We start from the raw sequence: 142,436 nt of genomic DNA, 5'->3' as shown, positions 1-142,436 counted from the left end.
ACTTACATTTCAACAGAATGCAACCACAATTCAATCTTGACGAGTGGAGTTAGACGACAACACACAACCTATGGATCTCTGTACAATGAAGTTCGTGGGAGGTCAAATAACTATTTTTATAAAAAAATATTTTTAAGTATTTTCTGCAAAAGTTAATTTTTATGCCTTTTTAGAAATATTATTTATGCAACTTTTTCATGAAAAGTTACTAGCAATTTAAATTTGTAGGTAACTTTTAAGAAAAAAAACTTTGCCAAGGAAAAAAAACTTTATTTTCCTTTTTGTTAAAGTTAGTGGAGAGGGATATGTTCGGTTTCTTACCAAGTTGCCAGCCCACCAAACAAAAGTGCCCAAAACTGTGCTACTGATAGTTATGTGTGGTGCAAGTACATGTATTTTGATTCAGGGCCTAACATTGCCACGCGACAACTTAGCATAGCTGTTGTTTCTAAGTTTGATCAAATTTACATAGTGTTAAATGTACTGTATCAAAATACAATATCAAAATATATTTCATAATGAATAATGATGCTCAATGGATGTTGTGATATTCTATATATGTTATTTATGTAATTTTTTCCATGTAAAGTTCTACAAACATAAATTTGTAGGTAACTTTTAAGACAAAATTTGCCTAGATTTTATTTTCTTCTTTTTAAGTCAGCAGAGTGGGATATGTTCACCTCTTTATTTTTTGTCAAGTTACCAGCCTGCCAAACAAAAGTTCCCAAAACTGCGCGACTGAGTTATGTATGGCGCAAGGTTCATGGCCGAACATTGCGATGCAACAGTTTAGCGCGCACCACATTTTTTTAGCTATTGTTTCTAAGTTTGATCAAGTTTACAGAGTATTAATACCACATCACATAAGTACAATATTAAAATATATTTCATAATGAATAATGATGCTCAATGGATGTTGTATTTTTTTTGGTATACTTGGTCAAACTTTGAATTGTTTGACTTAGGACAAACTCAAGATGTCTTATATTTTAGGATGAAGTAGTACTTGTTTCTCGAACCACGATTAAAATGTGACAAATAAACTATTGGTACACCTTAAACAAAAGTTTGGCAAATAGTCATGACAATACGATGTTAACGAATGCGCACGGCACACAGTATTTCTCCATTTCCTTATGGATGTACCGTGAGCACAGGACATGACAGCCACAATGACTGCTCAGTTGTACGCTCTACAGTATGTGCCGGCCTGCTTCTGGCCACAAAGGAAAGGCACAAACCACACAACAACAGCACGCAAACACCACGAGGAGAAAATCAGACAAGACGCAAGGCCAATCAGGAAGATAACGTCCTCTGCCTCTGAAAGCGCAGGGGCCTGAAAGTAATTGGCAATTAGATGCTTGCAAAATCGAATCATATACTGTACTGCGGCAGCTGTATAATAAAGGTCTAAAGGAGAAGATAAGTGGCCAACCAGTTCTTCGAGTCCGCCGCACGCCGCACGCCGCCGCGCAGTTTGCCACGTCGATTGAGTGCTTGCTAGACTCCTATGGCAATGGATTCCGGCAGCGTTGAGGTCGTCTTTGAGTGCGATTGCTTCCGCCTATACAGCGATGGACACGTCGAGCGTACCGGCGGCATGGAAACCGTGCCCGCCGGCTTCGACGCCGCCACCGGCGTCACCTCCAAAGATGTCGTCATCGACGCCAGCACCGGCGTCGCCACGCGGCTCTACCTGCCAGCCATCCAGACGGCGGCCCCGTTGTTGCCGTCCGAGTCCGACGACGACAGCGCCGCGACGAAGCTCCCCGTCCTCGTCATCTTCCATGGCGGCTTCTTCATCGTGGGCTCATCCGGTGGCCCCGACTTCCACCGCTACGTGAACTCGCTGGTCGCCCGCTCCCGCGTCGTCGCCGTCTCCGTCGACTACCGCCTGGCCCCCGAGCACCCGCTCCCCGCTGCCTACGACGACTCCTGGGCCGCGCTCAACTGGGCGGTGTCCGGCGCGGACCCGTGGCTCTCCGACCACGGCGACCTCGGCCGCGTCTTCGTTGCCGGTGGCAGCGCCGGCGCGAACATCGCCCACAACATGGCCGTCGCAACGGGCACGAGCGTCTTGCACGCCGCGACACCTGCTTTGGCGGCGCGGATCGGAGGCGTGATCCTACTCCACCCTTCGTTCTGCGGCGAACAGAAACTGGAAGACGAGGCAGAAGAGTTCTTGCAAGCTAATAAGAAGAGGTGGGAGGTCATCTTCCCCAGCGCCAGGGATGGAACCGACGATCCGAGGATTAATCCGATGGCCGCCGGTGCAGCGCCGGGCCTGGCGAAGCTGGCCGGCAAGAGGTTGTTTGTAGCCACGGCGTCGGAGGATCCGAGGGCGCCAAGGGGCCGAGCTTACTGCGAGGCCGTGAGGACCAGCGGGTGGATGGGGAAGGTGGAGTGGTTCGAGTCTAAAGGCAAGGGACACGCCTTCTTCGTCTCCGATCACGGCAGCCACGAGGCTGTTGCGCTGATGGATCGAGTGGTGGCTTTCGTTGCTGCCCATTGATCGACCCTTTAGGCGTGGGCCAGGCGCAGCTTTTGTTGGATATGTATTGGTGTTTTTTTTATTGAAGATGGTCCTATATATTTGGAAAAATAATCTAGACGTAATAACTAGCTTAATAACTAGTTTTATGATGTTTACTGCTCCCTCTATCTTATAATATAGCTACATCTATGTTTCAAGTCCAACATTTTTAATTTTTTTTACTAATGGTATCTCTAAAAATAATTTATTTCAAATGAAATACATGTTATGTTTGATTCCAAGGTGTATCTATTAACATCATTTTGAGGTTGATAATCCTTATATTTTTTTTGTTAGTCATAGTCAATGTTCAAAAGACTTGACTTAGGACAAAGTTAAATGTAGCTATATTCCGTGATGAAAGGAGTATATGGTACTATATTACGATGTGATGATTGCCATATGAATATATGTATGCAAGCAGTGTCAAAATGATGTTAAAATTTTGCTAATTTTTTTTGAAGTTCGGTCTATTTCAAATAACCACTAAGTTTTGATGTCAAAAATTTGAAATATGTGAAATATTCTTTTGAAACGTGTCACAGATGTGTGATGCCAAAGTAGATGTAAATGCAAAGTCACTAGTATGTTTACCGTTAAGTTAACAATGTTAAATGCTCTTAGCAAAATAGGAGTAAACGAAACCTTCAGTTTGAAAGGATTTGGCATAAAATCTAAATCTAAAAAGAGGACTCAAATAATAGGTACAGCCGTACAAGCAGCACTAGCTAGGTTTTAACATAACGTGGAGGAAGACAAATACTTTCTTATAAATTACAACAAGGAAGGTTAACTTTAGGCTGGTAAAAACTATGAATTCATGATATCATGACAGGCGGGGTGCAACAAATAGCTAACATAGAATAAATGCTAAGAACAAATTTGAGAAGACAAATTTTGATTCATGAAGTTATGATACATAGCTCAAACTAAAGGTTTCAACTAAAGACATGATAGACAACATGAAGGTTTGATTTTTTTTTTCCCACTAAGGGCCAAGCCCGAATTTCATTACTTCATGAAGCAACAAAATTACAAAGTCCGTCCAGCCAACCAAATAGTTCAGAAAGAAAAAGAAAAACTACTTAAAGACACCAGGATAACCTATTGGCACGCAGGGCCTGTGTTACAAGAGAAACCATCTACGACATTCAGGTAGGAACTAAAACCAATAGAATACAGGCTGATAGCCATATAAGCCTAGAATAAGCCTATCGCCCTTTTGGGAGTTTGACAAACACTACGAGAAACACTTAATTTGCCGAGTGCCACAGGCACTCGGCGAAGACCCAAAAACACTCGGCAAAGGCTTTGCCGAGTGTTACACTCGGCATATAGCACACGACAAATTTTGTGTCGGCAAACACGACTTTGCCGAGTGTCAAAACTCGAGCACTCGGCAAACATTTTGCCGACGGCCAAAAACACTCGGCGAAAAGACACACTCGGCGAAATGGGCGTTGACGACGTCGAGGGTAACGGCGGGTTTGCCGAGTGCCAAACGGTAGGCACTCAGCAACCACCAGGGCTTTGCCGAGTGCCAACACTCGGCAAACACCCCCGCTATGCCGAGTGTCAGCACTCGGCAAAGCCGTGGTGTTTGCCGAGTGCCTACACACGGCAAACTCGGGCACTTTGCCGAGTGTCGTGTCCCTGACACTCGGCAAAGAGCTGATGTTTGCCGAGTGTTTTGGCTTTAACACTTGGCAAACAAGTGGCGCCTGGAGCTGGAACTGCCCCCTTTGCCGAGTGTTAAAGCCAAAACACTCGGCAAAGGCACCTCCCTGCTGTTCTCCAAATACACGTCCTTGATAGGAGATTGTGTATCTGGAGAACAACAGGGAGGTGCTGCCGAAACTCTATCTCGGACCGGAATAGACCATGGATACTAAACCCACCTACACATCCTCGGGCTGTCCAAAAAACGTGGACAATTTGATACAGATACGGTTATAGATATGCAAAGATCTGCATATTTCCAACCGTATCTCCTTCGAACGGGAGACGCCTAACTAGGTTACGTGATATACGAACATTATATGGAAAGAAAGGTGTAGGATGCCTCACCTTGCTATCCTGCAAAGTGACGACTCGAGGACGGTAACGTACGCTCTCCTGAAAAAAAAATACTCCTGTCAAGTTAAAATTTCGACAGCACCTCCCCTGCACGGGGAGGTTTTCCTACACCTGCATCAAATAAAACGGCTCAATGGCCGACAATCACATCTACAACAACACAACGGCACGATGGCCGACTCCACAACAAGCACTGATACATAATGCGTGACAATATTTCAAGCATGATAGTATTGCAAATAATATTCAGTTTAATCAACTCACCAAGTGCTGGGACCGGGGGCGGCGTGTCGGGGCCGGTCGGGGGCTAGCCGGGGGCCGGTCGGGGGTCGGGCCGGCCGGGGGCCGACCGTGGGCGGCCGGGGGTGGCTGGTCGGGGGTCGGGGCCGGGGGCTAGCCGGGGGTCAGGGACGGCCGGGGGCCGCCGGGGGCCGACCGGGGGCGGGTCGGGGGCCGACCATGGGCTAGTCGGGGGTCAGGGCCGGCCGACGGCGGGGCACCCAGGGCTGGCGTGGGGCGGGCCGGGGGCAGCGTCGGGCGGCCGGGGGCCGGTGCAGCGCGGGCTGGGGCGGCGTCGGCGGCGCGGGCGGGGACGGTGCGGGGCGAGCGGCGCGGGGCGGGCGGCCCGGGCGGCGAGCGGCGCGGGCGGCCAGGGACGGTGCGTGCGGTGCGTGTGCGTGTGCGTGTGCATCTGCGGTTGTGTGCGCGTGTGGGACTTAGGCCGGATTAATTTCCAATCCTTTGCTGAGTGCCCCTGATCTAGCACTCGGCAAAGGCTGAAAATGCCTTTGCCGTGCCTTTGCCGAGTGCTAGATCAGGGGCACTCGGCAAAGGATTTATTTTTTCCCCGGATTTTGGATTGACGCTGACACGTAAACCCGCGGCGAGGTTTGCCGAGTGTTCGAGGGATGACACTCGGCAAACATATTCTTTGCCGAGTGCCTCATTGCGACATTCGGCAAATAAGTACTTATATTTCAGGTCCAAAGTAGTTTTACTAATTAAAAGTATGTAAACTTTGCAAAAACCTAGTCAAATTCACTAAACATTATGTATTTCATTTTTTATGTAATGTTATTCCATTATTTCATGGATTTATAGCTCATATTGAATTTATATCTATTAAATTCATGTACTTGCAATTAATAAATAAAAATTATCAAACGGATCCGAAAAATTCCCAAAATTTGACATGAACCAATCTATGCTCTCTATGGCCTATAAAAATAAATTTGAACTCAATGACAAATTCAAGTATCGATTCGACTTAAAATCTTACCGGATCCTTCCAACTTCTACGAATCCTCTCCGGAGATGCTTCGAATTCTAAGCATCATATGTCAAAACTTGTGCGAAACTTTGTCAATTTTTTACCACAGCCTCTGCATATGAAATCATAGCATCTTGGAAAATCTCGTGATTTTCAAACTTCGTTTGTATTTTTGAGAATTAAAAAATCATTTGGCCACACGTTCGTAGTCGTGTTTCCTTAACAAAATGTTCGAAATTTCTTTTCATTTTCTAGGTGAGACCTCAATTTGGACTCACTAACATGAATATGATTTTTCCACTCATATTATTCCATTATTCCAATCACCTGCAGTTCAAATTTGACTTAAATCAACAAATTACTCTAAATGAAATTAATTGATTAAATATAGCAAACAGGTCAATAAATAGTCCACCTTCTACCATGCAGTGCCAAATGTCATACATGTGGAGTACAAAAAGTTTGGAGGGTGGAGGAGGGAAAAAAAATTTTAGTTTTGCCGAGTGTGTAAAAAAACACTCGGCAAACCTTCATGTTTGCCGAGTGCCCCATGGAGACACTCAGAAAACATGGAGGTTTGCCGAGTGCCCCTCCTAGCACTCGGCATACCATGAGCTTTGCCGAGTGTCCCCCGTCGACACTCGGCAAACAGCTAACGTCCATCACAGGCTTCACCGGACGCCGCACGTGCAGGTCACGGGCTCAAGGGTTTGCCGAGTGGATTTTGTTTGCCAAGTGTCCTCTGTGAGTTTGCCGAGTGTTTTTTTTAGCACTCGGCAAATGTTGTTTTCGCCGAGTGTATTATATTTGCCGAGTGTTACTAGGAATACACTCGGCAAACGCGGCCTTCGCCGAGTGCCCGCAATAATGCACTCGGCGAAAAAATTACACTCGGCGACTTTAGTGTTTCCCGTAGTGAAAGGATTTGGTTTGCTTTTTGAGCAGTTGAGAATCCGACTTCCATCACTGATCAGCACCGTCCCAGTATCTTCCGGCATGGCCTCCTGTGGGTGATAGTGAAGCACCGCCTCCTTCAAAGCTTCAGCCCCTACTTCCAGATTTGCTTGTCTTTAGCTTTTTGCATACCTACCCAACAGGATATAAAAGAGGAAGCTAAACATATAATCTCTACAGGAGATTTAATCCTTTTTGCCTCAAAGCAGGCTTTATTCCTAGCTATCACCCAAATCCAGTACTCATGAAGTGCGTATTGCGGCAAGATGGCAAAGATATACTAGAGAAAATTCACAAAGGCATTTGCGGTAACCACGTATCCTCACGAACAATCATGGGCAAAGCTTTCAGAGCAGGGTTCTATTGGTCTACAGCTCTCGCTGACGCCGAGGAACTAGTCTGCCGATGCCAAGGATGCCAATTCTTTGCCACACAACAGCACATCCCTGCCTACAAACTGATCACCATACCACCCTCTTAGCCCTTTGCATGTGAGGGCTCGACATGATTGGTCTACTGCCTATGGTGCCTAGAGGATTCAACCGAATACTGGTGGCAATTGACAAGTTTACCAAGTGGATCAAGGTGAAGCTAGTAACCTACCCCAAGGCAGAAAGAGTACTGGACTTCCTCGATGAAATAGTCCACTGCTACAACTTCCCCAATCGCATTGTCACAGACCTAGGCTCCAACTTTAACAATCACGAGTTCTGAGAATACTGCGAGAACAGTGTTATCGATGTTCGGTATGTCTCTGTCGCTCATCCACCGGCCAATGGCCAAGTTGAGCGCGCCAATGGGATGGTACTGGAAGCTCTCAAGAAAAGGTTGCACAATATTGGAAACACGAAAGGGGGCAAGTGGCTCAAAGAACTACCCAATATCTTCTGGGGGCTCCATACCCAGCCATGCAAACCTACAGAGCAAGCGCCCTACTTCCTGGTCTACGGATCCGAAGATGTCCTTCCTACCGACATCATGTGGAAATCTCCAACAGTCGAGCAGTACGATGAGGGCGCAGCAGAAGAAACAAGACGTCTAGACTTAGACAGCCTCGAAATAGCTCGCTATGCAGCACTCGTCTTATCTACAAGATACCTTGAAGGAATCCGCCGCTATTATGATCGCAACATCAAGGAACATTCGTTCAATATAGGCGATATGATCCTTAAGCGTATCCAAAATACCAAGGGACTGCACAAGCTAAACTCACTATAGGAGGGACCGTTCATCGTCTCCAAGGTCACTGGACCTGGGTCGTATAGGCTCCAACATCTTTCTGGTGAATACATCGACAACTCGTGGAACATCGATCAACTCTGTTGATTTAATCCCTAGTTTATATATTCATGTACATCGGCCACCGGCCCTAGTTGTAAATTTACAATTCAATAAAGCAGTCATAACTTTTTTGTTGAAATTCGACTACTTATTTCTGCCTAATTACGGCTTGCAGAAGCAAGTTTATAGAGCTATGCAGCTCCCTAGGCAAAATCGCCCAAATCGCAGCTTGTAATGACAAGTCTGCACAACTACAACAAGCTATTTAGCTCCCTAGGAAAATTGCCCAAATGCGGCTTATAATAACAAGTCTGCATAATCTTAAAGAGTCATTCAACTCACTGGACAAAATCGTCCAATCGTTGGCTTGCAAAGCAAGTCTGCAGTAAACTTCATGAGTTAGTTAACTCATTAGACAAATATGTTCCTTAAGGCTTGCAGAAAAGAAGCCATCAGTACCTCAGGAGTTAACTAAACTACCTGAGACACTATCCACCAGACAAGTCTGTCTAGTCACGGCTTGTAATAACAAGTTCGCAGTTCTAGATTTTCCAGAGCGCAACATCAATACAACCCAAAGAGGTTGTAAAGATAGTCTCTAGCCGAAGAAACCCTGAAGAGACTACTCGCCCAAGAAGTACCTTAAGTACTCATACTCCACAGAAAGAAATCGCATCCTAAGTACTCTACATCATGTATTTAAAGAGGCTCATCAAAGAAGCCTTGTGTGCAGACACTTACATCTACCATACGAGCAAATATCCTGGAAGATCATAAGATGCACTAAAACAACAAGTTGAAAGCAGTAGTGATTGCAACAAGACTTAGAATTATTTATATTTCAAAGAATTCATATTATGTTTACAGTACAAAGAACTAATGTTTGCTTTTGATACAGAACTACTCAAGGTCTAGATGATTTGCTACTTCTTTTGCGATGGGGTCCATCTCTTGTAAGTACTGCTAAAAAAGTCTATTCGAGCAGTCCTCCGCTATTCCCTCCGCAACAAGAGCCAGATCAGCTTACGGATAGAAGGACTTCATGAAGCACAGCAGCTGCTTGGAGACAGACTTTGCCATCTTCTACATGTAGCTAGTGAATTTCACTAGCACATCCTTTTGTACTTCAGACAGCGGGAGGGGCTCTACACCCTCAACTGGGGGATCCACCATATCTGCTATTGGCTGGGCTGCCTCGGATATCTCCTCCAGAGTAAGCTTTGCAGTTTCCAGCTCGGCTTCACGCTCTTGAATGGTCTTCATGGCATTGACCAAGTCGACCTCACCATCTTCATGCATCTTTCTCTCTTTCTTCAGGTGATGCTCCAGGTTCTCATATCTTGATACTAGCTTATCATGTTGATCTGTCACTCGGTAGTAAGAGTTCTTCCAATTAGTGACTTGTCCCTAGAGATCTTCTTTTGACTTTTCAAGCGCTGCACAAAATATACACAAGAGGATCAATATTATAAACAGAATCAGTACTCGAAATCCAACAAGAAGAGCAATTACCTTTCATCTGCTGGTTCAACGACTTGTTGCACCCTTTGAGATGATCTTTTTCCTCCTCAAGCTGCTGGATGCGGTTCCGATACTCGGCGGCGGCCCCATCATACTTCATCAGCAGTCAGGAGGAGTACTCCCTCTCCTTGGCAAGTACCTTTTCAAGGGCCTCAGCACAGAGTACTGAGTCCCCATAGCCTTGAAGCATTTGAGACTTCCAGCGGGAGCATTTGATGACATCCTGCGCCACACAATAAGTATTCATATCAAGGCATGGGTACTAATTGCAAGTTATGGAAGGAGCCGGATCAAGCATACCTCTGCATAAGCACTAATACGACGGTGCATCTCCATCATTCTGGCTACCATGTCTACGTTCAGCAAAGGGTCATCAATCAGCTGGATATCTTCAAGAGTAATTTTCCCAGCCGCCAGTGGATCCACGTGAGCTTTAGAATCTGTTGTACTGAGTGGAACCACGGCAAGATTTGTTGACAGACCCGGCTCGGAAGATGCGTCGGCAGCCATAATTTCCAATTTTGTCGCCACCTCAATTTCTACCTCCGGCTCGGGGGCTACGAGCGTAGCCATGGTGCCAAAGGTAGTCGCCACCACGTCTTCGGGCACTTGTTGCTCAGGGACTGGCACTACAACGTCAGTCAAAGATGACATAACATCTTGCATCAATGCCGCTACAAGAGACATAGCACCTAGATTGCTTGTTGTCACAGGGTGTTCCTCTAGCTGTAGACTTGCTTGGACCAGGGAGACGTCCTGCACCGAGTGGCTACTGCCATCATTCACGGGCCTCACGCTAGGCCCTCCAAAGTCCACATTAGAGGATTTCCAGCATACGCCGAAGTTTCAGAGACATAAACAAGTCGATCATGAGCAACAAATTAGTACTTAAAGGAGCAGCAAGACATACCGTGTAGATCTCCTCAACTTCAAAGAAGGTTCCCCTATCAGGCGCAATGGCTTAATGTTCAGAGTTGGTTTCTTTAGCGCAGCTTGAATGGTCGTAGCACGATCATCGCCAGCCTTTGCCACCATCTCTGTTCTTTGAGTAGTTCTTGCGTCGGCAGGGTCCACCTCAGTGACAGGAGGCTCTGGATCATCTTCAATTTCAATCACCTCCTCGATGGTTGGCAACCTTTCTTGCACGGCCAGAGCAGCCGCTTTCTCAGCATCCATCACCAGCTCGAGTACCTGCAAACCATCAAAATCATCTTTAGTAGACACGGTGATTATGTAATCGCGAGCTAGGAGTACTCGATCCTCAGGATCTTGTTCTTCTTCATAAGTAATTACTGCTGGAGGCACATCTTCTACGGTGACAGCCTTCTTTACGGCCCGCTTCGCAGCGATGGACCACTTCTTCTTTGGCGGCGAAGGAATTGCAGCTTCAAGATCTTCATCAGTTGCACACTTCATCGATCCAAAGGATGACCCAACCTTATCAGATGGTTGGACCTTGACTTCAAACTCTTCCGCAGCATCAGAACTAGAGCTGCTGGAGGCTCGAGTGCTTCCTCATCATCATCATCACTCTCAGCGTTCTCCGCCGTGTGCACATGAGGAGCGGCATCGTAGATATCTTCCGATCTGAGAGGAGGAAGAGTAGAGAAGTACAAATTAACATCTTCCTACAAAGAAAGATAAGTTAGTACACCCAACACTACAAAAATAAGTACTCGGGGGCTACGGCCACGGGTACTTATAGGCTTTGGCGGGTTGGCAGCATAGAATTCTCGCATAATGGTGGGGATCTCGCCCACATTCTTGAACATCCACCTCAACCTCACCATAATTTCCTCTGTACTGAGTTCCTCAGGAGATAGCCTAGATGGGTCATTGACACCAGAGTACTCGTAGCCCTAGTGGCATCGTTGATGCAAGGGCTGAATTCGCTGCTACATAAAATTGAATGCTACTCCAACTCCAGTCAGTTCTTCTTGTTTTAGTTTGGATATTCTGTCCAGGAGCTCGGGTAGTTGAAGGCAATATCCATGAGGTCGCTCATCCAGCCACCGGTTATTTCAGGTAGGGCTATGTCCTGTCAGCTTGGGTAGTTTGGGATTGTGGTTGCCACTGTAGCACCACTTTTCCTTCCACCCAGCATTTGAATCTATTAGCTCGTAGTACAAGTACAGGCTGTTGAGCTTCTCCCGCATTTAGATTCCGGCACCTCTGACTACTTGGGCGTGCTCCCTCTTCAAATGCGGCTTCACGTGGAAAAATTTCCAAAAAAGTTGGAACTGGGACCTGATCCCCAAGAAAGCTTCACAGAGGTGCACAAAAATAGCAGTGTGCATAATTTTGTTGGGGTTTAGATGAACTAGCTCTAATTTATAATATTCCAACAAACCTCGGAAAAAATCGGATGTCGGCAAAGCAAGACCACGCTCGATGAAGTGAGCGAAGATTACCGTTTCATCCGAATATTCCTCCAAAGGCTGTGGGTTGCCGCAGGCAAATCTCCAATTGATAAAGTCTTGATCTTGGAGCAGATTGACGGCCACCAGCACCTTGATCTCCTCTTCTTTCAAGGTTGACCAATTCCAGGAACAAGCGGGAGTTGGCGGCGCAATCTGGTCCGTCTTCCTGTACTTGGGCACCGGCAACTGCAGCTTTTTCTTCTTATCAGACTTCTTCTTCTTCTTGTCCTCCACGACAGGCTTGGTAGCAGTAGCTTTCCTCCCCATCCTCAATGTCACGAGTTTCTTCTGTCGCATGCGCTCGGGGGCTAAGTGGTGGGGGACAGCGCGCTAGCGCTCGGAGATCGAGCAGCGACGACGCTAGGGCTACAGTAGGGAAGTTGAAAAGGCAGATGACAAAGATAAAACGGGAGGGATGATTTCCTCTATTATTTATAACCGCAGCACAGTAACGGCAACGCAAATAAAGGAATATTCAGGTTTAACAAACCCAAAGATTTCGCAGCACCTAATTGGCAGTTACCTCTATTTTTGAAAGAGATAAGATTTTCGTTTAGAGATGATCATGTTGACCAGAGATTGACCCTTATACCCACCAAACTAGTCGGATAAAGGCTCGGGGGTTGTGTGCCACGTGCCCATCAACAAAAAGTTTTTTCTCTAGGTTCTTATAGGGAAAGTGGTGCAAATTCTAGATTGACCCTCAGCCTGATTCTTCGATTCAACCTAAGACTCGGGGGCTACTCCATATGGAGTGCGACTTTTATCGCACTTCCATATAAAATTCAAGGTTTAAGGATAGAATACTAAGTTAAATGAGGCTTGAGCACATTCTAGCCGCATGGCAGTGCTCTGGTACTTTTGAAGACTCAACTCGATGAAGTACTCAAAGAGCACCAAAACTAGTCGGTGAAGTCTACAAAAGTACTCGGAACTGCAGCATTTGACTAAAAATTATTCGGAGGCTTATCGTACATACATCTATAGGCCCACCAGAAGGTTTGGACAGTCTTAAATACAGAGCTGGACACCGAGATGTATCTGACATGGAAACTATGGAGCAGGACGGTGTAGTCTATGTGGCAAGGCAGGAACTAGTCGAGGATTAGGAAAAGTACTCATAGCAATAAGAGTAGAACTCATCTAGTCGAATTTGACAAGTATTCTTGTAAACAACCGACCTGTAACCCTACCCCCGACAATATAAGGTAAAGCAGGGACCCATTCCAAAGCAATTCAATCCAACCAACACATAGGACGTAGGGTATTACGCAATCTAGCAGTCCGAACCTGTGTAAATCGTACGTCTGCGTTTACCTTTAAGTTCCTGATCTCGACGAGCCCCACTAACCAAAACACTACCTCAGGCACCCCTCGATAGGTTGCCGGGTCTAAACACCGACAGTTAGGATCACATTTTGTTGGACAACCACGTAAAGATTTTAATTTTTAACTTTTAACGGTAGCTTAGCTTTCCAGATACGTTTATGTGGTTCTTCAGTCTCAGAACTACGCACATGTACAGAGATTTCATAAAGAAATTTCTAGATTTCTTCCGTATCCATTTTGGGAAATCTTTTTCATTTGACAAGGCACAACTTATTAAGAATATCTCTTAGTCTTCTGAAGTGTGATTGATTTCTTTCATCTAAAACATGAAGGTTTGATAAAAGGGGCAAAATTTTGAATCATGGAAAAGCATATATACAATAATTGGTACTTGAAGTCCAACACGACCAGATATTGGGGTCGTTTGGTTCCACTGACTTATTTTTAGCACCCGTCACATCGAATGTTTAGATACTAATTAGGAGTATTAAACGTAGACTATTTATAAAACCCATTACATAAGTGGAGGCTAAATGGCGAGACGAATCTATTAAGCCTAATTAATCCATCATTAGCAAATATTTACTGTAGCAACACATTGTCAAATCATGAACTAATTAGGCTTAATAGATTCGTCTCACCGTTTAGCCTCCACTTATGTAATGGGTTTTGTAAATAGTCTACGTTTAATACTCTAGTTAGTATTTAAACATTCGATGTGACGGGTGCTAAAAATAAGTCAGTGGAAGCAAACATCCCCAAAGATTATGGATATTGCCTTAGAAATTGATGGACTAGGAAAAAACCTTGCCGAACTCAGAGTTTCAGAACCACGGTGGGCAGTGCATTTCTAGCAGCACTACAATAGCAGTTTTCTTTTCTGAGGTCGAGTGCCCGGATGAACACTAAATCAACTCACCTTTGAGATTGGCGTTGGCAAAATCACGGGAGCAGAGGATCACCGACCCGATAGCCTGTGAAGAAGAACGGCTTGGGAGTGAGTCGTGACAGACGAAGCGAATACAGAGACACGGAAGCAAACCATTTTGGGTTTCGCCAAGCCATGAGCACCGTTGTGGACCGACTGATGAAACCTGAAAGGAGCCCAAGCCCAACTAACCACACGACTATGTGCGGCGCAAGCAGGCCATGCCTGTAAGGCTGTGAGCACGAGCGCGGCCTAGAGGATTTGCGGCAAGCCGGCAACTGCGAAGCCGGCAAGCCGCACGATAGAGCACGGAACATAACAGCCACAGTGGTGACAGCTCAGTCGCGCGTCCTTTATGCCGGCCTGCTTCCTGTTTCGTGAGAAGAAAACTCCAGCATCAACGTCAGGTAGCACATCACGAGAATGACATGCTCTGATCGAGATCGCAAGGACGTCTTATCAAATACTCTGCCGCCGCAGCTGCAGAGGAAGAGGAACAAATAAAGCACAGCCCTTCTTCCAGTCAAGCGCACGCCGCCGCGCAGCTCGCTATAGTCGCCGGGCAATGGATTCCGGCAGCAGCACGGAGATCGCCTTCGAGTGCAGCTCCTTCCGGCTATACAAGGACGGCCGCGTCGAACGCAGCGCCCAACGCCTAGAGACCGTGCCCGCCGGCTTCGACCCCGACAACACGGGCGTCGCCTCCAAGGACGTCGTCATCGACGCCGCCACCGGCGCCACCGTGCGGCTCTACCTGCCTCCCGTCCAGGACCAGGAGGCTGCGAAGACCAAGCTCCCGATCCTCGTCTTCTTCCACGGCGGCTACTTCATCGTCGGCTCGGCCGCCGAGCCCATGTACCACCGCTACGTCAACTCGCTGGTCGCCAGGGCGGGCGCCGTCGCCGTCTCCGTCCAGTACCGCCTGGCCCCCGAGCACCCCCTCCCGGCAGCCTACGACGACTCCTGGGCCGCACTCGAGTGGGCGGTCTCCGGCGCGGACCCGTGGCTGGCCGACCACGGCGACCTCGGCCGCGTCTTTCTGGTCGGCGTCAGCGCCGGCGGGAACATCGTCCACAACATGGCCATCGACGTGGGCGTCAGCGGCTTGCCATCAGCCGTCGAGCCACCGCGCGTGGAAGCCGTGATCCAGCTCCACCCTTCCTTCTCCGGTGAACGGAGGATGGAGGAAGAGGATGAGGCGTTCTGGCGAGCCAACAATGACAGGTGGGCGATCATCTTCCCGAGCGCGAGGGGCGGGGTGGAGGATCCGAGGATTAACCCGACGGCCGCCGGCGCGCCGAATCTGACGAAGCTGGCTGGCCAGAGGCTGCTTGTGTGCACGGCGTCGGAGGACCCGAGGGCGCTGAGGGCAAAGGCCTGCTGCGACGCGGTGCGGGATAGCGGCTGGGGCGGGGAGGCAGAATGGTTCGAGTCGGAAGGCGAGGACCATGGCTTCTTCGTCCTCAGGCCCGGTAGCAGCACGGCGGCTGCTCTGATGGATCGAGTGGTTGCTTTCCTTGCTGGCCATTGACTGGCCAGCGACCGCAACCACAAGTGTTTGCCTCTGCTTGCTACTACCCAGTACCCACAGGCCAAAGTGCATTCCAGCGCTGCCATGCCATTGTCTTCTGTTTGAATTTTTGGAATAGAATCATCGCCCATGATGAAGTAAAACGAATGGAGTCAAACCTGCTTGCATTTGGTACGAAGAAACAACCATTGCTTAAGTTCAGAGGTGTAGGATTTGGTTGTGCTGGGCAGAACATACCAAACAACTAAATTTACCAAGGACTAGTGATTAATTGGCGCCATGAACTAACTTCAATACGAAGTTTGACAATAAACACACGGTGGAATATATGATTATACAAACATGACAAATTGACAATAAACACACGGTGGAATATATGATTATACAAACGTGACAAATTGACAGTACAGACAGAGCAGGATGCAGGATTTATGTGGCAACAATATCAGTTTTTTTTAGACGGCAAGATCAATTTTGGGTGCTGAATAATAAGTGTGTTGACTGCTGACCAACATTTCACACAGACCGGGCATGTTTATGCCCATGACTGATTGAACTAGCCGAACATGTTGAGTATGTGGCTAAAACAATCAACTGATAACAGTTAACTATCAGTGATATAAGCACAACTGCCGGCTAGGGATTGCAAACTTATCTACTGCTTATGAAGTTTATCACTAAGTTCATAATCATCAGCGTAGAAAATAAGAGCAACACATTCACCTTCCAGTATGCGAAATCAAGATTAAAAACTTAGTTACATGAATATCAGGACGCGCAAAATCAGTCATTAAATTAAGCTGAAGCAATTTACAATGCCTAGACTAATATAGCAGCTATTCTATCTCATACACAAGTAAGCATATTCATCTATCTGATTCGCAGGTGTAACAAACAGAGGCGGCCATTTCATCATAGAAGATCCAGAAATGATTACTGAACTATCAGTAGTAGCCTAGCAATTACCTTTTAGGATCCATAACCAGGTCAATTCAATATCTTTTATCACCCACAAAAGACACCCCTAAAAAGTTCAGGTACCCTATGTTTGCAAGCAATCTGCCAAGGATCATGTTAAAAACCGAGCAGCTTGAAACCATAATAATAGAAAACATAAGCACATGGAAGGATAACCATATTACAAAACATAGCCAATACAGAAATACAAGCTAACAATAAGCTCTTTTTGACTAAGGTTCAAGTGTACTATCTGCGTAAGGCTTTGTTTGGATTATTCATAATCTCCTCTAATAGATAGATGTTAGGAGACATTGACAGGGAAATTATTTCATTTTCCACCCCAATCCATGTGTATTGAGAGGGAATAGGTTTATCCAAACAAGGCCTAACACACACAGGCGACCATTTCATTATAGAAGATTGGGACATCATTACTCAGCTATCAGTAGTAGCAAATGGATCATGTGAAGGCCCCACATCATTGCCAATGGTTCTCTGAACCAAGCGCTGCAAGTCAGCCATAACCTTATGCTCCCGCTTCGACTTCTCCTCGTAGTTAAACATAGCCAGCGCCCTCTTATCCTCAGCACTGTAAACTTGGTTTTCCTTCCTGATACGGATAGCATTCATCCTCTGGTGTCTACTTCCACTCATCACATACCCCAAATCCTCAAACTTCTGAATTTCCTCTGCAGACAGACCGACCTCACCACGCCGTGGAATACGCTTCCCTTGCTGAACATACTGTGCAATAGCATCACCTTCACCAGGCCTTAGTGCACCACCATAGCTAATGTGCCCTTCGGCACGGGGAAGAGGCATTGGCCCAACAGGCATATCGTTCTCCAAGGCAGCTTTCTTCTGGGCCTCAAGCCTTTCCTTGAATTTGATTGCTTCGGGATCAATTTCCGGCTCCTTTATTTCTTCATCATCTTCCTTAACATCAGGATTGGTATCAGAAGGTAATGATTCTTCAGAGTCTGACCGCTTGCTCCTCTTCCTCTTTGAGGTCTTACTCTTTTTCTTACTGTCCCTGGGGCTAGGATCAGAATGCTCTGCCTCCTCGGAGCTTTGCTCAGATGCTGTATCCTGGCTCCTCTTCTTCTTCCTGGAGCTCCTACCCCTCCTAGATTTCCTGTGCCTCCGCGACCTTTTCTTGCTCCTCCTATCCCTAGAGTCCTCAGAATCCAACGAGCCCTCTGAATCATCATTGCTCACGCTTTCGTCCTCACTCTCAGAATGGTATGAGCGACGGCGATGACGGCGCCGACTCCGCTTGCTACTACGCCGACTGCTCTTTCTCCCTTTCCTCTTCCTCCTAGAACCCTCGGATTCGCTGGACTCAGAGAGGCTATCGGACTCACCGGACTCGGACCCCGACGCATCCTTGCTGTCCTCCTCGCTCCCCTCCGGCGAGCTCTTCTTCTCCGGGGATTCCTTCTTCTCCTCCTCCACGTCGCTGTAACCGTAGTTCTCGTCGTCGCCCTCGGCACGTGGTGGGCTGGGCGTTATGTTCCAGATGCACCGCTTCTTGCTCTTGCGGAGCTTCTGGCGCTTGATGCGGCGGTACTCGAAGTAGCTGAGGCCCTGGAGTTCCTTGTCGTTGTCGTCGTCGGAGGCAGACCAGGCGCCCCCGCCGTCACCGCCGCCGCGGAAGGGGGGAGCCCGGTCGCGGTCCCGGCCGCGGTCGTTGTGGTAGGGCGACCACTGGCGCCGGCGGTCGCGGTACGGGCTGGGGGAGCGTTCGTCGCGGCGACGGTCGCGGTAAGGGCTGGGAGAGCGGTCGTTGCGGCGGCGGTCACGGTATGGGCTGGGGGAGCGGTCGCGGCGGCGGTCCCGGCGGGGGGGAGGGGAAGGGGAGCGGCGGCGCGGGGATGGGGAGGCGGAGACCCTTGAGCGGCCAGGGAGGCGCACCACGGCGGAGGCGAGGCGCCGCTCCGAGCGGGACATGGCGGCGGCGGATCGCCGGATCGGAGTGGGGGGATGGGGATTTGTGCGGCGACGCGAGGGTTGCGTCGGGGATCTGTGGAGGTGAAGGGAGGCGAGGTTTTCTCGGCGAACGGGCGGAGTCGGTTCGACCTGGTTGGCGTTATTGGGCTTTCTGGGCTTTTATGAAGGCCTACGGGGGCATAAGGTGTTGATGGGCTTCTTTTGAGAGGCATGGGCTTAGCTTTGTTTTGTGGCAGATCCGGAAAAACAAAGTTCAGGTAGGCTCACTGGCTCTTTTTTTTTTTTTTACGATTAGAGGGGATTGAGTGGGCTGCTATGCGCTTACCCTTTCAGCACCATGAAATGAACACCCAGGAACTATTGTTTGTCGCCTATAACTTTTATTTTTCTCCTGTACCCGGGAGTTTCTTCAGTTTAACAGGCCCCATGATATTTCAGTGCGGAACAGCATCCAGCAGCAGCGAGCGCGCCCATCTCCTGGACAAGCTTCCCGTGGGATCTACCAAGCCAGGAATCCAGGGCCAAACCGCCGCCCAGTGTCCGGACGGCCGGACCACCCTCGATCGCCGCCGCGCTTTCAACTGTTGAAGTACCGTCCTGACCAACTGCCGGTACGTCCGTCCTTCAGTTACCCCTCACCGGCGGGGCGGGGGCGGGGGCGGCGGCGGCGGCGCCACCCCACGCACGCCAACGTCGCCATTCAATGCGGCGCACCTAGAAATTCCAACGACCGGGTACGCGATCCCGCGTCCTGCCCCGGCCCTGCAGTGTTTGCCGCTCTGCAGCCCTCGTTGGCTGTCTGCCGGTCGCCGTCGCCGGGCTCGCCTCGATGGGGGCCAACCGGCGGAGTAGCCGCCCCGGCTAGCTCCGCCAGAGCCGGCCCATGTGGCCCTTCGCTTGGTCGGGCAGCAACACTGTGCTGCTGCTGCCCCGGCTCCTTGTACACTTGTACTGAGCAGCAGGGACGGGAAGCTGACACGGAACCATCGGGGCACGATCTGAACGGTGGTCGTAGATCAGTAGATGTTCTTTTCTTGCACAAAACACATCGGGAATCAAACTTGCAAGACACTCAGAGCGGCATTGATTGTTCCAGGAAAAAATGTTTACTAATCGCACAACAAAATGCACGGTTCAACTGATTGGTCATGGTGGTCACGTGACTGCTGGAAATGGATGGCTTGTGTTTACATTTCAACCCGATTTTGAAATGGATGTGCATTATTATTGCACTAACTGCAAGTCTGCAACTGTATTAACTGTGTAAACAGCTCGCGGGAATGGTGGCGCACAGTACAGGTGTTGGGCCTGAATCCCATGGCCCGTCGCTGGTAAAACAGCGACTGGTTAGGGTGTTTCCAATGATCTAGCTTGCTTAGAGCTAGCTCAATCAATTTTTTTTACTAGTTAAACAGTGCAATAGCTATGAGACTAGCATGGGTAAAGAACTAGTCTCGCTTACTTTTCGATGCAATTCTCTCTCACAACATGATCTTCAAAGCTGTCTTGTACGTAGGATCACATCAACTATTGAGCTACCAGCTAACCTATACCATTGGAGACGCTCTCATTGACTTGGTAGAGTGGACACAGAGAATGTTGGGAGGAGCGGAAAAGATCTAGCAAGGGTGAAATGAATGCCGTCAAGTCACTGATCTTCTTAATGCATCATGGTGAAAAACGCTCATGGTAGAGACAGCTGTCAACACAGCACACAAGATTTATCTTCGAATTGAATTGAAAGCACGGAGGACCTTAGCTTAAGAAAAGGTTTCACAGTCGTCCTTTTTGTTTTGGAGACTCTGAGAACCTCTCCTGTACTATTGTAGTCGTAGAGCTATTTGTACAATCCGCAAAGTTTTATCTTGTTTTGGCCTACATTACGTCATTATCTCCTCAGGTCTTCGCCCAAGCATTATTCAAAGAGACGTACACTGACATACCCGTCAAGCTGGTCCATTGTTCTCTTTCCATTGGTAGTTCAGGTGCATGCATCCTACCCAGCATGTCCTTTCGCGAGGGCAGCAGCAGCAGCATCCACCAGCCTTCGCCCCAAGCAAATTCCAACGAGGGTTGGTGCACAGGCTCAAATCAGGGCCGGCCCCCACACGATGATCTTGATAGATAGGGGAACTTAAAGCAAGCCATTATTTGAATGATGAGAAAGTTACGGGTGCTCTTAGGCCTGTGCCCAAGCGCCCACATGTGTCATCCCTCTCAATATCCAAACCAAATGTTCCAAAATCAGGCAACCGTCGCGAAAGGCGTGAGTAGAGCCGGATGTGACGTGTTTGTTCCTCCATTTATATTTCTCTCGGACGCGGATCGGATGCCATTATATTGTGTACCTACAGTGGATCACGCCCAATCTTGATCACCAAATTATACGCAGATGACTCATTTGTGACCATTTTCCTATCATGGTAATCTCAAGACCAACAAGTGAGGGTGAATCAGAAAGATTGTACCTCGTAAACAGCACACTACATCAGAAATGATTTGCGATGGCACGTCAAAATTAGCGTGCTAGCGGGTAGAATTGCCACCTGCCAGCATAAAGGTGATTGGGGCCGTCGGGCTAGCGCCCGCCAGCACAGATGGGATGTATCTGTGCTGGCGGGTGCGTTAGGTGGCCTGCAAGCACAAATGACACCAAGCTTAGAGCAGCACTTTTGTTTGATTCATATTCGTTGCTCAAGTTGGCAAGGATGTGGAGGGTGATTGCCGACGCGCATCGGGGATGAAGCGAACTGCTGACGAGGTGACCGTGCTGCTTATGTCCTTGGCCGCCGCTACAGCTGGCTACGGCTCCGGTTGGGGAAGGAGGCATCATAGGCACGTCGCCGCTACCGCGGACCTACGCACCCGGCGGTGACTCCGGTTGGGGAAGAAGGCATCAGAGGCTCGCGACCGCCTCCGAGCTCGACACGCTCGCACGGAGCTTCACGGCTAGCGCATGGCACAGAGGCATAGGCCGAGTCGGTGCGCGTACGCGGCGGCGCTCTGGGGTGGGCGCACGCGGTGGAGTCCAAAACCAAGAAGGTCTACCTCGGGGTTCACGACGACGTGAGCTGGTCTGCCTCAGGGCTCACAACAATGTGAGCTGTGCACGAGGCGGCGGCGCGGCGACGATGCTGACGAACGAGCGCCTACGACCGGTTTTTTTTGTTTGCTAAAATTATCTTTGCTAGCGGACTTCTTAAGCATCCGCCAGCACAGATGGCAATTGTGGTGACGGTCAAGCACCCACCAACGCAGATCGCATTTGTGTTGACAGAAGGTTAGTAGCGGGTGCGAAACCCACCAGCACAGATATGTTTTAGCCGCTAGGACAGATGTTCTGTGCCGTAGTGGGAGTAAAATATTATTTCAACTTTTACAGACGGCACGACCTCATTGGCTGTGCAGAAAGTGTGCTACGCGTTCAACAAAAACCTAAAACAAAACAAAAGGGGACGTCGTCATAGGATCGAGCAACAACTGAAAGAAAGATCGGAGCGGAGCGACCAAAGGGGGGACCGAGATCAGGTTGGTCGCGGGGAGATACGGCGCCGTCCGCGCCCTGCCCGGTGGATTGAGTGGCGCGCTGCCGCTGATGGTGCTATTCCGAGTCCGTGTTCCAACGCTGCCTCCCCCGTGCTCGCCGCCTCGCCCCGGCGAGGAGGGATGCACCTGCGCGGCCGCGTCCCCCCTGCCAAGATCTCGCGCGGATCCTATTCCGAGCCCGACCCCTGCCCCGGCCGCGGGGCCAAGGCCGTTCCCGGCCTGACGCGTGTCCGCCGCGACGGCGACCGGGCGCCAAAGCCGACCGGCCGCTTTCGGGGAGGCGACGGCTACGTGCCGTGGATCCAGCGGTGGCTCCTCCCAGGTGGCAGCGATCCGGCAGCCGCGGTGCTGACTCCGCGGTCGTCGTCCCCTGTTGTGTTCCTCTCGATCGGCTGAGATCGTGCGCTGCGGCGGTTGCTTATTTGCCGTTCTCGTTGCCGACAGAGGCGACGGGCTGACAAACAACTAATCCTATTGGTTACCTTGACAATATTCGAGCCGCACGAACAGATTTACGATGGAAAGAGCTGGGTCGATTTTGAGCGGTCGGTCGTAGACTATTAGCTAGACGAGCCTCTCTAGGACTAGGAGACCTCGATCAGGGATGACGCGAATTGACACGCGACGGTCGAAAAGACGCGGATGTGTTGTAGCAGATTTGTAGCATATCGTAGATGTCGATCGATGATCAGCTCCGTTCATCGTACGTGAAACCCTCTTTCTTTGAGAGAATCATCTAGCTGCAGCTACCTTTCTCTCATTCTCTGGATCACTGTTAAGTGTTAACCTTTCCTGGCCTGTCACCCACTGTGCATTTCTCGGCTTTGCTCTGAGTGGCATCCGTCGTCTTCAGCCTTCACCAGCGCATCTCAGCGTCATAGTCGGTTAGTCCCCGCTCCGTTTTGTTTGCATGCCCATACGTCATAACTGGAGCGATGCGCACAGTGCCATGCCCCCCCAGCCGTCGTTCTCGTGTGGATGAAACTGCTACAGTATGTGCCGTGAAAAAGATATGTACCATCGAACGGCGACCGGCCAGGCAGGGGAAATTCATGGCGGGGATCGCAGATCGCGTGGTCCAGGACGGGGGCAGGATAATGTAATCCAGCATGGCTTGCTGTTGACCTAATGTGGCGGAGAAATCTCGAATCTACTCCATGGAAGTTAAGTTAATTCTGCGCGTTCTAATAATTCGTGGCTGACGGCGAAGTTTATCTTCTCGGTCGATTAGCATCAGCTCTGTTTCTCAGCAGATTAAACATGCCCCCTTTTTCTGCACCGGATTAAGCTAGAAGCTAATTAACTAAAGCTTGTCTAATGACTAGGTCCTAAACTATTTCGTTAGTGCTGGTGATGGTACAAAAGAGAGGCGAACAATGATTGAGCATCACGAACCCCACTATAGCAGCAAGATCAGCGGCAGATCCCTGAAACGCTTGTATATTTCCGTGCAGCGACCATGTGACGCTTAAATTTTTGGCAATGCCGGTCCACGATCGATCATGGCGCTGATACACATGCTGCGAGCGCCAACATTACCGAACACTATCCATGGTGGACCCTGCCGCGCCCAGGTCGGTCATAATTCCGCAACGGTTTCGAAACAACTGCAACTACCTCGCCAGGCACCAAACTGTTGGCGCGGAGCATTCAAGGCCAAGGCCGGCGGCCCCCGCCGGCCAGCGGACACTGCCACATGCGGCGACGGAGCCGCGCCCGACATAGACGGTTGCGCGACCTGCATCTGCATGCCGCCAGCGCCAGGACCGGTTGATATCTCTAGTTTTACCGCTGCGGCGGCGCAAGATGTAATGTAACGGCAGATGATGATTGCTTCATGTTCATGTATCGGCGAGTGGGTGGGCAAAGGCATGTACGGATGGACATGACGAGAGAGGGGAGGCGGATCGGCCGCCGGCAGCGGAGACGATCGGCCGGAGACACGGCCACCGTCTCCATTGATGGACGGTCAACTTGGCTTGTCTTGTCGACTGATTTGTCAAGGTCGCTTGCACCGATGGAGGAGAGAAAGGACAAGTTGCGGTTTCTTGCCGTTGGGGCGCATGCGAACGAGATTTTTTAAGGATCACACACTGTGGGGGTGTTGCGAATTGATGAAGCTGCGAAAACGAAGCACTAGTCCATGGATAAAGAAAAGGTAAGAGGAAGAAATGTACAGCCTCTACGTAGGGTAGGGCACGTACGCACGCGCATGCACGGGCTGCGACTCCAACAAAAAATTGGAGCAACCACGTCGTATGCGGCTACAACAATAAAAATGTATCAAAGGCTCCTACATCTTTACACGCGCATGTGATCATGCACCGATGATGCACACAACACTACAACGTACAGGAATCAGCGGCGGCGGCAGAGGCCGGCCGTCCTCCGATCCAAGACTCCACCAACGGCGACCGGCGCGCGCGCCGACAGTAATAGCGATGGAGAGAGCTAGGCTTGGTCGTTACATGTCGCCGTGGGGGAGCGCGTACTGCCACGGCGCGTGGAGGGCGGGGTAGGCGGCGCCGAGCGCGGCGGCGCGGTGGGTGGCGGCGGCGGCGCGCTCGAGGGACTGCACCTGGGACTTGAGGAACTTGACGTAGTGGATGGCCTCGTCCAGCATGGACGCCGTGTCCATCTTGGTGCCGCCCGGGACCAGCCGCTGCAGGGTGCGGATGCGCTCGCTGATGCGCTCCCGCCGCAGCCGCGCCGCCACGCTCTGCGGGTCCTTGGATATGCGCACGTTGCGCCGCTTAGGGGGACGCACCGCCTCTGGGTCGATCTCCACCGGCTGCAGAGCCGCGATGTGGAAGATCACCTCCCGCATCGCGTCCGCCGACGACGTCGGCGACGACGACCCCGCCTGCGCCACCGCGCCCGCGGTGGCGTCAGCCGCGCCGCCCGGGGACAGCACGTAGTCGACCTGGCGGTGCTCGAGGCCGGTGCTACCGGCGTACGCGGCCAGCGGCGTGTACTGGTCCGCGTAACAGGTGGCGGCCGTGGTCGTCGACATGTGTGGCGGAGGCGAGAAGCAGTGAGTTGCGTGGGTTTGCACCGGGGATATCGGCGGCGAGACGGGCGCCATCAGCGACTGGCAACCGTCGAGCGCGGTGAGCTGCTCCAGCTGAAGCATCGTGTTCATCAGCTCGAGCTGCGCTTCCGGGCTGTAATTCATCAGGTCAAACTCCATCGGTTACACACGGGGTTGATCGAGCTGGTACTAGCAAGCTATGAACCAGTGAGCAAGGCTGAGAGAGTGATCAGAGAGCTCGGCGAGCAGCTAGGCTAGTGGCTATTTCAGGAAGGTGTGGAGGTTTTGCGAGCTCTGCGATGCTGTCGATGGAGAGCTGCAAGTGAAGAGCCCTGCTATTTATAAGCAAGACCACTACGGATTGTGGGGTCGTTGCGTTCTTGACAGTGGACTGGGCGACGCACTGGAACGCTGTTTCCTCCTAGCATCAGCGAGCACTGACAAATTATTTTTCTCCTTATTCAAAATTTCCCTCTGTTCTTTTGCCCTTTCTGCTCCTTCCGCGAATTACACCACACTGAAAACATCCAGAAATGGTTTCGCTTTCTTTATTTGCCTTCGAAAAGGACATCTCGAAAGATGCCTCTGGAGGAGCACGGATCAGCCGATCTTGCAACATATCTGCTAGAATGCCGACTACATTATAGCCCAGGCTTTTCGAGCAAAAAAACGCCCTAAACGACCTAGTTTCTTATCGAGATTTGTTGGGCAGTCGCAGTCGGCCTGATACTCATCAGGGCATCTGTATCTCCCCTTTCTGTAGAGCGGCATCTCGCAGCGGCGACTGGCGAGCGTTCCCCGGCGCACGAGGGGTTGACACGTGGAAGCCCCGCGTTGGCGATGCCGCGATGGCCTTTTCACACGTTGCGATCCACGTATCCGCAGTGGAGCCGAGCTAGCGTCGGAAAGGAGAGCAGTGGGGCAGAGGCTGCTCGTCCGAGTCGGACTGATGGGATTCCGGTCACGCTATGTGCAATGAATCGTGTGCCTTTTCCTTTCTATACGAACACGCGTGTAGATCCATCGATCGATCGACCGCTGTGTGGATATAGGTTTGCTGGTTCTGCGCTTTGTTGTACTGTGTATGTTTGTACTGGTACAGCTGAAAGGAAATCGAAATGCAGTAGGGAGAACACGTTTAAACGATCATCATTATTATGTGGTTTGATGTAATTTTATTTCAAAAGGAAACTATTTGCACTACTGCAAAAGGCATCTAAGCCCACACAAAAAAAGAACGATCTTACTAATTGGATAATTGCAGGCTCCCTCCACGTTAATGCTCACGAGAAATGTTCGAAAAAAATAAATCATTAAAATTATCACAAAATTAGAAACATAGATAACTCTAATCATTATAGCCATTGGATCTATTAATTTTTCTAAAAATTAACCACACGTATCATTATAAAAATTAACCCACATAAATTAATCTCTACATCTACGTCTAATTTACTCAGCTATACCATTACGAAAAATAACCTAAAGTAACACCTAATCTTTGTCTAAATACCCTCCCGAACTATCATACAAAATTAACAGCATAAATTTGCATCTCAATTACGAGCATCCATTGTTATAAAAAAAAACCTTAAATAACATCTAAATATGAATGTAGATTACCTTCATGTTATCCCAAAATACACAAATATATGATTATAAATTTCTTCTTTCTATCATTGTTAATAAGGGCTATTGCATTCTTGCCCCTATTTTGAACTTCAATTGTGATTTTGCCCATGATTTTGTCCACTTTGTGATTTTACCCTTGCTTTTTAAAAACGAACTCCATGTTTGCCCCTACTCCATGATCACCACATAACGGTGTCAAATTAGCTCAAAAAAGACACGTTTGCCCTTGCAAATATGCCCCTACTTTTTAAAGAACTTTTTGCTTTTACCCCTATTTGACTACATATATTTAGACATCATTTCAATATATATGAATAGAAATTTGCCAACAAAATTTTGATACATTTTAACAGATATGAACAGACAGGCATGATTCCTCTGAAAGTCGTTCCTATGTTCCCAATCTTGAAGACGAGCATGATTATATGCAAGCACAAAAAAGGAGCCATAATGCACATTCACCAACATGAAATTGCTCATATTCCACCCTTCATCATATATCGGATAGAACACATACCAAATTTCACAACAGTACTGTGGCGGAACCACCCAAATTAACCTGACTAAAATGCACTTAAGTCGCCTGACACGCGATCATGCACTTTAAGCAAGTCAACCTGGTCGACCGTCGGATTTCATCTGATGAACCACTTACACAGGATCGAGAAGCATTGCTCACACGAAGGCGAGTAGCACAGAGATTACAACATTCCCATCACATTAACGAAGTTCAACAACTTATTACATCAGAGTTTTACGAAATTCAAACAAGTTTGCAAGGTTCGACCAGACGAAGTAAAACAAGCGGAAGCTAAACGTCGATACACAATATCATGACGAAGCCGATCATGACATCAATAATCCCTGCCCTCGCCGTCCGAGGAGGGATCCCACTCAACTGTCCAGCTTGGAGGGAGCTGGGTAGGCCAAGTGGTACCAGCAGCCAAACTATTAACATTACCTGAAAAGTTAAACCACAACAAGGCTGAGCAACTAATACTCAGCAAGACTGACCCGTCGGGTGATATCTATTCTCACCAAAACCTAGACATGCAAGGCTTTCTGGCTTTGGGTTTGCTTTGCCAAAAGCCTCTATAGTCGGTCCTTACTTTCAATATTTTAGCTCAAAGTTCTACATTCTTTAACCAGTCTAAATTAGCAGCTTATACTAAGCAAGCATAGTTTTCAAGCAAATTAAGAACACTCATCAAGATTAATAATATCATCATGTCCTATCTTTACTCAGTGCAGAATAGCGATCAAGTAGTCCCAAACTGTGAGAGGCAGACGAATTGATTCGAAGTTATTAACCATGCATGGCGAACCTAATCTCACGACATCCGCGCACCACGAAGGGTCACTTCACTTGTCAGCCATCCCCATCGATCCCCAAGTACGTGTCGGGGCCAAACTGCCTTTGGCGTGCAATGCTCCACAATCCCGGTCTCTGCCGTACTGTGACCACCATTGCACCCACATGATGCACCATGGGAACGACGTTCCAAGGACAGCAGGAGTATAAGCCACGTCCCAGTTCAATCAGGTACTAGGCTTCCCCATCCCATACTAGGTATGAGACTAGTACTTTCAACCACTTGATCACGAACGCCGACACGTTTTGACCTTAGTCCATTTTTATTTAGATAGACGGGGCAATCCACCAAGTATCGAACATAAGCCCGACCCCGTCCGTCGTCCTTACAATTGCGACATAAATAAAACATCCAACTCATATAACTCGCGAGTGACAGGAAATCACTCGACTTTTACCGAGACCTATTAAGCATTGCATCTACTCGACCTTAGCACTAGTATTCAGATCAAGGTACTAAGTTCATGCATCTATGGTTTCAATGAACTCTTACCAACGTAAATGCACAATCATAAGCATCAACAATTGGCATAAATGTAAAACAGGGAATTCATGCACCGGGGCTTGCCTTTAGGAAAAGTTAGCGGTTCCTCGGGGTCCTGATCTGGCTCGAGCTCGCCCTCCAAGTGATGAAGCTCCGCAGTGGGTTCTTCCTCCGGTGCAGGGTGAAGCTCGTAGGTTCCGTCGGCGAGATTAGCTTCTATACGACATGCACATGCAAGAGTTTAGTTGTATTCGCGCGTGTACCCAACGATACAAGGCATGGCTTAAAGTAGAAAGGAAGTTGCATAAAGGCCACATTCACCTCGACAAGGTTTTAACTTTCTTTAACTTCAAAAGAATGTGGTCGGTTTAAACTTGAGGTTGACTTTGATGGCGATTGTGTACATATATAGCTTCTTACAACTTAGAGTTGGACAAAGAGAGTGGAAGGTCATGTTTGGGGTGGTTCAAGTGCATTAGGAGAGTTACTTACTTCTGAATGTTTTTATGTATCTCTTCCAATTCCACTTATTTAGCGTATTAGGATTTGTGCTTCTTTTTATTGCTTTAAGTCGATTAATTAACCAAAAAAATGATTTCATAACCAAACAGCAGCTAAAGGTATTGATAAAATTACAAAACCTCACTTAATGAATTAATAAGTTACTGTAAAATTTTGGAAGCCATTGGATGACCCCAAAAGGAATTATATGTATTTCATCATTAAAGGTAGCATGAGCTTAAATTTTTCTATCTCCAAACTTACAGCGAAACAGAGGGTGAAACTTTACCAGTATGTTGAAGGTGTGTTACAGGAGCTTTGGTCAATTTTTCATTATTTTTGGAGAAGAAAAACTATTTTCCCTATTTACCTTCTATTTAAACATGCTTAACAAGGAAGGTGATTTTCTTTCTTATTTTTACCACAACTCATATTTTTCCTGCAAACTATACTGCAAAACAAACTCAACCCAACTGGTTTCACATTTTTCTGAGCTCTGGATCAAAACTTATGCAAAAAGGAACATTTAACCCTAGATTCCCAAAATAAAGTTAAAGCAGTGACTTTAAGTTCTATACTAGAGCCCTAAATTATTTTTCTGAGCTTCTACTCATAGCAACAAGCACCACAAAGTTGGTTCTACATTTTTCTCACTTTTCTTCTATTTTCTATGATTTAAAAGGCCTAAACCATAACTAAAAGCATAGGGTATTATTTACAATAGTAACATGAGCAAACTTATTTTTCTCAGGAACTAGACAGAACAAGGATTCCAACAAAAGTGGTTTGGCATTTTTTGATTTTTCTACGATTTACTGGGCATTTACACTAAAAACTTGTTTTCTGCCGAGTTTTAAACTAAAAACCGTGGCAAACTTGCACTCTACCCCCTGAGTCTAAGGTTTAAACACGTAGGGGTCCCTAAGTTTTGTGCCCAGGCCCCTGGAAAGATTGGGGAAGACACAGTGTCGTCCCCGGGGGTGCGCGCGGCGGCGGCGGTGAAATCCCCGGCGGTTCGCCGACGGGGACCGGGCAACAAGTTGTCGGAGAGGCTCAGGGGCTCACCTAAGCTCGACTTGGCGGGGTTGAGGTGACGGAGATGGCCGGCGAGGGTCGGAACATGGTGGCGGCAACTGGGCTTGGCGGGTGGCGGTGCAGGCGGCGTTCCGGCACACTGGCGGCGTCGGGAAGGCCACGAGCTGCTCGGAGACGTGCGCGGAGGGGTGGCGAAGAGGGCGGAGAAGTCGTCGGAGCGCTGGGTGGCACGGAGGTGGGAGGTCCATGGGAGCCTAGCGGCGGCGCAGAGGAAAAGCAAGGGTGTAGTGAGCGGGAGGTGGCAAAGGGTGGCGCTAACGGTGAGCTCGGCCCTTTTATAGGGCAGAGGTGCAGCAGGGGGTCGAGGCGGGGCTGCGGTGGCAGGAGGATAAGGCCGTGGGATGGTGGGTGCGCGGGCCAGGCAGCCATTAGCCAGCGACGCCATTGGTTTGGGGAAGTGGAGCTCTGAGCGTGCTCTTGCCGTGGTTGGCCTGGGGTGAGGTGTGGCGTGCACAACTGGTCTGTCGGGCGGGCGAAGCGGAGCGCCAAGGCTCTGGTTGGACGAGCGGGCGGAGGCGCGGGACTACGGCGGCATGGCAGCTTCTCCAGCGAGCGGGCGAAGCTCTGGTTGGGCGGAGCGAATGTGCGGCAGGGGCGAGGGATGCGCGCAGCCGGCGGTTGGCCAGCCCGGCGCTCGCCCCGTCTTGTCGCAGGCGCGGGTTGGGCGTCGAGGCTCCCACCCTATCGCTCTCTCGCCAAGGATAGGGCGCCGGCGAGCTGCTGGTGGCCGGCGGCCACGCGGCACGCGGGCGAACATGCCTGGGCGCGCTAGCGTCGAGGCCGTGTCGGGCAGCAAGCTTGACTGGCTTTGGGAGCTCCCCTCTCAAGATTTTTAAACTAAACATTCAAAACTCCTTTAAGCAAACTTGTACAACTCTAGTTGTAGTTCAAACTTTATTAAAAGTGTTTGTTCAGATTTTGAAAAGATTTGGAGATATCTCGAGCCAAAGTTTGCCAAAAACTAAAGTTCTCGGACTTAGGCATTTTAGCCGGGTGAGCGAAAATTCAGGAGTTTAGCTATCTTTGACTCGATTTTTGGGTAGCTTCTGAGTTGAATTAGGCCAAAGCGTTATTGAAGGAGTTTCTCTCTGAATGGAGGACTTCAACTTCTATTAAGGGTTTCTCTTAAGTTTAGTTCAAAAATTTAGAGGAACGCCCTCGCCAAGAGGCGCACTCTGGATAGTTTACAGACTTAGAGTTGGAATGCCCAGAGGGCTAAGTTGACTGTTTTACCCAACTTTGACCAAGATTTTGAGCAGGTTTGGATTTGATTTGGACCTGGGTCAATGTAACAAAGTTGGAACACACTCAAGGCACTACAACTTTTTTTAAGGGCCTGACTTGAGGTTAGATATGAATTTGTGAGATAACAGGTTGCAAAGTTGAAGGAAAACTTGAATTCCAGGACTTAGGTGGTTTATAGGGTTTTTATAATATTCCTGTTTTGACTCCTGTTTTTGACCTTCTCCCACTCCGAATTATTCAAGGTGTCTTTAACAAAAGTTGTTTGAAATTAAAAATTTTACAACTCTTATTTGGGAAAAATTTTAAGTTTGCATATAAAATCTTAAGTTTTATTTTAAACTTCAAAAAGAGCTTCTTAGGGTCAAAATGGACATTTCACCTCTTTTGCTTAGTGACTAACCACTTGTTTAGGCTTAAAAACACTTAATTAAGGTAGAGTTGTTATAAGTACTAGGCAGCCACATTAGAATCTTTGATTTTCTACACTGATTACCCCTATTCAGCTCCAAACTAATGCAGGCCTGTGCTAGAGAACTATCAAAATTCTGTAAGCACCGCCGAGAGCCATGTCGACCTCCTCGCTCCTCAGCAACATCTCTGACACCTCAGTCGGTGTCCTCAGCAACAGCTCTTGGATATCTGGGAACAATGCCTGCGCCTAGCCGGCTCGCGCCCGCGCCACTGCCTGGTTGGGTCCCACCCCCTATGTCGTGCCTGTGCCTAGTCGAACTGTGCGTCTGTGCCGCGTCGCCGCTTGGCCAGGCCGCGCCTCCTGCATCGCGCCGCCGCCGCCACCGCAGCTAGGGTTGGGAGGAGAGAGGTCAAGAGAAATCGAGAGGGGTGGCATTGGGTTGGAGTGGAGGGGATATGAAGGGATAAGGGGTATTTGTGTCTTTTCACTATATTGTAAAGGGATTTTCTTTTTTAATTGGTTTATTACTAATGGATCTAACAGAGTTAAGAATAGGGGTAAACGGATGCTTCATCTTGAAATAGTAGGGGTAAAATCATAAAATGGAAGAAAACAGGGAAAATCACAATTGAGGTTTAGAATAGGGGTAAGAACGCAATAGTCCCTTGTTAATATAGCTAATACTAATATATGCATGATCTATGCCACCGTGTAAACTATGCATACATGTATGGAGGAAGCAATATGAATAATAATTCATGTATTAAACACATAACTCAAACTAGGGATTTAGCTAAACACATATGGAGGCACGATGCAAAGTGAAAGATAAAAAATATAAAGTAGATGAAAACGTATATAGAGTATGTGCCTATATGAGTACGATGTTATATAATTTTGATTATTAGTTAGCTATAAGTTCTATTTTTTCCTCACTAATTTCTGATACTTGTGCCTATACAAATTATTCCCGCACGGGTTTGATCTCAACTAACTAGAATCAAATAATTATACAATTGAAAATTTTGGACACTGTATAGGATGAAAGAGTGTTGGTCACTCCTCCTTTTGACTTCAGTCTTTAGTGGGTCGCTTTTAGATTTGTTGCCGCTCCATCTCTATTAAACTTCGAGCCCTCTCTATTAAACTTTGAGGGGGCTCCATTCTTCATTCTTCATGCTAATTGATGTTCGATAAGCCCAGGTGACCCTCAAGAAGCCTATCTAGCTGTTCCTCCGACTCAAAAGCATTTGCAGCTACGGTATGGGTATGTTCTGCATACCAATATATTGAGAAAGAGGATATCCTCTTCTTTGACTACACTAGCTAATGTAGTGGGGTACTTTATCCATTTCGTGGATACCGGTAATATTAGATCTTGACCTCGTTCTTTTTGTTGTTATTTGACTTCTTGAAATGGAATTCCCATCATGGTCAAGAAGCTAGCAAAGGAGATGAGGATGGTCCCGAAAGAACTCCTTTTCTTCTATTCTAAGTTTTGATTGCATGAGTAGTAGTTTTGTGTATAAAGAAATAAGGTAAGACTCCTTTCTGAAATTTAAGGACTTATTAATTAGCCCGTCATATATAACAAATAATGAGTCCCAATGAGATTTCCAATGGGTTTCATGAAGTTCCATTCCCAGTATGCAAAATATGTAATAAGAAAAATTTGTATATAAGAATATTCTATTTCGATCCATAATTAAATAGTGATGCTTTCTATTTTGTCGTGCCCTGCTTTGGTCTTTAGTTTGATGGTAGTACATGCTAACAATCCGGTCATTCCATTATGTTTCCCATCATAGTCTTCCGTAACACTTCTAGCTTACCCTTTCTTGTTAGATCTATACTTCTCTATTATGATCTTCCTAGTAGTTTATGCTTGTCTTGCATTCTTCTACTTTTGTGGCCCAAACCAGAAGAGTCCTCTCAGGTGTTCCCTACCTCGTGCTGCCTCGAACTTGTAACGACTGCCAGGCCAGTTGCCTTCCCGTAATCTCCCTCTAAGCCTTGAGAGAGAATCCTACTAAAGAAATCATGCCTTAGCAAAAAGAGAAAAAATAATAATAGGGCCATATGCCCCAAGGATTAGAACTTAGAAGACGCAAGCAATAGGCGCATACATATCTGTAACTTTAGAAAGGAATTGTGGAAATCTCAATATATCTGAGTACTAACATGCACATTTATACCAGTTTCTTCTTGCGATCAGAGTTGCACTATGTGACATTCAGTTGTAAGCACGGGTAGTTTTCTTGGTGATCATGTTGTGTTGTTTCATTAGTACCAACAAGTTATGGTGGTGCTTTGTGAGGTATTCTAGAGCTAGTTATTGTGTTAAGCTGTTACATGGGTCTGGCTGCTATAATTGTATGCTTTGAAAATTTTCCACTATAGAACTATACAGTTGTCCGTTTTCCACAAAAACTACTCCCTTCGGTTTTTAAAACGCACACGCATATCAAGATTCAAACTTTACAATTTTTTATCAATAATTTAACTATCATTTTTTATTTTATAATATAAACTTTATATGTTTGGATTTGTAATCAAATATACTTAACAATGATCATAAGTTTATAACCGTAAATAATATAATATAAGATAAATGAATGATCAAAGTTCAATTTAGAAGACCGTGCCAAGTCATACCATGTCTTATAAATAAAAAATGGAGGGAGTAGAGCAACTATTTTTCTTACTGTCGGTGTTTTATACCCGGCAACGTACCGAGCGGTATCCCGAGGTAGTAGATTGGTTGGTGGGGGATCGCTAGACCTGGAACTTGATGGTAAAAGTAAGGACACAAGACACATATTTATATAGGTTCGGGCTGCTAGAGTAGCGTAATACCCTACGTCTTATTTAGGATGTTGTATATTGCGTCCTGCGCTTGTGTATTGTTTGGTGTTGAGGATTTGCTCCTCTATTGTGGTTCTATGAGGTCTTACCCTGCCGATCTAGGGATCCCTGCCCTCCTTTATATACTCCATGGGGCGGGATTACTAGTCGGTTACAAGGTAGGAGTCCTATTAGGATAACAAGGGAATTCTAGTATGAGTTTGCCTTCTTCCTTCCTTGCGAGTACAGGGGATCTATCCCCGACAAGCCCCCGAGCGCTTCATAGTCGAATGTAGCAGTCTTCGAGTATTTTTCAGATCCTTGCCGAGTAGTTTTAGTGCTCCTCGAGTACTTTATCTGGGCTGAATCTTCAAAATTCCTCAAAGCCTCCATGAGGCTATGGTGTGCTCAAGCCCTTGATCGTCTTGATTTTTTAATCTTCATCTTTGGAATGTGATATGGAGGGTGGCGAAAGTTGCACTCCATATTGAGTAGCCTCCGAGTCTTAGGTTGAATCGAAGAATCAGGCTGAGAGTCATGATCGTCTTTAATCTTTCTTGTTTCATCTTGGAAAAATCAACTGTTCAGTGTAGCTTACCAGCCCCCAAACCTTGGAATGATTAAATAATCAATCAAAGGGTCTAGAGAGTAGTTTTGTGATATCACGCAAGTCATCATCTGAGTAGTTTTGCGGCGTCCAGCCCCGAGCTTATGAGCCAGGTGAGCCGTATGAGGCACGTCGAGTAGTTGTTGGCACTTAGCCCCCGAGCTTGAGAGCTAGCGGAGCTAGCGGAGGTATTTCGAGTAGTAATTGATGCTTAGCTTGGGCATGCACACTTGCTGTAATTTGTTGTACTTATTAACCTTCCTTATTTAGCGAGTCTAACTCGGGTTATCGATGGTGGAAGTAAATGATCGATTCGTTAATTGGGCCAGAAGGTATTATGAGGGGCTTTGTTGGATTGTCTGAAAATTATATGGACATTCTTTGTGGAATAAGTTTTAAAGGTTAAACGAACAATCTTTGTGGGATGGTGGGAGTATTTTGGTTTGTTGTTGGATTGTCTAAAAATTATATGGACATTCTTTGTGGAATAAGTTTTAAAGGTTAAACGAACAATCTTTGTGGGATGGTGGGAGTATTTTGGTTTGTTTCTTAATGACACCACTCTTGATAGGTCTATTTGCTCCCCTATCATGGCTTGATGTTAAATTTATTGCAGACGGTTGCTAGCCTCTCTAAACTCAACTTTAACGGGGCATATTTTTCTTGCACCTTCCGTCCTCATACTTACTGTTAATTATTCCCCGATATCCTACTCTCCCCGTGTCCCTGTGCTTGCAATCATCATTAGGCTAGCCGCACGCGTACTCTCTCCATTTTAGATCTGAGATGGAGAATCAAAAATCTTGCAAAGTTATACATTCACACTCATCGATCGAAAAATTTCACAAATTCGGCCATCTGATATCTAGGACGTGTGCACAAAATCAGGTTTGCAAGATCATTTTTTTCCTCCGACACTCGCAGTTTACACTTTCGGGACCGAATCGAAAGCACGTGACGAGAAAACCGGCAGCAAGTAAACCAGCAGCGTCGTTGAGCACCGGACACGGTCAACGCCCAAAGGTACATTGGTCAGGTTGGTCGGTTCGCGTCGGCTTGCCTGGTCCCTACGTTGCCCCCACCGTGCACTGTACAATCTGCCGATGAATTACAGTTACAGTCACCAGCAGCCTCCAGCCTACACAGAACTACATGCAGTTTAGGGGTGCTTGGATTTTTGAGCTAAAGTTTAGTCTATATCACATCACACCTTCGAAGACTAATTAGGAGAACTAAATATGAGTTAATTATAAAACTAATTACATAGATGGAGGCTAATTCGCGAGACGAATCTATTAAGCCTAATTAATTCATGATTAGAACATGTTTACCGTAGTATCACATTGTCAAATCATGGACTAATTAGGTTTTGTAATTAGTCTATATTTAATACTCCTAATTAGTATCTAAGCATTCGATATGACAGAACCAAACTTTAGCCCTGGGAACTAAACGCGGCCTTAGAGCAACTCCAAGAGTTTCCTAAAAAATTCTTCCTTAAAATTATGTATTGGGGCTCTTCCAAAATATCTTTTCCCAAAAAACATATCACTCCACAGCAGATCACTCATAACTAGCCCCAATATATTCATCCCGATGGTGGACCCTGCTTGTCAACCTCCCATCTTATCTTTTTTCCTCTCGTAACTACTTTCTCTCGTTCCTTCCTTGCCGATAGCCGCAGGCCCACCGCCGCTCGTCCTGGCCCGAGGCCCCGAGCACGAGCGCCGCCCACACCCTCCGTCCGTGTCCTCAGCTCCTCGCCAGTGCCGGCCCCCTTGCCGCTCCCCTCCCTCCTCCCCACCCGCGTCTTCACTAGCTTGGCCCCTTCCTGCGGCTCCCTCCTCACGAGCTCCGCCATGGCCGAAGCTCTGGAGCTCGAGCTGCCGACGCTAGGAGCAAGGATTATCGCCGGTGACTTGTGGAATCGGATCCCCTTGACATCGGGAATCCATTTGTGGTGTTGTGGAGTTAGATTGGAGAGCAAAAGGGGATGTCATCGGCCACCAGCCTACCATTTTGCAATATCAGAAGCTTGAGGGAGAAATTGGAAGCATCACAGGATGAACTCCGCCGGCGGCAGCCTTGCTTCGGGGGTGGCCCGCACCATCCCCCGACTCTTCGCTCCCAGCACGAGCTCCGCCGGCAGTGGCCTTGTCCGCGAGCTCCGATGGTGTTCGGGGCCGATTGGGGATGCCGCTCGGGAGGGCTTGGCACCGCCGCTCGGGAAGGCCTTGCACCGCCACTGCCGCTGCTGCTCGGAACGCCACCGCTCGGGACGCTGCCGCTCGGGAAGGCTTGGCGCCGCCACTACTGCCGCCGCTCGAGAAAGCCTAGCACCGTTGCTGCCGCCGCCGCTCGAGAAGGTCTGGCACCGCCGCTGCCACCGCTGCTAGGGAAAGGCCTGGCGCGCGCGAAAAAAAAAGAGGCGCGAATGGCAGTGGCGGGCACGCGTGGGAGGATTGGGGGAGGAGGAGCGCCGCACAAATTTGCGGGCGGAATAGCTACGGATGCGGTGGATGCAAATTTGCTGGAGGTTTGAGGGATTTGTTGGAGCAATTTTTTTTCCTATTTTTCCTAATTAAGGTTTTAGGGGTAATTTAAAGGAGCTCTTGGAGTTGCTCTTAGTCACCTGTGCATGCTCAACGTACTACTACCAATTAATAGGTGTGTACTTGTAGCCTAGCGGGCAAAACCGCAAAAGGATTTCGTGTTGCTGTTACTGGCTACGCTACGGTTTAGCTCATTTAAAAACAGTAGAGTTTAGCAACGTTGTTGTAATTGCAGCTAGAGTTTTACAACTTTTTTTTAAAAAAAAGTCCAAATGGGAATGAGTAAGTTTCCTAAAGGTGACGCATGAACTGATGAACATGATGTTAACCAACCAACAACGTGAAAGATGCCCAAAATCCAGCGTCACCCTTAGCTCATGTTTTATTTTTCCGTAGCTTTCGTCGCGCGGCGTTCATCACTATCTCTATCATGTGCTAGCTGTGCATGACCGGTTCCGCATTACAACACCTACTTTTACTTGGGTGCAAAGTGAAACTAGGAAACGGTCTTGATGCATTAGCGCGTGATCGATGCTAAAAAGACAATTTGGAAAATGCGGCATGCACATCAAACTTTATTTCCATTCTTCTGCTACAGCTTGCAACGTTCCTCTCAAACTCAAGGCTGATGTAACCTTGCAGCTGGTAGCTAAAGGATTGCAGGCTCCCGACCTACATTCTGAATTACCCTCACGTAACTCCATCTGTTCAAAACTATATGTTATTTTGATTTTACCCTAAGTCAAACTTTTCAAGCTTTGATCAAATCTATAAAAAAATGTACAAATATCTGTTGACGCTTTTTCTGATCAACACATGAGTGTGCTAGCTCGCGCGTGTGTTAAGCAATCACCTTGTCGGCGCCTCTGCACCAGGCCGATCAGACCAGTAAGGTAGGCCGGTCAGACCGGTCCTTGCAGGGACGTCGCGAAAATCTAAGAACGCCACCTCAGGAGGGACGCCGTCGGAGATGGCGCACTTAGCGTTGCTCTGAGATCGGTCAGGCCACTCAGAGCCTCCTCAAACGTCATCGAGACGAAGGAGGAAAGCAAGGGGTTGGAAAAGCTAGGGTTTGAGATAAAAGGGTAAAAAGATTTGTTTGTCGATTGGGTGTTAGCCCTCAATCGGCTAGAGCCTTCTATACTTATAGGGTGGGAGGTCTTTTCCTGTAAGAAAATCCTGTTTCAACTCCAATTCAACCAGGACTCCTAATTTCGCCTCGGACTCGGGCTGACCGGTCTGACCGATCGGGGCAACCGGTCAAACTGGTTGGCTTGCGCCAGACCAGCTACAGCGACCAGACCGGTCAGACCGCTCAGAGAGATCGGTCTAACCGGCTGGTTCAGCCTTGTCAGCATTGCTGCCACTTTTGGGCGTCAACACATGCCCCCCCTGTTTCTTGGTAAAGCTTGCGTACCAAGAAATAATTCTAAGGGCAATGAATCTCATCGGCTTTTTGTTCTAAGGGCGATATCTCAACACACCAGCCATATTGCTTTTAAGCGTCCTGCCAAACACTTGGATGATATTTCTTCAAGCATCTTTCGTTTAGAGCTCTAGGTAGCTGAAATTCATTTAAAGTCTCCATCATATAGGAATTACCACGGAGCACACTCGTAATCCTGTATGGCCCTTCCCAACTCGGAGACCACTTTCCAAATTCATTGCTCTTGGCTCCTGTAGGTATAATTGTTTTCCAAACCAAATCTCCTGCCTGGAACGCTTCGGCCTTAACCTTCTTGTTGTATGCTTTAGCCACTCGAATTTTATCCCTTTCAATTTTAACCAAAGCCTCCAATCGCTTGTCGGTCACTTCATCAATGCTATCCATCATCAAAGCATAATAAGTATCGAAATCAAGATCATTTTACTTAGCCAACCTATATGCACCCAGATTCACCTTGATGGGCAAAACGGCTTCTTGACCATAAACAAGCTCAAAAGGAGTAACTTTAGTTGCGCCATGTCTAGAAACACGATGAGCCCACAAGCTTCAGATAATACCTCATGCCATCTTTTAGGATTATCTTCTATCTTCTTCTTAATGAGCTTCATCAAGATTTTGTTGCTAGACTCAGCTTGACCATTAGCTTGAGCATAATAAGAAGATGAATTGAGCAATTTGATGCCATATGATTTCACAAACCCACGCACCTCTTTTGATGAAGTCCCCTGATCCATAGTTACGGTTTGTGGAATACCAAATCTGTGTATAATATGCTCTCTGATAAACTCAATCACCTCTGGATGTGTCATATTTTTAAGAGGAATTGTTTCAGTCCACTTGGTTAAATAGTTAGTAGCCACAATCACAAAACAATATCCCTTCGATGAAGAAGGATGAATCTTGCTAACAAAATTCAATTCCCATCCTCTAAACGGCCATGGCTTTATAATTGAATGCATCGATGAAGCGGGTACCAGCTGAACATCCCCAAATTTCTGACATCCTTCGCAACCTTTGTAGTAATGAAAACAATCTGCTATCATATTAGGCCAATAAAAGCAAGCTCGCTTAAGGAGCCACTTCACACACGAGCCGATTGATGTGTACCACAAACTCCTTCATGCACCTCTACCATAGCCAATCTGGCCTGATCAGAATCCAAGCATTTTCAAAACAATCCGTCAATCGTCCGACGATACAACTCACCTTCTACCAAAGTGAACTTGAGCGCCCACCGTCGGGCTTTTCTATCAACTGAACACTTAGGATCCCGCAAATAATTAATTAGAGGTGCTCTCCAGTCATCCACTTCATCTTTAACAAGTTTTTGACGGTCCACGGCTAAAGTGGAGTTTTCTCCAGACAGACCGGTCAGACCGGCTGACTGGGCGGTCAGACCGGTTGGGCCGGTCAAACCGGTTTCGGAGGCTGGTTGGACCGGTTCCTCCAGGACATAACACTCAGCCTCGTAAAGTGTCGGCTTTCTCTTGTGAAAGTTCCTTTTCTAGATGTTATAGCCAGACGCTTGTTGTGCTAGAGCATTAGCCCCTGGATTCTCTTCCCTTAGTACATGATAAATGGCATAATGTCTAAGCCTTTATCAAGATAGGCATTTAAAAACCCATCCAAGCATTGGCATACCTTATACACTTGCTGCACCACCAGCAAGGAATCACCATAAACTTCAACATGCTTCACCCCCATCTCTTGCAAAATTTCCAAACCAAATAGCAAGACTTCGTATTCAGTTTGATTATTGGTACACCTGTGATCTAATCGGCTAAGAAACTCAAAAACAGCCTCGTTGGATGAAATAAGCATCACACCAACATTGCAGCCACTTTTGCAAACCGATCCATCAAAGTGCAACTTCCAAGGGGTAAAAGTGACATAACCGACATCTAAATCAAGTTGCTCATTAATTCTATGCTCAACGATAAAATCAGCTACAACTTGACCCTTCATTGATTTCAACGGTTCACAAATCAGATCATTTTCAATGAGAGCATATGGCCATTTGCCGATTCTACCACTCAAAATAGGTTTTTGCAACATGTATTTAATTATTCGATTTGACAAGCTACTATGCAAGTATTTGATAATAAATAATACCGCAACTTGGTACAAGCACGATACAACGATAAACACAACTTTTCGATAAAAGTGTACCTCATCACGGCAGCCAATAACCTTCTACTCACATAGGTAACAACGTGCTCCTTCCCTTTGGTTTCTTGAGTTAAAACAGCCCCAATGACACCCTCTTTGGCAGCTATATATAATTTAAAAGGAATACCATGCTTTGGAGCCTGAAGAATGGGCGGTGAAGATAAATAATTCTTAATTTCCTCAAATGCTTCTTACTGTTTTGCCCCCTAAGTAAAATCAGCTTCATTCTTCAACCAAAGTAAAGGAGTAAACACATTCACCTTCCCGGACAAGTTGCGAATAAATCTCCTCAAATAATTCACCTTGCCCAAGAACTTCTGCAACTCCTTTTTGTAGGTAGGAGCTTGTAGTTTTCTAATAGATTCAATCTTTTTAGGATCAATCTCAACACCTTTCTCATGCACTACAAAGTACAAGAACATTCCAGCCGATACACCAAAAGCGCATTTGAGTGGATTCATCTTCAGACCATACCGACACATCCTCTCCAATGCAAGTCTCAAATCAGCCAAATTGTGTTCTGGCCCGGTCGATTTTACAACGATGTCATCGATATATACTTCCAGTACTACTCCAAGCATATCATGAAAAATCAAATTCATAGCCCTTTAATAAGTAGCACCAACATTCTTCAAACCAAATGTCATAACAACCCACTCAAACAAACCGACAAATCCTGGACACACAAAGGCCGTTTTGGATATATCTTCTTCGACCGTAAAGATTTGATTGTATCCAGCGTTGCCATCAAGAAAGCTAATCATTCTATGACCAGATGCAGCATTAATGAGTACATCAGCTATAGGCATAGGATATTCATCTTTAGGTGAAGCTCTATTAAGATCTCTAAAATCAATGCATACTCGAAGCTTGCCCGTACCTTTCTTCTCAACAGACACGATATTAGAAACCCAATCAGCATATCGATAAGGCCTAATAAACTTAGCATCAAGCAACCGATTGATTTCTTCTTTCACTCGGTCATAAATAATAGGGTTAAAACACCTGGCAGGTTGTTTATGAGGCCTGAAACCAGGTTTGATAGGCAGCCGATGCTCAACTAGCTCGCGGCTTAAACCAGGCAATTCAGTATAATTCCACGCAAAAGAGTCAACATACTCTTTTAATAATTTTATTAAATCGGCCTTAAAAGTAGGCTCAAGATTTTTCTTTACAAACGTCGGTCTTGGTACAGTACCATCACCAATATCCAGTTCTTCTAAAGGATCAGCTGACGTAAAACCCTGTCCTAATTTACTTACATCATCAAGGTCCTCAATGGCCTCACACATATCATTCTTTTGCGCCCGATAGTGTTCTAGCATCTGCTGCAACCATTCTAGATTTACATCAATTACATTATATGCGATAGGCTAGCCGGTCATCAATCGGCTTTAATACAGCAGCAACAAAGCCATCCTTTGTGCAACTAATGTACTCACAATCAGAAAGATCTATGCTAGATAAGTACTTAACATTGTCGTGAGCCCTTAAGTGCAAGATCGGCTAAATCACTATCCAAAAGTGACAAGTTAAAGCATCGGTTTTTAGTTTCTTTGAACTGTCTTATATAATCAAAGACAGATTCTTCCTTGCCTTGCCTAACCGATGTTAAATCTATAAGTTTTAATTGGAAGTTCCCGGTATAAAAATGATCATGAAATTTCTACTCTAATTGTTCCCACGAATCGATAGAGCCGGGAGCTAAGGATGAATACCAAGCAAAAGTGGTTCCAGTTAATGACAAAGAGAATAAGCGAACACGCAAAGTATTATAATAACCTGCTTCACCTAGTTGAGCCAGATATTGACTAATATACTCCCAAATAGTCCGGTTATCTTCGCCACTGAATTTAACAAAATTGGGCATGCACCAACCGACAGGGTATGGAACATAGTCAAAATCAGCTTGGTACGGCTTTTGATATAATTTGGAACTTCCAGTATCTATGCCGTATTTACTCTGCATCAAAGCCAACACCTCCTCTTTGAATTTTCTAATTTCGCGAAGGGCAGGCAACTCTGAGTGCTCTTGGGCCAATGGGTTCATGGTACTTGCATGGGGTGGGTTGCCGTTCTGAATGCGGTGTAAATCATAAAACACGTCATTTGAAACCCCTCTAGATGCAACAACGTTGTTGGGGATTGGAGGCGACGTGTATGCTATCGTGCTAAACAAGGATGGGTTAATCCCAAGCTCACCAACATGGTCAGAAGCGACCGAGCTGGGCACAACAGCGATTGGCACTAGCATTTCAGGGATGACGGTCAACTGGCCGGCCTGAAAGGCCTGACCGGTCTGACCGGTCACCTGGACTGGTCTGATCTAACCGCTCTAGCCGTGCTCGGCTGTTGCGGCTGGGTCCGAGGTGGTGTTTGCCCCGAATAGAAGCTCAACAACATGCCCTATGCAGGGTTTTCAAGGATGGCTCCCATATTTGCCGATGAACTAGTTTGTGCGGCCCTACAAGAGTCAACTTGCGAAAAATCATTTTTATTATAAGAAACAGATTTATTCCCTACAAGTTGATCTATCCAAGCCATTAATGTATTGGTGATCCTATTTTGATCAGCAAGACTTTTACGGAGCTCATTATTAACAGCGGCTTGGTTGCAGGGGAGATTACTTACATTGCGTACTTCTTCGACCATGCTATCTTTCATCTTGATTGCGGGCAACTCAAAGTCGTGCATTCTTGTTGTCTTGCCCTTACAATCATTCTTGATGCCTATGAGATACTGCATCTTGACGTATTCCTGGAGCATCACAAGATTTCGCTACTCCTCCTCACTGAAATCCTCCATGGAAGTCGTGATGATGTTGTCCTTGTCGAGGTCCGTCGTAGATCCTATCTTGCTAGGGTTTTCCGGAACGGATATAAAACCAGATCTTTCCCCAACAGGGTTGCCAAAATATGTTGACGCTATTTCTAGTCAACACACAAGTGCGCTAGCTCGCACGTGCGTTAAGCAATCACCTCGTTGGCGCTATAGATGGCAACGGGTACAAATTACCCGCGTGCCCGCGGGAAAAAACCCGTTAGGGCGAGAATACGGGTGTCATTTTGTACCCACGGGCACAGGTGCGGGTTTGAGTTTGTGCCCGCGGGTAAAAAATTAGCAGATATAAAAATACCTTACACGTGCCTGCAAACCCGCGAACCCGCCTGACATGTAGGCCTTGTGTACAAGTATATAAAGGAATCTCTAGGGTTATCTGCTCCTTATCCTCCCGCACAGGTGCTCCCACACCTCGCGCCGCTTGGGCTCCCACACTCACCCTCGCGCCTAGGCGGCTGCCACCTCCCTGCCGCCAGTTCCCCGCCGGCTGCCACCACTGCTCCGCCAGCCCTCGCTTCCCCCGCCGCAACCTCCCATCCACCTCTCTGCCCATCCACCTACCTACCGCCGCGGCTCCACCCCCTCTACCGCGGCACCACCCCCTTCGCCGCCACGGATTCGCCACCATGGGCAAGGTCGTCAAGGTCAAGACCTCCTACAGCTCTCCGACGCCGCCAAGAAGGACTCCCCCAAGGCCAAGCCGCGGTGCCACCCCCTCCGCTGCCATCCGCCGATGGCCGACCCCTCTTCCACCCCCCGTCGCCGCGGGCACTATCGGGCATACATCCCAGGCCCACGAGTAGGCCCTGTGCGGCCCACTAAGGGGCGTACTCGGACGTAATCAAGGCTCAGGGGCTACGCGGCAAAGGAACGTAGCCCACTCGGACTCCCAAAGACTAGTCAACATACATATGGAAACTACTCTGTCTACACCGAGTGGAACTCTATAACCGTATCCGACTAGGATTCTAGCCTGTAACCCTGCTCCCCCGATCATATAAGGGCAGGCAGGGACCCCCTCAAAGATAACTCATCTAAGTTCAATACAATCAACACACAGGACGTAGGGTATTACGCGATCTAGCGGCCCGAACCTGTCTAAATCATGTTCCTTGCGTCACCATCGACTCCTTGATTCTCGACGACACCCACCGCACAAAAGACCACCTAAGGTACCCCCAAGGTGGGTTGCCGGTCTAAAACACCGATAGCTGGCGCGCAGGGTAGGGGCGGTCGCCGAGTTTCTCCACGCGAGTTCGATGGCATCTGTCATTATCGAGCCTGTTTTCACCTTCGAGGCAGGCACAACTTTTGTTTTCGGATCTTGGCTCTACATCATTGATGGCGTTGGATCGTTTCAGCGTCAGATCATCAGCATCCAGGAGAAGAAACCACTCGATGGAAGCTTTCCTCAGCAAAAAACGGGGGATTTTGTCAAGAAAAGCCAAATTTTCAAAGTCAGCGACACCGAGTTTGACTACACTTCGAACTCGACCTTAGCTCGGATTAGTCGACACAAGCCGAAGCCCCAATCACTTCACAAGTCGACTTCAACTCAAAAATGATCCCCATACGGACTTCGCAATACAGTCGAAGTCTACCAAGGTCTCCTCACTCGAACTCAACTGGAACACGGGGAAGACAACGACTGCGACTCCGACTCGAACTACGTCCAAGAAATTCCATTATCAGGGCCAGCCCAAGGTTTGGTAGTACCTTCAACGCCGCAGGGCAGATTCGTTCACTAGCCAGGTTCGAGGCCATCTCTCCTTACCCGCGACTACGAGTCGTGCCTTGTCGCTCACATAGACAACCTCCCATACCAAGAAGGCGTTCCGCTCACTTCAAGCCGCGAGGAGAGCACTACAGAAATCGCAACATCAAGCTCCGAAAGCTACTACCCAGACAGAGAAATCTTTGTCATCACTCAAAATAATAACGTGGGCACTAGCCAACAGAGAACCCCTCAATGGTTAGTGCAACTCGATAACATTTCAGAGGATGAGTCATCGGCTAACGCTCCTGTAACACCCGCCATTTTTAGTCATCACAGTGACTTTGAAGAATCGAAAGCAATTCGAGAAGAAAAGAAAAAGGAATTGACCGAAAATCAAATTCGGGTCAAATTCGGCCGAAATTTGAATTTTGAATTTGAAATTCAGAAAAATTCGGCGAAAATATAGAGTGGAAGTATAAAGATGATTAGAACTTAAGGGTCAAAAATTTGGAGTAATATTTGATCCTAAACACTCAAAAGGAATCAGAGAAGGAAATGAAAAGCAACGTTTACTATTCACCGTCCGAAAACAAGAAATCAGAAAAACAGCTCAGAGTCCATTTTGGAAATTGAGTTCTGACAAATTTCTCAAATAAGTAAATCAGGACAACTATACCATGTTGAAGTATGAGCTTTGGAATCCAAAGTTTGTGTGTTGTTGATCAGGACTAGCAAAGAGAACTATTTCAAATGGAAGCCTAAAGTTGGCACTTTGTCACAATCGGCAGCTTCGCTGAATTTTTGGTTAAGTCTGGAAAACATATTCAGTACATGACTTTAGAACCAATTTCTGGAGAGATTTCCTTAAAAGTGAGCAGATGTTTTTGGACATTAGTGTAATATGGACTATGTAGAAGGTAAATGAATAGTTGTTGTCCAGAGAAAGTGTAAGGTTTGAATTCAAATTGGAGCCAAAAGTCAGCAATTGAGCGGATTTCGAGCTCCTTGCCGAATTAAGTCTAAGTCTGGAAAACATGACGAGTATCTATGTTTGAAACCGAATTCTGCCCAATTTCTCAAGTAAGTGAGAAAAGGCAACTAGACAGCGGTGAAGTATGATCCTTGGACATGTTTAATAAGGTGTTGTTGCTCAGAGATATCAAAAGAATCAAATTTAAATCAAAGCTCAAAGTCAGCACTCTAGTTATTTCGGCCAACTCTCGAAGCTGCATAAAATCTAAGTCTGAAAACAGTGTTAACTAGCGATGGGCCGTTTGCTGGTTTGGAAAGGAAATGGGCCATGAGGCCCAGGCGGGAGTAGAAGAAAAAGAAAAGAGGGCCAGCGCCGTCTTGGGCCAAGAGGAGGCGACAGCCCAGTTAGCCCGCGCGGCCTAAAAGAAGAAGGGAGAGCTAGTGGGCCGTCTGTTGGTTTAAAGGGAAAGTGAGTTGTGCGGCCCGGGTGGAATAGAAAAGGGAAAGGGGGCCGGTGAGTAAAAGAACGGCCATGGGCCGGATCCGCAGGCCGGTCGAGTGGAAAAAGAAAAGGAGAATGTGGGCCGGCCGAAGATTGAGAAAAAGGAGAGGAGGAGGAGCCGGCCCAAAAAGGAGATGCCGCAAGGAGGCCCACGCATGGAAGGTTAAGTTGACGGGCCACTTTTCGGCCCAAGGGGAGATTTCGGCCGTGGGCCCCACTTGTCAAGAAAGAAAAGAAGGAGAATAGGAAACCAGATGGGCCATAGGTGGAAGTGATAGTGGGTAGAAGCAAGTCGGGTGAGAAAAGTTTTGGGCCGGGGGTTTTATTTAAACTTTAGGTTTTCTTTTATTAGATAAATAGATTAAATAGGGTTTTCACCATTTAAATTCCAGGAAATTCTAGAAGTGTCCAAAATTAGTGAAACCAATTTTATTAGGATTTTTTTATTTTCCTTTATGCATTAAAATTCCTAAACCCTAGGAAAAATAATAAAAAAATTTAGGTATTTATTTAATGCCTTTTTGTGTAAAGGTATTTAAATAAATGCTTAAACTTTATTAAATGTATAAAACTTGAAAAATGCTTTATTATTCACAAATCATTATTAATTCATAGGAATTAAGTTTTGAGATTAGAAAATAATTATAATGCTTTTAAAAATAAAAGAAAAAGTCTAAGGTAGGATTAGTAAAGGAAATAAAAATTGGTGGGCTAATCTTTAGGGTTTTTGTGTGTTGGCTTGCAACTTTATCATGATAAATTGTATAGTCCTTGTTGGCTTGCAACTTTATCATGAAGGAAAGTTGTATAGTCTTGTATTCAAAAGTTTGCATCTCTAACTCTTGCATATGCTGAATCGTAGACGTCACAACTCCTGGAGTGGGAATTCATGGAATTCAACTGGAGATGGACAGCGTTCGCGAAGTGTGGAGTGCCTCTTTCAATAAACAAGTTTTTCGAAGAACTAACCTTGTTGATCCCAGGCAAGCCCCGGTGCATTTATACCTATCTATTTTGGAGTTATTATTTCATGTGTCCAATTATCAGTTATTTGATATATGTATGCACTAAGTCTAGGAGTTGAATGAAACCTATTCTTGTGTATGATCATGCCTTGATTTAAGAACATCTTTGCCACTTGTTCAAATCCTAGAAACTACCAAGTCTAGAATTGCTTACTTGCTTACGTAATTGGTTTACCAACCTTAAGGAAAACTCTTAAGTCATACATGTTGCTTATGAAGGACAGTTTGGAGTATGGAAAGAGACAGAAGCTAGAGATATAGTTCTGTCTGTTAGATTAATCTGGTTAAGGACCGATTCGTGTCTTAACCATTGATCAAGTGATAACATCTGATCACTTACTGGGTATGGGACCAGTAAAGCCCAGTAGATTAGTAAATTCTATGATCAGGAATGCTTCGTACCCGCATTTGACGTGCTGGAGATTGGCAGGGGTGTAGCCTGAAACTCACATGGAGATCAGGCCAGACGTGGGGTCCCATGTGGGGGTGCATCCCTGGGTCCGGGTAGTTGTATTCCTAATCATTGACTTTGCTAATCGAGAGGTTGTGAGATACGACCGGAACAGTCGTATATTGCTGGTGATCGGGGTACTCTCCTGCAGGATGTAATTAGATCCGGATCGCCGCAATTCTCGGTTATGAATGCACTTGATCGCTGTTAAGCTTCGTAGTATAAACTCATGTGATATAAAATCTCCTGTTGCCAAGTACTGTATGACTTAACAGCTATGATTGTTTTACTTCTGTTATCATCTAGAATGGTTAGGTAATGACTTAACTCAAATAAAAGATAAAACTAAGGCCTCACTTATAGTAAGCTTTTTCGGCAAAATTGTGTCAACCAAGCACACCCAAAGGCTGACATGCATTCCAAAGAAAAACTATTATATTGGTTAGTCGGGTAAGACTTGCTGAGTACTTCGTACTTAGGGGATCCCTTGTTGTTGTTTTCAGAAAGCCAGCAGGGACCCACCGAAGAGGAAGCCCCGAAGACCTAGGGTATCTTATGAGTCTCATGATACTCTAGAATAAAACTTAAATGTTTATTTTTTTAAAATTCTTAAGAACCACGCTGACCTGCATGATTAAGTTGTTTCAAACTATGGTTGTAATATATCGTACCTTTGTTATGTCTTTAAAAATGTAATATTTGTTGATGTTATCCCATCGCGGATTTTATCTTGATGTATGGCTATGAGACACATCGTGGATCCTTCGAGGAGTCCTAGGGACACTCGACGGACTACCGGACTTATGCTGTTTTAGGTGCGTTTCGGATAATTGTTGTTTCGACAGCGATTAGGCGCACTTAAACCAGCTTAAGTTGGGCGGTTCCGCCACAGCTGGTATCAGAGCCGTAGGTTGGGATAATCAACAGATATTACCGTTTAAAAACTGAGACTCTATTTTAAAATAAAGAAAACATGAGTCACAGGTGGCAGTAGTGTTAACTGGTTGTTTGTTTTGCAGATGCTAACTGTTTGCTGAGTGTCGCTAGTATTCGGTAGTCTATTATTTATGGAGAGATTACGATGCCACCAATTTTTCTACGAGTGTGTATATGAGTCTGAAAGTACGTAGGAATCGTTGCATCATGTTTGCATTGCATGTTTCAAAACTTTTGGGTTTGGAGAGTGCCGTTAGACCTAAACCCGTTCCGTGTAATAGAAGCTAGATGTAGTAAGGGGGTCGATGCAACAGAGAACTGCAGAAGAGAAGATCAAGACAGACAGATGAACACCAAATCTTATTTGAATAAGCAATTAGAACAACTTAGACTGACTGGTGTGAGAAGAATAAGGAATAAATTGGATCCAGTCTGACAAGAGTTAGGGGATCAGAAATTAGGACCATAGTACTGGAAGCATGGTATAAAGGTTTGAAGGCTTTTTCTCAAAAAGAGCAAGACGTTATTACAGTCGCTTTATGAGATTAAAAGACTTCAATATATACTCTTCATCAACATGCCTGTTCCAGTAATATTATTAGAGAGAAAGGAATGAAGGTTCAAAGATGAGGGAAAAAGATATTCCATATGATTTCGATATAAATAAGAAGGCAGCTCTTGCACGAGATCGTAATATAGGAAAAGTTATGAAGAAAAACGGTTAAAGAAATTGGATGAATATGAGGCCACTTGACGAGAGCTCAGGAATCCATTGATTTTGATGCCTCGGAGATATATCAGAAAACCATGAAAGTCAAGGTAAACCGATTGGAAGTTAAGAAATCAAAACAACAAGATGAAATCTTTTTCTCTCCAATTCATAATACAGAAGATGCAGGCTCGACTTGCTGGCGCAAAAAATTAGGTGACTATCCTATCTTCAGGAAGACAACATCTACTCGCCCGGTAGCAGTGAAAGGAAAGGAGGATATTGTGGGTAACCATATGAGTATGATTGAATTGGCATCTTAAGAGGTAGATCTGCATGCTTACGAGAACCTGGACAGTCTTAGTGTGAAAATGGAAGAAAATTTGGAAGGAGTCGTAGGAAGTCCGATCAACTGTTTAGCTAAGGACAATGTTGAGGGGGTTGTTTAAAAGAAACATATCCAAGGTTGTGAAATGCAGGGAATAATGAGGTTAAAGGAACCAGAGGAAGTTTAATAAGTTCCGATCTGATGGATTTTTGTGACCCCAAAATGTCGGACCCAAGTGGACACATTTTAATCCGGGTCAGAACTTGTGATGTAGAGCCACCATAAATTCTTACCCGGGTTAATGTTATTGCTAGTCTTATGAATTTAAGAGCGAAGTAGGCTAGACTGCTAAACAGGGACATTCAAAGTACAGGGAATTAACGTGGTTGTTTGGGAATTAAAGCAGTATCAAAACCACCAACTTTTGGGGGAGACACTATTCTTAACCTTTCACACAACAATTGGATAGATACTATCCCAGTTGCTCTATGTGATCTACAAGCTCTCAGTCCGTTAAATTCGCCCCGCAGTCATCTCATGGGAAGAGTGCCGGGTGGTTCAAAAAGATTACAGCTATTGCACTCGATGGCAATCAGGGTCTTTGCGGCGGAATGTTTGAGCCGCATATACCCGCATGCGATGTTGTTTCGTTGCATACAACAAGATTAAAAGTTTTTGGGTTAAAATATGTATCCCCATCGTTGGTTTCATGGCACTATTCATATTATCATGATGCCTCGTACTTCAATAGAGAAAGTTCTTCATAATGCAATTACCGTTGGTTTCTTCTAGTAAGAGCTTCGGTAAAGTTTTCTACAAGGATTGAGTTCAGGTCACTGAGAATTCCACGGAGTCTTTGATTTGGAAAAGAAGCTATGGTTCAGTATATGGAGGAAAGCTAATCCAGGTAAACCGAGTTGTTAGCTGTGAAGGTTTTTGATACAAACATATAAGGCACCGATGGGAGTTTCATGTCAGAATGTAAAGCTCTGAGGAGATGTGTACAGTTTTGGAGTATTGCTGGCAGAGACACTAACAGGGAAAAAGCTAGCAGATCCTGTGTTCTGCAACGGAGTAAGCATTATAATCTTCATCGAGAAGAATTTTTCCAGACCAGATACTTCATATCCTTGATGTTCAAAAGAATGCCAGGAGTTTTCAGGAGCAGATTTGGAAGAAGATAACGCAGTCTACTCATGCTTGTTAAAGCTACTAAGAGTGGCATTTTCCTGCACATGTTAGCCCTAATCACTGTATGAACATGAGACAAATTGTTGCAGAATTACACGTAAATCCAAACATTATATATAAACACATGTGTGATTCTTCGATGTACGGAAACTCAAAAAAAGAAATTGAGTTTGCAAGACATTAACTCCAAGGTCCCGCAGGCACATGATAGACCAGCTATCTGGTTAGGCAATTCGTCAGAAAGAAGATAGCTTGAGAAGATTTCGAGACAATTATTGTACCTACTTTCTGCTAAAAAGGATTATAAGAGTGCAGCTGGAACAACTTCTAAAAGGTTTAGCAGAGACACAAGGGTGTTCAGAAGTATCTAAGTACAGTTGACCATCTGGCACAATATGCTCCCGAACATATGAACCCTAAGTCTGAGAAAAGGAATTGCTCCCAAGTACTTTTACAGATCATAGCTCTGCCATGAACATAGTAACCCCAGAGAAGATGAGAGCTTGGACAAACCCCTTGAAATAATAGGACATTTCTTTTGAAGCATCCGGAAATATTCCTCAGGAGCTGAAGGTCGTCTACTAAGAATCTGCTAGATCTACTTACAGGCCCCAATGACAATTATCCTAGCAGCCATCGGTTATCCAGAACTCAGATAGTGCTTCATGTTCGACAAACCCATAAGTACTGGAAAGGTTAAAGCACCACTATCTTTGCAATTCTACAGCCATATTATAATATAACTATGGAAGGACTGGTTTCGCCGGAGATCTCCATTTTCAAAAGAAAGGGGAAAATATGGATGAGAAAGCTGATCGGGTCAAAAGTCTATCCGAAAGAAGTTCCTTAACTAGAAGGAAGGGACGTGAGCATTATATAAATAATGACGAGTTTCTAAAAGGTTGAGTTTACATGGAATCTTGAGAATAGTAAAATGTGTCAAGCTTTAAGCAAAGGTTTTGACGAACAAGAATAAAGGAAAGTATGTGGAGCATTTGCACATTGAATTGGATAGATTCCGGAGCATCGACTATATGTCAAGTTTAGTAAGTGTGAGTTTTGGCTAAAGAAGGTTCCGTTCATTAGGCATGTTTGGTCCGAGAAAGGAATTAAAGTGGATCCTGGAAAAAAAGGGTCAAGGACATAAGTCGCCAATAACTATTCATGAAGTAAGAAGTTTTCTTAAAATGGCTGGATGCTATCGAAGTCAGATCTTAATATGAGGCATAAGATGGCTGAAACTAATTCAAGACTATAAACTAGAGATTGTATCATCTGAACAAAACTAATGAACCCTGCATAACCTTATCTTATAAGATACCTTGAGGAAAAAGATAGAACAAACTCAGAAGAGGGACAAAGGAATGAGAATACTTCGGAAATAAGTAAGCTAAAGTGATATTATTTACTTTATCAGGATGAAGAGCTGAATAATAGTACTTAAGAAGATGGGCTTGAGAAAGGAGATTTTAGATGAAACTTGCACCCGAGCAGTATTAAAATGCATTAATACAGGAAGCAATGATTTTGGTGGACAAGAATGAAAAGGGAAATAGCCAAGTATATATCTGAATATGATACGTGTCAAAAGGTAAAAGCTATATATCAGAAATCGATCGACTTATTGCAACCCTTAACCATTTCTGAATGGAAGTAGGAAGATATTTCCCTGGATTTTACGGTAGGATTTCCTACTACCTCAAGGGGGTATGATTTCATATGAATTATCCTAGCTTGACTCACTAAGTCGGCTCATTTCATTCCTGTCAAGATCGTTTACCGTATGCCAGCCTATATGGAACTTTATATATCCCGGATAATATCATTACATGGAATACCCGAGACAAGTGTCTTTAATTGAGGTTCTCAATTCGTCTTTGGATTCTAGGAATAAATGCATGAGACAATGGGAACTACCCTTGTCAAGAGCAAAGGATGCTTGGTTAGACAGAAAAAGATATGCTTCGAGCCTGTGCTCTAACCTTCTCGAAGAAATGGGATGAATGGTTGCCTCTAGCAGAAATGGAAAGAATGTTTGCTTTTAATTCAGTCAAAATCAAGAGAAAGAGTACCTTTGGAACCAGATCTAATCAATTAAAGTTGAGGAAAAAGTTCAGAAGAATTGTACGAACCTTGAAATAACTTAGTCATGACAGAAAAGTTATTCGGATAAAAGAAGAGGATCCTTGGAATTTTATTTTGAGACTTTGTACATTTCGGAGTATCCCCGATGAAAGGAGTACACCAATTTGGAGTCAAAGGAAAATTTGCTCCGAAATATATTAGTCCGTAAGAAAGTTCTGAATCGGAAGACCATCCATACTCGAAATAAGAGTATCAGATTGTATAAGGTGCAAATGAAAGAATCATGCTCCAGATGAAGCTACTTGGGAACAGACTGAAGACCTAGAGTCTAAATATTTTAAGTTATTTGAAACCGTCAGTGTCAGATGAACAAAAGCCACCACCTCACTTTCCTTATACAGACAAGAGAAAATATGATGTCTGAGGCAGTTTCCTTTCCATTCTCAAAACCGAGGATTTAACCCCGGGAATCTCGGGACGAGATTCTGTTAAGGGGGAGGGGCTGTAACACCCGCCATTTTTAGTCATCACGGTGACTTTGAAGAATCGAAAGCAATTCGAGAAGAAAAGAAAAAGGAATTGACCGAAAATCAAATTCGGGTCAAATTCGGCCGAAATTTGAATTTTGAATTTGAAATTCAGAAAAATTCGGCGAAAATATAGAGTGGAAGTATAAAGATGATTAGAACTTAAGGGTCAAAAATTTGGAGTAATATTTGATCCTAAACGCTCAAAAGGAATCAGAGAAGGAAATGAAAAGCAACGTTTACTATTCACCGTCCGAAAACAAGAAATCAGAAAAACAGCTCAGAGTCCATTTTGGAAATTGAGTTCTGACAAATTTCTCAAATAAGTAAATCAGGACAACTATACCATGTTGAAGTATGAGCTTTGGACTCCAAAGTTTGGGTGTTGTTGATCAGGACTAGCAAAGAGAACTATTTCAAATGGAAGCCTAAAGTTGGCACTTTGTCACAATCGGCAGCTTCGCTGAATTTTTGGTTAAGTCTGGAAAACATATTCAGTACATGACTTTAGAACCAATTTCTGGAGAGATTTCCTTAAAAGTGAGCAGATGTTTTTGGACATTAGTGTAATATGGACTATGTAGAAGGTAAATGAATAGTTGTTGTCCAGAGAAAGTGGAAGGTTTGAATTCAAATTGGAGCCAAAAGTCAGCAATTGAGCGGATTTCGAGCTCCTTGCCGAATTAAGTCTAAGTCTGGAAAACATGACGAGTATCTATGTTTGAAACCGAATTCTGCCCAATTTCTCAAGTAAGTGAGCAAAGGCAACTAGACAGCGGTGAAGTATGATCCTTGGACATGTTTAATAAGGTGTTTTTGCTCAGAGATATCAAAAGAATCAAATTTAAATCAAAACTCAAAGTCAGCACTCTAGTTATTTCGGCCAACTCTCGAAGCTGCATAAAATCTAAGTCTGAAAACAGTGTTAACTAGCGATGTTTGGAGCGAATTTCAGAAAAATCCAGTGCAAAGGTTATATAGTTTCTGGTGCAAAATGGAATCCTTATTAGTTGTATAACACAAATAGGGAGTAGTTGTCCTATATGGAATACAATTGGACTACTGAAATTTGTGCTAAAGAAGGGTAAATAACCACATTTGCAGACTGTCGAAACTAAATCGACAAGGTTCAGTTACAGGAGGTTCAGGCCGAACTTGGAGCTCCAAAAACTCGGTGTTAGGGTGCTCATCTCGAGTAAAGGCCCATCTATCAATTGAAGTTCTTCGATTACTCTACAAGATTGATTAAAGGATGTTCGAGCGATTGGGTTCAGATTTGCCGATTTTTGAGACTTAAACCTGTAGATTTGGAAGAGATAAAAAAAAAAGCAGAACAGCATAACAGAGGCGACAGAAGAGCCGTGCCGCCGCCGGCATTTCGAAGCGCCGGCCAGCACACGGCCACGTCCGCGCTCACGCAACCGTTCAAGCTGTTGAGGTGGCACGCATGCACGATGGAAGATCATGACGTTGCTTCCCGCGCTTATCCGTCACCCGCCGCTCTACATCACCAGGAAACCGGCTTGCGCAAATCAGTGCCGCCGCCGGCCAGTTCACCAACGTCGCCACCTCTTCTCGCAATTCCACCGCCCAAGGGTCCGCCCAACATCTCGCCGACACACCACACCCCACCTCATCTCAGCTCCCTGCCGTCGAAGCTCCGAATCGCCGCCATACCGATCCGCCGGCCGCCGTCACCCAATTCCCCAAGGTGAGCTCCTGAACCGAATGTTCTTCTCAATTAACGGGCTTAGGGGCGTCCTGCGAAGGTGTGGGAGCTGTTGGGGGAGTCTAGAGAGCTGCTTGCGCCGCCTACGTGCGCCGCCATGGCCGCCAGCCGGTCAAGCCGCCGCTGCCGTGGAGGGGCCACCTCCGGCCACCTCCCGGAGCGCCGCCGCCGCCCACGGGTGTGTCGCGGCCTGGGGGTTCCTCCCCGGCCCGACCCCGTCGCCGGTGAGCCGCCGGCCGGCGAGTCCCCGTCGGTCCCGCGCGCCCCTGTTAGGCGCAGGGAGGAAGAAGATGCGCCAGGGAGTTGTAAGAAGAAAGGGGGGAAAGAAAGCAGGCCAGCCGTGCGACATGGGCCGAGGGAAGACGCAGCCCAGCTGGCCCGCGCGGCGTTTTAAGAGAAAGAAGAGCAGGCCAGCCGCCGTTTTGGGCCGAGAGAGAGACGACGGCCCAGCTGACCTGCGCAAGTAAAAGAAGAAAAGGGGAAGGCCGGTGGGCCGTTTGCTGGTTTGGAAAGGAAATGGGCCATGAGGCCCAGGCGGGAGTAGAAGAAAAAGAAAAGAGGGCCAGCGCCGTCTTGGGCCAAGAGGAGGCGACAGCCCAGTTAGCCCGCGCGGCCTAAAAGAAGAAGGGAGAGCTAGTGGGCCGTCTGTTGGTTTAAAAGGAAAGTGAGTTGTGCGGCCCGGGTGGAATGGAAAAGGGAAAGGGGGCCGGTGAGTAAAAGAACGGCCATGGGCCGGATCCGCAGGCCGGTCGAGTGGAAAAAGAAAAGGAGAATGTGGGCCGGCCGAAGATTGAGAAAAAGGAGAGGAGGAGGAGCCGGCCCAAAAAGGAGATGCCGCAAGGAGGCCCACGCATGGAAGGTTAAGTTGACGGGCCACTTTTCGGCCCAAGGGGAGATTTCGGCCGTGGGCCCCACTTGTCAAGAAAGAAAAGAAGGAGAATAGGAAACCAGATGGGCCATAGGTGGAAGTGATAGTGGGTAGAAGCAAGTCGGGTGAGAAAAGTTTTGGGCCGGGGGTTTTATTTAAACTTTAGGTTTTCTTTTATTAGATAAATAGATTAAATAGGGTTTTCACCATTTAAATTCCAGGAAATTCTAGAAGTGTCCAAAATTAGTGAAACCAATTTTATTAGGATTTTTTTATTTTCCTTTATGCATTAAAATTCCTAAACCCTAGGAAAAATAATAAAAAAATTTAGGTATTTATTTAATGCCTTTTTGTGTAAAGGTATTTAAATAAATGCTTAAACTTTATTAAATGTATAAAACTTGAAAAATGATTTATTATTCACAAATCATTATTAATTCATAGGAATTAAGTTTTGAGATTAGAAAATAATTATAATGCTTTTAAAAATAAAAGAAAAAGTCTAAGGTAGGATTAGTAAAGGAAATAAAAATTGGTGGGCTAATCTTTAGGGTTTTTGTGTGTTGGCTTGCAACTTTATCATGATAAATTGTATAGTCCTTGTTGGCTTGCAACTTTATCATGAAGGAAAGTTGTATAGTCTTGTATTCAAAAGTTTGCATCTCTAACTCTTGCATATGCTGAATCGTAGACGTCACAACTCCTGGAGTGGGAATTCATGGAATTCAACTGGAGATGGACAGCGTTCGCGAAGTGTGGAGTGCCTCTTTCAATAAACAAGTTTTTCGAAGAACTAACCTTGTTGATCCCAGGCAAGCCCCGGTGCATTTATACCTATCTATTTTGGAGTTATTATTTCATGTGTCCAATTATCAGTTATTTGATATATGTATGCACTAAGTCTAGGAGTTGAATGAAACCTATTCTTGTGTATGATCATGCCTTGATTTAAGGACATCTTTGCCACTTGTTCAAATCCTAGAAACTACCAAGTCTAGAATTGCTTACTTGCTTACGTAATTGGTTTACCAACCTTAAGGAAAACTCTTAAGTCATACATGTTGCTTATGAAGGACAGTTTGGAGTATGGAAAGAGACAGAAGCTAGAGATATAGTTCTGTCTGTTAGATTAATCTGGTTAAGGACCGATTCGTGTCTTAACCATTGATCAAGTGATAACATCTGATCACTTACTGGGTATGGGACCAGTAAAGCCCAGTAGATTAGTAAATTCTATGATCAGGAATGCTTCGTACCCGCATTTGACGTGCTGGAGATTGGCAGGGGTGTAGCCTGAAACTCACATGGAGATCAGGCCAGACGTGGGGTCCCATGTGGGGGTGCATCCCTGGGTCCGGGTAGTTGTATTCCTAATCATTGACTTTGCTAATCGAGAGGTTGTGAGATACGACCGGAACAGTCGTATATTGCTGGTGATCGGGGTACTCTCCTGCAGGATGTAATTAGATCCGGATCGCCGCAATTCTCGGTTATGAATGCACTTGATCGCTGTTAAGCTTCGTAGTATAAACTCATGTGATATAAAATCTCCTGTTGCCAAGTACTGTATGACTTAACAGCTATGATTGTTTTACTTCTGTTATCATCTAGAATGGTTAGGTAATGACTTAACTCAAATAAAAGATAAAACTAAGGCCTCACTTATAGTAAGCTTTTTCGGCAAAATTGTGTCAACCAAGCACACCCAAAGGCTGACATGCATTCCAAAGAAAAACTATTATATTGGTTAGTCGGGTAAGACTTGCTGAGTACTTCGTACTTAGGGGATCCCTTGTTGTTGTTTTCAGAAAGCCAGCAGGGACCCACCGAAGAGGAAGCCCCGAAGACCTAGGGTATCTTATGAGTCTCATGATACTCTAGAATAAAACTTAAATGTTTATTTTTTTAAAATTCTTAAGAACCACGCTGACCTGCATGATTAAGTTGTTTCAAACTATGGTTGTAATATATCGTACCTTTGTTATGTCTTTAAAAATGTAATATTTGTTGATGTTATCCCATCGCGGATTTTATCCTGATGTATGGCTATGAGACACATCGTGGATCCTTCGAGGAGTCCTAGGGACACTCGACGGACTACCGGACTTATGCTGTTTTAGGTGCGTTTCGGATAATTGCTGTTTCGACAGCGATTAGGCGCACTTAAACCAGCTTAAGTTGGGCGGTTCCGCCACAGCTCCGCAGGACGAAACTTCCGATCAAAGAAACCAAAGAAGGATACAAAACATTACTCGGGCTGAACATCGACAATTGCTAGCCACAAACATTCCCATCACAAACCTTGAAAGAGCATTTGACGCAGTACAAGCTCAAGAGCACAACACCCCACACGTAGCAATTGCCTCAATCAACCTTATATCAACTCTCATACCTCAAGGCAGAGACAACGAAATAACAGCTCAACTTGCGCAGCGAGGCAACGGACTAATTGCACAACTCGCACAATAAGCTTACAAGCTACTCGATAAAGAATCACCAATCCCATCTGTTCCTCGCAACTCGGCCCATCGAGAGGGCAATAGGGGTGCCGCAGTCAACAATAGCTTCCACGAAGCACAAAGAAACAACAACGAAGTAGTCAACCAACCAAGGCAACATAGCCAAGGACTGAACAAACGCGAAGCCCCAGTATGACATAAGGACGTTGGAGAGGCCAGCTGTACTAATTCTGCAAAAAGTCCTCGTCATATCAGGAAAAATCATGAAGTATCAAATTTCAGCGATCTACGGGAAATAATCAGTAGTCGCCGCGAACATGAAGTCGATAACTACAACCATTTTCCCACCTTCACAACACGAGTAATGAGAACAAGACTACCCGAAAAATTCAACCCAACAGGAATCACCAAGTATGATAGCAAGCAAGACCCAATTCAACGGCTCCGATCTACTCGTTGGCAGTCCAAGCAACTGAAGGCAATAATGACACAAAAGTCATCCATTTTCCCATATGCATGGAACCCCTGCCCCTAACATGGCTTGAATCACTCAAACCTAGAACAATTGACTCTTGGGAAGATCTGACAAAAGCCTTCACCAACAACTACGCGGGCTCCATGACTAGACCAGGCAACAAGATCGACCTAAGTGAAGTAAAACAAAAGGAAGGCGAAACACTACGCGACTACCTACGGCGATTCTTCGAAAAAAAAGGCCACTATAGGACATTTCAGAAATAGACGTTATCGAGTGCTTTCAAAATGGCCTCTATGATCATCGAACATACCAGGACTTTGGCAGACGACGACCAGTCATTGTCAAAGACCTCAAAATCATGGTGCAACAATGGGCAGATGAAGAAGATAAAGAATGCGAGCGATTCGGCTTCCATCGCAACCGTGGGCGCGAGAATAACAGTCACGAGTAGGACAGGAACCGAAACAACGATACTCAAAATAACTATTCGAGTAACCAAAATTGCAAACGCAAACCTGACAACACCGTTGCTTCCATGACCAACTCAGGAAAGAAGGGATCCTGCAAACACGACGACGGACCAAGCTTCACCGAACTACCCAAAAAACAATGCCCATGGTACCCAAATAGCAAACACTCAGCAATAGACTGCTACAGCATGCGCCAAGTAATGCAAGTTTTACCCGCACCACCACCTCCCGAAGAGTACAACCAGAAAAAGGATAAGGGCAAAAATAAAGTCCATAAGGATGAAGGAGGAGAAGGAGACTTCCAGACCGCCTCCAAAACAGTCAACGTAATTTTTGGCGGAATCCCAGGTTCCGCATCCAAGTGATCCAGCAAATTGGTAATCAGAGAGATTATGGCCATCGAACCAACAGATCCAACACCGCTAAAATGGTATGAGGTACCCATTACCTTCAGCAGAAGGGACCAATGGGCAAACTTCTCAGAACCAGGCCGATTTCCCCTAGTACTCAACCCTGTTGTTGCAGGATCAAGACTAAGAAAAGTACTCATCGATGGCGGAAGCGGACTCAACGTCGTTTTCGCCAAAACACTAAGAAAGATGTGTTTTGACATCACAGACATGCTCACTCCAACAGACTCCCCCTTTTACGGGATTGTACCAGGAAACGCAGCCATACCGCTAGGACAAGTCGTCCTACCAGTAACTTTCGGCACCAAGGAAAATTACCGAACCGAGTACATCAGATTTGAAGTCGCCGACTTCGAGACCTCTTACCATGCCATACTCGGGGAACCAGCTCTGGCTAAATTCATGGCTATACCACATTACGTCTACTTGGTACTCAAGATGCCAGGACCCAAGGGAGAATTAACACTACGAGGAGACCTAAGGTGATCTTAAGAATGCGATATCGAAGCCATGGAAATTGCAGCAACTTCTCAAGGACCCAGCCCCATGCAACAAGTTTTTTCAGCTTCAAAGAAAATTCATCCAACAGAACTTGAAATCCCAGAAAACAAGTTGGGTCCAGCAAAAGTAAAGCCAACAAATGAGACAGGCTTCAAAACAGTTGATCCCCAAACTGGCGACCCTTCTAAGACAGCTCTGATTGGGACAGGGCTAGATCCTAAATAGGAAACCACGCTCATCCTTTTTTCTTTGGGCTAACCACGATATCTTCGCCTAAAAGCCAGCCGACATGCCTGGTGTGCCCAACGAACTGATTGAGCATTATCTAAATGTTAATCCCAGAGCTACCCCAAAACGACAGCGCCTCCAGAGGTTCACCCAAGACGGACGAGAAGCAATCAAAAAAGAGCTAGCCAAACTACTCATAGCAGGGTTCATCAAAGAAGTTTTTCACCCTAATTGGCAAGCCAACCCGGTACTCGTTCGCAAGAAAAACAACGAATGGAGAATGTGCGTCGATTACATGGATCTCAACAAACATTGTCCAAAGGACCCTTTTGGACTACTCAGGATCGACCAGGTAGTCGACTCTACTGCCGGGTGCGATTTACTATGCTTTCTCGACTGTTACTCAGGTTACCACCAGATAAGCTTCAAAGAAGAAAATCAAGCCAAAACAGCCTTCATCATTCCATTTGGGGCTTTTTGCTACAAAACAATATCATTTGGATTAAAAAATGCTGGCGCAATATACCAGCGCGCTATACAGATGTGCTTCGAGAAACAATTGCACCGCAACATAGAAGCTTACGTGGACGACGTATTCATCAAAACAAGAAACCAGGAGAACCTCATCATCGATTTGGAGGAAACCTTCTCAAGCCTGCGAGCTTTTCACTGGAAACTTAACCCTACCAAATGCGTTTTTGGTGTTCCTTCCAGCAAACTACTCGGGTTCATCATTAGCCATCGCAGCATTGAGGCCAACCCAGAGAAAATATCTGCCATCACAAATATGCAACCACCAGCTAGCATCAACGATGTACAGAAACTCACGGGCTGCATGGCAGCCCTTAATCGATTCATCTCGAGACTTGGAGAACGAGGACTACCTTTCTTCAAGCTTCTAAAACGACAGGACAAGTTTAAATGGACAGAAGAGGTAGACAAAGCATTGACACAACTCAAAGACTTTCTGTCAAAACCACCAGTCCTCACCGCTCCATCCCCAAACAAGGACTTGCTCCTATACATAGCGGCTACTACTCACGTCATCAGCACCGCAGTAGTAGTCGAATGGTCTGAACCAGGCCATGTTTATAAAGTTCAGAGACCCATTTACTTTGTTAGCGAAGTGCTCTCAAACTCCAAAACTCAGTACCCGCCAATACAAAAGCTGCTCTACGCAATTCTGCTCACCTCACGGAAGCTGCGACATTATTTTCAAGAATACAGCATTTCAGCCATCACCGACTTCCCACTCGGCGAAATCCTTCACAACAGAGATGCCACGGGTAGAATTTCCAAATGGGCAGTAGAGCTCGGAGCTCTATCTTTAGACTTTAAACCAAGAACAGCTATCAAATCTCAGGCTTTGGTCGACTTCATGGCTGAATGGACAGAAAACCAAGTACCAACACCTGTCAAGAGGCCGGAGCACTAGGTTATGTACTTCGACGGTTAACTCAAGCTCAAAGGAGCCGGCGCAAGAGTACTCTTAATTTCTCCAAAAGGAGACCAACTCAAATACGTACTCCAAATCTTTTGGAAGTCTCAATCAATGAAGCCGAGTACAAAGCACTGCTACACGGTCGTCGTCTCGCAATCTCCCTCGGAATCAAACAACTACTAGTATATGGCAACTCGCTAGTCGTGATTAACCAAGTCAATGACGAATAGGATTGAAACAATGAAAACATGGACGCCTACTACAAAGAAGTCCGTAAACTAGAAAATAAGTTCTCAGGCTTGGAATTTCATCATGTTGTCCGCGACAACAACGTAGCCGCTGACATATTATCAAAAATGGGCTCAACTCGTGCAAAAGTTCTAGTAGGAATTTTTGTACACGAACTACATAAAGTGTCCATACCAGAACAAATCACACCACTAGTGGTCAAGACTATAGAAACTAATCGGGAAATCATGATAATAGAGGTCGACTGGAGGTTACCCTTCATCGACTACATCAAGGACCACAAGTTACCGTCTGACAAAAATCAAGCCGAGCAAATTTCTTGATGAGGAAAAATTACGTTCTAGTTAGAGACAAGCTCTACATAAAAAGTGCATCATCAGGAGTCCTCATGAAATGCGTCACCCGAGAAGATGGCCAAGAAATCTTGGAAGAAACACACAAAGGGATCTGTGGTAACCACGCATCTTCACGAACAATCGTAGGCAAAGAGCGATCCTTTAACTTACGCAACATGGTCCTCAAACGAATCCAGGACACATCAGGGTTGCACAAACTCAACTCGCCATGGGAAGGTCCCTACATCATATCCAAGGTCACAGGACCCGGATCATACAGACTATAAGAACTCACAGGCGAACAAATACCAAATTCCTGGAATATAGAACACCTCTGTCGCTACTACCCATAGCAAACATTGTACTCGGGCCTTTGCCCCAAGTCTCTCAAACAAACATTTATTGTCAGCTACTCGGAGCCTACAGCCCGACTCCGACTACTGATGCTCTACTTGACTATCAAAACCAGTTCAAGCACCGAAGCCTCAGTACGAGTTCCAAAACTTCAAAAGACAAAGCAGTTTTTTACTCAAGATTGCTTCTAACAAGATAAATTTTGAAGTTACACGTGACTACTCATAACGAGAGTAAGGGTACTACAAATGCAATACAGTAACACAGCAAAGACTATAAGCAACTGCCTACTGGCAGTCTGCACATAAGCCTCAAACTTTTGCTATATCACAAGGATACACAAGCCTGGTGACTACTAAAACAACAAAAGTGTAAGCAGCATCAAAAGAAAGGGCCTGCACGCTAGGAAGCTGCGCAAAACGCAGCCAAATCCAGGTCCACCTCTAAAGCAACACCAGGTACTCCTTCACCATCACTACCTCGACAACGGCAACGATGAATCCCGAGCGCAGCATAAAGGACAAGAAGACCAAGACTGCTCCTTTGCTACCTTCAGCGAGCCATCCCACACTGCATGCCATACCTCCACCTCTAATAAGAGAGCCGGATAAACAGGGCCAGCCCTTGGGGGGGCAGGGAGGCGGCTGCCCTGGGCCCCCAAATCCCAGGGGCCCCACCCCAGGTGTAGGCCTGCCCAGGTGTCTGGTACGGGACTGCAGGAGGTACTCGAGTGTTTTGGCCTTTGGGCCGGCCGGGCGACGTAATTAGCATACGCTGCACGCAGCAGATCGCACGCAATTAGAGCCTCCTGGTACCGCAGCGCCGCCGCCGCACGCGGCACGCCGCACTACCGCAGCGCTGGCCAGGGACGCCACCGCACGCGTGTTGCGCGCCTGCGCCCGCGCTCCCAGCGCATGCACGCGCGATCCTCGTCGTGACTCGTGCCGTCGTGCGCGTGTTGTTCCTGTTCGACTGCGTCAGCACACAGGTACGCTGCTCAATTACCAATTCCCCAATTCTCCATATCATTAATTATTAATTCACAAGTTATTTTAATCTCAACTGATTTATAACTATTGTATATTTATAATAATTTCAGCACTGTGGGAATTGGGATATCATGTCGTCTAGAAAATATGAATCAGGCTGCGAGAAAAGGAAAAAGAAAAGACATGTGGATGAGTTGATAGAATCACAGAGAGGAGCTATGGATAAATTTTGCAAGAGTTATCATGGCTCTAAGAGTAATACGGGCGCCTCGACAAACCCAGATGAGTTGGCAATAGTTGTTGCGGATGAACCAACTAATGGGAATCAGGAAGAAAATGTTAACATCAACGTCGATGATAACAATGTAAGTGGCTCTCAGACCACAGTAAATGCATCAGGTGCACATGCACAGTTTGCTAATGTTGATGAGGAACCAATTTACACTTCAGATATTTATGATCCAAGAAATTGGGATAATCTTGATAATAAACCAAGAGATATATTAGTCGAGAAAGGGCCTATAAGAGAAGAAAATATCAAATTTCCTCTAGATGCTGCCTCAAGACATTTTTCATATGCTCATTATTCTAAAAAATTAAGCAATGGAGAGGTACATGATAGAAAATGATTAGTTTATTCAAAGCATGTTGACAAAGTTTTTTGTTTCTGCTGTAAGATCTTCAAGTCTAGCACTAGCAAGAGTCCTAGTTCCTTAGCAGGTGATGGGTTAAGAAATTGGAAGCATATCAGTGAGAAGCTTAAAGAACATGAAAATAGTGTTGAGCATATTAGTAACATGAATAGTTGGAATGAATTAAGAGCTAGACTGCGGAAAAAGGAAACAATTGACAAAGAATTGCAGCAGCAAATCACAAAGGAGAAAGAACGGTTGAGGCAAGTTTTGTTAAGAATAATAGCCATTGTGAAATTTCTTGGTAAACGCAATTTGGCTTTCAGAGGAAGCAGTGAGCAGCTTTATAATGATAGTAATCGTAATTTCTTAGCTTGTGTTGAGATGATTGCAGAATTTGACTTGGTAATGCAAGACCACCTTAGACATATTCAGAACAAAGAAATTCATTATCATTATCTTAGTCACAAAATTCAGAATGAGTTGATCTCTCTTTTGGCTTCTGATATCACAAGTTATATCATAAAGGTTGTTACAGAGGCTAAGTATTTCTCTGTTATCCTAGATTGTACCCCTGATGTCAGTCATCAAGAACAAATGACTTTATTAGTTCAATGTGTTAATTTGTCTGATGGCAAGATAAAAATTGAGGAGTACTTTTTGGGGTTCTTGAAGGTGGATGACACATCTGGTATGGGGCTTTTGAATGTATTGCTTGAATCTATGGAGTCCTTTAGCCTAAATATTAGTGACATAAATATTAGTGACATAAGGGGTCAAGGATATGACAATGGTTCTAATATGAAAGGAAAATACAAAGGGGTAAAAACATGGTTACTTGATATCAATCCAAGAGCATTGTATATGCCATGTGCGTGCCATAGTCTAAATCTTACTCTTTGTGATATGGCAAAATCTAGTGGGAAAGTTGTTTCATTTTTTGGAATTGTTCAACGCATATATGTGTTATTTGCTGGTTCTACGAAAAGATGGAATGTTTTGCTTAAACATGTTCCTAGTCTAACTGTGAAATCATTATCCAATACTCGTTGGGAGAGTCGAATCAAAAGTGTTACAGCAATAAGATATCAAGCTACTGAGTTAAGATCTACTTTGTCTGAGTTACATCATGATTCTGACGTTGAACCTAAGGATAGAAGTGATGCAAAAAATTTATTTGATGCACTTGGCAGCTTTGAGTTTCTAATTGGTATGGTTATCTGGCATGATATTTTATTTGCTGTAAATAAAGTGAGCAAGAAGTTGCAATCACCAGCCATATGCATTGACTCTACTTTGAAGCAAATACAAGGTATAATGCAATACTTTGAGAATTACAGAAATGAGGGGTTTTCTTCTAGTCTGATCATCGCCAAAGGTATTGCAACAGACATGGGTGTGGAGGCATCATTTCCTGAAAAACGTCGTGCTACGAGGAAGAAACAATTTGATGAAAGTAATTGCCAAGAAGAAATTCTTGAAGCTGAGAAGGCTTTTGAAGTTGAATATTTTTTTGTTTTGGTTGATATGGCAATCGATTCTTTGAAGAACAGATTTGAAGAACTCATGATGTTTAAAGATATATTTGGATTTTTGATGAGCTCAAGCACTTTGAAGTCATTAAATGATAATGAACTTGAAGAATGTTGCATTAAATTTGCAGAAACCTTTTCTTTTGATGGTTCATCTGATGTTGAGGTATATTATCTTATTTCTAAATTGAAAATTATGAAATTCACTTTGCCAGATGACGTAATGTCTGCTATGGATATTTTTGAGCATGTCAGAGATGTGGATTGTTATCCTAATGTCTCCATTGCTTACCGACTCTTATTTACTGTGCCTGTGACTATCGCATCGACTGAAAGAAGCTTTTCAAAGTTGAAGTTATTGAGAACTATTTGAGGTCAACAATGACTCAGGAGAGGTTAAATGGTTTGGCAACATTATGCATCGAGAAGAAATTATTGGATGAGATTGACATAAACTCTATCATAAGTGACTTTGCATCGAGGAATGTTAGAAGAAACTTTTAAGGTAATACGTATAAATAATTTGATATGAATATTGCTTTTAGATACATTTAATTATGTATTGGTAATATTTTATAATATTTGTATAATATTTATATTAAAAGGCCCCAAATTTTACTTTCGCCCCGGGCCTCCCAAATCTTAGGACCGGCCCTGCGGATAAAGACCGCAGCACTCATCACCCATCACTCGCGAGTTCCAGCACAGACTTAGCTGGATCACGAGTTGCAACATGAGGCGCGCGACTACACCTCCTACGAGGATTCTTCTAGCATCGCGGCTATCCCTACGAGTGCTAGAGTCTGTGAAGGGAAGGTGGCTCTAATCTACGACGAATCTTCTAGCACCGGAGTACTCTTTGAGGTTTTCTACAATCAAATAACAGCAACCGAAAGCAATCCATCGCTACTCAAGCCTGACCTTGATCGACCTCCACGGCAATTTATTTATAGCCAAACACCACAACCACTACCCACTCGGGAGTTACTATTCACTTGTGACAACGAGCTTTAAAAGCACTGACGAGTCAGCAAGATGCTCTCTGACGCCATTCACGTGAAGGAAATCACACCACAACAGACAAAAGAGTATAGTACACCTGTGCACCTCTCTCAGAAAGTAAAGGGACACTATTTCCAAAACAGCAAACAGCAATAATTGATGACCGCACGACTACTCGGCTGGCACCCAGACTTGCTCCCACCAACAACAAAGATTGACAAAGACAATCATTCATTGGACTTCGAACAAAATTCAGAGATTGTTTCGTGTAAACAAAATACTCAGCAAATTACAACTTGAAGACTATACAAGCCTAAGGCTCTTCCAAAGACACAAACTCGGACATCTTCAAACCAATTGGCTCAGCCTCCTCGAGATATTGCGCATAAGCATCCTCTGTACAGTTACGAGCAACACCATCACCAGCCACTTTCAAATCTACCCTTGGGTAATATGACTTGACCACCACAAGAACTTGTTTACAAACAGCCTTGAAGAGGCCAGCAACCTTACCCGGAGCAATCTTTAGCCGCTCGACTAGTGAACGAGGCTCAGCATCATCCTCAAGAGGAGCAATGGTATTTACCACATTCTGCGCAGCATTAGTAACTCTTGGAGCTCACCTCGAAGCCTTACTATGGTCCTGCCATGATCTCTACAGGCCACCATGGCCATAGCAAGCATAACTCCATTCTAATTTTTTTCTATCCCTCTGATGCTCACATACAGCCTGAGCTTCAGCTTGTGATGCCCGGAGACGGTCAACCTCATCAGCTACTCGGTCATGAGCATTCCTCCAGTCAAGAAGCTGGCTACTCGCAACAGCCTCTTTTCACTTGAGCTCTGCAACAAAGGAACAGATCAGAACCCTCGACTATAGTCAAAAATACTCAAAAATCAAGAGTACTCACCTTAATACTTCTTGTTCAAGGACTTATAGTGATTCTCCAACTTCTCTTGCGACACTTCATGGTCCCTCCCCTCCATGACAAAAGACTTCGCAGCCTCCTCATGAACCTTCAAGGACTTGGTGAGATGGAAGCACTCTTGCTCCAGTTGCACCAATCGTTGCACAAAATCATTCCGCTCTTGGAGGGCCTGAGCATTCCTCTGAGCTTTGTCATAAAGATCCTGCAACCAAAAGCAAGTCGTCAAGTTTTCGGCAAAAAACCGTTAGTCAAAAAAGATAACACACCTGAAATCTCTGGATAGCTCTCCGAAACTCTGACTCTGACGGCAGCTCGAGCACTGGACCTTCAGTATTTTTAACAATCTGAGGCTCTCGAGCTCCACCCAAGACAGCACCTGAAAAAAATACACACACTAGTCATTACAAGACACAATACACCAACTTCAAAAAGAACCTGTACTCCGGCTACATACCCGGTGCACCAGCCTCATCCGCTTTAGTCACATCAACTAAAGCCAGGGTACCACCAAAAGGCATTGAAGACGGCACACCCCCAGAACTCGAAGGGACCGCAGGGCTCTCCGCTGAACGGATAACTTCTTGAAGCATGGAGATAGTGGCACCAAAACGGTTTGTATCAACCTCGGGCGCATCATCCATCGTCAAATCAACCAAGGGACCAGAGAGTGTAGTCGAAGGACCAGAATCCACTCCTATGTCCACAGGGATAGTATCCTTCGCATCCTTGGATCAAAACACGAAGTCATCACATGTCCTTCGGAAGCTCAAAAACACGATACAAAGGAAGACTTATCCAAAACTCACCGAGATGACCGCAGCGGCAACCAAACACGTTTCCTTTCAGTAACAGTCGGATGAGTACTCGTCACCATAGGGTCAGTAGGAGGCACGATATTCTCGACAAGGCCTACAAAAAAATCAAGGATAAGACTACGAAAGCTTCAGACTACCAAAAATAGTTAGAAAAACTCACCACTAGCAATAACATCAGACAACAAAGCGCCGGCAGCAATCATCGGTGACTTCGCGACATCTATCACCACAGAAGATGCACCAACGACAGCATTCTCAAGGACTGGCAACTCGGTAGCTGACGGTGCCAGGGCTGCTCCTGAGTCTACAAGCGGCACCCCCACCGGCAACTCCTCAAAAGCCGCGACACTGACCACAGCATCCTTGGCAATGGCAACTACCTCAGCAGAAGTAGCCTCGTCGATGCTAGGAGCAGAGCCGACAGCCTTCCCAATCAACAAAGATCATCAAAGACTCCAGACAACTATACAAAAATTACCAAGAACAACGACTACGTATCTTGGTACTCTACAACCCTTCAGGGGTCAAACTTGACGTCGAAACAGACTGCACAGCAGCCCTCTTTCGAAACTACTCGTCGTTTTTTCGCAGGAGGACAAGGCTCATCTTCAGAGTAAGCCACGACTATCTCCTCCCCCTCAAACTGTGACAGATAGCCAAAAAGAACCCGGGACTGCAAATAAATTGTTACTCGAAGATATCCCAACATCTCAAAAAATACAAGTCAAGCAAAAGAACATACCTCTTTCGGCCTATACCAACTGTCAAATTGACGAAGTGCTCCTGGGATAACCGGTACCCCCGATAGTTCCTGAAGAACTTCGCCAGCAACGCTTCCACATCATCATCAAATATGTCATCAGGAGACATATGCAACGGGTTATCAAAACCCGAATACTCCGAGCCTGAGTGAGTCCGCTGCTGCAAAGGTTGAACCCTCTGCTTGAGAAAATTGGCAGCCACATTAATGCCAGTCAAGCCCAACGACTTCAACTCAGCAATTTGAGACAGCAGATTGGAAATCTCAGGAGTGTCCTCAGGCTCGCTCACCCAATTCACCACATGCATTGGAGCATGTCCAGTGACTACTGGCAAAATAGGATCATGGTTCCCAATATAGAACCATCTCTTCTTCCAGCCACCATGCGAGTCAGGCAAAACGTAGTCAAGATAAGCACCCGAATTCCTAAGCTGAAACCAGGAAACTCCAAAAACTTCCATCCTAATCCCACTAGGATGTGGCTTACAGCGAAACAACTTCCTAAAAAGCTCAAGACTGGGAGAGACACCCAGGTATACCTCACACAAGTGTACGAAGATAGACATATGAAGCACGCCATTGGGGTTCAAGTGAACTAACTGAAGCTTGTACTACTTGAGAATACCTCTGAAGAAATCAGAGTGGGCACAGCCAGTCCTCTCTCGACAAAGGGTACAAGCATGACAGTCTCCTTTGGATGCTCCTCAAACTGCCACGCATTGCCAAAAGCAGGCCTCCACTCGAGTTCAAGCTTTGACTGAAGAAGTTTAGCATCAACCAAAGCCTAAACCACCACTTTCTTCATCACAGAGTTCTACCAGCTGATCCCAGGCGGTGGTGGCGCAGTCTGATTTGTCGGGCCACACTTTGGTGCCGGCAGCGCAAGCTCTTTCCCCTTTTTGGATTTGGATCTCACCTTACTGGCGGCCGCAGCTTGACCCTGGGTTTTCTCCGGTTTCTTCCCCATCTTCTTGACACGCATCAGTCAGCCTCAGGAAAGGGGAAGAATAGAAGGATCGGCAGCAGATCTCACTCAAGGGCAAGGAGAAAGCAACAATGGCGGTGGCGGCACTGGAAAGCATGACAGCTAAAATATGAACAGGAAAAATGGGGGAGGGACATAATAGATCTGCTAAAAAGAACATAACCCTAATCATAATCGGGCTCCCCTGTTATATCTCCATCACCTCCGGATTCCAAGCGTCAATTAAGCAACGGTCAGATATAAACCGGATTTATCACCATAATATCCAACGGCTACTCAAATCAAGAGGTTTGACCACTTCATCGACCATGGAAAATCGCTTAAAGTGCTCGGGGGCTACGGATACCGTACCCGCTGGATAAAGTTTTCTTTTTTCCGAAGACTACAAAAGCTAGAATAACCAGAACACGGGATTGACCCTCAGCCTGATTCTTCGATTCAAACTAAGGCTTGGGGGTGACTCCATATGGAGTGCGATTGTCATCGCACTACTATATAATTTGTCAAGGCAGAAGCAACTCGAAGCAAAAACAAACAAAGAGTACCTTCCAGCCACACGACAGTATTCGAGTACTCGAAGACACTACAACCGCTGAACACTGGGAATTACTCTGGTAGTAGCTTTTGAGTACTCGGAACTTTTCCGCTCGACTACAAAGTACTCGGGGTCTTGTCGGGCATACATCCTAGGCCCACGAGTAGGCCCTGTGCGGCCCACTAAGGGACGTACTCGGACGTAATCAAGGCTCGGGGGCTACGCGGCAAAGGAACGTATCCCACTCGGACTCCCAAAGACTAGTCAACATACATATGGAAAGTACTATGTCTACACCGAGTGGAACTCTGTAACCGTATCTGACTAGGATTCTAGCCTGTAACCCTGCTTCCCCGATCATATAAGGGCGGGCAGGGACCCCCTCATAGACAACTCATCTAAGTTCAATACAATCAACACACAGGACGTAGGGTATTACGCGATCTAGTGGCCTGAACCTGTCTAAATCGTGTTCCTTGCGTCACCATCGACTCCTTGATTCTCCACGACACCCACCACACAAAAGACCACCTAGGGTACCCCCTAGGCGGGTTGCCGGTCTAAAACATCGACAGGCACAGACTCCCCTAAGGCCAAGCCGCGGTGCCGCCCCCTCCGCCGCCATCCGCCGGCGGCCAGCGCCTCCCCCACCCCCCCGTCGCCGTGGGCACGGGTGTGCCCACGGGTGATGGGTGCGGGTTCAATTTCTTACCTGTGACAGGTCGCGGGCGCGAGTGCGGGCACAGGGTTTGCCTCGCGGGTGCGGGTTTGTAAACCCTCTACCCACGGGTAATGTGCCCGTTGACATCTATAGTCGGTGCCTCTACACCAGGCCAGTTAGACCGGTAAGGCACGCCGATCAGACCGGTTCTTGCAGGGATGTCACGAAAACCTAAGAACGCCGCCTCGGGAGGGACCCCGTCGGAGATGGCGCGCTTAGCGTTGCTCTGAGATCGGTTAGACCACTCAGAGCCTCCTCAAACACCGTCGAGACGAAGGAGGAAAGTAAGGGGTTGGGAAAGGTAGGGTTTGTGATAAAAGGGTAAAAAGATTTATTTGTCGATTGGGTGTTAGCCCTCAATCGACCAGGGCCCTCTATATTTATAGGGTGGGAGGCCTTTTCCCGTAAGGAAATCCCGTTTCAACTCCAATTCAACCAGGACTCCTAATTTCGCCTCGGAGTCAGGCTGACCGGTCTGACTGGTCAGGGCAACCGGTTAGACCGGTTGGCTTGCGCCAGACCGGCTACAGCGACCAGACCGGTCAGACTGCTTAGAGAGACCGGTCTGATCGGCTGGTTCAGCCTGGTCGGCATTGATGCCACTTTTGGACGTCAACAATATCTACAACATTAAACTAGTTTCACATCATAGATGGCAGAATATATTTTAATAGTGTATTTATTTATTGTTGTAGATGCCATTATATTTTTTATAAACTTAGTGCAAATTAGACAAGTTAGACTTATACAATTCGAAATGGAGTAGTGACACAACTTCCTTCTCTTCTACTCACGACATATTAGACAGGTCGGACTCCGATCTCGATCCCCAGGCACATGCACCAACAAATCTAGTGTAGGAAACTGCTAGGCCCACACTCATTCAACATGCCAGGCGGCAACAAGCCCACAACGCTTATATATGCATTCATGTGTGATCTCGAAGATTTGTTTTCTTTTAGAAAAACACTATGTTTACAAATTTCTTATTTGACATGGATCGTCGGGAACTATCTTAACAGTTGTCCCCCTATGTGTCCACCCTCTAGGCCCCCACCTTCCCTTTTTGGGCCCCGTGTCATATATTTGAATAAGTTTTTACAAAAAAAAATAGTTAGTCGTGTTGTTCTAAATAAGTTTATTTATAAGTTGAACAATTTGTTCAGACAATTTATTTTGAACACATTTTATCAAGAAGATGATCAGTAAAAAGATTATGTTTGTTATCTTGAAAGTTCTTCTTAAGAAGTTATCCTGACAAATATTCTCATAAAAATCCTCTCAAAAATTATCATTGAGAAGTTGTACTTGGTAAGCATGTAGAGAAATTATACATAAAAGCTGCCAACGTTCTTAAGAAAAATGTGCTGAAAAGTTATGACTGGGAAAACTTTCGGACAATATTCTCTTGAAAAGTTAGGAAAATGGAAGAATTTTTTTTTTGAAAAAAGATTATGTAAAAGTTACGTGTATAAACTTGTAGCTTTACAAAAATTCAAGGGTTACACGGAGAAGAATTTTTCAAAAAAAAGAAAAAAAAAGTGAAATGTCATCTGATTAGCAACACAATTGGTGGTGAGAGGCTCCTATCTGACTGGGAAGCCAGATTGGAGCTATGACTTAGAAGCTCATTAAAGCCCATCGCACAGCCCACCACGATCTAGCAGCCACATAATTTTCCAATTTGCTTGCGCACGGGCCTAGTAGCAGGAGGCACCAGCTATAGGGTGCGGCCAGCAGCAACAGAAGACCAGCGCAGGAGGGTGTGCACGCTGACAGGGTAGGTAACGTGCCCTGTTACTTTTGTAAACAAAAGATCTTGTGACCTCATATATTCAAAATAACAAAATTAGTATGCTCAACAATTTAAATATTAGATTCAACATTCTTTCATACTAAGTTCAACATTAAAATAAACTAGTTCAATATTTGATATGGAAATGTTGAAGTAGTGTACTTAAAATGTTGAGATAGATCATTCAAAATGTTAATTTTTTAAAAAAGGTGAAATAAACTCAAATTGGATCTCATTATGTTACATTAATTCTCAACAATATAATGATTCAAATGGATTTAAAAATGAAATCATGGTTCGGGAGAAAAAGTAGTTTGAAGTTTGAAATCCCACCAACTAGCAACCAGGCCTTGTCGGTCAACCAATCCGCTACGCACGCATGCATGCATGCAGGCCCGCTCCATCTCCGGCTGTTGTAGGGAACATTGGAAGCCGAGTAACTACCGGAAGCTATACAGGATTACCGGTGGTGGAGGGATATAATATAGTATATTCTCGTGGGCTGGAGGTTTTTGGTTTTTGGCGCGGATGGTTAGTGGGCCTTCACAGGCCGATCATAAAGGATTGCCTGGCCCAGTCATGGGCCCGAGCCAGACAGAGATCAGCCCAATGGACCGCAAAGAACCTATACATGTTCTTCGGCCTATTGCCGATTTTCTGAGCCAAGCCCATTCATCCATCCATCATAAGCTTCTAGCTCTCCTCCGTACGAAGGTAGTTTTGGAATTGAGCAGTATCGGTGAGATACGGTTAGACAGGTGTATGATCAATATACTCCACATCCATATATGTTAACAATGTTAATCAAAGTACGTTGTCAATATATTTTTTATAACGGTTTAAATAGAACCTTGAAACTGTGATTTACATGCCACAGCTTGGTAGTGTCAAACACAGTGGTTTCGCAACGTGTCTTTTAGCCTGTCACGTGGCCCGTCCTCAAATGCCGCGGCTTTCCCTCCCCGTTCCGTTCCCCTTTCCAAGCTACAGGCAGGCAGCACGGGCGCCGTCCCCTCACGTGCTAATGTGCGAGTAACCCCAAGCAGGCCAAGCTATCTATCATGGTAGGGATGATGAGCAGCGCCAAGCTCGCCCCGCAGCGCCTGCCTGCCCCAGAGAGAGAGAGAGAGAGGGATCTCGTCGCCCGCCCGCCAACCCGACCCTGTGATTGAACCATTAAAATCTCCCGTGTTGAAGTTGCAGCAGGCTTTAGGGGGTGCGTGGGGTCAAAGCCCGGCGCAAAAGAGGGCTTCTTTTGATGGAGCAGAATGAAAAGAAGAGAAGCGAACAAAAGGAAGCCCTGCGCTGGCTCTGGCCTCCCCTCTCCCTCTCCCTCATCCTCCTCATGTGTGCGCGCAGACCAGATGGTACAGGCGGATGGATGGATGCGGTGGTGAGTGGCATGTGATGGGCGACAGCTTTTGCTCGGGCCGGCGCCCCCACGGGTGACCTGACCCTCCCGGCGTGCGTTCAAGATGTCTGCTGAAAGGAGCTGAAAGAAAGAAACGGGGGGGGGGGGGGGGGGGGCGGGGGGCTGGGCTCGCTCGTTCAAAGTTGCACACGTCGTCCCCGTCGTCGTCGGTTCTCCTCCTCTTGCTTTTGCTCTCGCTGCCTCTGAACATGCCACCGCCCAGCCCCCTCGGCCAAAGCGCTGCAGCAGAGGGTGGAGGAGAGCTTTGCGTTGAGGCAGTCAGGACAGGCGGCAGAAGAATCATGGATGATCTTGATCAAGGGACAGGAGTAAAAGAGATGCTTGGCGGAATTCAAACGAGGGTCCGGGCCGGCCTTCAAGAGCAGTACTATAGTTCAGTTCTCACCGCAAAGATCTCTGAATTCGTGGTCATGGTCAGTAACTCAGCAAGGCGGGTCAAGACTCACTCAAGACTGAAGAATGCGCGGCACGGCAGAGTCGTAGTGCTTCGTATCCGTGCTGAAGCTTGCACTGTTTTGTACCGATCACCTGAACAGTTCAGCTGCCCCCTCCCTCATGCTTGTGGGCTGATAAAGATCTGAAACCAAATGAGATAGAAGCATTTCGATTACCAAATTAAATGCGCAGCTAGACGTGCACTACTCTCGCCTTTTTCCTTGAGGGTAGACGGTGGTGTGAACTTTCTACCTAAAATAAGGAAAGAGCTGAAAGCCCTGTTCTCGGCTGTTGCTTCTACTAGCCATCTAGGATCCGTGATCGGGGTGGTGTTCTTCTTCCGTGACAACGAATCTTTGGACTAGTGCCATCACCAGTTTTGCTCTGACAGAATAAGCATTCCTGTCTGTCTTCTTCCCTGTAGTACTAGTTGGTTGCAGAGATGGGTATAATAAAATAATGGTAGTGTCAAATGAGACGGTCACCTCAGCGATTGGTGACAGCTACCGTTAAACCTTGGTAGTGCGTATCATCTGGGAAGAAGGTTATTTTATGCAAACTTTACTCTGGAATTAGCACTAGACGATGTAGTAACAAACAGATGAAGCGAGGACATTGCTAACCGTAGCTGTACTGATATAAACTTTACTGAACAGAGTTCAGGAACAAAAAAACTTTACTATCCAAAAGTTTATGCAAAACAGAAAAGACACAGAGAGAGTGAGAAGCAGGGGAAGTTTCTGTTTACTTGAGGACCTAGCGCAAGATCTCAAGCACCTTTGAGAATCGAGATACGTTATCTTTTCACTTTCGCCAAGACCGAAGCAATGATACCACATGGACACGGTAAAAAGCCATCGCTTTTTTAGAACAAGAGCAAGTCAATTCTCCTATCATTTTCAGCATTTGTTTTCCCAGCGAAAAGCAGCGAGGACCTGGGGCCAGGGACAGATTAGAAGCAAGACTCTCGTCTCCTCCTTTTCATGTGTGCGTAGGGCTACACCTACACTTTATATCTTGCTCACTTCTAATTGAGCAAAAAAGTAAAGCCATGTCCAGGCTTTTTCCCCTGCTCATGCATTCCAGCCAATTTACCCTTTGGTAGTAGTACCGTTCCCCTCGAGATCTGTGCCGGGGGGGGGGGTGTTTGGCTAAACAAGCAGCAGCATGCTTCCTTTACAGTAATGTCAATGGCAAGTACCCCAGCTTTGGCTTGGTCATTAGTACCTGTGGCAGCGCTAGTACAGGTACTAAACACTTGCATTGCAATGCCACAGGAATCTTTTGTCAGGCCCAGACGCTGTGCGAGTGAGTGTGAGTGAGTGAGTGTCCCTGGCGCAGAGTCGAAGTCTAGGACTGTTCTCCGTAGTGATTGGCCCTGCAGATTTCTTGATGGCTCGCTCTGAGAAGAAATAATTCACAGCTTCCAGTAAGGGTGGATTTGCTCCCCACACAGCGGTTGGGCCTCATTGATTTGTTCATTCAATGTGCACGCATATGATGTCTCAGGCGGGAGAGGCACGGCCCGGCCGGGGTAACTTGGTAAAAAGCAAAAAGAGAGGGAGAGAGAGAAGAGAAGTAGGGAACCGGCCGTCTGAGTGTTTTGTTTCGTTGTAAATAATAGTACTGCTGCCACGGGGGTGAGTTTTTGATTCCTGAAGGGAACAGCAGGCTGAATTTGAATGGTGAGATGAAATCCGTAGTACGAATGCAGCGAGAAACGACACCGTATATTTATTGTTTTCGCGGGAGTTGGGACGAGGAAGTGTGAACTTGGATGCACTGGCGTGCGATGCGTACTAGGATATCCTAGGGCCTTGTTTACAAAATTACTGTAGCGTTTCGTTTGTATTTGTGAATTATTATCCAAATATTGACTAATTAGGCTCAAAAAATTCGTCTCGCAAAGTACAACAAAACTGTGCAATTAGTTTTTGATTTCGTCTACCGGCCTGTTCGCTTCAGCTTATTCAGCTGGCTTATCAGCCACCAAATAACGTTTTCCTCTCACAACAAATCAGCAGTTTCAGCTTTTCAGCCGGCTTATAAGATGAAGCGAACAGACCCGTGATTCAGTACTCCATGCATATACCGCAAGTTTGATGTGACGGGAAATCTTCTTTTTGCATAGTGCTAAAGTTGGAATTTTGGGAGGGCTAGGTTAGGTTAGGCCAGGATTTTACCAAGCTGTGAACGAAAAGATACTGCTGCATGGTGTGCCGATGTCACAGCGGTCTTTTCCCGGTTACAAGGCAGCGTTGGGTCCGTTGGTTACTTTGTTACGCACAGCATGGTGTAGTGTATAGCGTCTGGTTCGTTGCAGCTTGTACTCTTCCTCGGCGTAGTACGATGAACTGACCAGGCCGTATTCATCTCAACGTGCGACACTGCTGGTAGCTGCTGTCTAGTTAGTGTTACCCTACTCCTACATGGCTATATCATCTCGTCGACGCGCCGATCGTACGTGCAATAACCGCGATAAAAGCCCGAGCGGCCAATAACATTCCGTCCTGAGTCTCCTGACAGACCAAGCCGGCCTGACTCGTCGCGACATCACACTGGCTACCGCCTGCCGGGCGATCGATGGAGCGGTGGTCCAGGCGGTCAGCCGTGCGCGCGCGCGCGCAGAGGATGGGTTGAGGCGCGGAGCGGGTGGCCGTGTCCGAACGGACGAGCCCCCCGGAACCGGCCAGATCCGACCAGACCCCGGTCCACGGCGCACAGAGACGGGATGCATCGGCGCAGGAGGCAGGCACAGGCCCGGCCGGCAAGCGCATGCCGGGCGCTGGAGGCTGGACCACCACTCCCGGCAGCGGCAGGGCCCCTCCCCTCCCCCGTCCCCGGCCGGCCAGCGGCCAATTCGCCGCAGGCCGCACGGCTCCGTCCCGGGTCCCGGAAGGGGGATGGACGACTGGCCCCGTGGGGAGTATACTGTACGCTCGTACGCTTTCCGCATGCACGCACGTACAGGTACACAGATACGGCCCATGCTTACGGATCCAGTAGGCGTATACTATACGTACTCGCGTGGCGTTTTTGTAGCGACGTGCTTTCGCTTCAGGATTCATTCTTGGGAATTGTGAGTGGCCGGGTGGGGGCTGGCCGGGGCAGCACAGGAAGTGGACAAGGGAAGGAACTTTTGTAGAATCGGCCGAGGGGGGACTGGGGCATGCAGTTCCTGCAGCCGCATGCATGCAGATCACCAGATGCATCTCTAGCTTCTCCTAGCCAACCAGCTAGCCGCGGCACGCATCCGTGCATCTAGCATCGGCCGTGGCCGCGCTCGCTCGATGAGATGATAGATGCGTCCGCCCGTGTGCCGACGACGGAGCGGAAACGCGACCGCGGTGGCCGCTTTTGGTGGGATTCCTCCGCCCCGGCCCCGTCGTTTTCCCGGCCGATCCGCAGCGGTGCCACTCCGCCAGGGCCAGCCCCCCACCACGTCCGCTGCTGGATCTTGCTGCTCGCATGCCCATCGATCTCCCCCTCCCCGTCTCTCGATCGGGCTTGGGCATAGAAAACTCGGCGCTTTGCAGAAGTTTCCCGCATTCTTTTTGTTTCTTCTCGGTCTCCGCGAAGCTTTCCCACGCATTTGTTTTAAACAAAACCCCTTCTTTGTCGATGCCGAAGCGGGGATCGATGGATATATTCCTCCCCGGCAGGCAGCTAAACAAACTCCTACCGTCCTACGGGCAAAGATTCGTTCCCGTGGCACGTTTACCGTCGTTTTTTGGACCTTGTTGTCTAGTAGCTGCAACATGCATGTGCGATCTACTGCAGATGCTTCTTCGGGGCGCTAGCTACTGGAGTACGCCGTGCCGGGAGGGGCAAAAAATTTGCTTACAAAACTCATGCTATAGACGATAGCATCGTCCAGGGCTTGCCTAGTCACCAGCTGATCGATCTGATTGTTTCTAAACAATATACTACTTACTAATACTAAGCACTTCAGATCGAAAATGGCACGTGGCATGCCAAGCAAGGGTACATGGTGAGGATCGAAACTGGGCGCTAGATTTTCTGCGGAAACTCCAGTGTGCTGATTATATTTTTAAAAAAAAACTCTATATTTTCTCCTCTCTGAAATCTTCGCTGTTGCACTGCAGTTATGCAATTGATGACCAACTGTTGGCCATTGACAGCTCTCAGCACATTCACGTAGCACAGAGATTTGCAGTGGGGGGCGGCTGGCGAACGCGAAATTCCACACGTCGCGATGCTTATAAAACCGCCCCCAGGCGTTACTAATGTCGAGTGTCAGGTCCCCTCAGCGAGCGCACCGGCCATTGTTGGGTCCGTTATTGGGAAAAAAGGGCCGGAACGCGACCGAGCCGGCCGGGGACGGGGCGTATTATATTCCTCACAATAGTAGCCGAGCTGAGAGCAGATAAATGCCCCCCAGCGAATCGAATCCTACACGGCTAGAAAGGTATAGTACGGGTCCAACAGGGTCAGGGGCCGGCGACATTCAAACGCGTGCATTGTTTTCGCCGTGCCACGCCGATCCGTTTCGAAACCCGGCTCGGCGAAAGGAAGGACAATCCCCGCTGCTGCGTTCCTGAATCCCACGCATGAGGACCGCGCGCGCGGCAGTGATCGCGGACAGGCTCGCTTGCTCGCGCTGCAGGGTAGGCACGCCGCGTGCGCAGGTCATAACGCCGCGCCCAGTGCCCGGCGGCGCGCGCGCTGCCACCACGCGCGCGCCTGCCTCGATGGCCATCCGGGCGAGCCTAACTAAGATCGCGTCGAGACCCAGGCGTGCAGCGCGCGGGGTAGGCCGCGGCATGTTGAGCTTGAATGCGCCGCGGCCAGGTGCCCCCGAATGGCAAACGCCACCGCGTATTGATGGTCCGCCCGGCCGCTCCCGCGCCTGCGTGCCGCGCCCGTACGCGCTCCAGGCACGCCCACCCCCAGGTTGGGCGCGAACCGTTGTTGGTTTGAAATCCTGTCTGCTTGCCGTTCCGGCCGCGTCCGCGCCTGTGCCGTGCGCTGTCGTGGGACGTGTGACAGGAGTACGCAGCGCGCACGTCTGCGTCTCCACGGTGTGTTGACAAATTGTGAGATTCCGAACTTTCTGACATTTTTGTCTTTCACGTTCTGAAGGATATTGGAGCTGTCGTTGACATCAGGTCAGCGTTCCTCAAAGTTTGCACTGTTATTTCATAGTACAAATCTGATCCATTTTCCTCGAGGAAAGCTCTAAACTTTAGCTAAAGTTTAGAAGGTTAAATTTTAGCTGGGCTATTTGGATCTACTAGCTAAATGCTAGTTGTTATCATGCTACCCTTCTCCCTTCTTCATGTTCCTCTGCCTGAGGCAAGAACCGAGCGAGCTCCTGGCCGCCAACCGAATCCGAGGGGCTCCAAGGCATCCCTCCTGCCCAATAGCTGCCGCCCCAGCACCTCAACCCCCTGCGCAACCCCCATCTCCCTCTCGACGCGCGCAGGCTAAATCTGGCTAGGAATCGAAATTTCCCCAGCCGCCTCGAGCACCACCAGTGCCATCACCCGCCGGCCAACTCCACTCTACTCCAACCATCTCCCACAAATCAACTACGGCCATAGCTCATCCACCTCACCATCTTCCTCCTCGACTTCTTCGCGTCGCTTTCTGTGTCCTCGTCGACCACTAGAGATTTGAGCCGACGCGAGGCCGACGGGCGCCGGAGGCCACGAGCACACGGCTAGCCGCCCCGGATCCAGCATTGGCGGCCTCGGTTGGGCCCGCACTGCGTGAGATCCAGCCGCACTGTGCCTCATTGGTCGCCGGCGGCCCTCCTCCTTCCCCCGGCGAGGAAGCCACGCGAGTGGGAAGGGGCCTGGGGAAGCATCACCGAAGGGGAGGCAGCGTGCGGGGAGGCGTCGTCGGAGGGGAGGCGGCGCGCGAGGAAGCCGGTGGTGTGCGGGGAAGGACTGGGGCATGCGGGGAGAGGCGGGGGCACATGAGGGGAACAATGGAGGATTTCCTGAGGCAGGTGAAGGGCAGTATGGTCTTTTAGTAGTTTTAGCTGGTTTAGTCAGGTTGAACCAGCTAAATTTAACCAGCTAAACTTTGGATGGGAGATCCAAACAGGATCTATATCTTTTTGCAAGCTTAGAACATACTAACAGAGCAATAATCGAGCAACTCGGAACACCCATCATAAGTAGCAATGGCATCCGCCATAGAGTTACATGAACGAGATAAAAAGGGCCATTTACATCTTTACACCCATCATAAGTAGCAATGGCATCATAAGTAGAAATCATTTTTTAATACCCTTTACACCTATGGCCATTTTAATTTAACATATAAATTTCTAATACAAGAAGATAATTCCACATGTAGCAGTAAGGCGGAGTGGTTGTCAGCTACGCCCTCATTAAGCAACAAATTCTTAAGCCGTAGCTACACCTACACCATAACTTTTCCGAGCAAGGAAAGGCCTAAAATCTCACAAATGATATGTTCAATATATTTTTTCGATCAAAGGTGTGTTTTATTTAAAGAGAAAGTAAACTCTTTATGGTTAATAACCTTGGAAGCTCAAAGGACAAAGGGTTTATGGGGAATAGGTTGGAACTGGGGATAGGGGGGTCATCGTCGAGGTAGGGATCCATGAATTTTCAAATACACAAAACCATCCATTTTTGTATCAATAAATTCAAGATTCTTACCTTGAAATATTGCGCTTGGTCATAACTGTGTTAACTAAAATCTTATAGTTCAAGATCACATGAAACTCATTTCTCGACTACTGCCTTTCAGAGACGGCACTAGCCCTACATTTTAAATTTCAACAATGCATATGTCACCTCTTACTGCACTTCAAAACTAGTTATCTATGTCCTTACACTGCTATGCCTTCATCCTCATACGTTCTTGGTTGTTCCGTGTGTACCCTAACGTGCACCCCAACGAACTAAAAAACCTAGCACCACCAATCCACCATCATAGCAACCCTTTTAACATAGACTAGGGCAAGAACCTTGATCTATCGTTAATACCAATGTATTATTACATGGGATGAGATAACACTACTGTTAGTTTTGAAACAAAATATAATCAATTTATGGTTTAGGACTTATGTGTGATGTATTTATAGGAAACAAAAAAAGCATATGGGTTGCTTTTAAACTATATCCAAATGATTGCACCTATGTTTCACATATATAAAGTACGCAATCAAAAGTTGATTTCCCCCCTCTAAATCTAGTGTATATTCGTTTTATTAGAGAATTTTTTGCTGGATTTGCAAATCATACACGATAAAAGAACAAATATGATAATTTTGTAGGTAATTACTGGGTGTTCGTGAATTCACTTTTCTTGTACGCGCGACATCTTTTACTTTGTATATGGATATTTTTGATCGAATTTGTACTTGGTGTTTGTATTTTTCTTTAAAAACTTTGTGATATGTAAATATGAAGAGAATGTGGGAAACTATGAATTTAGCGCTTTAATTGACAAATTCACTTTTGTTGCAGGTGTGATATGCCTGTACTTTCATCTAATCTATTTATTATTCCTGTTTTTGACCCGACCCGTATCCATTTTATTTGTTCATTATATGGATGGACGTATCTGATCCGGTTTCAGCGACTCGTACATACAAGTATGAAGTACCCCTTCGCAATCAAAATACTGGTACAAGGCACAATTTTGTTTGGGTTTGCAACCCAGCGACAGCACGTGATATGCACTGGGCACCGCTCGAGCCACATGGAACGGTGCTCTGATCCAAGAAGCTCTGCACCGTACTGTACCGATGGTAAAACCGTCTTCCTATCCCTGCAAGTTGACGCCACGTACGACAGCGTAACCTCCAATTTTTAATTTCCGAGTGGCACGTCAGGGTAACATTGACCGGCCAATAGGAATGGCTCGCAGCATGGCTTGGGCGGACGGGACTCGCCTGCAGTACTGCCCCTGCAGGTTGGGCCACTGACGCGTGAGCTCGGCTCGGATCCACACATTAGTGACTGCAGAGGGCAGTACCGCAGAGGATCTGTTTCCGCTTGGGCTTCAGCTTCCCTATATCCTTTTCCTGCAGCCGAGAAAAAAGAATTCAGGGTCCGGGGAGATGCTTCCAAAACTGTTGCAGTGCTTGTCCGCCCGGGGGGACCTTTCCAGAAATGCACGAGGAGGAGCCTGTGCCGGGGGCAGGAGCGGACGGGAAAGAGAGGTGAAACGCCGATCCCGTTCCCGTCCGTGTAAAAAAAGCTCGCTTTGCAGGGGGAAAATGGCGAAAGGGTTAAAAGAAGGGAGAGGGTGCAAAAGATCCTCGAGAAAGCCCAGAAAAGAACGGCTGGATGGATGGCTGGACTCGAAGCAGAAGCAGAGGGAAATCAGAGACGACGCTGGTGGTCGGAAGTGTCACGGGTCTACCTTGAAAGCTGCATCTCCAAACTTCCAATCCCTCTCTCCAAAACACCCAGACAGACAGAGCGACACATATTCCCTCCCACCACCCCCACCGCCCACACGCTCCCCGAGGCAGGAGCACACAACCCACACTCGCCTTCACTGCTCAGCTCGCCCCCTCCCCGTATTCACCACTACCACCACCCCAGTTAAAATAGCCCGGTCACCCGCTCGCCTCGTATCGTCCACCTCTGCTCAAAGGGAAGAAGTTAAAACCCCAAGAAACCTTCGTCGGCGCTTCGTCTCCTGTAGCTGTAGGAGGCCAGGGAGAGACCGGGATGGAGAGGATGGAGAGGTGCGGGAGCTGGGAGTGCGACGCCGCGGCGCAGGCGGCCGCGCAGAAAGCGGTGCCGGCGCCGTTCCTGACCAAGACGTACCAGCTGGTGGACGACCCGGCCACGGACCACATCGTCTCCTGGGGGGACGACCGGGTGTCCACCTTCGTCGTCTGGCGCCCGCCGGAGTTCGCGCGCGATATCCTCCCCAACTACTTCAAGCACAACAACTTCTCCTCCTTCGTCCGCCAGCTCAACACCTACGTGAGTCGCCTTGCTCTCTCACTTCGCCCGTGCCACGACGTACGTGTTCTTCTTGCATGGACGGGGTGGTGATGGCAATACGATGTCGCAATGCAGGGCTTCCGGAAGGTCGTGCCGGAGCGGTGGGAGTTCGCGAACGAGTTCTTCCGGAAGGGAGAGAAGCAGCTTCTCTGCGAGATCCACCGGCGCAAGACGTCGGCGTCCACGGCGTCGCCGTCGCCCCCGCCCTTCTTCGCGCCGCCGCACTTCCCGCTGTTCCACCCGGGCGCCCCGCACCACCACCCGTTCGTGGGCGGGGACGACGGGGTAGCGGTGGCGGCCGCGCACGGCATGGGCGTCGCGTTCCCGCACCCGCACTGGCGGGAGCCGCACGCCGCCGCGCCGGTGGCCACGCGGCTCTTGGCCCTGGGCGCTCCCCCGGCGCCGTCGCCGCTGCTGCCCACCGAGGGCGCGGGCGGCGCCGGGTCGGGGCGCGCGGCCACCGCGGCCGTGCTGATGGAGGAGAACGAGCGGCTGCGGCGTAGCAACACGGCGCTGCTGCAGGAGCTGGCGCACATGCGCAAGCTCTACAACGACATCATCTACTTCGTGCAGAACCACGTGCGCCCCGTGGCGCCCAGCCCGGCCGCCGCCGCGTTCCTGCAGGGCCTCGGCCTGCAGGCGCGCAGCAAGAAGCCCGCGACACCCGCCGTGGCCGCCGGGCTCAACAACTCCGGCGGGAGCACCACGTCCAGCAGCTCGCTCACCATCGCCGAGGAGCCCTCGCCCCCGCCGCAGCACGCCGACAAGAGCGGCGGCGGCGGGGAAGCCGGCAGCAGCGGCACCGCGCGCTCCGCCGCGGCCGCCGCGCCCACCATGCTGTTCGGCGTGCGCCTCAGCGCCGACACGAGCGGCGCGGGCACCAAGAGGCCGGCTTCCCCTGAGGAGGTAGACGAGCCGGCCACGTCGCATGCCAGGAAGCCGCGGCTGGCGCTGGAGGGCGCCGACCTAAGCCTGAGCGTGGCGGCGCCGTCCGCCGCCTCGTCCCCAGCTAGCACTAGCTAGTCGGCTAGCTAACTCACCTGGCCTGCGCCCATAAGCAAACGCATGCTGGTGCATGCAGCGGCGGGCGCGGCCGTTTTGTTGTTCTAGCTCTAGCTCTAGTTCGATCGACGTGTTCCGTTCCAACTGGTAGATGGGATCGCTTCTTTTTGGTTGATGTCTTTTGGTTAGGGTTCTACTGCTAATTGCACCGATGTGCCAAGCACTCGCAACTAGTGCCATCGATCCGATCGGTCCTCCGGGAGAACTAATCAATGCCATGCAAGTTGTTGTACAGAAGTAGTAGTTGCAGACTAGCAGCTGAGCTAGCCATTCTGATTGATATCCAGGGCGAGCAGAGAGGGCAATCTTTTGGGCGACGAGTCCGGAAAGAGATCTCTCTTTCATTCAATTAAACCGCTTTTTCCTCCTGAGACTGTTTCGGCTCAGCTCGTTACCTTTTGCGTGCGCTCATGGGAGTCAAAGATGTGAAAGGCAGTTGCTGCTGCGCCTCGCCTGCGCAGGGTCTGCCTTGGACACTGCTCGCAAATCGCGATGGATCTCAAGTCGCCGCTCTCACAGCTGTCGCGAGTGACGGGTCGATCGGACTGCCGACTGCGAGACAGTACAGGTACGTAGGGAGCCGCGGTGCCGGTGCGGGAGAGGCGTACAGGTACAGTCTTGTTCCCGGGAGGGTCGCGGCTGCAGCACAGTGCACTGCGGGTACTAGGGAGTCAGCTAGTGGTAGCCCTAGGCGGTAGGCACTACTACTAGGGAGTAGCTGCTGCAGTGGACTGTCCGTGCGGGAGAACCGAGAGGAACGGCAGCGTCATGATTAGGCGACTGGCGCCAGATCTTCAGAGCGACGGGTCTAATCCGGAGCCGGAAGCGTAAAGGCCGGACAAAGAGATCTCCGCCGGCCGGCCGGCCGGCCGGCTGGGACGACTAGCTAGCTGGCCACTAGCTTCGCCTTCGCTTCGCTTCTCTCCGGGTGACCGGGTGAGTGGTGCCTGCGACGGAGGGAGATGGGATGGCTTGATTGCTGCGGCTCCCAGCTCAGCTGCGTCATGTGGTGTGGGGGTGGGCACTGGGCTGGCTGGCATTGGGCTCTGTTTCTTCTACTGGCTTCTGCCGCTGCGGCTGCTGCTGTGCTGTGCATGGCTGCAGCGCCAGCACGAGCAGGAGCAGGCAGGAGGCAGACCCCCGCCCCGGGGTTCCCACGATATTCCAAAAATCCAAAAGGGACTCTGACCGCTTCCGTTCCCTCGGAACGTGATAGTTCTGCCAGATTCCCCCGGTCCGCAGCATGCAGGCCGAGGACCCACATGTGTCTAAGCCACTTCCACTCTTCTTTCTTCTTCTCCTCGCATCGATTTCCCTACGTCCACCGCGGACTGCTGCTGCCGCGAGCTAGCGCTTGTAAATTTGTAGGCGGCGTGCCAAGTCTTCTCCATTTGAGTACAAGACCTGTGTTTGGATCCCCCTCAGTTTGCACAAGGAAAAGGCTTCCACATATGCAGCCTGGACCATCTTAGAGAGATCCAAACAAAGCATCAATCCTGATTGCATGATTCTCACAGTCAACTCCAACCTGGATTGTGCAGATTGCACAACCTAGTTTGTTATAATCCAAAATTTTGGTTTGTGCAATCTAGGAAGGGATGCAAACATTGCTTAACTCAACTGTACTACTTGTGCATTTCCCATTCGTTTTTAATCTAGTTATGTACTTTGCTTGGTTATTTTGGCACACTTATGTTCATGAAAGGCTTCAACAGAAGATTCATTAACTTATATTTAATGTGATATAAAGATCGCTTTGTTATATGTTATCTTGAGTATATCATGATGAAACTAAAGGAGGACACCCAAGATGAAAACAAAAATTAAACCAAGGAAGAAACCCTTTGGATGTAGTGTTGTAGTAAAATCAGTATGTCTGCTGGATATATGCCAGATTTTTCAACTTTTGTCACATGTCATTACCTCTCACCCACTTTATTTACTCACTCCCACTACTCTGTACTTGTGCATACACTCAGGTTGTGGGAAAAAAATGTTTAGTGCTAGCTTGTGCTTCTCATATGCTTCTTCAGGTAGCTACCAAAACTAGCTATTTGTCCATAGTGAACCAAATTATTTATTGATATAGAGAATGTTTTTATGTCCTTGTAAAATTATTGATTCACATCTTCTATAATTATGACGGACCATTTGAATCAATATCTAAGTACAATTAAGAAACAACATTGCACCATGACCGTTATTTAAAAACTCCTATCCGTATACACATCCACGTAAAATCCAAAAAAATCTGCAATTAATACAAGAAAAAAAAATTGATTAGTTTCCATCCCTAATTTCTTGTTGTCTTTCCTATTGTTTGTAGGCAAAGGTTAGCAATGCCTCCCGACATCTAGGAACACATAATACAATGTGGGCCACAAAAGGACGCATTGCCTTTTATCTATCATACGCGAGCAATAATTATTCATTATCGTTAATGAAAATACAAAAACCACTCTACTCCCACCTGTCGCTTTGATCTTGCGTTTCTCCTGTAAAGTGGTTCAAAAAGCCACTCTAATCCACGCACACTGAATCAACTGTGTATCTTCCTCATAAAAAAACCAATACAGCCAAGTCCTCAGCCTCAACAAATGCAATGCATTGGAGAATTTTTACTCGGTTTTAGCATTTCATTTGTCGATTTATGACTAAAGTTTATCTCACCCTCATATGAGGAAACTACGAAAATTTTTGAAGGTTGGAGATCAGACCAACAATCCTAATTTTGACTATATTCTTTCCATAAACAATCACGGTGCAAGTGCTTCCACATTAAATTTGATTACTGTAATTTCAAGTTTTCAACAAATATGAAACACAACAGTGCGTTGAGATTATAGAATATAATTTCCTGATTTTTTTTAAGTTTTAGATAAACTAAGATAGCAAGAAAACATCTTGTGCCTTGGTGTTTTGGGAGTTTGTGAATCTTCGGTGTACTCTTGCTGCAGTGCGCGCACCAGTTCCCGGTTCCAACTACAAGGACCCTGGCCGGAGACAGCAGTCCAAGACAAAATTATTTAATGCGTAAACAAATCTAGATCACCTCCTAGCCCCACCAGCCAGCCTGCCTGCCTCAGAGAAGATGCTCTCTGGCACACGGGTGAGCTGGTGGCGGGCCCTCCTCTTCTCAGAAGCTGAAGAGGACGGAACAATCAACGGCCGCGATTCCAAGGCCGTTGCCATGAGACCCGAATCCACGAAAGGCCAAGGAAAAGGGGCTCTCTGCCCTGTGGCAACCACTTCTCATAATAAGCCTACCACTGACTAGCCCCAGTGACCAATAATAAAGGCATGAGTGCACGGCTTCCGAGGCCGTGTCGACCCTCCCTTTTTATTTTCTCCTGCCTTTTTTTTTAAAAAAATCATTTTTTTCGCTTCATTTTTTCTTTCTCTGTTCGACTTGTACCTCTGGCGACCTTCTCGGCTTCTCGCCCTTTTGGCCGTAGCTGGCCCCGCTGGTGTGAGTAGGAGGAGCACGTAGGTAGGATGGCTCAGCGATCTTTGACCAGCCAGGCTTGGCCGGAGGTGGAGAATGCTACAGTGGCTGGCTGCCGCTGAAGCCTGAATGCATAGGCGCAGCGGCAGGGCACTGTAGCAACCCTGGCGCAGTCCAAGGGATGGATGGATCCGATCAGGCTTTCTGAACAAAGATGACCGGATCATAGGTAAAAGCTGGTGGCGAGGGCAGCCGGGCCGTAGCTCGTGGTAGCCGTTTGGTCTAGGCCAGGGCCGGGCGCAGCCTCGCAGCCGCAGGCCACCTGCTTTCCTGATCGTAGAGGAGGCCTAGCCGACGCCGAGAGGTTGCCGGCCGGCGCAGGGCAGGGCACACGGCTTTTGCTGTTGTTAGTACGAGTGGACGGGTAGTTGCCAGACACTTAAGTACACTGATTCTACTGCTCTTCGAGTGGTCCGCCGAGGAGCCGATTTGACCTGTCGTGGTGCTTGTGATTGTGAAGACCATGCAGCGATCGTACGTTTATTATTTGTGGTTCTATGCAACGACGGCCGGCATAGGATGATGCCCTCATCGTTTTCTCCCACAAGTCTCTCGTGCTCAACGAGCAGCACTCATCTACAAAATTGGCAAGCTGTTTCATGAATGGAAGCGACCCCCTCCAGCTCAGCTCAGGTAGACTAGTTTCATGCAGTACTACTTCGAGCTCCGATCACTCGATCAGATGCTTATATTGAGCTAGAAACAAAAATAATAAACTCCTTTTTTTTTAAAAAAAAAATACTGAGGCATGCATGAACCCGGACGAATGCTGCAATTACCTCCCATGCTATTTGCAGGATCTCCCATCACTACAAGAAACCTGTTAATCTGTAACAAAAAAAATCATAAAACCGTCATAAAACAGTGTCTGTGACGATTTCACGTAACGTCATTTATTAAGCGTCACAAATTACGCCTTGTGATGTTTTAGTCATAATCGTCATAGATTGATACAATCCGTGACGTTTCTAATTCGTCACAAAATAGACTCAGGCCTGCTTAGCCCAACCCAAGTCCAACTTTAGTGACAAAAATAAACATCATAGACTGATGCCACATTTGTTAATATTCGTCATGGATCAAACAAACACGTCAGCAACATGTGACGTGGTTGATGACACGGAGGATGATGATGACCTGGCTGATGACGTGTCAGTTGATGTGGCTGATTACGTGGCAACTGATGTGGCTGATGACGTGACGGTTGACGTTGCTGATTACGTGGCAGCTGGCGTGGCTGATGACACATGGCAGGTGACGTGGCCGATGATGTGGACGCTGAGATGGCTGCTGACATGGACATTGACCTCATCACGGCCTATTTGTGAAATAGGCCCATAAGATGATACAATTTTTTTTGCCATGCCCACTCAAATTTTAGCCCAGTAACACAACCCATAAAAATTCAGCCCACCAAACTTTGGCCAATTTTTCAGCACATTTTCCATAATACGAATTAACGTCCAGAATATATAGTTTTTTAGCTCAGTTATCAGAATTCAGTTAACACAACCCACTTACAGCATCAAATCAGATACAATATCAGATCACATACATGTTTTCATCTAGCATCAAAAGCAATGCACCATGGCACATAAGCCATTCAAGCACCAAAAACAACAAAAGATAGGTTTTGGAAGAATGCATCTTGTTGCAACAGCAAAAGTTTGTTCCAGCAAAATTCGTACCATCATTCAATTAGTTTGGCTTGGCGGACGTTGACCTAGCAGAAGCTCTAGTTTCACCTCGAATTTAGCATACTACTTCATCTCCTCTTAGTCCTTATCCTTTTATGTTTTGGTTCCTGCAGTTGCATTAACAAGTCATCCATTTGTTGGTGCAGCAAGAACTAATTGTTCTAAACAATTATACAAAGTTATATTGGGAACTTATGAAACTAGAAACATCATTTTCTAATACATGACAGAACATCATGCTCATTTGAACAAAATGGATATGCAATCACAACTATTTCACATCAATGGATCACCATGTTTCTTTTAGATGCACGCAAAGATTAATCTAGAAACGATGATAGCTGGTGAGGTAAGTATACTATAATGCAATAGACATTAGAGCTGAAGATGTATGTAGCAAACAGATCCCAACATTTATTTGTGCAAGGAGCAAGGATCTGGAGCAATTGTACAAGGAACTATAGAGAACTGTAAATTGAAGTCGCAGCTCACAAGCATTGGGTCAATAGTCAATTTGTTCTTTGACACAACATTATTAGTACTGAACCTAGCGAAATGGTGTTCATCTGATAAGCTGATCTACCTAATGACATTCTTATATATGGTAGAAACTAACCTTTACACCACACTTGCTGCAAGATGCCCAACAGCTACCAATTTGCTTGCCTGAATTTAAATTAAATGTGATCAGATTTTTGCGGGAACATGTTAGACATGTTCTTTTCCCAAGATCTGCACAGTATGCAATTTGCAAGAACTGGGTCATTACTTTTGACTTATTTCAACTCCAATCATATGTTTTTATCTGATCAACTGTGTTCACATAAATGAATTACCAAAAATTGAGATAAGCAACTACATGTCCTGAATGGAAGTTGTAGATGACGTGAGTATTCAAATAACACAATAGAGATCTGGCATGCATGCACATGTCTTTTTCAGAGACCTCTAAAGCTTCAATCGAGATATAAAATAAACAGCTATAGCATTAGTCCAATTTGCACAACCTCATGAGATTAGCACAAATTGATCCTGTATAGCCTCACCTGACCACATCAGTTGCCTAATTAACCACCATACAAGATGTATAGATTTTTACAGTAGAGAGTATACAGGGTGTAGAGAGGAAATTTAGTCACCTATTGGCAGTGATGGTGGACTCCACCCCAGCCTGACAAAGAACACCAAGATTACTCAGTGTAACAGTGTATTGCAACAAAGAACACCAAGATTACTCAGTGTATCAGTGTTCTACTACGATACAAATCAAACTACCAATAGGGATAAAAAAAATCTAGATCCGCAGATTTGCACTATAAAAAAAATAGTGGCTCCAATATCTCAAATGACAAGAAGTTCAAAAACTTCAATTATGAAACCTGCTTATTTGAAACATGCATATGGCAAACAAATGTACATTTGCCAACATCAACTCAAATGCATGATGAACACAGGAATATATCTATATCAAATCTGAGCACAAAAATAAAAGGTAGTAGAGAAGCAAAGCATCAACATGAATAGCCAAATTTGAGATAGCCATCTATTCTTCAAATATATACAGAAGGACTACCATGTGTATTGCAGGGAAGTCGACTGTGAAGCTGTCATAAACACAAAAGCTAGTGTGTTGCAGTACCACTTATCAAAGCACTAAGCAAAGACTACGGTAAGACTTGGTCGTAAGAAATACGCAGATTAAGTCAAGGCAAGCAAATGAGTATTTACTGCTACTGAACTGAACTTAACATCATTAGCAAAGATAAACTGGTAGCTTGCATCCAATGATGCAAATAGAACAGGAGAGCTTACTGCAACTGAACTGAACTTAACACAATTAGCAGAAATTCCACAACATACAAAAGATGTGAGCATCCAAAACACTACTGCATGTAACCAAATGAACAATCCTGATGTAGATTCACCATGCAGTCACCAAACCAAATCAGCAAGAAAACTCACCGTGTCTCAACATCTGCCCACACGCCCATGTGCCTCAAACAGGTTTCTTGTATCTTGTAGTGGATCGACGGGGCGACCTTAGCTCCATGTCGCATCTGCTCGAACTGGGAGGAGAGCTGCACGGTCATGAATAGCAGCTCGAGCTCACCCTGCACCTCACCTGCTCGGCGAGGGAGTGACGACGGGGCTGCAGGCTATGGGATTGATCTGGTGACCCTCGGTGGAGCGCCGGCTGCGAGCTGCTCCAGCCGGCCTGACACCTCGCTCGCCCGGCGCAAGGTCGTGTGAAAAGTATCTTGCCCCCCTTAATTGGGTTTTGATGAATTAATGACGCAAGCTTAAGTACCTAACAAAGTTTCAGGTGCATAAGCTGGTTTAAAAGGATTATTGGATATGGAGCACTTGTGATTGACCCCTCAAAAGGAATGAATATATAAACAGCATACTTGAAGACTAAATTCATTTTTGATTTGAATTTGAGTATAGGAATGCCGCACTATTAAGAGGGATGTGTAATCTCTAGTCTTTACATTGAAAAAGGTGCTCAAGATGACTAAAAAATCTATGAGAGACACCTTTGCACCTGCACATCACATGGGGATACTTAGATTGGTGCTAACTTTAGAGTTTCGGAATTTTCCTAAAAATGTTCCGGAATATTCTGGAGTTGACAGAGTTTTTGAAGGAGTTCCTGTGGTATGGAATTTTCTCGAAAAGTTCTCCAAAAGAATCTGAAGGTTTTGGAAGTTTCCAAAAAAAAGTTCCGGAAAATTCCGGAACTTAACCCCCAACGGCTAGTTTTGGGGTGAAGGGGTATAAATACTGCCTCACCCCCTCCCACAGCAGCCCCCTTGACCTCTTACTGACCTGTGCTATTCAGAAATATTCAAAGCCACTCTTTACTCCCTTCTTGGCCTTTAGGTGAAGCTTTGGTCGGGGATTTAAGGAGGGATTCAAGGGAGAGTGCTAGTGACCTGATTTCCCATCTGTTGAGCACCTTGTTCTTTGTCAAGCCGATGGTTTCGCATTTGTTACTCTTGGAGCTTGAAACTCCTAGCGGGCTAGGCATTGCCCATGGAGCATCCAAGGATTGTGGCTGCCTCGGGAAGTTTGTATTACCCCGATAATTGAGTAAGTGACTCTAGCTTGATCTTTGTGGTCGCTAGAGGGAGGAAAGTGGCTTAGGAGTGAAAAGCCCACACTTCGTGGGTCTTCAACGGAGACGTAGGCTTCAAGGTGTGAAGCTGAACTCCGGGAAACAAATCCTTGTGTCTCTTGTGCTTGTTGCTTTTAAATTCGTTCATATTCAAGCATAGAACATATTTTTAGGGTTTGTGCTCGATCTACTTTTCTAGCAAGTTTCTAGCTGTTCTATCTTATGCCAAAGGCCTAGAATAACCTGTTGCATAACTTATATTTGTCAATTTACTTTTTCAGCAAGTTTTTCATAAGGTTGTAGTTCAAATTCTCTAATCTCCAGAAAATTCAAAGATTTCTTCGAAAATTCCGAAAGTTTCAAAATTTCCGGAACAATCTTCGAAAATTTTCGGATGTCGCTGATAAACTTGTTCGAAGTTGTAAAAATTTTCATGTTCGACTATTTCCCTCCTCTAGTCAACATCCTATATCCTTTCACATGGAAGGATCCCTGGAGGCGAGGCCTAGTGTCGTCCTCGTCGGCGCCCCTGGCTTCGATGGAGGGGAGGGAGAAGGAGGGATATGGATGCAGCGAATAGTAGGCGTGGCCGCGATGTCATGCTAGTTGCTGGTGCCACGAGGGAAAAGGTGAATCCTGACGCGCCGATACCCCTCGTGGCCTCCAGCGGAACACACCGGCCACAACCTAGGCCCATCACTGACGCGGTGGACGGAGCACCGAGACCGCCTGGTCATGAGCCGTTGCCGCTGGATTTGGGTTCGTGGCAGTCGAATCTAGGCCTGCCGCGACTGGATTTGGTACCAACCAGCACCCGTGTGCCGCAACGGTCGGGGCTCTACGCCGCCGCAATGGCTTCGTTACGGGGAAGGTGAGGAGGGGAGCAAGGGAGGCGAGGGGGGAGGCGAGGAGGACGTCTCGGGCGAGCAGGTGGATTAGAACCGCCGGGGAGGAAGCAGCGGAGGCGAGGAGGAGGCGCAACATGGGGTGAAGGCAGAGGACGGGTGGGAGGTGTGTGGGAACCAGGAGGACAAGAGCTAGGGTTCGGACTGGATGCAGTAGATTATATATCATGAGAGTGCAATCGGAGCCATCAGATCGGTGATGGACGGTCATAAATGGTTGGGCCATTTTGGCCAAAACGGGCCTTGTTCATTCCTTCTCGGCTTAACGTTTTTCTTTTTCTTTTTTCATTTTATTGAATCATTGTGAAGTAACACAGAAAATTAATTATCTTATATACACCAATATATTTTTTAAATATAATAGACTACATATAAGATGTCTTGCATAAGTTTTGACAATTTTTTAACTCATTTACTATTTTCAATGGTTCTGAAAATTCTCCATAGAATCATTTTATGGATGTTTAAGCTTGACATAAAACTTTCATTAGATTTTTGAAAATTGGGATATACATTGTTGAAAGGATCTTGATGTCGCCTAGAGGGGAGGGTGAATAGGCGAATTGATAATTTTTACCCAAATTCAAACCACTTAAGTTTTTGCTGCCGGACAGGCCGGTCAGATTGGTCTGGTGCAGTGCAACTGACTAACAATGTCCAAACTTGAGGAGTGTAGCTTGTAGATGATATTTAGCAGGATGAACATGTCCCAGCACACAGTAATGACATGCCCAAGTAGATTGAGCAGGAAGCACAAGTAAATTGCTAGAATCCAACAAGTAATGCAAAGCATAATGAAAACACGAGGATTTGTTTATCTGAAGTTCAGATTCAACCCAATGAATCCTACGTCTACGTTGAGGAGCCTATTGGAATACGAGTCTTTTCCAACTTCCTTCCAACAAGCCGGGTCTCTCTCAACCACTTTCCTCATCTCCACTAGTTGATCTTTTCCCTTTCGGAGGCAAGATCACAGCCCTCACAAACTTGCTGCTGCTCACCACACCTTGGGAGCTAGCTGGCGACACCAAGCCGTCTAGGAGGCAAACCTCCAAGAGTGACAATTGCTTCAAAGCTTTCTCAACACGAACCACAAGTGCTCAAGCTATGGATTGCTCTTCTCAGCTCACAATTGCTCTCTATTGGCTTCTCTACCACCCAATTCTCAAGATTTCACTAGAATCACACAACTTCACAAAGAGGGGTTGGGGAGAGCTTTTCTTGGCTTTGGCCTGGCTTAGGATGAGCTAGGAACACTGTTTTTACCTCAGGAACATCAACCCCCAAGAATGGAGGTCGTGGGGTATAAATAGCCCAAAGCACAAAAACTAGCCGTTGGCACACTGGGCAGGCCGGTCAGACCGGTCCAGATTGAAAACTAGCCGTTTGCCCCTAGACCGGTCAACTGGTCAGACCAGTCTAGCTGGGACAATTCCAAGTTTCCAACACTCACTTTTGTTTGACCTAAAGGATAAGCCAACCTTTAAAAGGAAGATTGTGATTTTAAAAAATTCAGAAAAAAGGAACACTCACTTCTAATTTGTACTTAGGTAGAAGAAAACAAGCCACGTAAAATTTTTCAAGAAATAGCAATTAACACATAAACAACCACCATTAAATGAAAGATTGTGATTTTAAAAAATTCAGAAAAAAGAATCATCAAATTTGGAGTCACCGTGAAGAAATTCCATATACAAGTTTAAATTCCGGATTAAAAAGGAGAAATACAAATTGTTTGTTTGTTCTTCAATCTAGCCACATGGCACAACGAGATTGGCCTAACCGGCCGCACACGGATTGCCCTAGGCGGGATTCGTGGTGACACCGCTCAGCCAATAGCTCGCTGCCGCATGGCAAGAAGTAGCTGGACATGCACCGATGTTTATACTATAAGGTAACTTACCTACAATAATCTTAACTAAACATTTGGTGAATTGGTTGGGCCGGTGCTTTGTCAGGTGGAGGTCGCTGGTTCGATTCTTTGTTGCGCCAATTTTTTGTAGATTAAATTTCTTTGTTCCCTAACTGACAAATGGGCCCATGATGACTGGATATGACTTGTAGCCGTTGACTGAATTTTTATTCTAAAACACGAAAGTACTTATACAAATAAAAAGCATACTGAAAGAAATTACAAATGAAGTTGTATCTCAGTGGTAAGGCACGGTGAGATGGTTCTCCAAGTCTCAGGTTCGAGTTCGAGTAGACAAAACAATAACGAGGCCATATCGAATCACAACCCGCTCAGCTCCTTGGGCTTGGGTTCGATTCCTTGTGTGCTCCGTTTTATTATTTTTCCAGATTAAAACGCGAGAAACTTAATGTATAGAAAAAGAATAACAAACTGTGTCATGAACGAACATACCTGGGCTCGATGCCCTGGTGCCCTCTTTTCCCTGTTTTTTGTTTTTTTCCAATTTTTTGACCGACTCTTTTTTTTATCGCCCGCATACAAAGACACTATTATTTTTATTCTTTTTTAGTTTTCCCACCTAGCACAACACTCACGTTTTTAAAGAAAAATAGTAGCGGAAGTAAGCAACGTATTTGTACAGTATCAAATCCGTGACGATTTTAATTTTCAATCCATGACGGTTACTGATATTCGTCATAGAAATCGGGTTCGAATTTGAGCATGGACGGCCTGTTTGCAAATGTATGACGAAAATTCACAAATCGTCATAGATGGTACATCGTTAGTGACGTTCTCTGAAAACATCACAGAAAATTCATCATAGATTAACAAGTTTCTTATAGTGCATGGAGGTCAGTCCAATGTCTTGCTGAATGCTTGATCGATCCTCACGCACGTCCCTTTCTCCACACTGTTAGACTGTTACTTACTCATGTATGCTGCTGTAGGAGACCATTGGGCGCGCATCGTATCCTATGCTTGCACTAGAGCTACATCTACATGCCATCTAACCGGAGAACCTAGTGTGTAAAACTGAACAGCATCCTGGTGAGTGGGACTGTCAATGTTGGTGCAACAGCGAAAAGGATTGCCGTCCGTCCTAGTCCTACCGTTAGCAGTATACCTAGGGCGCGGCGCTTGCTTTGCTTTGCTTGGAAAATGAAGCTCCGCTTTCATGGTTTGACATGCGAGGGAGGGGCTGCAAGTCCGCAAGACAGCAGTAGGACTATCTTTCGGCGAATCCCCTCCGCAGCGATCGACTAAAAACCGCTTTAACCTGACGGCACACGGTGTCAAAAGGGTCGCGGAATACTTATTGATTATTAGGCTTTGACCGCGGCTGTGTGTGAGCGAGCGAGTGGGCGTGTCAGTCCCTTCCTCGTGCGTTACTGCGTGCCTTTCCTACACCTCGCAGCCCTAGGGCCACGCCTTTCGAGTCTTTTGGAGCAATCTTTCTTTCTCCCTCGGCGCTTTTGCCTGTGTGTGGGGGAGGTGACAGATCAACGGAGAGGCGAGATGAGGGGCTGGGGCTCTCGTTCCTTCAAAGGCGAAAGCTGCTCCAGAAGGTTGCTATAAAAATGAACAGTCAATCAGAGCGCAGAGGAAAGTAAATTAAAGCATCCATCCATGCAGCCGCTGGGACGGAATTTCTCTGCAAGCAGTAGCGATGGATGAGGCAGATCTTACCAAAGCGCCAAACGCAAGCGTCCACGCCCTTCACTGATCACACATCAGTGCAAGAATTCTCTCTTCCAATAAAATAAAATAAAATAAAGTTATCACTAACACGTGCTCCCTCCATCCTAAAAATAATGCAACTCTCGTTTCTCGAGAAGTCAAACAATTTTAAATTTGATCAAATTTATAAAAAAAATTACTAACGTTCACGTTTTCAAATAGATTTAGTATGAAAATATATTACATGATTAATCTATTAGTATTGATTTTGTATCATAAATGTTATTAATATTTTGTATAACTTTTGTTAAATTTAAAATTGCTCGACTTCTCGGTAAACGAGAGTTGTATTTTTTTTTTGACGGAGGAGTATGGTTTCGAATCTCACCGAGTACAACCAGCAAGTGTGCTAGCTCGCAGTTACTACTATGGCAACTCCCATACGGGGCTCCTGCAACAGATTGATGTGATATGCATGGCCCCTGCCCGGCCGGCCGGTCCAGCGCCCTAGCCCAGCGGCGTCCGTCCGTCACTGTGGCAAAGGCATCGAAGGCGTTTTTATAGAGCGGGCAGGCAGGGAACAGTCGCCGCACCATCACGAAACAGTGCGGCAGTGGCAACGCTGCCCCCTGCATTGCAGCCTGCAAGCTGCAACAACAAGGCGATGATGAGATGATAAGACGCGACTCGCGACTGCTACCGGACCGGGCCATAGATGCGTTGCGCTGCGCCTTCAATGGCGTCACGCCACCCGCGGCGGGGGCCGCGCGGCGCGGCGGACCGCAGCGCCAAGGGGCCGCCGCTGGTTTGATCGGCCGGACGGCGCGCCGCGCAGGAGGGAGGGGTTTGTTTGTGGGCCGTGTGCCGTGGGTGAGTTCTGCGATTAGCCCATGAGCCTGCCTTGGCCCAACGAACGCTTCGGTACAAAACAAGTTTGGGCTTCGGGTAAGGGACTTTTCCTACTAGGCAGGCCATCAAAGGATTGGGCCCGCCTGTGCGCGCGGCGGGGCGAATCAGAAATCGTATCCGAGTGCTATTCGGATCCCCCTCAAAAAAACGAGTGCTATTCGGATCGAATCGAATCCACCGAATTCCAAACGTATCCCGTCCCCAGCCCGATTCGGAGCGGTTACGTCCTCCGTTTCCTTTTTTTTAGGGGGGCGAGCCGGCCCACCATAAAGAGTCGTGGAGGCGTCGGCGTGTCCAACTCAAACAGATGCACGTCGTAGCACACCACTGCCTGTCGTCAGCGCCGGATTTCGGCGAACTCGGGATCGGCTCGCCGGCGGCATGGAGGGAGGCGGCGAGAAGAAGTACCCGATCGGCTTCCGGTTCAAGCCCAAGGACGAGGAGCTCGTCGAGTACTACCTCCTCCCCAGGCTGCAGGGCCGGCCGACCGTGCCCAACGACTCCGTCATCGAGGCCAGCGTGTACGACTACCACCCGGACAGGCTGACCAACGGTAGGCTATCATGTTCTAGCCGACGAGCAAATTTTGTTTCGTCCTGCATTTTCTGTCTGATTTCATGGCGTCGTGGTGACATCGCATCGCAGAGTACAAGAGCGGGGGGCAGGAGGAGTGGTACTTCCTGTCGTCGAGGGCGCGCATGTACGGGAACGGCGTGAGGCCGGCGCGGAAGACGCGGGACGGGCGCGGGCGGTGGAAGGCGTCAACGGCCACCAAGGAGGTGGCCGAGGAGGTGGTCTGCAACGGCATCAAGTTCTGCAAGAGCGTGCTCAACTACTTCGAGGGCAACCCCAAGAAGGAGGCCAGGACCAAGTGGATCATGCTCGAGCTCACCGTCCCCGAGTACGAGATCAAGCTCGATAAGCCTGGCGCCAAGAACATGGTAAGTTTCAATTCGAGACGCTTTCTTTCTTTTCCTTTTTTTTTTCTTGTCGGTTTGTTTCTGTGGGTAGGGCTGTAAATGTAAATGAGCCGAGCGGGCTCATCATCTCAAGCTTGAGCTTGTTATTAGAGTATCGAGCCGAGCTCGATCGGAGCCTGCAACTAGACTAAAGTTTGGCCCACTCGTAATTCAAGCCGATCTCTTATAGCGAGCCAACCACAAGTATTTTAGTCTTGTGATTTTTATCAATCATAAACTTATAATATAATAAAGTCTATATAATAATTAGACTAGAGTCATTGCATTGTTTGTAAACTTCGGAGATTTGGACAATGCAATTAGATAAGAAAATTAGAATATACGCAATGGAGTTTTCACTTGTTGTAATCAGTGGCGAACCCAGAGTTTTTATTGAGCCTGGGCAGACACTGCAGTCTGCATGCCGTGGTGTGCTGTCTGCCTTGCTATGTGCCTTTGGCAATTTTTTACGATGCAGTGCACCCTTACTTATTGGAGCTGGGGCATGTGCCTAGGGTCGCCGTGCTCTGGGTCTGCTCCTGGTTGTAATAATCCACGAGCTTACTCGAGCTAGCTCGAAAAGCTCACGAGTTTTGAACAAGCCTGAGCTTGGCTCGTTTAGAATTCGAAACCATACTGAAACATGTGTAAGACGAGCCAAACGCGAGCGACTCACGAGCCCCAAACTCTAAACTCCATTGACAGCTCTATGTGTGGGCACCTCTGCTTGCAAAAGTATATTTCCACAGCATGTCCGCTTCAAAATAATATTTCTACTGCGTTGCTATACTGGCGTGTGATTGCTAATTAAGCTATTTCGGTGACTGGATGCAGTTGGACGAGTACGTCATGTGCAAGATCTACGTGTCCCCGCAGCACAAGAAGAAAGGCGACGCCGACGACGACGAGGAAGGCACCAGCTCGGCGTTCGAAGAGGAAGAAGAGGAAGCGTGCTCCTCCACGCCACACGGCCAAGGCACGGCGGAGTCCATGCACGCAGACAAGCAGGCCGGCAAGCGGCCCATGGTCGAGCAGCCGCCGCAGCGCGGTAGCTTCGCGCCCGCCCGGAAGCAGGCCCGTCAAGGGAGCCTAAGCACTGGATCAGCCACGCAAGCGAGCTACTCCTCCACCAGCAACGCTGCCTCCTCGACGGAAGCGTACTGCGGTGGTCTGGGTCAACTAACGGGTGCACACTGTGGCCTTCAGTTTCAGGCACCACCAATGCCGCGGCCGGCAGGTGCGTACAACGGCCAGGCACCAGCGAAGCCGCCGGCGGGCGCGTGCGGTGGCTGGGGACTCGTGCAGCTGCCAACACCAACGCCGGTGCTGTACCAGCCGTTCGCGGACCCGACTGACGACGACCCCTTTGGCCAGATGGCGGCAACGATGACGCGTCCTACGACCCCGGCGAACCAGGCGGCGAGGCTGCCGGGCTTCCCGGGGAGCCAGCCGCCGCGGCACCCGGGGACGGGGTTCAGGCCGCAGGTGTCCCTGCAGTGCTGCTACGACCAGAACTACCGACCCGTGCAAGTGCAGCAACCGCCGCCCGGCAACGCGTCCTCGTCGCAGCTGCAGGGGCTGCCCGCGTTCCTGCCGCAGCAGCAGATGCTGCAGCCGTTCCTCAACGGCGGCGCCAACCGGCGCGCGGGGGCCGCCGCCGTGCCTCGCGGCCCGTCGTACAACGGTTACCCTTACCAGCGAACCTCGTTGGCGCCGACCGCGGACGGCCACGGCGGAGCAGCGAACGAGAAGAATGGTGCGGCGCGCTTCAACGTCAACGCGGAGCAATTTTTTGTGGATCTGGCCACGATTAACCCGTCCCTGGCCGGAGGTTGTACGCAGCCGGCGCCGGTCGGCCTGGTCAAGCCACCGGCGCCCGCGGCGGCACGCCCGGTCGAGTCACCCGCGCCCCGCGGCGGCCGCTGTTGCGAAAGTTAAAACCGAGACCGGAGAAACGTCTGGTCTGAAGACGCAAGATGCTGCTTAGTTAAGCTTATTTTCTTTGCCATTTTTCCTGATGCTAAATCTGTACTGCTAGTAGTAACATATTCTGATTGCAACGCACAACGCATTTAGTATCTCAAGACGTCTGCTACTCCGTGTTTTCTTTTCCAGAGCACATCTGCGCTCGGCCAATCGAGATCGTCAACGAAACATCCGTCTGAACCACTTCGATTGCGCTAGCCTGTTAATCTTTTTTTATGGTTACTAACCTTGAAGCCACATGGGTGTAACTGTAACCCAAAATTTAGCTCCACTTGCATGATCGCCCATACCACACTGCACCCTGTTCCCCTCGATTCTGAACTCCAGAGTGGACTCCATCTGGGTATTAATTCTTGAGCTAGACATGAGCGGGGCAGTTGACTTCCCACCGCGCTGACGAACGGACCAGGTTGAATGATGATCGGAAGTCAATGCACAACAGTAGTGTCCTAGGCCTGCACAAGAAAAGCCACAAAACCAACTCTGTTTGACAAGTTCTCTCAGCAGCTCAGGTCGCACCTGTGCTCCTCTAAATTAAATATCAAATAAACTTCGCTATCAGCTGGTCGTCGCGCAGCTCGACCCTCCGCATTGTTTATCGCGGATTGTTTATCCAACCCATCCCGATCGCGCAGAAGCACAAAAATCCAGCGAGTCCCGCGCCGCTAGATTCCAAACCGCGGCAACCGAGCAGTCTGAACCCAACGACTCTGCCGCCGCTGCGACAGATGCCGGTCTATTCCCGCCAACCAGAGCGCACGCAGCATATAGCCCAGGTCAACGCTCTCCTACGCCACCCGGTGCCGTGCACTCCTCCTACGCTTCATGGGCGCCCGCATCCGCGCGCCCCCCACGCCGTCGCGGCACAAATGTCTCCGCTCCGTCCCGCTCCGCCGCGCTCGCTCGCGTTCCTGGTCTCGACCCTGATCCTCCTCCTCCTCTCCGCCCGCACCGCGGACGCGGGGCCGCTGGCGACGGAGTTCGCGTACCCCGACCTCGTCGCCTCTAGCATCCTGTACGTCGACACCGGCGGCGCGTTCCTCGAGTCCAGGAACCGCGCGTTCAGGGCCGCCGTGACCAACCCCGGGAAGCAGCAGGACAGGTTCTACCTCGCCGTCCTGCACACCCCGTCCGCCACGGTGGTCTGGTCGGCAAACCGCGCCGCGCCGACGACGTCGTCGGGCTCCGTCAATCTCACCGCGCAGGGGATCACCGTGTCGGACCCCAATGGGACGGTGCTGTGGTCGACGCCGTCGCCGCTGCGGTCCCCCGTCACGGCGCTGCGGCTGCAGGACAGCGGGAACCTCCAGCTGCTGGGCGCCGGGAACGCCACGCTGTGGCAGTCGTTCGACGCCGCCACCGACACCCTGCTCCCGGGCCAGCCGCTGCGCGCCGGCGCGTGCCTGGCCGCGGCGGCGAGCGCCGCTGGCCTCGCGGAGGGGGACTACCGGCTCGCCGTGACGGCCGCGGACGTGGTGCTGACGTGGCAGGGGTCCACGTACTGGCGGCTGTCGAACGACCTCCGGTCCTACAAGGACCGCAACGTCGCGGTGGCGTCCGTGTCGGTGAACGCGTCGGGGCTGTTCGCGGTCGCCGCCGACGGCGGCCCCGTGTTCCGCGTGGACCTCGCGGCCGCGGCGTTCCCCGTGCTGAAGCTGGGGTACGACGGCCGCCTGCGCATCACGGGCTACCCGATGGTGAACTCGTCGGCGTCGCTCGGAGGCGACTTCCTGGCGCCAGCCAACGACTGCGACCTCCCGCTGCAGTGCCCGTCCCTGGGGCTCTGCTCAACGGCCGGCAACAGCTCGACCTGCACATGCCCACCGCTCTTCGCGGCTTCCCCGTCGACCCCCGGCGCGTGCATACCGGGGGACGGCTCGACGCTCGCGTCGCCGGCCTCTTGCCAGAGCAACAACAGCACCGTGCCCGTTTCTTACCTCGCCCTCAAGTCTCAGGCTGCCTACTTCGCCACCAAGTTCGATCCCCCGACCATGGCCGGCCTCAACTACACGGCGTGCCGCGGCCTCTGCACCGGGATCTGCACTTGCCTCGCCTACTTCTACGACACCTCCTCCCGGAGCTGCTACCTGGTTCGGGAAAAGCTGCTCGGCTCGCTGTATTTGAGCTCGTCGGCTTCAGCCTTGGGATACATCAAGACGGTCCACTCGCCGCAGAATGGTACAAGGAATTCGAAGTCGTCGTCTGCGAACCGCACCGTCCCAATCGTCTTGCCATCCATCGCGGCGTTCCTTCTCGTTGCGGTGATCGCATGGTACGCGTGTTGGAGGAGGATGAGGAAGAACGGCAAGAAGAAGAAGGCCAAGAGCTCCGGCGTGAAGCAGGCGTACGTGGGCCGTAAAAAGCCGCCGTCGTGGGACACGGGTAATGCCGACGCTGATGACGACGATATCGTCGTACCGGGCATGCCGACGCGGTTTACCTACGCGGAGATTGCGACGATAACAGGCAACTTTGGGACCAAAATTGGCTCCGGCGGGTTCGGTTCTGTGTACAAAGGGGAACTCCCCGGCGGCGAGGGGCTCATCGCGGTGAAGAAGCTCGAGGCCGTCGGCGTGCAGGCCAAGCGGGAGTTCTGCACCGAGATCACGGTCATCGCCAGCATCCGGCACGTCAATCTCGTCCGCCTCCGCGGCTTCTGCGCGGAGGGCTCGCGCCGGCTGCTCGTTTACGAGTACATGAACAGGGGCTCCCTTGACCGGTCGCTGTTCGGCCGCACGGGGCCAGTGTTGGAGTGGGGTGAGCGCATGGAGGTGGCGCTCGGAGCGGCCCGCGGCCTGGCGTACCTGCACACGGGGTGCGACCAGAAGATCGTGCACTGCGATGTGAAGCCGGAGAACATCCTGCTGGCCGACGGCGGGCAGGTGAAGATCGCCGACTTCGGCCTCGCCAAGCTGATGTCGCCGGAGCAGTCGGAGCTGTTCACCACCATGCGCGGCACCCGCGGGTACCTCGCGCCGGAGTGGCTCAGCAACGCCGCCATCTCGGACCGCGCCGACGTGTACAGCTTCGGCATGGTGATGCTCGAGCTGATACACGGGAGGAAGAACCGGGGCGAGCAGACCGACAACAACGTCGCCATCATCGGGGGCAGCGGCGAGCAGCTGTCGGAGTGGCCGTCCGGATGGAGCAGCGCGGCGGCGGCGTCGACGCCGAGCGGCGCCAGCTGCAGTGGCGACGAGTACTTCCCGATGGTGGCGCTGGAGCTCCACGAGCAGGGGAGGCACCTGGACATCATCGACGCGAGGCTGGAAGGCCGCGCAGACGAGGCCGAGGTGGCGCGCGCCGTGCGCATCGCGCTCTGCTGCCTGCACGAGGACCCCGCCCAGCGGCCGAGCATGGCCGCCGTGGTGCGTATGCTGGAAGGCACCGTGTCCCCACCGGAACCGCGCGTCGAGGCGCTCGGGTTCCTACGCCTCTACGGGAGGGGCTACGCCGTGCCGACCACCTCACTGGTCGCCATGGCCGGCACGTCTGGCTCCGCGGGCACGCCGTCGTCGACGGCTGGCGCCTCGCAGTTGACCGACTCGTTGCAGGACGTGTCAGCGCCAAGATAGCAGCACAAGATTCAGCTCCTGCGACGTGGCACGGATCAGAGGCTGAACTAATCTGGTGCCGACGTGGCGCCGGAGCGGTAGTTCTTGGTCAAGACGATTACATGATACCAGCTGATTTTTTAGAAGGACACGACACGACAGTCGACAGGTGCAACAGCACAGAGGAATGGTCGTATCAGAGAATAAACTAGTTGCAGTGGGTTTAAACTAAGATTAGGTATGCTGTTGGTGTCTTGCCGTGCCGACTTCCGATTATTGTATGCTCTGCTTACGATTCATTTGCTTAGTACACTTGTTTGGCGAGATAGAGAAGGTCGGTCGATGTAGAGATGTATATAATCGGTGAAAAGAAAAACAAAAAAACATAGAAAACACAATGCAAGCTATGTACTCCCTCCGTCCATACTACTACTCATGCTCCGGTGACTTCATTTTGGTTTGAAAATCCTACGTTTTTTTTATCTTTGTTCAGAAAGCACCTATTTATATTTTGAATTTCGCAATTAAGCAATATGCCGCGAAAAACACAAATAGCACCTATTTATCTAGTCTCAACCATTAACACTGAGAATATCAAAACTACCAAGACAGCTAAGTAAGTGTTCCCATATATATTGGCAAATTTGTCACCTGAATTTGTATCAAAACTAGAACCAGTAAATTCCATGCATTGAAGTATTGAACTATCTCTTGCCGCAATTTTTTCGGACGAATCTTGACACATTAACCTTTTTTTTTTAAAAAAAAGAATATGTGATTGAAGCCATGCTGCAACATGAAACATGGTATTATCCGATATGAATACATTTAGTCATTTACATTAGGGCACCCAATTAGTGCCATCAATTGACCAAAGGAGGGTCAGTTTAGTACAAACCCAAATAATTTGCATCCAAATATTTTTATCAACTTTATGACTAGTAACTTCATCTTTCGTATTCTGTTCATAACAGGTAGCAGTAACTAATTTATTAAAAATTTTCGCAAGCCTGGGACAACCCTCCGGGCGGAAAATTGTTACAATCACCAATATAGGCGGAGTTTGGGAGGAGGGGGCTAAATTTTAGCCCCCGTCACATCGAATGTTTGGACACTAATTAGGAGTATTAAACTTAGACTAATTACAAAACTAATTACACAACCCCTAGGTTAAATCATGAGACGTATTAAGCCTAATTAGTTCATGATTTGACAATGTGGTGCTACAGTAACCATTCGCTAATGATGGATTAATTAGGCTTAATAGATTCGTCTCGCGATTTAGCCTAGGGGTTCTGCTATTAGTTTTGTAATTAGCTCATATTTAGTTATCCTAATTAGTATCCGAATCCGATGTGACAGGGTTAAAGTTTAGCCCTTGTCTCCCAAACACCCACGTAGTAACGATGAAAGAATTACATTATCTGTCAAAGTTTTGGACCTTCAAGCAGAGGCTTTCAGCTCTGCCAGCCCTTCCAGTGGGACAGTGGTAGGAGCAGGCGCTCCACCTGTCGTTGGCCTGCAAAATTTACCAGTTGTTATTACAGCAATCTTAACAAGGCAGGTTATCCTATAAAAAAAATCATAACACACTGGATCACTTACAGTCCAATCATAACTTTGAAGGAATCATAGATGACCCACTGAGCGCCAGTCAGGGTACCGACCATCAGAATGCGAAGAGGAAGGCCACGCGTGAAAAGGCCCATGAGGCCAAGGTTCTTGACAGCCTGACGGATTGAGAGAAAACATCACATATCGGCAAAAGAGCAATCAATGTGGGTGGAGTTCATCTGCGTTCTGCAATGTGGACTCACATCTCCGACAGTGGCTCCCCTGGAGTTGTTCAGGAACGAGACCAAGTTGTCGGCAGGGTGCGAGACGGCGGCGCAGAAGACTCCGGCGATGTAGCCGCTCCCGAAACTGACTCCGAGCTGGAGTGGTTTGCTGCACTGATCCTTTGGCGTTGAGATGAGGTGCTTGTAGGTCATCTCCACGATGTTCTCGTATGTCGCGAACTTCATCATGGTGTCTGCACGGAGGATGGGGAAGTTCAGTTTGGAAAGCTCATATGCAAACTATGGATGCTATCTGAAAAAAGAGAGGACACTTACAAGGAATCTGTCGCCCCCAAAGAGGAACCAGTCCTCTAAACAGCCTGAAGTTCAGAAACATCATCGACGAGTTTGTCAGCACAAAACAGCATAAACACAGGCAGCCTGAGCTTGATGTTGTACCACATACCCTGCATATCCCTCGGACCTGACGATCTTGGGGAAGCCGTCGCGGAGCCCCCTGGCGTAGCCGGGCTGCGTCTGCACCCTGACCTTGACGGCCTCCATGGGGCAGAGCGCGATGTCGGCGAACACCTCGGCGGTGGCCGAGCCGGCGAGGTAGATGAGGGTCTTGTACTTGTCGGCGTACTCGGGGCCGGCGAGGTCGGTGTACTCCTTCTTGAAGATCTCGTAGAGGCCGTACTTGAACGCGCCCTGCGCGCTGTACCCCAGGAACGTCGGCGCCCAGCCCCTGAAGAAGCCGCGGAGGCCCTGCTCCCTCATCACCACGCCGAACGCCGACGAGGTGCTCTTGTACTTGGCAGGGTCGATCTGCGAGCGAGGCCATGTTGCATTTCGCCACGTAAGAAATCATAACAGCGTTCTTGCTCAAAGAATACAGAAATAAAATCAGAGCAGCTGTGCAGCTGTGTGTTCTGTGTGTTAAGCTGCTGCTCTGCTGCTGTAATGTTGAGGATGTTCAAACGGGCCGGGCGGCAAACCAATAGGACACATTTCGGCCTTGTTCAGCTGGGCTGACCCAATGCAATTGTACAAGAAGCTAAACAATTCGTGGCGAAAGCGAAACGCAACCACAAACCTTGGGAGTCAAACGGTCAAAGAGTGCGACATTTCCCGTGGCGCGCGCGGCGCTCAGGCGACCACAGGTTGTCGGACACGACACGCACGCAGTTACGCACCTGGATGTTGCACTTGATGACGTCGAGCGGCGTCACGGCGGCGTGCGTGAACCCGCAGGCCGCGGCCCCACCGACGGCGCCCGCCGCGTAGTATGCCGGCGAGAACATCTCGATCTTCCCAAACGGCTCGCTCGGCGCCCCCGCCACCACCGCGGCGGGCGGCGCCTCCCGGCGGCCGCTGGCGCCGGGCCGCGGCGCGTAGAGGAAGCTCGGGAGCAGCGGCTGCTGCTGGCGCGGCGCCATCTCGGGGACGATGTGTCACGTCACGTGCCCGCGCCGCGTTGGAAGCTTGGAAGCGTGCGTGGGCGGAGCTCGGGCAGGCTCTGGCGCGGCGATTTCACGGATGGCTCGTGGTTTTCCCGGTCGGCTGGAGCCCTCCTGCGCGGCGCAGCTGTCGTTTTATACGGGGAAGCGCGAGGGTGCGTGCCCGTGGCACAGTGGCCCGTGACGTGCGTCCCGGGGTTTGACCCGCGCGACGGCTTGGAAAGCAAGGCGGCCGGCGGCGAGTAGTGTGGAAAACTGGAAATGGGGCGGCTTGCTGGGTTCTTTCCTGGAACTGGTCACACGTACCTGCTCCGCGCGGAGAGTTGGGTTGGGGGTGCGCACTTGGTGGCATGTTCGAGTTGTGAACTCCCTCCAATCCTTTTGTTTGAAACGGGAGTGCAAATCTTGGAACGCCGGAGTGGCTCAGCAACGCCTCCAATCCCTCACATCAGGAACAGGTATTTACTTGGTGGCATGTGAGGTTTGTTTTGACGCATGTGTCTCAGATTCTTCTCGTTGAAAATTATACCCCTGCTAAACTTTAACACCTGTCATATCGGATGTTTCATACTAATTAGGAGTATTAAATATAGTCTAATTACAAAACTAATTACACAGATGGAGTCTAATTCGTGAGATGAATCTATTAAGCCTAATTAGTCCATGATTTGATAATGTGGTGCTACAGTAACCATTTGCTAGTGATGGATTAATTAGCCCTCAATAGATTCGTCTCGTGAATTAGACTTCATCCGTGCAATTAGGTTTATAATTAGCTATCCTCCTAATAAGCACCTAAATATTCGATATAACCTTGTTAAAGTTTAACCCCTCGTATCCAAACACCCGATCCAACGTATCGGCGAAGCATCTCACGTTAACGGTCTCAAGCTAGGTAGAGAGAGCCCAGCATATTTGACTGTATCCAACTACTCCGAAGCTGCACGTCTGCACACGTGTCTCCTTCGGGTCAGCCCGATGGTCAGGTACAAGATGAACCCAGTCTTGGTTGGGTCACGTAGAAGCTCTGTGGCGACTACTGTGCTGTGTGCTCAACTCAACTGACCCATCAACAGATGTTTGCATAAAAAAGGAGCCTAAACTCTAGAACTCAGGCGTCGATCACGACACAATTAGATTGTTAGAAGCCCAAAATACTCCATTGGCGATATGAGGCCATAATCTACTCTCCTCCTATTTTAAAGGCGGCCCTCTCTCACGCACGTACGCGCAGGTCTCTCATGGCTTTGAATTGATACCCTCCTATAACGAACGTCCACGACGTTGGAAGCTGCAACAATCTGCAGCGATGGCCCGGTGGCGGAATGCGAACGACGGCGGCGCTCGTGCAACCCTCGCGTTGGCCATCCTTGTGGTCTTGGCATTCTGCGCGCGATCTGCGTCAGCAGTAGGCAGTAAGTTTCTTGGATTTCTTCAGGGATATCTCTGATCAGAGTTCTGAACCCGAAACTACTTTCGCACCTGCGAATTTCCATCAAATTAGCACAGAAATCATGCAGCTTTAATTTCTTTTGGTTGTACAGGCACGCCTCATTCAGCCTTCAGCTACAAGGATGATGACCCGGACGGGCCTGCGAAATGGGCAACGTTGCAGAAGGACTGGGCTGTTTGTGACAGCGGCAAAGAGCAGTCACCGATCGACGTCGCAAAGGTGGAGGTCTCCGAGGATTTAGGCCCACTGGAGCAGACCTACAAGGCCGGAGCCGCCGCCGTGCAAAACCGAGGCCACGATTTCATGGTCAGATGAGCCCAACTTTAACATTGTTCTTCGTTCTACTTTTGATCTAGATGATGAAAGCATAGCAAACAAGAATTTGAGGATTTTTTTCGATCTTTTGGTTCTCGGTGTGATGTGTGATGCCTGTCCAATTGTTCTTTTGTCTAGCTAAACTGGAAAGAAGCGAACGGCAAGCTGACGATCGACGGGAAGGACTACACGCTGCTGCAGGTGCACTGGCACGCGCCCTCTGAGCACACTGTCAATGGCACCCGGTGAGCATCCACGCCATGACTGGATTCCAAAGGAACCCGTACGTTGTTGTTACTTGGTCGTCGATGTGTGTTTCCAACGATGTGGTGTGTGCAGCTTCGACGCGGAGATGCACATGGTGCATGAGGACACCACCAAGGCGAAAGCTGTCGTCTCCGTGCTGTTCAGCTCCAAAGCAGGCAAGCCCAGCAAGCTGCTCGGTGATGTACTACTCCCTCCGTTGCACTCCAGCTTTTTCTTTAGAGTCACGTTTGATCAAAATTATAGTAAAGATCATAAAAATTTATGATACCGAATGGATATACTATGAAAATATATTTAACTAAAAAAATTAATGGTACTTATTTGGTATCTATTTTATTGCATAAATTTGGTTAAACTTGAGATGTTTTGACTTTAAAAAAATTGGAATGACTTATAATTTGAAACGGAGGGAATACGTGCCTCGTATAATGCATGTCGTTGATTTAATTACAAAATCATCGTATCGATCCACAGAGAATGAGAGCATGACGAGGGCATCCTAATATGCAGCTACGGCCGTACTTCGAGAAGCTTACTGGTAAACAGAATGCTACGGAGGAAGTGAAGGGCCCAGTTGATCCGGCAGCCTGGATAAACAAAGACTCAGGCTACTACAGATACGAGGGCTCTCTTACAACGCCACCTTGCACCGAAGGAGTGATTTGGACGATCTTGAGCAAGGTACACTGCAGTTATGGGTCTGTTTCAGGCATCCGGTTAATTTCATTTGGCAAGCACAACTTGAAATGCAAGGATTTCAAAGGCCTTTTGTTAATTACTCCTTATTTACTTTTCAATGCAAGACCATAAACTTCTTCACTAATGTCACTGTTGGAAAACTGAGCATTGGTCCTAGCCCTTAGTACCGGTTGATTTTTGACTCGGTACTAATATGAGCATTAGTACCGGGTCTAACGGCTAGTTCCCCAGGAGCCCCCCTGATCCCCTTTAGTACCGGTTGTGAGCTCCAACCGGTACTAAAGGTCCCCAATTGGTACCGGGTGGAGCCTCCACCGATACTAATGTACATGAGCACCCACTCGGTACTAATGTACTAATGGGTGATCTTTAGTATCGGTTGGAGCTCCCAACCGGTACTCCCAACCGGTATTAAAGCCCTATCTCCTCCGCCTGGCCTCACCCATCTTATCTTCCCAGCCCCCTCCGCCTGGCCTCACCCTCTCCCTCTCCTCTCCGCCCTCTCCCTCTCCCTCTCCCCTCTACTCTCAGCTCCCCCCGCCTCTCTTCCTCCCTCCCTCCCTTCACTCCCTCCCTCCTTGTGCACCGCCGGACCTCACCTTGTGCGCCGCCGCCTCTCTCACTCCCTCTCTCCCTCCACTTCTCACTCTTGAGGCCGGCCGGCACCTCCTCTGCCTCCCCTCCCCTCCCCCCTCCGCTCGCCCCTCATCGGCGGTGAGGAGCAGCGGCGGGGCGAGGTGAGGTGGCTGCGGCACGCAAGGTGACGTCCGATGGCGCGGGCAGGGGCAATGGCGGGCACGAGTTGCAGGCCACGACGGCGGGCATGACCGAGAGCGGGCCGCAGTCGGCATCGACAGCGGGCGCGGTCGGGAGCAGGCTACAGGCGGCGTCGACGGCGGGCGCGGCTGCGGGCGACGGTGGGCGCGCATCTTGATCCAGATGTGTCCCTCTCCCCCTCTCCCTCCATTCATCTCACTCAGTTCGACCGCTGGCGAGGGGCCAAGCGCTCGGCGGGTTGCGTCTCTGGAGAGGGGCCAAGTGGCTGGTGGGGGCGTGGGGCCCAAGGGTGGCAACGGGGGCAAGGGCGGTGGTGGGAGTGAAGCGTCCCCACATAAGTAGAGACTAAATGTGATCCAATTATCAGTCCCAGGAGGCTGATAACACATTTATTCAACAGATAGTTCAGAAACCGTACAACTCCCGAAGGAGCGGGTGGGCAAGCCACACCCAAAGCAAGACTAAAGCGATAACAATACAAATCCAAGTTGCAGTCCAGTCGAACTCCGGGCTGCAATCGGAACTATGCGTCAGCGGAAGCATCCTGCAAAAGGGCCAACACCGCAGGCAGCGTTGGGTGCAGACGCAACCTTCTACTCGAAGTCCTCAGCGACGAAGTCCGGATCCTCCTCTGGAGTAACAACACAAGGGTGAGTACAAAGTACTCAGCAAGTCCAACCCCATCCACGGAGGGGGATACAACAAGAATATGCATATGAATCATCAAGGATATAGCTATGGTTTATTTGCAATAAAGCTGAATTTTAGACATATGCAGGGTTTCATTTTAAAGAAGTTTCATGAAAACATTTTAATAAACGATATAACAAGTGGGGTTGATCCTACACAAAGGATCCAAGTTTTATCGCTACCGGACTCCCCGTCCGCCGTAGCGCACGGCACAACTGCCGGACACTTCCAAAATTCCACACACCCACACACACCGTAAATACCAGTCATCCCCCAAAAGCTAGTTGTGTGACCGAGCCGTAACTCGTCCAATGCCGTGGACACGGCTACCCGGATAGGTTTTAACTCTGCAGAAGTTGTACACTTTTCCCACAAGTAGGGTACCGTAACGCGATCACCTTAGTGACGGTACGGATCCTAACAAAGCCATTACCCACCTTAGCCAACACTGACTATTCAACACGGAAACACCCAAGGGGTTAGCAACCCATCCACGGGGCCGAAACCGGGACCTAAGTCACCAAGAGCTTAGTCCTTTTCCAAGGGCTCCCGTTGCTCACCAGCACATCTGAAGCCTAGCAGATTAGCTAGTGGGATTTATGCTAAGCCGTTGCCCATACAACGGTCGAGTAGTTGTACGATGATGGAATTAGGCAGGATGACACATCAACTCGGTCCTTAGCCATGACAAGATGATAACTCCCACTCTGCTCAACCACTAAGGTACGAGCCCAACAACCCGGTATTCCACACAAGAAACACCCATCCATCTCATCCACCACCTCTCTTTACACCCGAAAACCCAACTCCTCAGTTAAACATACTCACACATTTACCTTCCGAATAAACAGATGTAGTCATGTTTGAATTTGGATAATGAGTTCCTAAGCATACTAGCAGTATTTATCATCTAAATAGAGCAACTCATATTTAGAGATAAATATGGGACAACAAGGAATAATCATAACAATCAAGGGGTGGCTATCCAACCGTGTCTTGCGATAAAACAATATGCATTTTATAAAATGGGCCAATAGGGTGTGTCTGAAAAACTGGGTATTAAATATGCATCAAAGGGTGAGATTGGACTTGCCGTTCTCAAAGCCTTCCGGGAGCTCCTGCTCGCGGTACTGGTCCTCGGGCTCGGGCTCGCGGTCGAACTCCTCCTCGCGCTCCTCCTCGGGTACTCCGCGATCTATGGCACACACAAATGAGCACACAATAAATAAAAAGGAAAAAGATTTTACCCGTTGAGCTCCGAACAGGAAGTGGGAACGGAAAATAGGTAGGAAGAGTATTTTTATGAAATTTTGATATGCCTCGGCGGAAATATATGAGAGGAGGCCGTGATCGAATTTGGGATTGATTGGAGGAAATTTGGCGCATGAAATGACGGTTTAAAGGAGTATTAGGGGCTTTAAAATGAGGTTTAGGACTAAACTGCGAGAGCAGGGGCCTATCTGTAATTATTTTTGGAATGGTGGGAGGACTTGTTCGCGAATAGGGAAAACTTGAGGGTTAGATCGGGAGAGGAGGGACTTTATCCTCTTCTTCCTCCTTGGGCCATAACAGGGGATGTGGGGGAGGGTTGACCGGCGGCGGGCCGGCCGGCCTTGCTTGCCGGCGGCGTGGCCGAATGGTGGGGGAGGGAGAGGGTGGTGTGGGGGACCCGTTTTGGGCCCTCACCTTGGCCGGCGACGGTGGGGAAAGGGGCGCCAGCGGTCGGTCCAGGAGGGGGCGGCGGCGACTAGCGGCAGCGGCGGTCGGGCGCACGGGGAGGCAAGGGAGGGGCGGCGGCGAGCTAGCGGCGGTGGTGGTGGTGCGGAGGGCCGGGCGTGGCCCCTTTTATAGGCCGGCAAGGGAGGGGCGGCCGGTGGCAATGATGGTGGCTGGGACTTTCCGGCCGGTGGCGTGCCCGGGCGGGCTTGCTCGTGGATGGCGTGGCGGCGTGGTCGTCGAGGGCACACAGGGGGCGGCGACCTCGTGGGGAAGCGCGCTGGGGAGGTGGCGTGGTGGCCGGCGGATGGCACGGTGCACAGGGGCGGCGACGGGATGGATCGGGCGGAGCGGAGCAGGACGGCGCGTGCGGCGCGTCCTGGCGCACGCGGCGCGGCCGGCGCGGTCAGGCGCGCGCGGCGCGGTCGACGCGGCCTGGCGCGCGCGGCCCGAGACGCGGCCAGGCGTGTGCGGCAGGTGCTGGGCCGGGAAGAGCCAGGCGCGTAGCGCCAGGCGGACGGCGCTAGGAGGAGTTGCGCCAGAAGGAAAAGAAGGAGAGAGAAGGGAAGGAGGGAGAGGGAGAAGAAGAGAAGAAGGAAGAAGGAGAAAAGGAAGAAAAGGAAAAAGGAAGGGAAAGGAGAGGAAAAAGGAGAGGGGCAGCTCAGCGAAAGTTGCGGGATTTAGACGGCTCGCGTGATGGATTGGACTGGCACGCGGCGAAAATTACGGGAAGTGGAAAAAGAGGGTTGACGAGCCGGGGCCGGAACGGCGGGTCCGACGGAAGGGAAAAGGTTTGACGGAGCTCAGCGGTCGGAAAAATTTTGGAATGCATTTTTAACGAGTGATTTAATTGGGTGTATTTTTACGGGCGTTACAGGGAGGCAAGGGTAGCGACGGGGCAGGGGCAGTGGCCGGTGGGATGTAGCTCGCCCCACGGCGGTGGGGTGCGGCTCGGCTCGGGCCGGTGGGATTTTTTTTAATACACTTTTAGTACTGGTTATTTGACCCGGTACTAAAGGGGACCTTTAGTACCGAAGTAGCAATACCAGTTGCACAATTGGTACTAAAGGAGGGTTAGGAACCGGTATTGAAGACGCTTTCCCCAGCAGTGTGTGATGCCGCACACTTGAGTGCATCATATTTATACTTAGAATATTTATAGAGTATGCAAAGAGTTCGATTATGCTTGTGCCTAATTGCCTACCAGGTAGCAGATGCATCAAAGGAGCAGATCGACTCCCTCAAGTCAGAGACCAAGGTACGTCGTATGTGATGAAGTGGACACTGAAAAAGAGCGCAGTTCATCTGAACTATGACCCCTCTGAATTTACACTGCAATGGAGTGATCCTGAATCCTTTTCATTTGTACGTCCATGTTTTCTTAACCAGACGGAGGAGCCAAATTCACGCCCGACTCAGAAAATCAACAGCCGTGTTATTCGCTATTACGAAGCTAAGACCACAGAAGCAAAAGCTGAGCCAGGGCCAAGAAGGGCTGGAGCGAGTTGAGAAGATCATGAGCATTTCCACGTTGGAGATGGTATGGCTGGTCCTGAATTTTCTATAGTGTAGGAAGAACATATACCTTTATTCTGCATTTCATAGTGTGATCCCTTATATCTGGTGTTGGAATATTATTAAATCCGAATTATCTTGATTTGTTGAACTCAAAGAAATGGACAACCCGTAATTATTAATAACTGCACGTGCAGGGTAAACTGAAAGATCTTGGCTTTAGTTGCCCAACTTTGAATTATTATAGCGCAATTGTAGCATTTCGTTTATATTTGTGAATTATTGTCCAAATATTGACTAATTAGGCTCAAAAGATTCGTCTCGCAAAGTACAACAAAACTGTGCAATTAGTTTTTGATTTCGTCTACATTCAGTACTCCATGCATGTACCGCAAGTTTGATGTGATGGGGAATCTTCTTTTTGCATAGTGCCAAAGTTGGAATTTTGGAGGGAACTAAACATGGCCTTGGTTATAAAAAGGCAAACTAAGACACTTTGGTCCCTGAACTCTACACCAAGAGTCAAATTCATCCCTCAACTTTCAGATCGGTCAATTTAGTCCCTCAACTTTCATTTTCGGGTCACTCATCCTTGTGCTGATGTGGTGCTATATCTTAGTATGTGACTAATGTGAAAAGTTCATTTTACCCTTAGCTCATATGGATCAAACATGTATATGTTTATACTCCCTTGATACATACACACGACAATATATTTTTTAATTAACATAAAATATAGTTTCTAAAAAATGTATGTACTTGTACTCTTTAAAATCATGCATGTGCTCGTACGAATTAAATTTTGATATGCAAAATGTATGTACTCATATTCTTTCATGATATACACAACTTAGTGTACTCTAAAGTTGACATGTGCTCATATACTCATGGTACAATATACATGCTCCATGTATGTATTCATACTCTCTCGATAAACATATATATGTTCATGCTTATATATTTTGGATAATACTATTAATGTACAGTGGAAATTGAGGAGGGGAAGAAGGAGCCAAGAGAAAAAAAAAACTTTTCGCATAAGTTTCAGGCTCCCTTTGGTTGGGCTTTTGGGGGCTACTTTTGCTTTCCAAAAGTCAAAAGCCAACCAAAGGGCCGAAAAGTTTCAACTGCTTCCGCCCAAAAGCAGATTTGAGTTAGTTCATTTCTGGCAGCAGGTGGGAAGGTGCTTCCTTGGGCTTTTGGCTTTCTCAAGTTGGAATAAATTACCCACTGCCACTCGTTTTGTGCATACCGCTTCGTTTCTTTCTCTCTCTCCTGATGTTTTTCTCTAGCTGCGAGCTCCTCTCTCCTCCTACGAGCTACCAGTGGCGGTGGCGGGGTCCGACGCGGCGGCCGGCCGACCACGCCGATGGCGGCCCTCTCCGCCCCCTTTCTCCTCCTCCAGCGAGCAGCTAGTGGCGGCGCGGCGTGAGCTCCCAGCAGGGGCGACGCCTGCTCCCCCGCGTGAGCTCCCCCAGTGTAACGCCCGTAAAATTCACCAACCAAAATCACTCGCTAAAAATTGTTTTCAAAATCTTTCACCGCTTGAGCTCTCAAAATTCCCATCTTCCTGGCGAATTTGCCATACCGGCACCGAAGCCGATCGCCGTTCGTTCCTTTTTCTCTTCGCGAGTCATGCCGCGTGCCGGACAGAAGAATGCCGCGCATGCCCACGACCGTTTCCGCAATCGCCACGGCCTCTCTCTTTTCTTCTTCTCTTTTTCCCTCTTCCTTTGTCTCTTTCTCCTTTTTTTCTCTCTCCCCTTCTCTTTTTTCTTCCTTTCTTCCTGCCGCGCCGCGCCTGGCTTCCCTTTCCTTTCCCTTGCACCAGCACCCGACCTCCCAGCCCCGTCCGCCTGCGCCTGGCCGCCCCAGCGCGTGCCCCCAGGCCCCCCTCCTGCGCGCCTGCCTCCTTCTGATGCACCAGCGCTCGCCCCTAGCCCACCCACGCACGCATGCCCCTCCAACGCAGCGCCCCGCCTGGCCCGCACCTGCGTTGCGTTGCACCCAGGCCATCCCGCGCCACACCCCGCCAGCACCACCGCGCTCGTCCCATGCCCGGCCGCGCCAGCTCCCTCGCCACGCCACGCGCCGCGCCCCAACCCTGCGCTGTTACCGCTACCCTGCGTCGCGCTCACGACGCCACGCACACACGCTGCCTCCCTCCTATGCGATGCCGTGCCGGCGCTCACCGTCCGTGCCCTGACCTTCCCGTGCCCCTGCTCGCCACGACACCACGCCCACCCAGCATGCACGCTGCCGCGCCGCGTCGACGCCTCGCCGCCTCGCGCCCCGGCCACACCATCCACACGCACCACCAGTCCAACACGCCACCACGCCCCTGTTCGCCTTGCCATGTTAGCCCAGCCCCACCACACTGCGCACGCGCAGGTCCACCTCACCACGCCACTACCCTATTGCCGGTGCGCCGCCCTGTGCTCTATCCTGTGCGCCTCCCGTGCCTGAGCATCCCGGCCGCCATTAACTCCACCTGTTCCTGTGCGCCGCTTGTCGGCAGCCCGCTCCCCCTCACCTCCGGCTTATAAAAGGCCCTCCGCTCTGCTCTCCACTCCACCACCGAGCTTCCCGGCCAACTCCCCCTTGCTCCCGTGCTTCCAGTGCCACTCTCGCCATCTCTCGCTCGTCGCCGCGGAGCCGCCGCCTTGAGCCACCTCAGCCCGAGGTAAGGAGAGGAATCGAACACCCTCAGCCTCCTCTCCGTTTTCCCCCTCTTCCCGGCCGTCGCCGTGCCCCGGCGCTGCCTCTCCCTAACCGGCCATCCCCCTCCTGTTCCTCACGAGACATTTCTGTCTCGAGGAAGAAGAAAAGGCCGTTTTGCATTTTTACCCACCTGCTTTTTCCTTTTTGCATCCAGGCCCTCCCACCTCTCTCTTTGCCTTTTTCATCAGAGATCCTTCCACTTCCAAAATTAATTATAGAAAAGTCCCTGACTCCTTACAATTAAGCCCCTGATCCCCTGTTTAGCCCCTAAAACTACCTTTACCTCATCATTTTATGCACCAAATCCCCTCCAATGAACCCCAAATTTGACCACGTCATTCTCAAATATATTTCCGCTGAGTCTTCTACAAAATCCCCAAAACTACTCATCCTTTTCTATTTTTAGTTCACTCCCTCTCTTCGAGCTCAATGGGTAAAACTTATTTTCTTTTATTTAGTGTGTGCTTGCTTGTATGTGTTGTAGATCGCGCAGTGACCTAGGAGGAGCCCAAAGAGGAGCTTGACGGCTAGTACCACGAGCCAGAACCCAAGGACCCGTACCGCGAGTAAGAACTTTCGGCCGACTTTGAGGACGGCAAGTCCAATCTCACCCTTTGATGCAGATTTATCCCAATTTTTCAAACACAACCTATTGGCCTGTTTTATAAAATTGCATATTATTTTACTGCTGAAACATGGTTGCATAGCCACCCCTTAATTGTTATGATTATTCGTTGATGTCCTAGAATTATCTCTAAATATGATTTGTTGTGTTTGGATGATAATTACTGCTAAAATGCTTAGGACCCTGTTACTTATTTTATTACAATTCAATCATGACTACAATATATTTTATCAAAGAATAAATGTGTGAGTGTTTTAAAATAGAAAAATGGGTTTTCAGGAATTAAAGGAAAGAAAATGCTTAGATGAGATGGATGGATGTTTCTTGTGTGAAATGCTAAGTTGGGCTCGTACCTTTGTAGTTGAGTAGGTTGGGAGATATCCATCTTGTCATGGTTAAGGACCGATTTGATGTGTCACCTCGCCTAACCCAATTTATCGTGCAACCACTCGACCGTTGTATGCGACAACGGCTTAGCATAAATCCTACTAGCTGGTCTGTTAGCCATCAGGAGAGCTAGTGAGCAATGGGAGACCATGGAGAAGGAGTAAAATCTTAGTGACTTAGGTCCCGGTTAAAGCCTCGTTGGTAGGTCATTAACCCCTTGGTTGCTTCTGTGTTGGCTAGTCAGGCTTAGCTAAGGTGGGTAATGACTTTGATAGGATCCGCACTGACACTAAGGTGATCGTGTTGCGGTACCCTACTTGTGGTTAAAGTGTACACCTCTGCAGAGTTAAAACATATTCGAATAGCCGTGTCCACGGCATTGGACGAGTTACGGCTTGGTCACATAACTAGCTTTTGGGAGATGGATGGTTTTTACGGCGTGTGTTGGATTTTGAAAGTGTCCGGTAGTTGTGCCATGAGCTACTGTGGATGGGAGTCCGGTAGCATTAAAACTTGGATCCTTTGTGTAGGATCAAACCCACTTAATTATTCAGTTACTAAAGAAAAGTTTTGCGAAAAACCCTTTTGAAAATGAACCCTTGCATGTGTTGAAAATCTAGATTTATTGCAAATAAAACTTAGCCTTATCCTTGATATATCTTGTGCATATTCTTGATTGTATCCCCCTCCGTGGATGGGGTTGGATTTGTGAGTACTTTTGTAATCACCCTTATTTTGTTGCTTCAGAGGAAGACCCGGACTTCGTTGCCGAGGACATCAACTAGGAGGTCGCTTCTGCACCCAACGTTGCCTATGGCGTTGGCCCTTTGTAAGATGCTTCCACTGGTGTATAGTCCCGAGTGCTATCTAGAGTTTATCTGGACAGTACCTTAGATCGTTACCGTTGTTGTTTTACTTATCATTTCGGTATGGCTTTTGCGCCCGCTCCCTCGGGAGTTGTACGGTTTTATGAACCATCTGTTGAATAAATGTGTTATTAGCCTCCTAAGACTGATATTTGTATCACATTTAGTCTCTGCTTATGTTGGGATGCTTCACCCGGTGGCGGCGCGAGCTCCCCCAGCGGCGGCATGAGCTCACCGGCGGTGGTGCGAGCTCCCCTACGGGCAGCCGCGTGAGCTCCCCTAGCGGCCGCACGAGCTCCTCAGGTACTGGCAGCAGGAGAAGGAAGAAGAAGGGGCTGACGAGTGGGTGAGAGAGGGAGAGGGTTGAGTGGGGTGGACTATGAATGACATGTGGAGTCCACTCGTAAGTATTTCACAAAAGCCACGGCTATTCACCAAACGACTTTTTCACGGCCCACAGCTCACAGCTCATAGTTACTTTTCCACAACCCACAGCTCACAGCTACTTTTCCAAAAGTCACAGTTCAACCAAACACATCCTCATGCTAATATGGAGCCCCGTATCAACACAAAGGCCATGTTTGATAAAAACAAAAGTTGAGAGACTAAATTGGCCATTCTGGAAGTTGGAGGATGAATTGACCCTCGGTGCAAAGTTCAGGGATCGAAATGGCTATTTTGCCTTATAAAAACTAGTGCGAAAATATTCAGCAGTCCGTTAACCCGTAGGCACGCATGACTGGCAATTCAAAATGCGGCAACATTATTGATTTTGCTGTGATTTAGAATGATTTTACATGACAATGGATGATATTCCAAGTGTAGGCTATTAGGCTAGATATAAAATATGGCTAGTTAATTTTTGTTGTGGAAGGACCAACCCTGCTACGTTCCCTGAGAATTCTTCAGGAAGATGGATACGTACACGAGCAAGGCGAGTGCGCCATGGTGAAGATTTGAGTGTTCTTGAGATCATCAAGTGTTTTGTGAGAAAATCGCTCTCCTCTTCTCTTCTGAAGGAGGAAGAGTTTATATTCATAAGCGGGCATATTCCTAAGCCCGGTTTAGATGTGAATCAGCCCATCAACTGGTATGATTTTGTTTGAGATTCCAGCAACCAAGGTAATCACGAGAGGGTTCCCTTTTTCTCCCATTCCATTCCATGTTCTCTTAGGCCAGTCTCAATGTACAGTTAACAAGACTGAAAAATTGATAACTGTATCTGATGAGTGTCATGTGGATGAAACTCTTCTCACATCCGATGAAACTCTCCCTTCTCTCTCCTCGTAATGGTAACTGTATCCAAGTTAGCAAAATTGCTGATGTGGCATACAATTTAATGCTCATGAAACTCCTATAAGGGCAATCCCAACCCTCCAGGTCACCTAGTTTCTATAGCATTAAATACCCTGCCACATAAGCAAAATGATGATATGTCAACAGAGTTATCGAGGAAAGAGAAGAAAAATAGAGGACACCGTTCCTGCATGCGACACGATGTCGACCCGCCATCCAATGCACCGAGACACCACTGGTTCCGCGTTGAGGGCAAAGCAGTTTCCTCCCTATGCGTTTTGGGGGGACCCACGATTGAGCCAGCACCGGGCATGGCCGGCCCTCAACACTGCCGCCGTGCATCGCCGTCTGGCATCGTCCGCTGCACGGGCATGGCTCGCGGCACATCGCGCCCTTGCCGCGCCCCGTCGTGGCCCTGACGCCGCTTGCCACCGCCGCCCACTCTCAAGGTCGTCGTGGCCGCCGCCGCAGATCCGTCCCAGGAAGGGACATGAAGAGAATCGATAGCCCCACGCCGCCGGATCTCACCGGTGCGAAAGAGAAAGGGGCAGTATTGAGTTGCATGCACCAACCAGTTCAACCAAAAAAATTAAGCTGATAGGAAAAAGTGGGTAATTCACTTATACTCCAACACTCCTCCTCACGTGCAGGCTCCCTCAGGCCGTATGTGCAAATTGGAGTGGGCTGCAATTATTTTATTTAATTGTGCCGCCAGGATTTGAACTCGACATCTCTGGCTCTGATATCATATTGAGTTGCATGCACCAACCAGTTCAACCCAAAAGATTAAACTGATATGGAAAAGTGGACAATTCACTTATACTTCAACCGTCATCGATCTCCCCTGCAGCACCGCGGCCCGTGCGTGCTCCCGTTGCAGCCCGCACGTGTGCAGAGCCGCGCTCGCGGCTCGCCACGCCCGATCCCCACATGTGCATTGCCGCCCGGCGCCCACACGGGAGCTCCTTGCCGCCGCCTGGCAAGCTTCTGTATGCCAACAATTGAGCACTGGAGGAAGCGCTCGAGCCTAGCACCTCTGATTCTTGAGCATCAGTGCATTACCATGGCCACCTTTACTCTGAACTCACACGTGCAAAGGATGCAGCATGCCTCCTCGCCTACTAGCAGCAGCAATCCAAAATTAGCTTCTCGTTTGGCTCGGTCGCTGGCCCCCGGAGCTTCTCGAGGGCCTTCGACACATGCTTGCTTCTCGTGCGAGGTCGCCGTACGGCGTACGCTCCGTGCTCCAATCGCCAGCCTTGCTTGCATCCAAGGCTGCAAGCTGGGTGCTTGGTGCGTTGCCGCGTCCCGCCCTTGGCCTCCCCGGCCGCAGCTCGAGCTCGCCCCCACTGGCGGGCTGCCGGCCGCCGGCTCGCCGGGACAGAGAGGGTGCGCTGGCTGCCTGCAGCGCCTCAGTCAGGCCCATGAGTTAGGCTTGAGCCAAACGGGTCAGGTTTATGGGGGCAGAGATGTTGATGGACAAATCTGCATCCCATGGTACTAGCTGGGCTGGAAATTTGTTTGGTGGGCTGCACAACAAAATAGGCTTACCTTGCATTGAGGAAGTGGTAAAGTTACCACAATCTTCCTCCTCCTAGCACGCGCCGCCGCACATCCGACCGCCGCGCGCCGCGGCCTCCTCCCGCACATGCCACAGCGCCTCCGGCCGCCGCGCGCTGCGCCCTCCTTCCACCACACCTCCTCCCGCATGCGCCGCAGCACGCTTCGCCTTGATGCCTCCGTAGCTCGGCCAAGCTCGCTGCGGGAGCTCAGCCGCTCACCCTTGTCACCACCACTTGGCCGCATCCCTTGTCGGAGATTGCCATAGTGGAGGCGGAGCACTGATTGGGGGATGAGGCCGCGGGCGCCGGCTAGATGGAGCCGTGGGCACCTCCTCCCTGTGCCTTCCTCCCTCCGGTTGTGGTGGTGGCGGCCACCAGCTCCTGCAGGGCCCACCTAGCCTCCCCATTGTCGTGGTGCTACCACTCGTCGTTCCAGCCCCGCACGACGGAGGTGCTCGCGTGCGCTCAATGGTGGGCATGGCGGGTGGGCCGGCGATAGGAACAGAGAAGAGGCACCGAGCATGGGATGAGCTGGAGACAGCCTGTGAGCATGGCGCCGCTACCAATGCCGGGGAGATGCAGATGCTGCCCTGCTCCACCGCTTTGGCGATCGCGGCCTCGCCTTTGCCCTCTCCTCCCTCCCGTAGCTGCTCCCCGCCATGGCCTGCCAGTCGATGCAGGCGAAGGGGAACCGACGAAGGAGGCGGCGACAAAGAACAGAGGAGGGTGAGCGTGTTTTGGTGCGTGATGAGAAAACACCGGGGGTCACCGCAACAAGACCATCGAGCTGCACCGCATGGAACGATCGATTTGGCATTTCATATGGTGCAGGCTGGCGAGCCTCTTTTGCATTGCGTGGGCCTAGCCCGGGAGGCTGACCAAGCTAGCAAATGCAGCTTGTTACACCAGCTAGGCCTGATCCAACCTCTGTCCGGACTACCAAATGAGCCCAGAATTGCAAGAGAAAAGAGAGGATGGGGGTGTGGTGGTTGAAGTACTCAAACGGAGGAGAAAGTAGGGTGGTAATTTATTATGGGCTCACGATAAGAAACGATAAGTTGGGGGTAGTATATTTTCTAGAGATGGTGTCTAGATGATGTGGCAGTTTAGACGCTACCCATCGACACCGTGGGTTGGAATTACCTAAAATCGATTGGCCTTAACTGTTCTTTCCTTCACGATGGTTGAACTAATTCAATGGTGCAATAATTTTGTTGCATTGCCTCGCACAGTTGATGTTGACGGTCACGTGGGAGCTCACCATCAATGCTGCATGCAATGCAAGGGACGGGTAGGAGTTGCTTGAAATGTACTACTCAATGCTCATGCATGTGGGGTAGAAAAAAGTGGTTACGCTTTCTATTATTGGCGGGCGCGAGATGTACTCGTTCACGCACACGTAACTCGCAGTCGCGACGCGGGCCGTACGTCAAAGACGAATGCCTCCTCGCCATCTCGTTCTCGCCTGACTTGGAGGTCTGGGATCGCGGCGTCGTACCTCGCGGCGATGGATGAATGGCCAGACTCTGCGTAATTCCTCTCGTCTCTCGGCTGACGACTGCAATGGCTTCGCTGCGCGTGCACTCGTGCGTATAGCGCGCCGTATCCTATACGTGTCCATCAGGAAGGGGGGCCTTCGTGTCGTGCAATGGGGGACAAAGTCGTCGATACACCCCTCATGGCGTTGTCTGGCAACAAATACACGACTCGTTCATGACGGTAGGTATAGCTTGACAGATAGTTGGAGAATGCGGCTGAGGATGCATGAGCGTGTCGTATGTTAATCGGAAACGGTGTGTAAGCCACTCGCCAATATATATAAGGGTGCGTTTGTACGTCGATATTGGAGGCCTTGGTATTGAATTAAGTTCAATACCAATTCAACCATGGTATTGAAATGAGTCACAATTCGAATTCTATTGTTTGGATGGATATTGCATTCCTTTTTGAATCATAAGCAGCAGTCAAATTCAATTCACATTAGATGTGCAAAAGGAAGAAATTGAATTGGAGGAGCTCAACGGTGGAGAAGAGGAGGGAAGTACGTGTTGCTGCCCCAGGCATGGCTGCATGGGAGAGAGGTAGGAGACAGAGGAGTCTCACCGCGGAGCTCCTCCTTGCTGCTGCCGTGCTCGAGCTCCCCGCCCCGGAGCTCCTCTATCTAGATCCACCGTCCCCGGCGGAGGGAATGAGAGGGAGGGCGGCGCCCGTCGGCGAAGGGAAGGAGAGGGTGGATGGCGCGGCTAGCCGGCGGAGGGAAGGAGAGGGAGGACGGCGTGGCCCTCCAGCGGCCCGCTGATTGGGGGAGGTGAAGGGGTAGTGCGGAAACAAGATGACGAATGCGTCGCAATACTGAGGGTGCAGGCTCCAATTTGCTCGAGGGCGCAGGCAAGTGAAACGAATGTCGCGCGGTATTCGCTCACGTTTCCTATTCCCAATTCCTATGACATCCAAACGACGGTATTGGTGCCAGCGAATTCCAATTCCTGATTCCAAGCTCCAATGCCGACATCCAAATGGAGTACAAGGCAAATGAGGATGAGTGTTGTAGCGAGCAAGAGCACCACACTGAAACAATGATCGTTGTGGTGAGGAAGGAACCATTGGTGCTCGTCAGGTCATCGGAGCCGGTGACGACAGGTGGTACAATAAAGCTCTCATCTTTCGATAAGGCCTATGTCCATTTTAGATTAGCATTAACATCGTTGTTAGTGTTCGATCAGCCAATCCACGAGGCAGCCAAAGACCATAAAGAAGCCTTTGTCCAATACACTTGTCCACTATTATCCTTTTTCTGGCCGTCTTATTTCAGGAGCGGACGCCGATGAGTTTTACATTCGGTGCACTGACGAGGGCGCTGAAGTCGTTGCTGCATCTGCCAACTGTGCCTTGAAGGAAGTAAAATCCTTTGATAAGACTCTGTTAGCCAAGCTTACTGTCGACTCCCCCCACCAAGGCCACCACGCAACCTATCCTTTGTTGTCTCTACAGGTGACAGAGTTCTCTTGTGGCGGCTTCATCCTTGCGGTGACATGGAACCACGCCATTGCTGATGGCGTTGGTATCGCCCAACTCATAGGGGCACTCGGTGAGCTTGCACGTGGGTTATCATCGCCTTCCATTGTTCCGGTTCGGTGGGATGATTCAGTCTCCAGTTGGTCTCCACCGTTCAATGAAATGCAACAGACTATGAGCCCCGAGCCTTTAGCCCTTGTCCCCCTTGACATCGCCATCCCCTTGAGCACGATCAACCGCATCAAAGCCAAATTTTGCAGCTACTTCAGTGGGCAGCAGTGCACGATGTTTGAGGTGGTCATCGCCATTCTATGGCAGTGTCGAACTCGTGCAACCGTCTCCAATCCAGAGACACAGGTTTTTATTTCATTTGTGGCTGATGTGCGCAAGCACGTGGGTGCCAAGGATGGCTACTACGGCAACTGCCTCACTGATCATGTAGTCAAGGCAACGAGCAACATGGTGGCAAACACCGACATTATGAACCTTGTAATGATGATCAAGCATGCCAAGGATCAAATTCCTAACAAGTTCAAGAAGAATGCAAGCAACGACAGCAACCAGCTTCAAGGATTAGATGGGCCATACAACAAGTTACATTTGTCATCGTGGAGAAATATTGGCTTTGATGAGGTTGACTTTGGGAGCGGTAGGGTTGCGAGGGTGATGTGTTACGGGCCAAGGGCACCTGTGCCAATTTGCATTATGCTAATACCCTGCAAAGGGAAGGATGGAGCCGCTTTGCTGTCCACTGAAGTCGTCAAGGAGGAGCATGCCACCGCCTTTCTTGAAGAACTAGCAAGGTTCATGTGATTTACCGTCTATTATAGGTTTTAAGATTCATGGATGCTTGTATCATCATGCAACTATATGTTGTTCAACATTTCCATGTCCAAAATTGTACCACTATGCCTCTTGGAATGAGAATAAACTGAATGTTATGCCTCTTGACTGTTATGCATCCATGGTGATGCGAAGAACAAATTGATACCAACAAGGAAACATGTTTGTAGAGAATAAATTGTATGCGATACGTGAAAGCCCGAATCATGTTTTCCCTGAAATCCATTTTTCTCATAATGAAGCTTTGAATCCTTTTTACTAGAAAATTCTATCGCCACTCGTCCCAATAGTCTCACAAAAATTTGGCGTGAACATTGAGCATTCAGAGAACGACATGTAGATTCTGAAATGAAATTAGTGTAAGGAGAAGACCGAAAATTTGTCACGAGAGAATATAGTCCTTGCCCAGGTGCAGGAGCAAAGAAACAAAGGATATGGCGTTACATCAGAAAAGGCCCTCGCTTGATTGGCAAAGGCTACACCGAATGCCAAAACAAATGCCAAACAACGTCCGGCAACTGGCTTAAGCAGTCCACCGTCCTGTCGGCTAGTCGGACGGTGCCTCCGTGCTTTGCTGCAGGAGGAGACGACTTCGGTGGCCCTCCGGCAAAATGCAGCGATCTTTGGCCATCTGAGTCGTGGAAGAGGACGTGGATTACGATGGTGCGAAAACGGATCTGCGGTCTAGCGAGGAAAATGGATCTGTGGCAAAAGGGAGGAACGCCTGCCAGTTCGCCGCTTCTCTCGGGGGGTCCTAACTGTCTTCCGGAAGACAGCTAGGATGTTAAGTCCATATTAGAACCTGCTAACACTAACCCACGATGGTGGGTATACCTGCAGCGCAGCAGACCTGAAGTCGCAGAAGCACTCGCTCTTCGGTGTGCTATGGTTTTTGTTTTTGATGAAGGTTTTCACAAAGTGATTGGCCCTTTTGTTGCTGATAGATAGCAAATTTGTTTCTAGAGCAACTCCAACAGTATCTAAAAAATTCTTCCCCAAAACTATGTATCAGGGGTTCTCCTAAAAAAATTTCCCTCAAAAATATATTAGACCACAGCAGATCGCTAATAGCCCCCAATATTTCAAACACACGCTACGTCATCGTATTGGGCCCATCGGAAGGGACGCGCGGGCGTGTGGGAATCAGGATTGGGGGAGGAACGCCAACGCTAAAATATACGCGGTGGCAGACTGTTTTTTAGCGTCGGTAAAAAATTGGGGAAGGTTTAGGTGGATTGTTGGAGTTCATTTTTTTTCTCCTTTTTCCTTAAAAAAAGGTATTAGGGTAAGATTAGTAACCTCTTGAAGTTGCTCTTACGTTCCTTTATGTAAATCGTAGTGCTAATAAAGTGGTTCATTTGTTGGTTAGGGAAGGTGAGCTCATTGCTTACTCAATCTGCAGGCAATATGTTTCTAGTTGCATCCAGGATGTTGTAAACTCTGAATGTTTGTGTTAATGAATGAGCCGATCTAAATATCGGAAAAATAAAAGCAGCGCAGCAAAGCAAGCTTGCATGAGTGCTATTGCCCAAACACGCAGGCAGTGCAACAGCAGTCCAGCTAACGCAGCTCCGCATATTTTTTTCATTTATAAAATCTGTATCATTTTTCTGATGACCCTGATTCAACGATAGGTGAAATCTAATTCAACATTTCACATAAACTAATTTAAAATTTTATGGTGAAAATAATGAAACAATATATGTAAAATGTTAAAATAGTATATTTTGATTGCTGATTTATTAAAAACTATAGTCAACATTTTATAAAAAGCATTGCATTAAATTATTTCTACAACCCATTTCAACATCTTAATAGACTCTATATTTTTTTTTAAAACAAATCAACATTTCATCTTGGCATTGGCGCAGAGCTGCAGTGGCGGTTCGGGCAGCGAGCGAGCTACATTCAGTAAGAGTGATGGAGAAAATCGGGGGGGGGGGGGGGGGGGGGGGGGGGGGCGCACCAGGTAAGAATCAGAACCCGTTCTCTGTTTTACTAGAAGTAGATAATAATAATTTAGAAACACTGGCTATAAACTATGGTATTGAGATGGGCTCGGACAACCATGGCTTCTCTAATATTTCACTGATAAAGGCAAAGGAGCAGGCTCAATTGGCTATATTTAAAGCAGCTGAAAAGAAAAAGATACAGGAAAAACAAGTAAAGGATGATGGGGAGACGGGGAGTGATAAAGTAGAAATTGAAGAGTTATGCAAAATCTCATATTCCGTTGTAGAGGTAGAGGCAAAGAAGATGGAACAGAAAACATCCTCTACCACACTGAGGGGGCAGAGGAAACAAAGGAAGATTGTTTAATGAGGTTCCTTTTCTGGAATATCAGAGGATTGGGAAGCGCTGGGAGGAGGAAGTAGTTAGTAGAGTTATGTTAGTAATACAATTTTCAGTTTATCTGCTTTCAGGAAACAATCAAAGAATCCTTCAAACAAAGAGAGCTGGATAGATTTAGTAGAGGATATGATTTTCACTGGACTTGGATCCCACCAAGAGGTCATTCAGGTGGTATGCTTATGGGAGCATACAAGCAATTAGTTCAAGTGGTATGCTTATGGGAGCAGACAAGCAATTAGTAGAGGTATCCTAAGAAGATAGTGGAGAGTTTTACCAAAGTCTGCAAGTGAAAAACATAGAAGAGGATTTTTAGTGGGAACTAATCAACACTTATGGTCCTGTGCAGGATGAGAGGAAGGAGGACTATATACTGGAACTTTTGGAAAAAAATTAACGTTGCCAAATGCCTTTAATCATAGGAGAAGATTTCAATCTAATGAGGAGAGTAGAGGATAAATCCTCAAGCAACATTGACCAAAGATACATGCTAGCCTTCGATGACATGATTGCAGAAACTGAGCTGATGGAGCTACATAGAGGGGGCAACAAGTATACCTGGTCCAATAAACAAATAGACCCAATTCAAAATATTCTGGATGGAGTTCTTGTAAACAATGCCTGGGAGGACAAATACACTCTGGTGAGATTGCAAGCTATCACTAGAATAGTTTCTGACCACAACCCACTAATAGTGGATACGGGTGATGTGGAGAGGAGATCGGTGAAATACTTCAGATTTGACCTCTCTTGGCTTACTCAAGAGAATTTTAGAAATTGGGTGCTTGAGAAGTGGCCGGTGAGGGAGAAACCAAAATGCTTAGACCATTGGCATGTGGTGTCGGGCAAGCTGAGGAAGAGGATGCAAGGGTGGGGAGCGAATTTTGAAAGTGCCATGCGGAAGCACAAACATGAGCGGTAGAGTTAGGGAAATTGGATGAGGATGCTAATAGCAGAGGCTTGAGCTAGGATGAATGGCGTCGTAGATATGACATTGAGAAAGAACTGGAAGGAATATATACTACCGAAGAGCTATACTGGCAGAAGAGAGGCGGACAAAAATGGCTACTGAAAGGGGATTCCAACACAACCTTCTTCCATAACTGTGCTAGTGGCAGAAAAAGAAAAACAACAATTGAGTCTCTAGAGGATGAGGGTAGGGAAGTGAGTGACTTAGAAGAGGTAAAACAACACATCACTAACTACTACAAGAAACTGTTTGGGAGAGAAGAGACAACTAACATACATCTGAGGGGTGACCTTTGGGCAGCAGATCAAAAAGTACCTAAGGACGAGAAAGAAAGACTAATAAGACCATTTACTCTAGAAGAGCTAAATGAAGCCATGAAAGGTATTAAGAACAACACAGCCCCTAGCCCAGATGGATTCTCCATTGCAGATCAGGTTCCTTATTAAAGAAATGTTGGATGATCTCCATGCGAGCAAGTTGGACCTCTAGAGGCTATATTATGGAGTGATCATCCTTCTTCCATAAATGAAACTTCCTAACAATATCAAACACTTCAGACCGATATGTCTGCTAAATGTGATTTATAAGATAATCACTAAGGTTTTGACTGTGAGGTTTACGGAAGTGGCAAGTAGAGTTATCAGCAATTTCCAAATGGCCTTCCTGCCCGAAAGGAATATCTTAGATGGGATTGTGATTTTGCAAGAGGTGTTACATGAATTATGGGTCACGAAAAGAGAGGGTGTGATCATCAAATTAGATTTTGAGAAAGCCTACGATAGAGTTAGCTAGAACTTTTTGGAAGAAGTGCTTGTTGGGAAAGGTTTTACTTGCAAATGGGTGGATTGGATGGTGGGAGCAGTTCAGGATGGGAGGATCGCAATAGATGTTAATGGTGAAAGAGGAGAGTTTTCAGGAGTTTTAAAGGGCTGAGGCAGGGTGATTCTCTATCCCCACTCTTGTTTAACCTGGTTGGAGATGCCCTGTCAGCTATGATGTCATCTGCTTGCAGGAGGGGGGAGTTGGAGGGTCTAGTGCCACATTTGATAGAGAACGGGCTAACGCATATGCAATATGCTGACGATACGATCATTTTCCTAAAGAACAATGAGAGGAATCTCAGGAATATGAAATTCATTTTATACTGCTTTGAAGCGATGTGAGGTATGAAGATTAATTTTGATAAGAGCGAGGTCTTTGTTATCGGAGCTGAGTTAGAGGAACAACAGAGAGTTGCGGGAGTGTTTGGTTGCATGGTGGGGGTTTTACCGATGATCTATCTAGGGGTTCTAGTGAGTGATCATAACATAACAAAGTTACACTGAGTTTCACAGTGGACAAAGCAAACATAAGACTAGGCACTTGGAAGTGCGACACCATGTCCTCGTGTGGGAAGACAATCTTGATAAACTCATGCTTATCCAGTACACCAATGTACGCCATGGGTGTGTACATGCTGTATGAACACAATTACCATGCTTTAGACATAATTAGATCAAGGTTCTATTGGTAGGGGACAAACAAGAAAAGAAAGTACCGTATGGTGAGATGGGAAGCACTAGCAAGACCTAAAGACTTTGGTGGATTGGGCTTCATGGATGTTAGAGATATGAATACCTGTCTATTAGGCAAGTGGATTGACAGATTGGAGAGGGGAGACAGAATTGTTTGTCTTGAGCTATTGAGGAGGAAATACTTAGGGGATAAAAGCATCTATCAACTACAAAACACATCTGGATCACAATATTGGAGAGGAGTACTCAAGGTGAGAAAATAGTTCTAGTGGGGTAGAGTGTTGGAGGTGAGGAGTGGAAAGCAAACCACGTTTTGGGAGGATACATGGCTGGGGGATTGTGCTCTGAAAATCGAGTTTGATCAACTTTTCAGTTACTGCAGTAATCCTATATCAGTCCAAGAGGCACTTAGAGATGGTTTCATCTGACTTTTAGAAGATCTTTGACCCCAGGGAGGTGCAAGAGTGGCACCGGTTGAAAGAGAGGGTAAGCCAAGTGCAGCTGAATGAAGGCAGAGATATGATAAAATGGGTGTTAGAGAATAATGGACGCTATACAACCAGATCACTCTATAGAGCTAGGATGTTTGGGGGTGTGCGAGACTTGGCAATGGAAGCCATGTGGAAATGCAGTGCGCCGCTAAAAATAAAAATCTTTCTCTAGATGGCTTTCCACGATAGGATCCAGTTGGCAGTGCAGTTGAAAAGGAGGAAATGGGCTGGCTTTGAACATTGTAAGCTTTGTGAAGAGTAAAAAACAACAGATCGTATTCTGTTCCAATGCCCAGTAGCGAGATTTATGTGGGCCTTCATTAGAGAAAGCCTAGGTTGGGGGTTGGAGTTCAGTACCGTTCTCCTATTGGAACTTAGTTGAGGTAGTACTTAGAAATAATAGTCGTAAACTGTGTGCAAAAACACTTTTTGTATTTGCAGGTGCGATGTGGACCATGTGGAAAGCGAGGAACAATATAGTCTTTGACGACAAGATGGTAAAGGCCCCGGAGATGATGGTGTACAAGCTGTTAGCACTTCTTACTTATTGGAAGCCGCTTCTGAAGCAGAAGGAGTCTGAGAAGGTGGAGGTGATGATTGGCAAACTCACGCTGGAATGCTGCAAGTTGACGGCGTGATCCGTCCCGAGATAGCTGTTCTAGATGTAGTAGGTTGTCTGTGTGGAGTTTGTTCTGTAGAGATAGACCCTTGAGTGGAGAGTTATTCTGTCAGTTTTGCTGTGTGTGAGCAGTTCTTGCACAACAGATATATTCTATGCCGGCGTCTTTTGGACCCCGTTGTAACGTGGTTGGTGTCCCAGCGCCCGAGCAAATGTAAAATGCTAAGTAAGCTTTCAACAAAGCTCGGCGTGAAGCCTTTGGTTGGAAAAAAAAACACCCTCACTGAACTTGTCATCATCAAAACAACCTATGATTTGAGTTTTTCTAAAATCTATTAAATGCAAGGTTAAATTATCAATGGTTAAAGTTGCATCTCATACACGGTGTGAAGCAAGAAAAGGAGACGGAGAAGATTTCAGCAGACAATTGCCTCTGCATTTGAGCACACAGGAGCGGAGACTGGTGTGTTGAAGATAACAGCAGCCATTCACACAAAATGTACATGTTCTTGTACTGATACTGGTAGTAATCATCGCCTCCTCTCGTTTTTCTTTGTGTAGTCGATCTGTCCAGGAGAGCGGAAATTCGTGTCTGTGGTCCATGTATATAGTGGCGTTCCATTTCCTCGTATGTGAAGAGATGATGAGTACCTGTCTGGCCCCAGGTCCCAGGAGCATGCATGCGTGTATGCAACGCAAAAACACCAGCTGATCTACCTTGTTTTCTCTGTATTTTTGTCCAGCTAGCTTGTGTCCTTCCCCTGCTTTACGTACATACATCTCCGTCTCCGTGACACCCAACCTTTTTAAGCCGCCGTTCTCCAGACTCTATTTGGTTGTTAGCGTGTGGCTCCGAGACTACACAATTTGTTATTAACGTTACAAGAAGAGAAGAATGAAGATCCTCAAGCTACTATCTAGCAATATGATTGGGTATATATGTAATTAATTTCCTATACGATTGCTATACACTATACAGTGCTATACGACACCTAACAAGTACTACCTCCGTTCATGATCGTTTGTCGTTTCGGACAGGAGTCCTATACTGGAACTAGGCTAATTTTTTTTTCTGGACGTCATTTAAAAAGGAATGGATGTACTGTAGTAATAAACAACCCACACACTGTGCTTACCAACCATATATAGCCTTGTTTAGTTGTCAAAATTTGGAGGTGACAAATTACTGTTACAGTACTGTAGCATACTGTAGCGTTTCGTTTGTATTTGTGAATTATTGTCCAAACATTGACTAATTAGGCTCAAAAGATTCGTCTCGTAAAGTATAACAAAATTGTGCAATTAGTTTTTAATTCCATCTATATTTAGTACTCCATGCATGTACCGCAAGTTTGATGTGATGGGGAATCTTCTTTTTGCATAGTGCCAAAGTTGGGAGTTGGGGATTAACTAAATAAGGACATAGTGCGTTGCTAAGTGTCCATACGTAGTAGCTGTTGTGCATATATCATGATACAGACGCTGCACTTTTTTCTTTGTCCTGTTGTGCACCATGATTCATCCAGATCCATGCATGCTGGTTGGTGCAGACACTTAGGTCCCATTTGTTTAAGCTGCAGCTTTTGAGCTGCTGGCTTTTGTTATGAAAAGTCAACACTAACTTCTAACTTTTAGAAGATGAGTTGAACTTTCTAAGCTCAAAAGCTACGAAAAGCTCATAAAACTGAACTTTTCAGCTTTCCATATAAACTCAGCTTTTCTGAGCTTCTAGCTTTTTGAAAGATGCACGAGAAATTCGCTGTTTGTTTGAGCTTCTAGCTTTTCATGTTGAGAAGCTGCTAGGAGGCTTAAACGAATAGGACCTTACCATCCGCCAACTGAAGCTTGCTTTAAGGCCTTCTCCAACAGGTCAGCGAAGTCTGTTAGGAAAAGGGCTTTGCATAGCACCCCACCTTATGCCTCACTGGTGACTTAGGGAAATGGCCCAGCCCATGAGTAAAAGGGTCACGTTGAGAAGCTGCTAGGAGGCTCAAACGAATAGGACCTTACCATCTGCCAACTGAAGCTTGCTTTAAGACCTTCTCCAACAGGTCAGCGAAGTCTGTTAGGAAAAGGGCTTTGCATAGCACCCCACCTTATGTCTCACTGGTGACTTAGGGAAATGGCCCAGCCCATAAGTAAAAGGGTGGCTCGTGTAAAGGTTGGAAGGTCTAGTTGTAAATTTAGTATTCACCAAGGGCTTGGGGGCTAATTGCCACCCCCATTCTCCTCTATATAAATGATCCAAGAGGTATTGCGGAGGGGACTCACCTTAAGTACTCCCGCATTTCCCTCCAAGTTGTGACTGCACTTCTCCTTCATTTCTCTCTTTCAACTATCTGGCGAAGTCAAATCCCCAACAAAGTCGACAGCTGACAAGATCACAGATAGATTGAAGTGGCTTGTTCACATGTTTTTACGGCAGCAAACTTTTATATCTTGCAATAGCAGATATCAAAGATTGATGATTTTCAAATTTTTGAGACACTTGGTAGTACGGATTCGCAAAGGTTTATTGTAACACGCAAGGAGAATAAGAAATTATTTGCATCTTGTTGACTACTGGTGCGCCAATTCAGAGACAAAGGTGAAATGCACCTGCCGGAAGATGGATCGTGAAGGACTCCCCTGCTGTCATACTTTGCATGTATTGGATCACATGGAATTGTCAGAACTACCAAAGTGTTGTATTCTACGGTGACACATAAAGGTTGCAAAGGGTGGCCTTCTTTCCGGGCGAGAAGCTATATTTATGGTTGGACAACTAAGAGGTCAAAGTACAACAATCTTACTGTACTAGGGGCGGAACTGTGGAAGCATTTGATCTAATAACCATGAAGAGTTCGGTAAGGTAAAGGAGTTTGCGGTGCATCATATTAAAGAAGTATAGGCCAATTAGATGTCAGATAATCAGGTGTATCATTTTACAATGGGGTCGGTCCTGGATCCACTTGTTGCCAACAAAGATGCACTAGAAAAAAGGGCAAAGGTTCAACTAAGAAGAATAAGGATTGACATAGGATTAAATCATACTCCCTCCGTTCCAAATTATAAATCATTCCAACTTTCTTAGAGAGTCAAACTATTTTATGCTTGATCAAAATTATAGAGAGGATCACAAAGATTTATGGCACCAAATAGATATACTATGAAAATATATTTGATGAAAAAACTAATGGTACTTATTTGGTATCAAGAATGTTAATACTTTATTATATAAATTTGGTCAAACTTGAGATGCTTTGACTCTCCAAGAAAGTTTTGGAATAATTTATAATTTAGAACGGAGGGAGTATCATGAAACACGACATTATAAGTTTAGTACTTGCGGCAAAGGAACGGATGGAGTATCATGAAACACGACATTATAAGTTTAGTACTTGCGGCAAAGGGGGTCATAATTATAGAAAATGCCCATGGAGAGTAAGTCAATTTGATATCTTTTATGTTATAATGCATTTTTGTGGTGGTACTAAATCGTGATTAATTTGTAGGACCAATACTGATTGGATATTATGGGCACATCAGTTTGCTTTTATTCAGAACTGAGGGCAAGATTCAATCTATATTTCTGTACCCACATAAATAATTGTGATAATTTCATTTTTGGTATTGGTATCCTATTTGACGCGCCCTATTAATTTGGAGATCAACAGCCGTGGGAGATGCCTTGATAGAACAGTGATTGCTTATTGGAACATTGAATTGGAGCACTAATTCCTGAAATGCCAAGTGATTTCGTTTTCTTCAGCTAGAGCATTAATACCAAAGAGAGAAATAGTAGGCACATGACAGTGTATTATGTTGAAATAATGGGCCTAGCCCATAAGGAATTTCAGAATTTCAAATAAATCTCAAAGGCCTATGTGGGCAAGAGGTGGAGTGGTGCAAGTCTTTAGTCCCACATTGTTAGTGGAGGGGATGTATGACCAACTTAAATATGGAAGTTGTCTCCACTCCTCCAAGCTATGTGTGTGGGGAGGGAAAAAGAGCTTCACGCGTGCTTGCTCATCACGCCTCGCCGGATGGGGCGAAGGGCGTGCGGCACCTGCGTGAATGGTCCGCCGAAAACATAATGAGTCTGTCAGTGTATTACAGCAAAATACTTGTTTTGTAGTTTGTTGTCAATAGCAGGAGGACAAGTATAACACGACATGCGTGCTTACCGCGAGTAGGACAAGCAAATTAGTTGTCTGGTGAATGCATCACGCAAGAACAGGCCAATGCTCTTGCCATTCACCCGGTAGATGTGATCGAATACACAAGAAAGTAGGCAACCTTTTTTGGGGGGAACTCCAACACAATCTCCTGAACCATAAGGACGCACTGATATCCCAATTGAAATGGCTCATTGAGGGAATAAACTACCCGTTTTCATGTGATAACCAAAAATTGCTCGAGGTTTCAGGCTGCCAGAATTATTTATGCAGTAAATATGGCGCATTTCAAAATAGTAAGTTACTAGTAATATACTGTCTTTGAAGGGAAATGCATCAGTGCACACAGCTCATGTTTGCATCATTTAAGAGTTGTATTCCGTTAAACAAAGTTAAAATTTACCGAACCTCTATCTGTAAATACCGATTCAAATGAACCCAATTACCCATCCTCTATCTCTAAAACAATATTCAAATGAACCCAATCGCTATCCGTAACCATAGTGGTAATCAACCCGATCTCTTTGTTTCAAATAGAGTTGTAATCAACCCAATGTCTATGCGTCAAATAGAGTTGTAATCAGGCAAATATCTAACCACAAAACAGTGTTCAAATAAACCGAATCTCTATCCGTAAATCAACTACTCCCTCTGTCCCAAATTACAGGTCATTTTGACTTTTTTAGATTTGTAAACTTTGTTATGCACTTAGATATACACTTTGTCTAGATGCATAATAATATCTATGCATCTAGAAAAGCCAAAACGATATATAATTTGGAATGGAGGGAGTATATATCATTGACAACCACAAGTAACGATCTACCAAAACAAATCGGGCAACATGTATACCTTGTTTGCAATCCCATCGCGCCACACCGCGCCTGACTTTGGGAGGGCAATCGCAGCACCGGCGTATGAAGGACATGCAGCGCCGGACTTCGGAGGGCACGCAATCGCAGCATGCCGGCGTTTGAAGGTACACTTATGGAGATTTGTTTCGTAATGTCGAAGTGGCGGTGTGAGGAGAGATGGGCGATGAGGCCGATGAATATGGTTCTAGTTACGTAGGGATGATACATCCAAAGCGTCCGATGGAGGGTTTTTTATACTGGATTTTAGTATTGCCGGACTAAGGAATATATTTTTCATGCAGCAACATGTCCAAAAATTTCAGGAACATCCCATGTTCCGTGATAAAGTTTGTTGAGAGTGTTAAATAATTGCCTGATGAGCACCAAGAAAAGATAAAAAAACTAGGCTTTGGATCCATGCTCGACGTACATGGAGCCGGTAAGCATGCAGAAATCTTTACTGAAATGCTTAATTGATTATTATGATCCTGCACAAGAAAGATCAAATTTGATTTGGGTGAAAACTTCTCGATCTGTGCCCATGATTTTGAACTAATCATGAGGTTTAAAGATACGGGCTTACCTGTACAACCGGACGATAATATTACAACCGCAGATATTCCTGTTGAGTACAAGCGTACTACAACAGGGAGGGATTATTCGTAGAGGATATAGTTGATCTTATATGGAGTAGTGATGGTACCCACTGTTTCGGTTGTTAGAGGTTTTGTCCAACTTCTACTGGGTATCGTTCTAGCTCCGGTCTTATGGGATCGCATCCCAATATGCTATTGCGGATTGGTTGAAGATGTTTCAAGAATTAAATATATAAATTGTAATGCACTTACGCTAGGATTCTTAAGAGATAATCTTGCTACCCCAGGAAGGTATCCATTCAACCCACTGACCTACCGCTAACCTGGTGCTTTTGCAGGTATTGTTTAGTGATTACACTTGTAATACAGAATGACATTTTTCGTTCCGGTTTTCAATATGCTTTCTTTTGATCTGATCCATATTCCATACCACATTTCAATCACTCAGATTCATACCAATTGTTTTTGTGCGGTGCTGCTACTAGCTAGAAAAAGGTTCTCCCTCGAGAGAGTAAATTCTTTTGTTTTGCCGACACCTCTTATTAAATATTGGCATGAGAAGATAACATTGAAGAGAGATAGATACGATATTAACTATGGTTGAGCCTTTGGAACGGTACGCATATATTTAAATTTTTTATTATCTAGAATGATTTTATAGCCAAGTTTTTTATCTTTGAATTTACATAGCAAACTATGATATTCTCTTCTTTTATGCAGATCGTGGATGATTTGAATAAAAAGCACCCACAATTGAAACAGTACAGTTCAAATATTGAAACAGAAGTGATCGTTATCTACTTTTAGCTGAAAAAAGTTTGAAATCAGGGTCGGTCACTTTTGTTTCAATATTTGAACTGTATGTATCGCCGTTTCAATTGTGGGTGCTTTTTTCAAATCATCCCTGATCTGCATAAAAAAGGAGAATATCTTTTTTAAATTGATGCATACCGTTACACAGGCTCGTTTATAGTTAATGTCATACATGTCTCTCTTAAATGCTTTCTCCTCATCCCAATATTTCATAAGAGGAGACATCCGTAAAAAAAAGGAGAAATTACTCTCTCGTGGGCGAACCTTTGCACTGTAAGTAGTACAGAAAAAAAAATATTGGTATGAATCCAAGTGAATGAAATATGGTATGGATCAGATCGGAAGAAAGCATATTGAAAACTGGAACAAAAATTCTCATTATGTATTACAAGTGTAATACACTAAACTACCTACAAAAGGGCTAAGTTACAAGAAGATCAGTGGGTTGAATGGGTACCTTCCTTCAGGGCAGTAAGATTCTCTTTTAAGAATTCTAGTGTAAGTGCGATCCAATTTATATTTTTTAATTCGTGAAATATCTTGGACCAATCCGGAATAGCATATTGGGATGCGACCCAGCAAAACGGGATCTAGAATGGTAACTAGTAGAAGTAGGACAAAACCTCTAACAACTAAATCAGTGGGAGTACCACTGCTCCATATAAGATCAACCATATCCTCTATGAACAAGCCAACCCTGTTGTAGTTACCCTCGTCACGAATATCTGCGCATGTAATATTATCATGAAGTTGTCCTGTACATGTAAACCC

General features: G+C 47.5%; 9 protein-coding genes and 2 long non-coding RNA genes across 11 annotated transcripts; 8 read left to right on the top strand and 3 right to left on the bottom strand.

The window, feature by feature from the left end:
- The first annotated feature begins 1,242 nt into the window (after window positions 1-1,242).
- LOC117842374 (tuliposide A-converting enzyme b1, amyloplastic) lies at window positions 1,243-2,703 on the top strand. Its single transcript, XM_034722795.2, has one exon. It carries the CDS (start codon window positions 1,517-1,519, stop codon window positions 2,516-2,518), a length of 1,002 nt encoding a protein of 333 aa, XP_034578686.1. The 5' UTR covers window positions 1,243-1,516; the 3' UTR covers window positions 2,519-2,703.
- Window positions 2,704-14,732: 12,029 nt separating this feature from the next.
- Window positions 14,733-16,045, top strand: LOC117845179 (2-hydroxyisoflavanone dehydratase). Its single transcript, XM_034726123.2, has one exon. It carries the CDS (start codon window positions 14,884-14,886, stop codon window positions 15,847-15,849), a length of 966 nt encoding a protein of 321 aa, XP_034582014.1. The 5' UTR covers window positions 14,733-14,883; the 3' UTR covers window positions 15,850-16,045.
- An 878-nt stretch (window positions 16,046-16,923) lies between these two features.
- On the bottom strand, window positions 16,924-18,835 carry LOC117845178 (uncharacterized). The gene has a single exon (XM_034726122.2). It carries the CDS (start codon window positions 18,757-18,759, stop codon window positions 17,245-17,247), a length of 1,515 nt encoding a protein of 504 aa, XP_034582013.1. The 5' UTR covers window positions 18,760-18,835; the 3' UTR covers window positions 16,924-17,244.
- A 5,585-nt stretch (window positions 18,836-24,420) lies between these two features.
- Window positions 24,421-25,662, bottom strand: LOC117843236 (uncharacterized). Its single transcript, XM_034723805.2, has one exon. It carries the CDS (start codon window positions 25,493-25,495, stop codon window positions 24,770-24,772), a length of 726 nt encoding a protein of 241 aa, XP_034579696.1. The 5' UTR covers window positions 25,496-25,662; the 3' UTR covers window positions 24,421-24,769.
- Window positions 25,663-48,447: 22,785 nt separating this feature from the next.
- Window positions 48,448-49,915, top strand: LOC140221999 (uncharacterized). Its single transcript, XR_011897499.1, has 2 exons — window positions 48,448-48,711; window positions 49,708-49,915. It is a non-coding gene; the product is annotated as an uncharacterized lncRNA (long non-coding RNA).
- A 6,519-nt stretch (window positions 49,916-56,434) lies between these two features.
- LOC140222068 (uncharacterized) lies at window positions 56,435-59,593 on the top strand. The gene is made up of 3 exons (XR_011897654.1): window positions 56,435-56,691; window positions 58,269-58,389; window positions 59,386-59,593. It is a non-coding gene; the product is annotated as an uncharacterized lncRNA (long non-coding RNA).
- Window positions 59,594-85,335: 25,742 nt separating this feature from the next.
- On the top strand, window positions 85,336-87,329 carry LOC117842442 (heat stress transcription factor B-4c-like). Its single transcript, XM_034722905.2, has 2 exons — window positions 85,336-86,009; window positions 86,106-87,329. Exons 1-2 carry the CDS (start codon window positions 85,749-85,751, stop codon window positions 87,051-87,053), a joined length of 1,209 nt encoding a protein of 402 aa, XP_034578796.2. The 5' UTR covers window positions 85,336-85,748; the 3' UTR covers window positions 87,054-87,329.
- A 17,062-nt stretch (window positions 87,330-104,391) lies between these two features.
- LOC117842215 (G-type lectin S-receptor-like serine/threonine-protein kinase At5g35370) lies at window positions 104,392-107,799 on the top strand. The gene has a single exon (XM_034722583.2). The coding sequence runs from the start codon at window positions 104,492-104,494 to the stop codon at window positions 107,336-107,338; it is 2,847 nt and encodes a 948-aa protein (XP_034578474.1). The 5' UTR covers window positions 104,392-104,491; the 3' UTR covers window positions 107,339-107,799.
- A 293-nt stretch (window positions 107,800-108,092) lies between these two features.
- Window positions 108,093-110,805, bottom strand: LOC117843037 (mitochondrial phosphate carrier protein 3, mitochondrial). The gene is made up of 6 exons (XM_034723597.2): window positions 110,292-110,805; window positions 109,562-109,923; window positions 109,432-109,475; window positions 109,135-109,349; window positions 108,923-109,047; window positions 108,093-108,836 (listed from the first exon to the last, which is right to left on the bottom strand). Exons 1-6 carry the CDS (start codon window positions 110,532-110,534, stop codon window positions 108,761-108,763), a joined length of 1,065 nt encoding a protein of 354 aa, XP_034579488.1. The 5' UTR covers window positions 110,535-110,805; the 3' UTR covers window positions 108,093-108,760.
- A 1,059-nt stretch (window positions 110,806-111,864) lies between these two features.
- LOC117844272 (alpha carbonic anhydrase 2) lies at window positions 111,865-118,029 on the top strand. The gene is made up of 7 exons (XM_034725016.2): window positions 111,865-111,970; window positions 112,100-112,314; window positions 112,462-112,568; window positions 112,663-112,771; window positions 113,101-113,271; window positions 117,680-117,730; window positions 117,868-118,029. The coding sequence occupies exons 1-7, from the start codon at window positions 111,865-111,867 to the stop codon at window positions 117,979-117,981; spliced, it is 873 nt and encodes a 290-aa protein (XP_034580907.1). The 3' UTR covers window positions 117,982-118,029.
- A 9,477-nt stretch (window positions 118,030-127,506) lies between these two features.
- LOC117844271 (acyl transferase 15) lies at window positions 127,507-129,535 on the top strand. Its single transcript, XM_072291868.1, has 2 exons — window positions 127,507-127,674; window positions 128,157-129,535. The coding sequence occupies exons 1-2, from the start codon at window positions 127,507-127,509 to the stop codon at window positions 129,270-129,272; spliced, it is 1,284 nt and encodes a 427-aa protein (XP_072147969.1). The 3' UTR covers window positions 129,273-129,535.
- Window positions 129,536-142,436: the final 12,901 nt, after the last annotated feature.

This window comes from Setaria viridis, chromosome 2 (genome assembly GCF_005286985.2).
Source record: "Setaria viridis chromosome 2, Setaria_viridis_v4.0, whole genome shotgun sequence".
In the NCBI taxonomy this organism is placed as follows: domain Eukaryota; kingdom Viridiplantae; phylum Streptophyta; class Magnoliopsida; order Poales; family Poaceae; genus Setaria; species Setaria viridis.
The sequence above is the reverse complement of the archived record's forward strand: the minus strand, read 5'-3'. Positions and strand labels throughout refer to the sequence as shown.

What these genes read in the sequence shown, in the direction of transcription:
- LOC117845179 (XM_034726123.2), top strand. Translation starts at nt 14,884, where the DNA reads ATGGATTCCGGCAGCAGCACGGAGATCGCCTTCGAGTGCAGCTCCTTC.
- LOC117842442 (XM_034722905.2), top strand. Translation starts at nt 85,749, where the DNA reads ATGGAGAGGATGGAGAGGTGCGGGAGCTGGGAGTGCGACGCCGCGGCG. An exon ending in TCCGCCAGCTCAACACCTAC is followed by an intron (nt 86,010 to 86,105) that starts GTGAGTCGCCTT and finishes GTCGCAATGCAG; the next exon opens with GGCTTCCGGAAGGTCGTGCC.
- LOC117845178 (XM_034726122.2), bottom strand. Translation starts at nt 18,759, where the DNA reads ATGTCCCGCTCGGAGCGGCGCCTCGCCTCCGCCGTGGTGCGCCTCCCT.
- LOC117843037 (XM_034723597.2), bottom strand. Translation starts at nt 110,534, where the DNA reads ATGGCGCCGCGCCAGCAGCAGCCGCTGCTCCCGAGCTTCCTCTACGCG. An exon ending in AGGTCCGAGGGATATGCAGG is followed by an intron (nt 109,476 to 109,561) that starts GTATGTGGTACA and finishes TCTGAACTTCAG; the next exon opens with GCTGTTTAGAGGACTGGTTC. An exon ending in GGGGAGCCACTGTCGGAGAT is followed by an intron (nt 109,048 to 109,134) that starts GTGAGTCCACAT and finishes TCAATCCGTCAG; the next exon opens with GCTGTCAAGAACCTTGGCCT.
- LOC117844272 (XM_034725016.2), top strand. Translation starts at nt 111,865, where the DNA reads ATGGCCCGGTGGCGGAATGCGAACGACGGCGGCGCTCGTGCAACCCTC. An exon ending in ATCTGCGTCAGCAGTAGGCA is followed by an intron (nt 111,971 to 112,099) that starts GTAAGTTTCTTG and finishes TTGGTTGTACAG; the next exon opens with GCACGCCTCATTCAGCCTTC. An exon ending in TTTGGACGATCTTGAGCAAG is followed by an intron (nt 113,272 to 117,679) that starts GTACACTGCAGT and finishes ATTGCCTACCAG; the next exon opens with GTAGCAGATGCATCAAAGGA.
- LOC117842215 (XM_034722583.2), top strand. Translation starts at nt 104,492, where the DNA reads ATGCCGGTCTATTCCCGCCAACCAGAGCGCACGCAGCATATAGCCCAG.
- LOC117842374 (XM_034722795.2), top strand. Translation starts at nt 1,517, where the DNA reads ATGGCAATGGATTCCGGCAGCGTTGAGGTCGTCTTTGAGTGCGATTGC.
- LOC117844271 (XM_072291868.1), top strand. Translation starts at nt 127,507, where the DNA reads ATGGCTGCATGGGAGAGAGGTAGGAGACAGAGGAGTCTCACCGCGGAG. An exon ending in TCGGCGAAGGGAAGGAGAGG is followed by an intron (nt 127,675 to 128,156) that starts GTGGATGGCGCG and finishes CATCGTTGTTAG; the next exon opens with TGTTCGATCAGCCAATCCAC.
- LOC117843236 (XM_034723805.2), bottom strand. Translation starts at nt 25,495, where the DNA reads ATGGAGTTTGACCTGATGAATTACAGCCCGGAAGCGCAGCTCGAGCTG.